General features: G+C 41.0%; 1 protein-coding gene and 1 pseudogene across 1 annotated transcript; one reads left to right on the forward strand and one right to left on the reverse strand.

Moving 5' to 3' along the window:
- The first annotated feature begins 5436 nt into the window (after positions 1 to 5436).
- On the forward strand, positions 5437 to 105959 carry LOC118618460 (SLX4 interacting protein). Its single transcript, XM_036244725.1, has 9 exons — positions 5437 to 5596; positions 26897 to 26986; positions 27235 to 27283; positions 31197 to 31317; positions 41658 to 41748; positions 81457 to 81534; positions 85022 to 85107; positions 103767 to 103867; positions 105169 to 105959. The coding sequence occupies exons 5-9, from the start codon at positions 41658 to 41660 to the stop codon at positions 105869 to 105871; spliced, it is 1059 nt and encodes a 352-aa protein (XP_036100618.1). The 5' UTR covers positions 5437 to 5596; positions 26897 to 26986; positions 27235 to 27283; positions 31197 to 31317; the 3' UTR covers positions 105872 to 105959.
- LOC118618462 lies at positions 80440 to 80668 on the reverse strand (annotated as a pseudogene).
- Positions 105960 to 118894: the final 12935 nt, after the last annotated feature.

The following is a 118894-nucleotide window of genomic DNA, read 5'->3' on the forward strand; positions in this document are numbered from 1 at the left end:
TTTTGATTATGTAATACTGAAAAAAGCCCTGGCTGGTTTTGCTCAGTGGTTAGAGTGTCAGCCTGCAGTCCAGAGAGACCAGGGTTCAGTTCCCGCTAAGGGCACGTATCTCGGTTGTAGTTTGTCCCCAGCCCTGGTTGGATTGTGCTGGTGGCGACCACTGGATGTGTCCCTTTCACGTTGATGTTTCTCTCTCTCTCTCTCTTCCTTTCTCTCACTCCTCCTCAATCTGAACGAAAAATGGAAAAAGTGTCCTTGGGTGAGGATAAAAAAAAATACTGAAAAAATGCTCAAGATTATGGAAAATGTTAAATTGTATCTGCAATTTATACCCAAACATTATCTTTTTTATTGTTTGTTAATCCTCACCCAAGGATATTTTTCCATTGATTTTTAGAGAGAGTATGAGGGAGGGAGAGGGGAAGGGAGAGAGAGAGAAAAACATCAATGTGAGAGAGACACATCGATTGGTTGCCTCCCGCACAACCCTGACTGGGGCTGGAAATTGAACCTGCAACCCAGGTACGTGCCCTTGACCAGAATCGAACCTAAGACCCAACAGTCTGGGGGGTCAACACTGTAACTACTGAACCAAAGCTGCCAAGGCCCAAACATTATCTCAATGACAAAGGAGATAATGAGCTAGAAACAAGTAGGTGAAAGTATTTACTTTCTGTTCTCTCAAATTTGTTGCATTTATAATCATTATATTAAAAAGCACTAATACAGAAAAGCCATAACTTTAGTGTTATAAAAGCTATATCAGGCTTAAACATAAATTTAGGGAATAGGGAAGAAACATCTTCATTATTTATTTTTGACGTCTCCTTACTGAATTAATTGAAATATGAAATTTGTCTTTTTTGAAGTGACTTCGTGGTTGTATATCATGAAATAAGTATAATGTAATATAATTTAGCTTGAAAGATGCTTTTACTTCATGGCTAATAAAAATAAAATGTAAAAAAAAAACTTTGCAGGGGAATGAGTAAAGACTGGTTTTGGAAACAAAAGTAGTGTAGAAAGGCTTTTCCGTGAAATCCCTGACTCAGGCAGAAAGCAATCTTGGAGATACTGCTTTGGAGATTTGAAGTACAGTACAACGCTGATTGGTCCTTTACTGGTTAGTTGTTATGTTTCTGGTATAAGTTTATGTGTGTAGATGTTTCAGTGAATCTTTGAGCTTTTTTCCTTTGTGAGGTCTGTTTACACATTTGGAAATATCAGTGAACATAGAACCCTGGGTGTTTTGTGGCTTTGAGCTTTTGATTTCCTTCTGAAGCTGCCATCATGACGTTAACCTTTGATGAATTGAAGAGCATCAGAGGGTAGAATAAAATGATTACTAGTGGTTAATAATGTCCTGGAGTTTAGGAGTTTGGGAAGAGTGCCCATTTCCATGAAGGAGTCTGAGAGCTCACGTGGTAAGAAGCTCCCTGACCACATGTAAATTGAGAATACATTTTAGAATCAGTTTGGATGAAAATGGGAATTGGAACCTACTGCTGAGAAGCAGCCATCTTGCTATAAATTATTTATGGCATGAGGCTAAGTGTTTGGTACAGAGGCTATAAGCCTTTTTTCCATCTTGCTTCAAAAACTGGTTTGATTAGAAAGAGAAAATCATTAATTTTGGTATTGAAACAACATTTTTAAAGGGGGGTTTAAGGTCCTAAACTCACTCTAAGGTAGAAAAGAAAGAGCAATTACTAATACTTTTCAAAAGAACCAATGTTGCACTGGATTCTACATAAAAGTAAAAAGGCAGAGCCCTGATCAACGCAGTTTATCATACTAGATACAGGATGAGATTTTTTTTTTTTTTTTATAGTGACTATATCAGTTGCTTAAGGAGCATATGTTTGTGGAGTCCTCAGCTTTAAGCACATATTTAGATTTATTTATGGCTAACTACATTGTATCATGTCTTTTTAAAAATTTTTGTTAATCCTCACCTGAGGATATTTTTTTCATTGGTATTTATTTATTTATTTATTTATCCTCACCCGAGGACATTTTCCCATCTTTTTGTTCAGGTAGAGTGGGAGGGAGAGAGAGGAACAGAGAGAGAGAGAGAGAAACATCGACGTGAAAGGAACACATCGAGTGGCTGCCACCCGCACGACCAACCAGGGCCGGGGACAAACTGCAACCGAGGTACGCGCCCTTAGCGGGAATCGAACCCGGGTCTCTCCAGACCGCAGGCCGACGCTCTAACCGCTGAGCCAAACCGGCCAGGGCTTTTTATTGATTTTTAGAAAGAGGAAGTGGGCTGGGGGAAGAGAAACATTGATGTGAGAGAGACACATCGATTGGTTGCCTCCCACACAAGCCTCAACCAGGGCTGGAGATCAAACCTGCAACCCAGGTATGTGCCCTTGGTTGGGAATGAACCCAAGAATCTTCGTTGTGCGTCCAGTGCTCTAACCGCTGTGCCACACCAGCCAGGGCATCATGTCTCTTTTTAGACTGCACATGAGAGCCCACTGAGCAGTGTGATATGAAGACAGAGGGGCTTACTAAACACATATTGGGCAGATACCCAGCTTGTGGTGTTGACTTCTTTTCTGGAATCAGCCCCTAACCTCACCCCCCTGGCTGCTATATGATGTTATGGGATTAGACCCTCATCCCACCTCCAGTCTGCTCTGTCTTCTCAGGGAAATTTAGATTTATTTGGGAAATTTGATGTTTAGACTGTGAGAGACAGAAACTATCTCATGAATGCTTGAAAAGATGGTAAATGATGTATTCTCTGTTTTCAGTGTACAGTTGATATGTAGCTTGCAGCTCAACACTATGTGTATATGTCCTCTCTGGTCTTATTTATTTTTGCCTCCTCGATCTGACTTGGGCTGAAAGACGTGGGTTCAGTTCTTTGTGACTCTTGTGTTCTCCTTTTGTTTTTAAACTTTTTTTGTTGTTAATCCTCACCCGAGGATATATTTCCATTGACTTTTAGATAGAGTGGGAGGGAGGGAGAAAGAGAGAGAGAAACATCAATATGAGAGAGACACATAGATTGGTTGCCTCCTGCACGACCCTGACCAAGACCAGGGCTAGGGATCAGACCTGCAACCCAGGTATGTGCCTTTGACCTGGAATTGAACCCGGGACCCTTCAGTCCTTAGGCCAATGCTCCAACCACTCAGCCAGTGGGCCAAGGCTATATATTCTTTTATTCAACAAATATTTATTGCTTGCTTCCCATGTACTAGAAATGGTTCTCAGCTATGGGGATACAATTTTGAATACGACCAACAAGGTCTCTGGTCTCATGGAAGGAACATTTTAGTCAGGGGAACACAGACAATGCACAGAAACGAAAAAAGAAAATTTCAGATACTAGGAGTGTGCTGAAGAAAATAAAAGATGGTCACTTGATGGCTAGTGACTGGAGGTAGTTCCAGTTTAACAAGGATGAGAGAGCCTCTTCGAGGGAACAGCACTCAAGTTGCTCTCCGAGTCACTTATATGTGGAATCTAAAAAACAAACTAAATGAACAAACAAAACAGAAACCGACTCATAGATACAGAGATTAATCTGATGGCTTCCAAATAGGAGGGAGTTTAGGAGGCTAGGTGAAAAAGATGAAGGGTTTAAGAAATACAAATCGGCAGTTATAAAATAGTCATGGGGATGTAAAGTACAGCAAAAGGAATATAGTCAGTAATATTGTAATAATTGTGTATTGTGCTGGGTGGGTGCTAGACTTATTGGGGGATACATTTTGTAGGTTATATACATGTCTAGCCATATACTGTAAACCTGAAACTACTATAATGTTGAATGTCAACTGTAATTGAAAAATGAAATGAATACAAATCCTAGACATCCAAAAAGAGAGAGGTGGGGGACACCTCCCCAGGGATCTGGCAGAAGGGATATAGTAGAGGGAACAGCAGGTGCAAAGGCTTTGAAACAAAAACAAACGTAGTGTTTTAGAGGAGCAGGTTTTACCATGGTTTCTATCTGCAATTGTAAGCTGTCTGTTACATTCGATTCTCAGGATAGTGTTCATTTCTTTATAGCTCTTATCCTCTATCATTAAATGCTCTCCTTTAAATGTCTCATTTAATTCTCATTGCTGCCATGTAACAGTTTCTGGCATTGCATTCCTGACACCATTTGATTTGTTTGCTGGCAGGGTTTTGCGTTTACTTAACCCCCTGTCTGCTCTGAGTCATCCAGGTGTTTCTCTAGTTCAATGCAGGGATCTTCAAAGTTGTGTGTACATGTGCCATAGTGAGGGGAGAGTTAAATAATCCACTGTGCTGTGGAAAAAGTTTAGAACTTTTATGTATACTCAGTTTGATTTTAAAAAGAAAAAGTATCAAAGAATTACTGTCAGCATCCTCACTAGGTGGGTGCATCCCAGGGTCCTCTGGCTGGGAAATGACGAGAGGATGGAAAGGCATGACAGTGTCGTCCTCACCTGCTGCGGCGTGGTGTTCGCACGCTTCAGGGTGTTGCTCAGTGTGGTTATTTCATAAATCACAGCCACTCTAGTCCCTACCTCACCCCAATGCCCTTGGTGGCAGTGACCCACGTCTTGAATAGGGGCTTACACCCTTTTACTGCCCCCACAAAGAGGGAAAAAAAATGAACTTTTGTAAGCCACAAGCAACTTTTTTTATGTCAAGAGGGAGAAACTTCAATTTCAAAACTGTTCAGATGAGCCTTGTATTTGTACAAATAAAGGAGAGCTCTCTTTGAAATGAACAGAAGATTGGACAGGTCACTCTAGTGGGGAGAAGGAGGTTATTAGGTGCATGAAGCTTTGTGACTTGTGTCTTCTGGGTGGTTTGATCCTTTTATATGAAACACCTCCTGTTTCTTTGAACAATTTTAGCCTTCAATTCTATTTTTTTCAAGTTTTCACCTTGTCCTCCCTTTTTCCTTTGGCTTCAGTTTGCCAAGTGGAACTTCCTCCAGCTCTTTGCTGGGACAGAGGTCTTTGTGCAGAACTCACAGTGTGTCTCAGCTGAGCAGGGGTGACAATGATGGAGGGGGTGGGGGCTCTGCTTTCTGCCAGACCCTGCTGGACCCTTCTGACTAGACCCTTCCGATCAGGTTTGAGTCTCAGGGCTGGGGTGAGCAGGGCCAGAAGCCGAGGTCATGGGAGGATTTATGAGACTCTAGGCACCATCGGAGCCACAGTGGGACCCAGGAAGGAAAGCTGGCCCAGTTGAGGAGTGGGCCTACACACCTGCCTCCCTCCTTCTTTCCTGTGGTACACTCACTGAGCACCTTTGGTGGGCCACGCACTGCTAAGTGTCAGGGTTTCAGTAACTCACAAAAATAGAAGCAGACCTTTTCATCTCTTGGAAGAATCTGGCAGTCAAATCGATCACACAGAAGCAGGAAAAATTACTATCTTGAACCATTGTTTGAAAGAGAGGCCTGTGATGCTGCTGGCAGGGTAGAGGGTGAGACACCCCGGTCTGGAGCCTTCAGAATGTTTCTGCAAGGAAGAGGCATCGAGCCAAGGCTGAAGGAAGCCCCTGTGTGAGTGCAGACGACCGGGAGCACCTCCAGCAGAGCCAGCATCCTGTCTGCTTTGTTCTCTGATCTGTGTTCAACTCCTGGCACAAGGTGGGTGTTTGGTGTGCTTTCAGTAAATAAAAATTAAGTGAATGAATGAAGGCCAGCAGAGAGTGCAGGGGACAGTGGATTGACATGGGGCTGGAGAAGCTGGCAGGGGCCAGAACTCACAGAGGCTTGTAGCTAAAGAGACCGTCTGAGTTATCATGAAAATTGGGACAGTTTTTAGAACAAAACGGGGTGCTATTAATAATTATATTTGGACAGTAAGGCATAAAATGAAACTGACTCAGGCAAGCTAGGATGTATGGTCAGCTTCTTATAGGAATTTCTCTTTTTCTGAGAGCAGTGGAAGGCCCCTCAGAAAGTTTTCAGCTTGATCACTGTGGTAACAGGTTGAACATGGGTTGACCTAGCAGGTCTTGGGAGACTGTTGCAGTTAAAGGCCAGGAAGGAGAAGTTGGTGGCTTGGACTGGAGGCCGGGATAGCAAGGGGGAGAGAACAGCTGGACAAGTGTCCCTGCTGTCTGAGCCAGAGCACAGAAGGAGCAGGTCTGGGAGCATGTGTAGTTTGGGACAGGTTAAGAAGTCAAGATGTGAACTTAGAAGTTTTCATCATTAGGCTTGTGGATTCCCAAACTAGGAGAGAATACTGGAACTCCACCAGTGTTTCATCTGCTCCTGGCCCACACCTGTTACAGCTCCCTGTTACAACTCCCCCCACCCCTGCCGCCCATTCACTGCTCGCTTATGCCTGAAATTTTATTAATCAAAACCAAAATTCTTTCTTTCATTAGAAGTAAATGTATTTAAAAAGCTAATTTTGAGCAAGCCTGTAAGACAGAGTTAATGGTTTGTCAGGGAGAGGAGGTTGGAACATGCTTTGTTTAGAAAAGCTTGAAGGAGCTGGAAAAGTGCTATTTGGGAAGATGAACTTGGAAACACTCATGAGGGAGAAAAGGATGCAGAATTGATATTCCACCAAAGGAGTCTGCAAAGCCAGGGTGGGGTCTGCAAAGTGAACTTGAATCCTGAATTTAGAATGACCCTTATGGTATTTATAATTTGCAGACTTCTAGTTTATTTTTTACATAAAGTCTTCTCCATTCAGAAATCTTCAATTCACACTCTTGTTTTTGGAATGTAGAGTTTTATGGCTTATATGACCAGGGAGAGATGGTAACTTTAAATTGTGTTGGTTGGGTTGGAACGAGCAGTACTTCTGTATAATCAGTTGGAAATATTGGAGTGGTGTGGTCTTGAGCTGCCTGTTAATTCATTCCAGAAAAAGGCACAGAGCCTAGTGTCTTTGCATGTGTGATGCTTAGAAGAAGCCAGCAGTCTGCAGGCTTGTTTCTTGAGGTCTGACTCTCTTGGGAGGTATTACCTTGACTGCAGGTAACTGCCCTGGCTGTGAGTAATGCCATCCAGGCCACATTGCCCTCTTCTGGTGAGGGACTCATGCTACAAATGTACTGAATTTTATAAGAAAAGAAAACTCTAGCTCGTTTTTCACTTTGGTCAACTACACTTTGCCAGCTGGCATAAATCCCTATAATGAAATGAATGTTTGGTTTAAAATGTTGTAATGTATACTCAGACCATGGAACCATGTGAGGGTCTAACCTTATTTATAGTTTTGGCTTGTGGGGTCTACCTTAGATATCCATATCATTTTCCACAGTTTGGCTACTTTCTCTTTGCCAAAAAAGATTTCTCTGCCTAGAAACCCTGTCTAGCTGCTTCATTAGCCAACGTGTGAATTAGCATTCTTGATAATGGCAACAAATGCAAGGAATATGGTTTTAATAAAATTTTAGTATCTAGTATCTCTGAAGCATTAGGACACAGAATATTATAGGCCTGGGATAAATAATTCCTATTCAATAGGGGCATTATACATTTCTTGGTGACATATTTACACAGTTTATAATTTAGAGTTGAGTTATGTTACATAGTAAAATTTAAGAATATGTTAAGATAACTAACTCCATTGGCAGGGGCAGTGAGAATATGGGGTTGCCATGGTGGTTTATACCATAACTAAAGGACAGTTCCCCTTTTCCTACTGGTGCTCATTCTTTTCTGATTAATCTTTGATTGGTACCCTCTCTTTCCTTCCCTAACTGGGAAGAAGGTAAGAATTTAGGAAAGCTAAGTGGGCTTTGCTGTTTAAATCAACCCTGTAGTGAATACCTAGAATGGAAATACTATTTTGTAAGGTATTTAAGTACGTTTAAAATATTACCCTGTTTAAAATTTAGTTTTTTAATGCCCCGTTAAGTAGCTATTTGGCATTTAAAAATCTGAAGAATGTCACAAATGAAAGCTGGCTACAATACTGTTTTGGTTATTAAGAATCTAAACACATGTTGATCTTTTTAAGCTGAATCAATTTGATATTTACAATTCTGTTAATCAGTTTAGTTTTTTTTTTAGGAATTTAATAGTCAGAGGATATACATCTAATAGTCATGATCTCATTATGTTATTAATATGGTTAGTTAACTGTCTCTCAAGAGATTGGGCAGTGCTACCACTGAGATTTTTTTAAAAAGTAATGAATGATACAGTCTGTTTCTAACATATTATTTATTCAGAATTTCTGCATTCATTGGCTTAATCCTTGTTGAAAATTAACAGTGATATAAGAATGCTTTATAGAGTGGAGGTAGTTTGTCAGTAGGCCAGATGGTGAATCATGGAATGGAATTGTTTCTGTTACCAAATTAAATCTTTAACCCCAAGAAAGCAAGCCCTCATTGACACCATTTGGCAAGGTCAAGGCTAAGAGGACCCTTTTTGTGTTGGGAGGATGGGCAGCATCCCCAGTGGTCTCTTCTGGCTGGGCATTTTTAGTACTTATTTAACTCTGGTTCATTTGCTCCTCTTTCTTTTCCTCCTGGCTGGCTTTAGATCCCTGCAAATTCTCCAGTACCTGAGAAGTCAGCTGCCTTCATGTAGCAATTTCTAGAGCAGGGTTTTCTCTACTTGGGCACTAATGACAGTATGAACCAGATGAGTCTTTGTTGTGGGCTACCCTGTGCATTGTACAATGTTTAGCAACTTTCCTGAACTCTATCCCACTAGATGCCAGTCTTGACAACTCTAAATGTTTCCAGACATTGTACACTGGGGTGGGCAGGGGGAAAGATGGGGTAATTTTGCTTCAGAACCACAGTTCTAGATTATGCATGATATTTTTCTCTTCCTTTAGCTTTATTACTTCAAGGTAAACTGCACTGTCACACTTCATCAATAGGTGCTGATGTGTGGCACATGGTGTATTTTAGTCTGAAGATTCCTTAATTTGAGGAATTCAGGGTAGGGAATAGGTTTCCTGTTGAGGGCTAATGCCCAAGGCAGAGTTCATCAGGAGGTGCATACCAGAAATAATTTAATTTAGCTTCTTATTTCTCACCAAGAAAAATATTTAGTTACCCTGTTTGTTAAATTAGGAACAGGCATCATAAAACTTTATTTCATAAGAATACCTAACTGTAAACTTCATACTTGTAGTGTTAAAGCAGAGTTGATGAGGAAGGATAAAAGCAGGCCAATGGTAGATGTGTAAAGATGAGGAAGAGTGGAATATGATTTGGAAGGAAGGAAAAGGAATTGGAGAATAGAAGAGAGATTGAGGAAGAAAGATGCTAGGTGATTTTAAATGTTTTAAAAATTGTTATCTGCTACTCATCTAGTTGTAGTGTTCTCATTTTAAAACTTATCACTTGTTGCCTACCATGTTGTCAAGAGACTAGCAGAGTTATCAGTGTTCTAGATCTCCAGTTGCTCTTAGTAAGTCTTCAGAGAATTTAGAGAGTGAGTGAGTGAGTTAGTTAGTTGCTGGTACAATGAGGATTGTTGTATTTTGGTTTGTGGAGAAAAAAAATAACTAGCCAAATAATGCCACCAAGGGTAAGTGGGATCAAGCAGATGCCAGGATCTGCCTATCTCTAATTTGTAAGTGTATATGTTGGTTCCAAATTTAAATAGTTTGAAGGTGATCTAGTTTTCTACAGTGTCTCTTACTCCAGCCAGCATATTACAATCAGGTAGGGAGCTTTTAAAATGTGCTGATGTGCAGGCCACATCCCAAGAGTCTGATTTAATAGCTTTGGAGTAGAATTTGGATATAGTCTTTAAGAATTCTCCAGGTGACTATAATATACCATCTGGTTGCCAAACCTTATTTCTCAGCCATTGATTCTCAAAGTGTGGTCTTCAAACTAGGAGCATCAGCATCACTTGGGATTCTGTTAGAAATGCCCCACCTCCAGTCTATGAAATAACTCGGGGGGCAGGGGTGAAGCTTTGCAATCTGTGTTTGTAACATATTCTCCTGGTGAACCTGATGTACACTCAAAGTTGAGAAACATTACTTCAGGCAGTGGTAGTGGTGCTTAGAAGACATTGAATCCTGAGAATCAAGGGTACATAATAGTAGATGTTGGAAATATTAGTCTAAAGTTAATGATGCTGTCTTCTGAGTTCACTTGCCTCTGGAGACTCTTTATGTATCCAAGGAGGAATGCCTGCAAGCTGTAACTTTCCACTGAGAACCTTCCTAAGGCTGAATTGCTAATGTGTAGGTAGCAGCTGATAGGAGGAGTCCCTCCCTCCCACTCATTCCACCTAAGCTTTCAACCTCACTCTCAATATTCTTAATTAATAATCTTCAGCTTCTGAAGGCATTTCGTCAGTGGTCACCTGTCCCAGCAAGTTTCCCCTTTGAGCAGTTCTTGAAGAGGGTGTATTTCCCAGCATTCAATTGGAAAAGGGAAGTAGAGGTGTCTCTAAACAAGTCCTGTGACCAATTAGTTACCTCCCTTTTTTTCTTCTTTGTAGTTCTCTAAAAATGGATCAGGGAAAAAAACTGGGGCTTTCACCAGCAGACCTCACCTGTGTTTGTCTAACATTCTTCTGTTCCATTTGGTATTTCAATTTCCTGCCCTAGGCATGAATTGGTTAAAAATTCCCTTTGAACTCCTGCTCATTTTGAAGAAACTTGATGAGCCCTGATGCAAGTAGTTATAGGATTGTTTCCTGAGCTCTGAGAAGTAGAGCAGAGTAGGAAGGGAAATTCAGCACCAAACTTGAAGTTTCATTCTCCGCAAAAAGCCAAGGGATTAGGAGTGATTACAGTGTCTGCAATAATAATTTTAAGAATTCTTCTTGAATTTTGTGTTCTGATTTGATAAAGCAGGGTTGCGGTTAAAGGGGTGAAAGGTGAAGGGAAACTTAAACTTTGTAATCCTCTAATTGGCAGTAACAGTTTTTATTGCTTCATTTTCTATTTACAAGGAAAACACCTTTAAATTAAACAGTTCTATTGGATCAGAAGCATCCTAGGTAAAGTTCATAGAAATTTCCCAGGTTAGTCCCTATCATTCCCTCACATGCAGTCCTGAGGAGCCTTCTGGAATTCCCTACGGGATGGGAATCCCCCTTGCATCACCAGGCACTTCCTGTTATGGGGTTCCCGATGCTGCTTGCTCTTTTGGTTTTAGTTTCTCACTAAAATAATAGAACTAGGATTTCTGAATCAGGACTCACTTTAAGGAAGTATGTATGCTGTTCAGTATGGTAGCCACTAGCAATATGTAGCTATTTAAATTAACTAACAAATAATTGCTAATAAACCAATTTAAGTTAATTAGACTGAAATAAAATTCCAAATTCACATAGCCTCATTTCAGTGCTCAGTAGCCACAGGTGGCTTATGGCTAAGGTATTGAACAGTGCACAGATACAGCACATTTCCTTCACCACAAAGTTATTGGATAGCGCTGGTCAGTTTTGTTACCCTCATTAGTTGGGCTTACTGGGACTGATGTCATTATTTGTTAACTACTTGCAATTTATTAGTTAACTGCTATTTGTTAACTACTACTGTGCTCTTTTTTTTCTATGAATGTAGTCTTAACATCTCTGTGGGAGCAGGTGTGATTATACTCCCGTTTTACTGACACAGGGATTGAGATTCAGAGAGCCTGAGAAATGTGCCCCAGGCCACATGGCCAGTAAAAGCTACAGTCAGTGTTTGGACACACATCTGCCTGATTCTAAAACCCATGCTTTATATGTTAAATTGTCTCTTAGAAGACAAGTTCTCTGATTTTTGAGGTTAGTAAGCCCACATTATTAGGGGTGCACTAAAAAACAAAAAACAGTAACCAATAGTGATTGAAGTGGCTGTCGTTAAATGCAGCTAAGTCAGTAGTAGATTCTTTCTGTGTTTTCTATCACTTCTCACTAGACCAGTGTTTTGTGGTAACGATGCGATATTGATGTGATTGTCCATTTACACATGTTTTATATTAGTACAGTTTGATCATTTGGGTTGAGTGGTGAGCACACTGCCTCCTATGGCAGATCATTGCCCAGTTAGAAAGCCTGTCAGTTCAAAAGTATTTCTTATGTGGAGTCATTGCCCATCTCCTTGTGGTTTCTCTGCTGTCATCTACTTCTCTGTCTCTTGAGGCCCTAAACAACTAGAAAGGATCATTCTTGCACCTGTAAAAGTCCTGGTAATATTATTTTATCCTGGTTGCTTCCTTCTTTTTTTTAGGTAAATCATTCTACTTTCTTTAATTGATCTTCATAACATGATTTTAAGAATTTCTTCTGTTGCCCTGGCCGGTTTGGCTCAGCGGTTGGAGCGTCGGCCTGCGGTACAGATGGACCCGGGTTCGGTTCCCGCTAAGGGCACGTACCTCGGTTGCAGTTTGTCCCCGGCCCTGATTGGTTGTGCGGGTGGCAGCCACTTGATGTGTCCCTTCACATCGATGTTTCTCTCTCTCTGTCTTCCTCTCCCTCCCTCCCGCTCTATCTGAACAAAAAATGGAAAAATGTCCTCGGTTGAAGATAAAAAAAAAAAAGAATTTCTTCTGTCTCGGTCACTTTTATTCTGTTACATAACAGTTTATCTCAATTTATTTGTATATTTGAGCACTAAATGAATAACCCATAGCTATCATAATGCTTATTCTGGCCGCTACTATTAAGGTAGCCTCAAATGAAGTTCCCATCGTCGATGGCCACAGCGTTGTGCTGCCCACTCACAGAACTTATTCTTGATTGAGGATTACCTCTGTGCTGGCCCTTAAATATATCATTGTTAAATTCCCTCTAGTTAGATGAGCTCATGTCTATGATTCATAAAACCTCCTCCCCTTTTGTTTTTCTGCTAGATTCAGTTTTTGCTATCCTAGATATTCACTCTCCTTTCCTGTGTAGCATCATCCACCTATTTTGTGGGCATGTTCTCTGTATCTTCATCCATGTCACTGCTAAGAATGTGGGTCAAGAAAGAAGCTAAGTTCTTCACCATCTCCCTTCAAGTTGTGGTTTGGCCATTAATGGTTCCTGTAGTTATGGCTATTGAGCTAGTTATGAATTCATCTAATTGCTGTTTCCTCCACCCCTATTTTTTTATTCACCAGGACTTATTTGCTTATTGGTAGATTTTTTTTAGTTAATATTTATTGAGCTCCTACTGTATGCCAAGCTGGCCATTTTGAAGGTAGAACTGATAGGGTCTGTTAATAGATTAGATACAGACTGTGAAACAAGAGGCATAAAAGGTATCTCCAGGTTTTGACCTAACAATTGGAACAACAGAATTGTCACATACCAAGTCAGCTTAACTAAACCTGGTGAGAGCAAGTTTCAGGGTAAAACATTAACAGTTTGGTTTTGAACTTGTCTATTTGACATCCAAGTAGAGATGTAGAGTAGGCCATTGTATATTTGCACCTGGAGCTGGGGGAGGTTCAGGCTGGAGCAGAAACATTAGGTGTCATCAACATGTGAACCAGTATCTGAAACCTTGAGACTGATGTGAGTGGAGGTGGAGATAAGAGATGTCTAAGGACTGACCCCTGTTCAGATGTTGGTACATTGGGGACGTGCCAGCAAAGGAGACTGAGAAATAGCGGCCAGTGAAGAGGGAGGAGAACCAGGAAAGTGAGGGTTTAAAAGATTAAGGGAATGAACCACTTTATTAGACTGGCTATAGGAAGGTCATTGGTAACCTTGACAAAAGCTGTTTTGGTGGAGTGGTTTGATCGAAAGGATGTCATGGGAAATTTTGCCTGATTGCTGGCTGAGGTTCGCATCTTCTTGGTCAATCACATTTTACCAGTTGTTGCAGTCTAGGAATGTTGTCAAAGAAGAAAATGAGGTTCGTTTTTATAATTTGAGTTTTCTTCTGGATCTCCTCTAATCATCCATTAGGGATTGAATTTATAGTTGCAAAATCTCTCTCCCTTTTGTGAAGTATGATGTTACTTGACTTTTTCTAGGATCTCATTGCAACTTCAGTGCTTCTCATGGACCCTGTGGCCAAGCCATGTGCAGTGCTCACCCTCTTCAGGTCATAATTGGGTTCCCTTGAGCCCAGTGATCTGACTTAAGTGCAATTGTATGATCTCTCTGTCTGTTTTGGGCTTACAAACTCTTTCCTTACCATTTCTGGCTTTTCATTTCTTCCTAAGGTTCTACCTTGATCTCTTTTTTTCCTTTGGGTCTTCATCATCATAATCTAGAAGTGGGTTTTTAAGATGCTCAGTGAGGCACCTGACTGTGCATCACATTCACCTCTGGAGGATTTTTCTAAGGAAAATCATAATTTGAGTTTCTTACAACTGTAAGGAAATTATTTGCTTATTATGATAAAATTGTGATGTTCTTCTGAGTTTTAGAATTATATTCTGGTGACCTGTCCACCTTCCGTTGTGTTACATTGTGAAACCCAATCAGTTATATATTTTTTCCTTTCTAATGTAACCCCCCAAAATGGTGCTGTATTGTACAGAGAATGTCAGGAGTAGTCCTCAAGGAAACATACTAGCCTACAGCAGTGGATCTTAAACTTTAGCATACACCAGAATCATCTGGAGATATTGTTAAAACAGGATACTGGGCCCACCCCTAAAATTTCTGATTGGGCAGTCTGAATTTACATATAAAACAAGCTCTAGGAGATGCTGTGATGCCTGTACTTTGCGAGCTAGGGCTCTGGACTCTAGTGGGCATATATCCTTCACGTTGCATACACAGAGCTTTCTTGAACAGAGTTAGGATGATAAACATGGCCAGGGGTCATGGTCTGGTAACCGTGAGGGTCTGGTAACCGTGAGCCCTACAGAAGTGGAAACTTTTCATGTGTAATAGGCCCTAAGAAGTCTTCACTCAGGTTGTCTTTTGGTTTGCAGCCATGCATGTGGATTTCATTTGTCCTCCTGTCTTATCTTTGGTCTATCAAAGCACTACCCTTGCCCAGTTTAGAAGAGCAGGTGTAACCCCTTTATCAATAGTACTTATACAATATTAATACGCCAGGAAAAAATAAGTGACAACTGGATTGAACAGAGTGCCCGTCACAGCTTTATCTGGCAAGTCCTTTGGTATATTTGAAAGTAGATGAGAGGATTCCAGAGAAAAGATCTGATGTGGGGGATTCCTTACATTATTTTACATTTAGCCAAATTCCTCTCAGTCATATGGAATCCCCAAAGTAATCATCAGAGATTCTTGAGTTATCCCCACTTCCCACCCACTCATCCCCAGGAAATAGGAAAATTGTGCTACCTATCTTTTATCTCCCTTCCTCTTTTAAGAAATCTCCCTTTAAGTCTGATCAACCTTTTGAACAATCCATGAGTTCTAGGCATTGATCACCAGGGGAATGTTTACTTTTTCTTTTTCTCTTTTCTTTTTTTTGTATCCTCACCCGAGGACATTTTTCCATTTTTTGTTCAGGTAGAGTGGGAGGGAGAGAGAGGAACAGAGAGAGAGAGAGAAACATCGATGTGAAAGGAACACATCGAGTGGCTGCCACCCACACAACCAACCAGGGCCGGGGACAAACCGCAACCGAACCGAACCCGGGTCTCTCAGGACCGCAGGTCGACGCTCTAACCGCTGAGCCAAACCGGCCAGGGCTCTTTCCTTTTTCATTGTGATTCATTTATAGTTTATCATAAATTTATTTAACTTGCAGGCTGTACTGCTTTTCTTTTGTTCTTCTTGACATGGAAAAATATCAAGATTTTCAGGGCTATAAAAGAATATTTTGTTACAATTCAAACCCACAGTTCAAAGCCTCTTGAAACACATGCTGGATAAAATTGTGAGTGGAATTTGTGGGGACTAACATCCCCATTGTTTAACCAAATTCCATTTTCAAATTACTAAATGGTTGGTCCTGAACACACCGCTAACTGGTCTAAATGTTGCTTACTGTGAATATTGCTTGTTTTTCTAGCCACTTAAGACCCTCTCAGCACAGTTTTCTACAGACAAGTACATCATGATTTCTGTCAGGTTATCTTTTTATTTCATGTTGTCTGTTGCAGAAATATGTGAGAGGAGAGTTCATATTTTTACCTTGTAATCCGGTGTGATTACAAATCATCTGTTCTTCTAAGAAGCAGTGTGTGGCCAGAGTAAAACTGCAAAAGAATTATGAGGCATTTATTAGCTCTTAGTAGAAATAGGTGGAAACTTGTGCCCCATCTATTTGTATATCTTATAGAACTGACAATTCAGAGTTTATTTAAAATGCTCTGGAATTTGAGACAAATTGTACCTTTGGAGGAAACAAAAAACAAAAAACACCCAATCTATATTTCTGTCTTGAGACTTTTGTATGGCTGGCACTGTGCTGAACCCATGTGTGCTCCAGCGTCTTGGAGCACTGAGGTACAGGGCACCAGGGGTTTGAAGTCAGGTGTGTCCTGCCCCCAAGCCATGGTGCTCTGCATTGTGGTGCATGCTCTGTACATCCACAGGCCAGTGTCCTGAGCATTAGTGTCTTGTAGGTTAATTTGAAAGAATAATGTCTTGCAAATCATTAGGGAAAGTATCTAAAGAAATGAAGCCACTTCTTATGTTTCAAAGGGGGTGACTGAGGGTCTGTTCCTATCTACACCCTAATTCAGTGTTGGGTTTTAGATCAGCCTCAATACTACCTGAAGTTCCAGTTGCATATGTTAAATTTTAGCATCCCTTCATAAAACGCTTCAGTTGTCTTTGCATTATTTCCAGCAGCTTCCCTTCCCAAATCTTATACAGGAAGACTCTGAGCCACATTGTGAGCATTCTAGGCAAAAAAAAACCACCCAAAAACAAAACTCTTGCCCTGGCTGGTGTGACCCAGTTGGCTGGAGTGTTGTTCTGTACACTGAAAGGTGGCAGCCTCAATTCCCAGTTAGGGAACATGTGGGTTGTAGGCTCGATCCCTGGTTGGGGTGTGTAGGGGAGGTAACTGAAATCTCTCTCTCTCCTCTCTCTATAAATCAGTTTCACTTTTTTAAAAAGCTTATCCTCCGGTGAGGAAATAAAAACCAAAAACTTTTATAGTAGGAAACCAGAGATATTTACTGAGGGGCATTCACCTCTTACTCTGTTTTTGTCCTCCTTTTAGGAGTTGTCATCAAACCCATTAGCTCTGCTTTTCTGTTATCTTTCTCATTCCTTTGTGATTTGCTCCTTGCCCATGTAGAATCTTTTCCAAACCATAGCAATAAATCGGTTAAGAAAAACAAACAAGCAACTAGAAAGGTGTACATCCCTGACCTGTGAAGTCTTATAACAGGTATCAGACAGAAGAGAGACACTCCCTCATGATTCCTTTTCATTTAGACAAGTCACATCCTCTCCTTACATCCCTTTCAACCAGAAAAGCTTGAGCTCAAAGAAATAGTCATCTATTTGCAACCAAGTGAGCCCCACCCGTTTCCTCCAATAGGGCTGAATTCACATTGTCATCCAGGTTTTGCAGCTTGTTCCATCTGATGGGAAAGTGGAAAGATAACTGTTCGGTATGGAGCACTGGGCATAGTTACCCGTTTTCTGGGTTGACAGTATTCTGTGCGTAGGTAAGACAACCTTAGTTGTAACCATGAGCTTGAATCTGTGGTGTTTCTTGTTGTGAGGACAGGGTACAGATGAGAGAGTGGTAATCCCTCCTGGAGAGAGGCCAGGCAGACATTTAACTAATTTTCATCATTGTGTTTTTTCATTCATTTAACAAACGCTCTTCAATGCCCTTTATGTGCCAGGCCCTATTCTAGGGCCTGTCTAGGATCTTGTCTGTCTTTGATGACCCAATGGTAACAGAAGGGAGTGACTCCCCAGAGGCCACTAATGGAGATGATGTTTATAGCCTGTGATGAGTTCCAAAGCAGAAACATGAATCAAGTGCTGTGGCAGCAGAGGGAGCCTATTCCTGCCTGACGGTACTGGAGAACGCTCTGAGGAAGAGCCCATTTGCTGCTAACATTTTTGCCTCAGTCAACTTCATTGAGTGATTTCCTTTTTTCATGGCTTATACCATGATTTCTAGCCATGAAACTGGCATTTTCTGTCACTGGCTGCCAAGTCTAAATCATGCCCACAAAAGTCAGCACAGCAGGAAGTATGCCTTCCTGTTCTCTTTTCCAAACGACAGTGGATTTTACTAGTGTGCTTGGGTGGCCCATAGTAGACTGATAGAAGACAGTGAAAGGTGCTAGACTTGATGTGGCTCTTTCATAACCTTTACAGAAGGGCAAGCATTATGTGGGCAAATAGAATTCAAGCAAATGGTTACAAACCAAAACACAACCAGGGGCTGAGATCTTAAAGAGGAAGGCACCTGAAGGAGATTTGGCTATATCCCTTCTTTTTACCTAGAGTGAAACTGAAACCCAGAGATGGCTGGTGTGGCACACCCCTCCTAAACTGGGAGTCATCAGAAGAGATTCGCAGCCGTGGACTCCCTGTGCCAGGCATTCTCCCACTTGTCATCAGAGGGCTTTCTCTGGGTGCTGTAATCTCGAATTCAGGCTGTCTCATTCTGTTACTAAGATTAAAGAATGTTCCATGTACCTGGCCTGACAAGTATTGCCAAGTTGGCAAGGTGCCATACCAAACAAAAGCCAGCCATGATCACTAGGGATCCTCCAAGAGAGAAAGAGAACTCTTAAGTTTCTCAGTGTTTCCAGAACACTGAGTGGCAATTGTGTACGCATCTCTGGGTTGTCCGGAGAATGAGACGCAGTAAGGCCCTGAGAAAGGTTGACAGGCAGATCTGGCACATGTAAGTGCTCAGGGAATCTTAACTGTTGTCATTGCCAACGCTTCGCAAGTTTCTGCAGTTAGATTAAGGGTATGGTATATTCCAATAGAATGACTCTTTATTCTTTCATCCCTTGACCTGTCAGCTGCTTTATTGTATATGCCACCCTAAAGGTATGCTGGAGTTTTTTCTTGAATATAATAAACTCCAAGCTTGGATTCCTTGGCAAGTATTTTTATCAGGAACAGGTCAAGGGGGTTAAATTGGCAAATAATTTGCATTGACTTTTCCTCAGCTTTAACTCTCTGGGTAGTTTTACTAATGTCAGGAGACCTCTCTTCCTCTCCCACCACACCTTCCACGTAATGTATTGCCATGGCCTCTGCTGCATTATTTTCCCCTCTTCTTTCTCATCCTTTCTTTTCCGTGACCACCCTCCCCACCCCAGTCTCTCTGTAGTGGGGCTTTTGTCTCTGCACTGTACTCTTATTCCAACAGGATGCCCACAGTGGCAGCTTCAGTGTCTGGAGTCTCCACGCCTCCCTTCAAGCATGTAGTCATGCTGCCCAGGGAAGGAGCTGAGGGACTCTTTTCAGAATCCTTCGTTCAGTTACCTGGTGTTAATGGGCAGAGGTAGCTGCCATTGCTCACTCCAGAGGGACTAGGGGTCCAGTTCCCAAGTACAGTGGAGTGGGTGTCAGCCTCGGCAGCCTTAAGTGTTCCCCCATCATGAGGTCTGGGAGTCCCGAGTCTTTCACAGAGGGATATTTCTTCAAAGTAAAGCATGGCGGTGGGTTTAGAGTCTAACAGATCTGAATTTGATTCCTGGGTATGTTCTTTACTGCCTGCATGATATTGGACTAATCCTTACCTTCTCTGATTCTACTTCCTTATCTATAAAATGTGAGTAATAGTTGTGCTCCTTTACAGGCTAGTGGCGAGGATTAAATTGAATACTATAGGTAACACTTAGCACAAGCCTGGAACACAGGTGCTCTGTAAACAGTACTGAATTTTCTTTAAAAACCATGTGACTTTTAAAGTTCATGCTGTACCATATATGCAATTTGTTTTGATATGAAAGTATTTAATGTTTTTCCTAAAGCCTTTTTGTAAAGTCAATACTCTAGGAAGATCATTGCATGCTTTTTCATGAAGCCATTCATAAGTATCTTTCTAGATTTAGTGTCAAGAATGAGTTATTCTCAGCACCAATTCATTCTCATCTTATGGACTGGGATTGGCCTTTCATTTTTTTTCATATGTAACTAGCAAACTTAGAGCCAAATGTTGCAGAGGTTTAGGACTATGGTGGGAATTTTGTACAAACCTATTGCTGGCCTCATTTTGTTTTTACCTTGTTTTTTTTTATTTTTTACTTATTTCTTCCATTTTAAATCTTTGCTTTTTAATCCCAGCTGCCTTATATTTTTAGTCCAGGTGTGTGTGAAACACAGTGACAATTGCACCAGGCCCATAAGCTGCCTGTGGACAACCTCATGGGCTTGGTGGGACCTGCTCACATGCCTTGGTGTCAGCCCTGCTCTTCCGCCTTTCACACCAACCACATCCTCTTGATTCTGTCTTCTGAATATCCCTCAGATCTGCCTCTTCCTCTTCACCTCAGAATCTCCTTCCATTGTCTCTTGTTCAAGTTCTTGTGGTGGCTTTAAACCTGCATGGCTGGCCCTGGCGATTTAATCCTATTAGGCCATGCTCCAGACTCCTACCTCAGAGTGTTCTCTGGCCCAGAGGTCTTATCAGCTCCCTTTGCTTGTCCAGGGCTCTTTTATGGTCTGAAGATTCCTGCCCCGTTGGCTTCATCTGTTGCTCTGTTTCTACATTATCAAACTCTTCTGTCCCCAGAGCTATCTGGGCCTCTTTTCCTGTGTGGGTGCTATTCATTTTTCTTTCTTCACCATTTGCCCTCTTCCTCGGAACTTAGCTGAGTCCATCATGCCCTCTTCCCTGGCCTCCCTCAGGCACAGTTGCCACTGGGCTGCCTCTGGTCCTTGGGTGAGTGCTGTGATCACACTTCCTACATGCTCTGGTGCTACCCTTCCCTCTCTCAGGGTCTGGCCTAGTGCCCCTATGAAGCTCAGTGGAGAATGAATGAATGATGAATGAGAAAATGTGGAAAACCTTCCACATGTCTCAGTGTTCTGCTTCCGAGATGTCTACATGTTAGCATTTTACCTTTATCTTACATCGGTGTAAAATTAGAAGACATTGCCCTGGCCAGTTTAGCTCAGCAGTTAGAGCATTGGCCTGCGGACCAAGGAGACCTGGGTTCGATTCCAGCCAAGGGCACATACCTCAGTTGTGGTTCTTCCCCGGCCCTGGTCAGGGTTGCGCATAAGGCAACCAACCAATCGATGTCTCTCTCTCTCTCTCTTTCTCTTTCCCTCCCTCCTAATCTGGGTAAAGATAAATGAAAAACTGTCCTCAGGTGAGTATAAAAAAATTAGAAGACACTATCTCCCATTTCTGAAGACTTGGAAATAGTTCAAGTTAAGTTGCAGCTTTGGAACTTTTAGGAAAGAAGTAGGAAAAATCACCAACATGCTTGGTTGGCAGTGAGTTTAGAATGAGGTAATCCTAGGATCCTTGTATTCCTTTTTTTTTCAAAAGAGACTGGTTGTCACCGGTGACGACATAGTTGTCGCCACTCCAGAATAAGGAGGGAAGAAGTTGTTTTAGGACACATCAGTGTCCTGGGCTGAATCAGAATGGCCTTATTGCCAAATGAGCTCAGAGCCCTCGTGTGCAGATAAGGCTGTGGTTTGCCCAAAATTCAGAGCTAATTTTTCTTGTCATTTCTCCATTCATTCCTTTCTTCCTTTCATTAAATATTAAGCACTTAGTGTGAGCTGGTACTATGCCATCTCTGAGATTCAAAATAGACTGAGGTATGGACCAAGCTCCTTGGTCTGCACCTAGTAGGGGAAGCCCCTCTGAGGGGCTTTAATGCAGAAATAAACAAGCACATGAAGCATGTACCTTATCCAGAGGAGGGGTGGGGCAGGCTGTTCAGTAAAGCTCCCCAGAGATGTCCACGCTCCTGCTAGGGTTCAAAGTGGCAAGGAATTCACTAAGCACAGGAACATTGAGGTGCTCTGCAACCAGGGGCAAAACCAGCAGGTGCCCAAGAGCAGTAGGAGACCGTGGGAGGGTGAGGCCTCCATAGAGGCTTCTGTATTATGCTCACAGCCACAGGAGTGTACTGCTCTCATGCTGGGTTTGACATTGCTCTAGCAGGGGCATCGAAAGTTCATCCACGACACCAAGAGAAGTAGCCCTAGTATTTCAAGTGGGAGATGATGCAGAAAAAGAGAGGAGGGGAGTGTTTAGCTCTTTAAGAAGTAAACTCTAGGAGACTTGGTGACTGATTATGGAGGGTTAGGGAAAGGGAGGAGTTAGGGTTGAGTCCCAGATTTTTGGCCAAAACTTCTGGGTGGAGGGGGCTAGAAACTAGACCAGACCCTGGTCTGCTTACTTACAATCCTGGGCATGGGCTGTGCTGCTCTTTCGAGTAGCCTTTGGCCCGTTAAAGAGGTAACTGGGCCTGTGCAAAATGAGCAGCTCTGGTCTGAGAAAGAAGTGATGCCTGGTCTGTTGCTTCTCTCAGAAGAGAGCTGGAGAGTTTATCTGCTGAGAGTAGAAATAACCTCCTCCTAATTAAGAAGGAGAAGGAGAGGCTATGCTGCTGGCAGCAATACGAGGCTTTTTTTTTTTTTTTTTTAACTTCTGTTTACTCCTGTGAGAAAAGAAGCAGCAAAGCTCTGAGAGCAGGAACTTTAGAAAGGCAAAATACCTCTGATTAGTGTGGGAGTTTGAGAGAGGCTTGCTGGAGAACTCAGAACTGCCAGCTGCAGAGGGAGAACCCCGCTGTGGGGGAGGGGACTGCATGCGGCCGCCCGAGGTGGAGGCTGGACACATTCCTGGGAAAGTTTGGGCGCCAGAGTAAGACTTGACAATTTATTTTTAAAAAATTATAAAGACATTCTAATCAGTCTGTTTATGTTCAAACTTACACTAGGTCATTTGTGATCAATGTTACAAAATGATGAGAAAATACCATATTGGACCTTGCTATTTACTTCTTTAGAAAGTTACTATTACAGAGTATCGGTTTAGATTGTTGAAGCATGACAATTTTTTTTTTTTTTTTACTATTTTAAAAATTATTTTTGCTAATGAAGAAGGGGTAGCAAAGGACTTGGTTTGGCCAAGAAGTGAGAGTAGAACACGTACAGAAAACCCAGTACAAGTTACATACATTTTACATCCACTAGCAAGGTGTAAAGCACACCTCACTGCTTTGAAGAGGCTTTGCTCTGTAACTCACCGAGCCTCCACAGGCCTGTGGTGGAATTCACAGGGTTGATGAACTTGGATGGGAAAAAAGTTATCTTTATTTTACCAAGTTCTAGTAAATGTATTTTTTATTATGAATGAAGTATTCAAAACACAGTAATATTAGCAATAATAATCACCATTAGAAAGCATATCTTTTCATATTATATTTTATTTGTGATACATATCTAAATATATCATTTATGTTTATCTCCACTTTGGATTTATAGTAGTTATTCAGAGCAAATTTTATCAGCCTCACAGCTTGCCAAAGAGGTCCATGCCTGTGAAAGGTTAATAACCCCTGGCTAAGATCGTATAGTTGTGGCAAAAGACCTCCACCTGGTGGCAGCATACTCCTTAAAGGTTAAATCTATAATCAACAGTTGTGAAAAAATTTTTTAAATAACAGTATATTTGAGTATGGTTTTCAAACAGTTTTGACCACAACCCACAGTAAAAAATAGGCTTTACATCGTAACTCAGTACACTCATACAGAAGTTTCACAAAACAGTACTCAACTTTACCATGTGACCCATTGATATTTCTTAATCCCATTTCAAGACTCTTTCATTAAAATAAAATGCCTGTTGCAACATACTAAACTGCAGTTCAGTAAGTCATACTGCAACATTTGACTTCAGAGGAGATCATCTTTCATCATACCTCATGATTTATTGCCCAGCGAACTTCACTTTGGTCTCCCCCAAAATACCCACACATTTTCAGGGACAATACATTTTAAATAACTGTTAACAAATATGAATGTATTTTTACTCAGCATTTAAAAATTTTTTTTTGTTCTTAATCTTCCCCCAACGATATTTTTCCATTGATTTTCAGATAGAGTGGAAGGGAGGGAGAGAAAGAGAGGGAGAAACATCAGTGTCAGACAGATGCATTGATTGGTTGCCTCCCGCACCACCACGACCAGGGCTGGGGATCGAACCTGCAACCCAGGGACATGCCTTTGACCGGGAATCAAACCCGTGACCCTTCTATCTGTGCACCGACACTCCAGCTACTGAGCAAAACTGTCCAGGGCTAAAAAAATTTTTATTATTAATGTATTATTTCTATACCAGGAAAGGAACTGATCTTAGGCACATACCCTATCAAGGTATTTAACATTCCCATCACCACATGAAGTTTTCTTGGGCCCGTTCTCAGTTAGTTTCTACCTAAGCAATTACTCTTTTTTTTTTTAATGTATTTTATTATGTGTTTATATGTATTTTACGGCAATCACTGTTATGATTGCTTTGACCATTGATTTAGTTTTGCTGTTTTAGAACTTTATATAAATGAAAACATACAGAATGTATTGTTTTAGCTCTGCCTCTTTTGCTTAACATAATGTTTAGAGATTAGGCCATGTTGAGTGTATCAGTAGTCTAGCTGAATCAATGAATATATCCATTGAATGAATATACTCCTGTAGATAGACTTGGGTTGGCTTCTGTGTGGGCTGTTATGAATAAAACTTCTGTGAGCATTTTCTTCCAAGTCTTTTTGTATATGCGTGATTTTTCTCTCTCTGTGAATACAGGAGATGGAATTACTGGTTCACTCAGTAAATAAATGTATGTTTATAGAAAACTGACCAACCATTGTCCAGAGTTGTTGACCATTTTACATTTCCACTAGCAATGTGTGAGGTTTGGGTTGCTCCACATCACTGCCGGTTTTTGGTACGTCAGTCTTTTTAACTGTGGTCATTTTGATAGGTATGTAGTTGTATCTCTTGGTGGTTTTCATTTGCATTTGCCTGATGACTGATGTTGAACACTTTTTTTATGTGTTTATTAGCCAGTTGTTTATCTTATTTGTGAAGTGTTTTATCAAGTTTTGGTTGTTTGGTTTTGGGTTTTTTTTGGATTTGTAGGAGTTCTTTACATATTTTGGATGCCCATCTTTTATGTCAGATATATGTACTTACGAATATTTTCTCCCAGTGTATGACAGACATTCATTTTGTTAGTGGTGTCTTTTGATGACCAAAAGTTTTAAAATTTGACCAAGTCCAATTGAACCATTTTTTTTTTCTATATTTAATGCTTTCTGTGCCTGAGTCCTATATGAAAAGAATTTTTCTACCCCAGAGTCAGGAAAATAGTTTGGTTTTTATGTCTGTGTCTGTGCTGTGATCCATCTCAAATTAATTTTTGTGTATGGTGTGAGATAGGTGTCAAGTTTCATTTTATTCCATATTTATAGTTGGTATTTTCACACCATTAGTTGAAAATACTTTTCACCATTGAGTTATAGCACAAAATTTTAAATGAAAAAAAAAAAGTTCAGCCAAACAGGTGCAAAATTGACTTTCTTGTGGGCCATAGACTGGCCCTCTGGGCCTCTTAGACTGCCCTCAACCTATAATCTTGGTCTTTTATTCCCTTCTAAGTTAGGTCTTCCAGAGTTATCCAGAGAGTCTCAGAAATTACTTTCCTCATAAGGTTGAGGATTTATAAGGCTACAACTTTTTACAGGGTCTGTAGCCATACCACAGAGTTGCTAGCCATGTGTGGCTATTTACATTATAACTAAATAACATTTTAAAATTCAGCTTCTGGATCACAATCACCACATTTTAAGTGCTCAGTAGCCACGTATGGCTATTGGCTACCCTATTAACCAGTGCAGATATATAATATTTCCATTTGTTCAAAAGCGCTATATAACACTAGTCTATAGAATAAGAAAGAAAGCAGGCCTTGTACAGTTTTGTAATATGTCCTAATGAATGAAACTTCTGTAGTTTTGATAACTGTCATTCAGCATCTGCCTCCCTCTCCTTGGTTCTTTTCATTTGTTCGCACTTCTTTTTCTATGCCAAGATGTGTTGTTCCAGCCAGTCCTTTTATCTGCCTAAAAATGCAGTAGCTTATGTATTTGTTCTCTCTTACCTAAAAGAAATAATTCTACTGGCTGTACACAGAATCATTCTTTTCTGGAGCCTACCTAGTTCTGACCTGTTTTACTTCTCCAGTGTTTGATAGTCTTCCAACTGTTGCAGGACGCCTGGGCATCCCCCTTCAAGGTGCGGCCCAAAGATAAATATTTTGTCTTTTCTATCCTGATTTAAAATGATATTTCTTGCCCTGGCCAGTTTGGCTCAGCAACTAGAGCATCAGCTGAAAAACAGAAGGGTCAGGGGTTTGATTCCCAACTTTTGTTGGGGTCGTGTAGGAGGCAGCCAATTGATGTGTCTCTCTCTCCCTACCTCCTTTCCACTCTGTCTAAAAAAAACTCAATGGAAAAATATCCTCAAATAAGGATTAACCTCAACAAAAAGGTATTTCTCTTTATAGTGGGTTATGACTCGTAGCCCTGCCCACTACGAACATTTCTAATAGTGAACTTTGTTGCCAAATAAGCAGCCACATAGAACATTTTTTTGTTGTTATTAAACAGGGTTTTTTTTGTTAATCCTCACCCGAGGATATTTTTCCATTGATTTTTAAATAGAGTGTAAGGGAGAGCGAGAGAAGAGAAAGAAACATCAGCGTTAGAGAGACACATCTGTTGGTTGTCTCCCACACCACCCCAACAGGGGTTGAGAATGGAACCTACAACCCAGGTATGTGCCCTTGACCATGTATCGAACCCGAGACCCTTTGGTATGTAGGCCAGTGCTCCAACTGCTGAGCATAACCAGGCAGGGCTAAACAGTTTTTTTTTTGTTGTTTTTTTTGGTGTGTTTTTTAAAATTGATTTTAGAGAGAGAGGAAAGGAGAGGGAGAGACAAAGAAACATTGATTGGCTGCCTCCTGCATGCCCCCTACTGGGAATCAAACGGGTGACCTCTCGGTGCATGGGATGATGCCCAGTCAACTGAGCCACCCCTGCCAGGGCCACATTGAAATTTGTGAGATTTTCTCTCGCTGTTTGCTGGGTTTAAGCTAACTCTGCCATCGCTGTCTTTCAGTGCAGGGATTTTGCTGTCCTGGTGGATCTTCATGTATCGCCTCAAGGTTCAAACAAAGACACCAGCTGGTTTTCTGAAAAGAACAAAGAGGTACCGCAAAACTTTCCACTACCTAAATGCAAGTAGCTACTGCTAGGAGAAATATTAGCTCTTTCAAGCTTTTATTTAATTACTTGACAAAAAATATTGATTGATATTTAACCCTTGAAAAATAGGTGTTATCTTCCCGATGACAGACATATGCCTGCTTTTTATTTTCGTTCAGAAACTGACACATTCATACATTTCATATGCTACTCTATTATTTAAACCAGAAATTTCCTACCTCTTTGTTTTAGGGCAAGGGGGACTGTATATTAAAAGAGGAAGTTAAAGTGATTATTCCAGGTAAGCAGGGATTTTAATCTGACTGGTTGTAAAGACCAGACCAAGCACCTGGAGCAGGTGTGGGGGCCAACACAGGCTGATCTTTCACACCTGTGTGAAATCCCAGTCTTGTGCACTTTTATCTTCTACCATCCTTTTATTAGTTGAGCCTGTGACAACAAGTGCAGAGACGTCTGACAGAGTTCCTTCTCTCACTACACTCAGTCACTACGTGGATGGTCAGTCAGTAAAGCGAATCGCTGTTTGGTAGCATGATGTTCGACCTCCCTGGGCCTCCGTCTCCTCATCTGTGATGAAAGTGTTTCACCAAACGCTGTCTGAGTCATTCCTGGCTCTGTATCCGCTCTCCCACCCAAGTGCTGCCTTGGGAGAGGGTTAGAAGGTGCATCAACTCTCCTCACGTGCTGTGCTTCCTTCGTCAGATCCCTGCTCACTAGGGCATAGAGATGGCAAGGCAATCAGTGACTTTTACTTAACTTTCAAAGTATTGCACACTTTTTGTGTCTGTGATATTCATTTTTCACAATAGGTTCTTAGAGCTAGAAATAAAAGTAAGTTATATTGAAAGATGGTGCATGGAGAGACACTAGTGCTAATCACACACACACCCCCCTTTACTGTGATAACTTTTTAGTCAAATTTTGGAGATCACTAGAAAGGAAAATCTCCCTAAAAGAACACTTTCCATCAAAAGGTGACAAAATTATTAGGACTGTGCTGTCATAATTTCAAAACCATAATTGGTAGCCTAGAACTGGGAGAAGGAAGGCACAAGATTCTTTATGATGGGAAATATCATTCAGGTAAATAACCGTACACTGTTCTCATCAAGACTTAATATTTTGTAGGCGAGCATCTCCCACTACAACTCACCTTCATGCAGTTCCAAGCTTTGACTCACCAACACATGTCCCCATGATTTGATTCAAAACAGTTCATTTCCCCAAAGTGACTAATATTCACCTGAGGGTACCTCACCCAAAAGGCTTCTGACTTGATTTATATTAACAGCATTCTAGAATCCAGATTTTCCTCCATCCTCTCCCAACTTTACCACCTTGGCCTTAGACCTTTCTGTTCATATTCAGTCAGTTTTGCCGAGTCAGAGTATTTGGAAGGCTTTAAAATAAAGCTCTGAGTATGTGAATCACCTCCTAGCCAAAGCAGGAAGCTAGATTTTTCCAGGGTGCCACACACAGCTGCGCTGCTCCACCTAATACCTGCATCCAGCAGCAGGGCGTGACTTAGCAGAGGTGCTCAGTGCACGACTGGACCTGCAGAGCTCATTGAGGGGCAGCTGCGAGGGGTAGGTCATGCCAGCAAGCCAAGCTTTGCTCCAGACGCGGAGTTCCTTTAAGTTTCTTTAAAATATATTCGCTGACGTTAAAAATTATTCTGGGATAGTTATGTGTGTGGGTGGGGAGAGAAAGAAAGAGGGGGAGAGAGAGAGAGAGAGACGGAGAGAGGAGGGAGGGAAAGAGAAAAGCTAGTCAAGAGGAGTACTAACTGTATGACTCCAGCCTATGTTCAGTGTCTCCATGCTTTCATTTTTTTATCATTGGATCATCTCATGATTGAGATTTCATGAGCAATCAGTTTGGTTGCATTTTAACAGTCACTTTATATAGTAAAGATCTTAAGAATATACGGTTCCTTTTCAGAAAAAGGAACTAATTACATGTATTAAACATATGTTTATTTTGAGTCTAGCACAAGTAGTCTGTGTACCCAAACAGTTTAACTCAAACTGTTCCATTTGTAAACTTGAAAAAGCAAACATGAGCCCCTGTTAGCCTAGAGATTCCATATGTATCTCTCTCTTGCTCATTGATTTTAACTTGGTCTTCTCATCTGCCCCTCCAGTTTAGCAGGAAACATGTCTTCGTGTGCTTTGCTTTGGTTCAGAAAAGAATGCTAAGTGTGGTGTGGTCAGTTACTGGGGTATCTTGACTACATTGCTCATTGTCTACCTTCCGTTCGTCAAACCTGATTTATCGAAGGAAAGCCCTATAACTATAGGGAGAAAGTTTATGTGCATGTCCTTTGCTTTATTTTTGTCATGCTATTTTTAGTTCTAGCCTTATAGGGCATTTATGGCCAAATTTTAGCAATCCTTATTTCCATGTATGTCTTTCACATATTTTCAGGCTCAGTCATACCGAACCCTGCATGTGAAGCAAAATGTTTTAATTGTTAAAACAACAGTATGAGGCAAGGCTGCCTCTCTGTTGTATGAACAATGCCAAAACTTCCACTGTAAGTGGATATCTCTGTATTCCACAAGGCACTGCATCTTGGGGCTGCAAAAGGAGAGCAGGAGAGAGGGGACCAGTTTTGTATTTTATCTAGAAACTCACATTTGTGAGTTAAATCTAGTGTTTTCTAGACTGCGGAGTACATGTGTTTACAATAAAAGTGAAGTTTGGTTCTCATTCCCCTTTGAAGCAGCTTAAAACTTTGTTCTTGTTTTAATTTATAAAGATTCTAAGTGATCAACCTGAGATGGCATTGCAAGAACCAGTGAAACAGGTTTGAGATGACTTTGGCAACTCAGCCTTCTTCAGAATCTTTGGGAATTAAATAAGAATTATCAGTCCCTATGCATCACTTCTTAATCTAAGAAATTTAGATCGCTGTGCAGTTTTCCTTTTCCTACATTGTTATACTTTTCTGGTAGCATAGCTAATGTGGACAGTATCTTCCCAATGCATAGTTGTACTTTTAAAGTTTTGTTTTTCTTTTTATAAATAACATTGATACATAAAACAATAAACAGCTCCAGAAATTTGCTAGTGATATGGTATGTGGACATTGAATTAAAACCATGTGTTTCTGTTACCTAATAAACATTAATCTACTGTAAATAAATATGAGAAGTTAAATTATTTTCAGCATTAATACGTGAATATAGTACAGTTTTCACAAAAGCAAATGCATATATACAGTATTATCAACAAGAGTATGGAAGAAAATCAGATTACTGATTTCCAGTTCTCTATTCAACCCACTACTCACTGCTATTCTCTTTTTCAGTAGGTGTGCTAACCTGAGGCCAGAAACTAATGGATGGCGGTGTTTAGAGTTTAAGTGTTTTGAACCACATTTTAAAAACGGGAAATTTGTATATAAAATACAAGTTTCTGGTTCCTCTTGAACAAATTGGAGTTCTGGGGAAACTGTGCCTGCAGTTATGCCCACATGAAGCCGTGGGGCTGCCTCGTTGGCTGAGTTGGTGTCGAGGTTCCCTCTCAATGCACCCTGGCTCCTGGCTTTTTCCTTCGTCCACAGGTCCCTGCCTGGCCACAGTGGACACTTCCCCGGCCCGCACTCACTCTCGCTGTCACAATACAACTGATTGATGTTTATATGAAAACAGTCTTTACCTCACCGATTCCATCACCTTGGCACTCTAATTTTTAAAAAATTTTAAGTTGATTTTAGAGAGGAAGGAAGGGGTAGAGAGAATAAAAAGGGAGCGAGGGAAGGAGGAATATCAGTGTGAGAGAGATACATTGATCAGTTGCCTCCCTTACTCGTCCCGACCAGGAATCAAACCTGCAACCTTCCAGTGCTCGGGATGACACTCCAACCAACTGAGCCACATCGTCCAGGGCTGGTACTCTAATTTCTGCACCAAGGTGTTTTTATCTTCCTTTTAGAAATGTGAGACTAAGGCAGAAGGAAATTAAATGAATTTCTCAGATCATGGAGTGAGCCAACAAACCTTAGTAGTAGCAAATGTGCATCGGCAGTGTTATCCATGAGCACATAAAACTTTCCTTTCAGCATTCATAGCTAATTAAAAAAGCAAACAAAATGAAATGTTCACTGTTGACTTTTTAATGTGTACGGTTGACTTTTTTTGGCATTGCATTAAATTAGAAAGTTATCTCTAATTTTTAATTTACTATAGGAAATCTGTTTACTGTTAAAAGAAACCATTAATTCAAGAGTTAAGGAGTACTTGGAAGTTCGTAAACAGCGCAGGCCATCAAATACAGAATTCACAAGATCCAGTCCCTTGTCCTTAAAAGGTAGGCACAGAGTACTTTCATTTTGGATAAAATGTCTGTTTTCTAGAAATGACAATTATGTTTGACTCTGGCTGTCATGTTAGTAAAGTGATACATTTAAAAAATGTGTTCTAATGAAGATGCTTTGTTTGAGTAAAGAAAATTAAACCCAAAGCCCTGAGGGGTTTTTAATGGTAGGCAAAATCTATGAAAATAGAAAATAAAACATTCTTAAGGAAACTTGACATTTTTAAAAGGATATATTTTTAGAAGTAATCTTATAAAAGGATTTACATTAACACTGACCTGATTTGGAGCATTGTGCTGTTTTTAAGTGTTTTCATGTATGTCACTCAATTTCAGACGTTCTCAACTGGGGTGAATTTTGCCCCAGGGGATATTTGGTAATGTCTGTAGACAGTTTTGGTTGTCATGCTGGGGTGGGAGCAGTCGCCTGGGAACTACAAGCATCAGTAGAGGCTAGGGATGCCACAAAAGACCCTACAGTGCACATACTCCCTCCCCCAAAACACACACACACACACGCACACACACCCGCATGTACACACACCCACACACACCCACACACAGCAAGGCCTATGTGGCCCAGAACATCAAGGGCACTGAGGTTGAAATATCCTGCCTTATTTCCTAATAACACTTTGAGAATGGTAATGTCTTTGAGTTACAGGTGAAGAAGCTGAAGATGCGCAAAATGAAGGGGCTTGCCCAAACAGAAGATCTTGCTGTTGAGGACAGATTATCTTGTATATTTGGCATTTTCATTCTCCCTTCTCCTCCCAGTATTTAGTGCAGAGCCTGCTACACAGACTCAGTGACCACTGCTCTTTCCGGTCTGTCATTGTTGTGTTTTAAATTTTTTTACTAAGTCAGTGTTTCATAGCACTCTTTGTGGTACAAATACAGTCAACCCCGTGTTAATCTCACAGAACAGTGCTGGACTAGTGTGAACTAGATTATGCTGCTACAAACATCTCTTTAGGAAAGAATGGGGTTAAGTACCTCCCATTGAAGGCATACTTGATCTTACATGTTTACCTGGTGAAGCTGATAAGTAGGCAGCCATTAAGTTTACCCAAACTGAAAGCCTTGAATAAATGGAATTTTTAGTCCAAGCAATATTGTATTGGATGATACTTTCTGGTTTTTTTGCTTAGCAGTAGTATAAATCTTGAGAAAAGTCAGTGGAGCTTGCATTCTTTGTAGCACTCTTTGTACCTGAGCAGATGTGGCTAGTCTCCTCTTCTGACTGGTACAAAGGGAAAAGGAACAGAGTGGGATTCAAGGCATCCATCCCTGGTGGGGCAGTGGCTTGGTCCGCCAACTAGCTTTCCTTTCCTACTCAGTGAATAAAGCTAAATGCTCGATTTCCCAGCCCCTCACAGATAGGGAAACATTTCTAGTCCCAAGATGAAAAGCAAAGCCTTTCTTGGCTCATGTGGACAAGAAGATTGTTTTTAAACAGAAACGTGATCTTACTATACAGACAATTTTATAACCTATTTTTCCACCTTACATAATATAGAACTTTAAAATACATACATCACCTTTTTAAAAAACTTTATTTTATTATGCTAAATTATACATAACATGAAATTTATCATTTTAACTATTTTCAAGTATATACTATAGTGGTATTAAGTATGTTCAGAGTGTTCTGCAACTATCACCAACATCCGTCTCCAGAACTTTCTCATCATTCTAAACTGAAACTCTTTGCCCATTAAATAATTACTCATTACTCCTTTCCCCAGTCCCTGGCAGCCACTATTCTACTAATATATATTTTTGGTAACCATTAGTAAACGTGTGTGTGTGTGTGTATAATATATAAATATACAGTCATTCACCACATAATGACATTTTGATCAACAATGGACCACATATATGATGATGGTCCCATAAAATTATAATGGAGCTGAAAATTCCTATTGCCTAGTGATGTCATAGCCATCCTAACGTCTCAGTATAACACATTACTCACTTGTTTGTAGTGATGCTGATGTAAACAAACCAGTCTGCCAGTCGTGTAAAGGTAAAGCACATATAGTTATAGTTGTAGGCTATACCATCTAGGGTTGTGTAAGTACACTGTGTTGTACACACGATGACAGCATCACCTAAGGACACATTTCTCAGAATGTATCCCTGCCATTAGGCATTGCATGACTGTGTATATAATAATATATATCACATTTTGTTTATGTATTCATCTGTCAGGGAAGTAGTTGGGTAGTTAGGTTGTTTCCACCTTTGACTGTTGTGAATAATGCTACTGTGAACAGACACTAGTGTACAAATATCTGGTCAAGTCCCTGCTTTCAGTGCTTTGGGTATATATTTAACCCAAAAGTGGAATTGTTGGATCATTTGGTAATTCTGTGTTTAATGTTTTGAGGACCTGCCATGTTGTTTTCCACAACAACTGTACCATTTTACATTCTCACCAACAGTACACAAGGGTTCCAATTTCTCTACAACTTTGCCAACATTTATTTTCTGTTATTTTGAGTACAGCCATCCTAATAGGTGTGAAGTGGTATCTCATTGTGGTTTTGATTTGCATTTTCCTAATAAGTAGTGATGTTGAGCATCTTTTCATGTGCTTCTTGGCCATTTGTATATCTTCTTTGGAGAAATGCCTGTTTATGTCCTTTGCCCATTTTTCAATTGGGTTGTTTTTATTTTTAAGTTGTAGGAGTTCTTTATATAGTCTGGATATTAATCTTTTATTAGATACATGATTTGCAAATATTTCTCTTATTCTGTGGATTGCCTTTTCATTCTCTTGGTAGTGTCCTTTGACACACGTTTTTGTTTTTATGTTTTTCCTTTATTGATTTTTCAGAAAGAGGGAATGAGAGGAGAGAGAGATAGAAACATCCACGAGAGAAAGCATCGATTGGCCGCCTCCTACATGCCCCACACTGGGGATTGAGCCCACAACCTGGGCATGTGTCCTGACTGGGAATCAAACTGGCAACCTCTTGGTGCATGAGTCGATGCTCAACCCCTGAGCCATACCAGCCGGATGACACACAAATGTTTTTAATTTTGATGTAGCCAGTTTGTTTATTTCTTCTTTTGTTGCCTATGGTTTTGATGTCATAGCCAAGAAATCATTGTTGAATCCAATATCATGAAGCTTCTTTCACTTTTTTCTTCTAAGGGTTTTATAGATTTAGTTTTTACATTTAGGTCTTTGATCTAGTTGGAGTTAATATTTATATATGGTTTAAGGTAAGGATCCAATTTCACTCTTTTATAGGTGGATATCCAGTTGTCTCAGCATAATTTGTTGAAAAGCCTGTCTTTTCCCACATTGAATAGTCTTGGCACCCTTATCGAAAATCATTTAATCATAAACATGAGGGTTTATTTCTAGGCTGTCTGTTCTATTCCATTGGTCTATATGTTGATCTTTATGCTGCACCACACTATTTTCATTGTCATAGCTTTGTAGTAAGTTTTGAAATTAGGAAGTATGAGTCTTCTGACTTAGTTATTGTTTTTCAAGATGGTTTTGGCCATTTGGGATCCACATCACCATTTTTAATGACCGCCTAGTATAAATATTCATTCTCTAATTTATTAGTCAGATATTTAGGTGCATCTAATATTTAATTTTCATTGTGATAAAGCATGGTGCAGTGAACATCCCAATGATAATATATTTGCAAACTTCAATTTTTATAGTATTTCTAGTTTAAAGTTTATATCTTTATTGGCATGCAAGAGTTTCTTAAGGATATTAATGCTTTGTATGCTATATATGTTCCAATGATTTTTCTCAGTTTCTCATTTGCCTTGGACTTGGTTTACTAACCGTACAACCCCAAACAAGCAGAAACCTTTATTTGCCTCATGGAGGTTTCAGTGACTGCCAGCAGGATGCATGCTGGGCTTCCTTGCAGTGAGGTAAGTAGTGCAGTTGATTGCCAGGATGAGCTCATGTAACCACTCTTCAGAAAGTAGTTGTGCTAAGTATTCCTTTTTGAAAGTAAACTTGGTATGAAAGCATCATCTTTCCTCTCCTTCCTACCTCTGATAAGAGTTAACCTTTAAGTGAGCATATCTTTTGATGTTCACATTTTAGCTAATCCCCTTTTGTGTTGCCACCAACCAGTCCAGTCCATCCTTCTGCCTCACCTGGATACCTGGACAACTGCCGTAGCCCCCTAGCTGGCTTCCTTTCATCATCTGTGGTCAGTGCTCCACTTACTGTTAACACTTCAGTTGGTGTAATCCCTTAAATTATAGGTCTAGTCTTGTGCACCTCTGCAGTCCTTGAGGATTTTCCCAAGGCTCCCAGGATGAAGGCCAAGATTCCTGGGGTGGCTGCCTCTCCAGCCTCATCTTGCACCACTTTTCCTTCCTCCAACAATAGCAAACTTCATTTCTTTCTTCTAGAGCCTCATTTTTCTGCTAATGGTGGGGCCTCTTGCCCCTGTCTTTCCCTTCCCCTATGCCTCCTTCCCAGCTATCTGCTCAAAGTCTCTTCCTCAGGGAAGCATATCCTGTCGACAGGTCTCCTTTTTCCAGGTCCATAAGCATCCTGAACTTTTATTCACACTATTTGATTATTGTCTTATCTCTCCACAAATGTGCAAGCCACCCAAAGACAGGTTCTGCGTCTTCTGTTATCTGTGATAACTCCAGCATGGAGCACGTTTCCTGGCTGGCAGTAGGTACTTAATACATGTGTGTTCATGTGAAAAATTACATACATGGTTATATTTTTCCCCTTTCTAGTAAGGTCAAGGCCTGCCATAACATACCTGTCCTGCTGCTTCCTTTTCTCTTTTCTGCAAACCTACATTCTTTAGACCTCAGTGCCTTTGCATTTATAGGTTTCTCCTTTGTCTGGAAGCCTTTTTTTTTTTTTTTTTTAACTTTTAAAACCTAACTCAAATATTACTTTTCCAAAGTCTGCTTCAGTTTTCACTCTTTCCACTTAACACTTTTACAACATTTGACACATTGTATCATAATTGAGTTATAAGCGGTTTACCCTCCCTTTTATTGGTAAAGATGGATTCCTTGCCACCCCATAACTGAAGAGCATAAACAGATAATTTGGCTTTTGGTTATAGTGGTTAGCTTCATACTAAAGTAACTCATTTCTAAAAGTCAAGGGCATTATTCACCTACCTCTGCCAGAAGGTTGTTTGCCCAGATGCCCAAGGTTCATCATGTTCTAGGCCCTGCGGCCGCACAGGGATGAAGTGCTCAGACTCAATACTATACCGCCATCTTACATTATTCATTAACACTTCGCAGAAAACGGAAACTGCATACATCCTTTTATTCTTTCCTCAGAGCCAAAGACACCTCTAGACATGTATCTAACTAACTGCCTGTTCTTAGCTGCTTCAATTATCTTACTTAAATGTCTTTTTCAAAGCCACTAACCATGAGGCCTTTCCTGTTTCCTCAGTGTTCGGCTCCGTGTCTCATGATCCTTAAAACTAGAAAGAGCTGTCATTACTGTATTGGTGGTTTGGATGAATGTGGGTGGTTCATGTTTTTGTGTAAATTGGATATTGTCTCTCATTTGCACGCATTTCTCACCTTTTCCGTTTCCAAATCTGTGGGACGGTGACGTGCCTCCTCCTGGCACAGACACCTAACACCTGATGCTGGGTGAGCCGAGTCTCTAGGCTGGTAACTGCTGATTACGCGCAAAAAAGTAATTCTCTGTGCTCTGTGTTTTCTTTCTAAAAAGTAGCACAAGTGCCTGGGAGGCCATTTCCTTGGTGATATATAATATAAAGGAATACAACAGCTATTCATAAACTCAATCAGCAAGCAGCATAGCCTAGACATTTGCTAGTAACCTCATCATTTCTAGGCCGCCTGAAATGTTATTCTAACAGATTCTGCAAAAATTAATGTTGTAAGAAAGTTTTTTAAAAGATTTCACTGTCAATTCCACCTCATTATTAGTTTTTCCCCTTCGCCTGGCCAATATTGGGTGTTACCAGTGTTTTTAATTTTCGCAGGTCTGACAGGCCAAACTTTAAAAAAGAAGGTATCTTGTTTTTGTAAATTTATGTTTCTTTTTTCATGTATTTATTGACTGAACTGCATATTTACAGCCCTTGCTCACCTTTGTATGGGTTATTTGTCTTTTTCTTCCTAATTTCTCTCTTTTTCCCATTGTCACTCCCTTGGTTAAAACCCTTCTTAACAGTCTTGAATTCCTGCCACAGCCTCCTGATTTTCCTTCCAACTCATCCACACCTTTGCTGCCAAAGTGGCCTTTTGAAAACAAAAATGTGATAGTCTCCAGCTTAAAACCTTTTGTGGTCGGGAACCTTAGTTGCCTAATATCCTTTATTTAATTTCATTTCTGCTTGAGACTAACTAAAATGGGTCTGGCCCTTCAGAGAAGTTGATTAAAGTTGATTAAAGGTATAAAGGTAGCCCACAGGATCTACCTATGAGGGCCAGACAGCCCCATTCTGAAGCAACACCGTCAGCACAGCCTCAGCCACAAGGTGGGGACAGCTTTGGTCCATGCAGCATTCCAGCTGCTGTCTCTGATGCTCAGGGCCAGGGTTAGCCGCTGCCCCCAGCCTGCGGAAGATTGACGGCCTGGCACATAGATGTAACCCTGGCTGCTCCTTCTGAGGTTTCTACAAGGCACACATCCCATGGCTGTACCCTAGTTGAAGGTGAGGTGGGGGATGCAAAATGTTTGTCATTCACCTTAGGAAAGTGGGACTTATAAAATGTGGAAAAGTTACCAAAACACAGGGAGAAGGTGGTCAAAACTTTGAGGTGGGTAGCCACAAGTTACGAATATCCACTGAAGTTTTCCTCTTTCATGAACTTTAAAACAACAACAACAAGCTATTGGCAACTACACAGCTTTCCTAACTGTAAGGAAATGTGCTCAGCATCTCCTCCAAGAGAGATAACCCAAAGTCCCAAGTCCTACCTCCAAGTCCAGGATTTCTGAGTGATGTTTCTTCCACTAGTTCATTCACAGCCTGTATTTATTAGCTTATTGACTGAATCATAAAGTTAACTATTATTAATATATTTTGAATAAAATAGTAAGGAAACAGAATGCCAAAAACTATATTAACATATGACAGTATACATGGCACAGCAAGGAAGATAATATTCGAAGATGCTGCCATTCTAATATCTGTAACTAGTCACATGAAATAAATAGCTGGTGTTTATATCTCCCCTTCTCTAATATTTATTTCATATTTCCTTTGTCCTTAGCCAATAAATCTGCTAATCAGGATTCTTTACCTGGCAAGGTGATCCAGACCTTCATTCCTGAAGGACTTGAGCCATCAATGGCCCAGCCTTTGTGAGGTTGTCATCGTTTTCATTACCATTTCATTCCCTGGATCCAGGAACCATGTAATGTGGCCAAGGGAACACATTGTTCCGCTGGTCAGAGACATTAATATATCTTTACCCCAAGTATTACAAGGTCCTGCCTTGCCGTTTGTATCATAACTAAAATTTCAGTAGACCTTTTCATCATTGTATAAGGCCAACTACATTTGAGCCTTGCTAGATAGCTAAGTAGGATTATTGGATTTTGAGTCCAGTGCCTTATTTTGTAAACTAAGTTTCTTGGTCGGCAGCACTGTGGTGGTCATGATGAATGAGGCCTTCAGTAAGTCCATGGATGATATGGCTTTCAGAAACATGGCAGGCACAGAGGACACATTCAAATCCTGAAGATAAGTCATTGCCTTTTCTGTGGTGAAAGAAGTCTAATATAATTGACCCACCACTACTGGTCCATCTCCCTGTGATATGAGAGCTGGTGAAAGGCTCACAATAATTGCTGCTGCCGACAAATTAAGCACTTGGATAGCTCAGCCTGGATGAGGTTAAGTCCATGTTGTGGAGTCCAGGCATTCTTGTCACCATGGCCACATGGCTCACGAGCCCTTTGAGCAGACAAATTGGCATCTGGGGAAAGAGACTGTCTAGGATCCATGGGGCAGTTCATCTTGTCCAGCTCATTATAAGAACTTCTTTTTAATGGAGCCTTTTGGAGAACATTTACATAAGATACAAATATTTCATTCTATATAACTTTCCCCCAAATGTTATGTCATCATTCCTTCTGAGTTCCTGCCTATGAATGAATATATATGGATGATGGGTGTGTATGTGTGTGTGCATTTGTGTCTAATGCCCTCTTTCCTTACATGCCCCAAATGGACCCAAATATACTATTTACCATTCTGCCCCCTGGACAGATTTCCCTTCTTCATGCCAAGTGAGGTTATATCATTGCATTCATTCACTTCTGGTTGATACCATCTATTGGGAAGAGCCATTGATTAGGCACAGATTTTTCTCTGCTAGTAAACTGGTCATTCAACATATGAGTTTTGGGGGACATAATTCAACCCATGATATATAGGTTAAGTAGGATCTAAGTGTTCTCCATCTTATTTTGAGTTAATGGATATGATCAGTTAACCAATAAGTCAAAAATGTCTGAGTCAGGCCACTGACCTGGTTTCTATCAAGGCTTCCACTGGGTCATGGCTTTCTAGTGGACCAAGTGTCTTGCTCAGCCAAGGGCTTTAGTTGACTGCAAATTTTGGGCACCCCCATTACCAGGTGACCCATCCACTCTTGGGCTTTGGTGGTCTACAGACAACCTGCCTGTCCTAATCATCAGCCTTTCCAGCAACTAGTTCTCACTCCCTGAGGAGTATCCCTCACTCCCAACGTGGCTGTCTACTCAGAAACAGTCCTGGTAGCAGTGTTCTGCCTACATTGGGCTTCCGTCATTATGCAGAGGGTCCCTTGGAACACAGGGCAATCACTTGGCACAGATTGACATCTTACATAGATCAGCATGCATACAGATCGTCTCTCCTAGCATCCTTTAGCTACCTTGTAGCTGCATTCCAGCAGAAGGACCCAGTTCTTCCACTGATCAACTATTTTTTTAATCCTCACCTGAGGATATGTTTCCAATTATCTTCATATAGAGTGGGGGAGAGGGGGAGGAGAGAGAGAGAGGGAAACATTGACATGAGACACATTGATTGGCTGCCTCCCACACAACCCCGAAGAGAGCCTGGTACTGAACCGCAACCGAGGTACGTGCTCTTGACCAGAATCAAACCCGCGACTCTTTGGTCCATGGGCCAACACTCTAACTGCTGAGCCAAACTGGCCAGGGCTGATCAACCTTTTTTATTGAGCAAGCATGAAAATGAGGTTGTTAGGATGGTGGCAAACATTTTAGTCTCAAGTTCAGGCACAGAGCCGTCTGGCTGTTCAGGAGAATGAGAATGCTGGGCAAGCCAGCTGCCTAGTACCCAGAGACTGGCAGCTCTGCAGCTGGACCTGTGGAAAGCTGAGGAGCCTCTCTTTCCTATGGGGAGGAGATCTATTGATTCCAGATGGCTTTGGTCAGGCAACCCTGTTCTAAAGAGAGCTCCTGTGGTCATTTATCTGCTTATCACATGATATCTCACCTCTGGGCCTTTGCACATGCTACTTCCTCTCCCTGAAACTCCCTTCTCCTTACTCCACTGGGCCAGCTCCTTATCATCGTGCAGGTGTGTGCTTAGTTGTTACTTACCCTGAGAGCCTTATCTGATTCCATGCATGGTCTTTCTAGGAAGCTGGTCCTTCCTTTCCCATTTGCCTGGTGCACCTTAGACAATAGTAGCCCTCATTGTCCCCTGACTCCCAGAGGATAAGGGGCTTGTCCTGTTCCGTACCCAGGGAAGAATCGGTCACTCAGGAGGAGCACACGCATTGGAAGAAGTAAAGGAATGAATGGTAATTTCTAGTCACTGGTCATGTGTTTCTTTGCTAAGGCTTTGGGGCATGCTTTCATTGCAACATCTCTTTTCCCTTCAACAAAAGGCAGAGACGAAAGTGGTCTGTGAGTTACAAATTATTAAATGGTTTTTCTAGTTTGGTTACAGAAAGTCAAAAACCACATCCTACCCCACTGTAAGATTAGCTGCACTATCTTCTGACTTTTCTGCAGTTAGGGCCAAACATCTCTTCCTTGCAGCCCTATCCCACCCCAGGTGTCCTTGAGCATTACCACCCCTACCACTTACCTGTTACTGACCTTCAGCCTGCTAGGTTCTGGGTCTCCCACAGAGCCATGGTGGATCTTCAGGGCAGCCCTTTCCAGCCAGCATTCTTAACCCTGTTCTGAAGAGGATGCCAGATTCAGAGTTCCAGCAACTTGCTCAGGGTCGCATAACTAGTAGGCATCAGAGGCAGTAAGAAAACATGTCTGTCTGATTTGTCTTGTCTTCCCTTCTTCATTATCCCTATTAAGGAAAATGGTGTGTGTGTATTTTTTTTTTTTTTAGATGAAAATTTCCTCTAATCATGAAAACAAAACTGACTTCAAATTAACCATGGGGAAGCCAGGAGCACTGTCCTGCTTGAACTACCATATGGGTATCTTTGCTTTACATTTTATATCTTCTATATTCTGATCACAATTGGAAAGGGGAAAATGGACTCCAAACAGAGCTCATCTTCTAGCTCCAAACACTTATTTTAATGCAGTGTCTAGATACTAGGAGTACACTACATTTTTGTACTTGTGGAGCAGTAAAAAAATTTTTTTACTGCCTATTATCCTATTCTCTATAACCTTTTCTTACAGTTAACATCTAAGAAACCCAGTCCTTTGGAAAATGCCATAAAATAAATTAAATTTTCCTGGGTACTGTGGTTTCTGTTTGCAATGGGTTTTTTTTTTTTTTTTTTTTTGGCTTTTCTTCTAAGCTGAACTCTCCTCTAAAATCTTAGCTTAAATCTCCAGCCAAAGTGTGTAGCTGTCTGCTCGTTCCTTTGTGGCATCCAAGGTATCTTCTGTGAACGTTCAGGGCTGAATTACCAGGCTTCCTCTCTCTTCATCGACACCCACGCAGCGTTCTGCGGTGGGGCACATTACCACCATGTTAGGAAATCAGTGGGTGTTCACATAACAAGAGAAGAAAAAGATGAGAATTGCCAAAGCAAGCAAGTTCTTCCTATTCTTCCCTGTGTCTGAGAAATATCTCCTCCTTCCCCCACGCCCAGTGCCTGGTACCTGCCAAAGAAAGCTTTCTCTCTGCTCTTCAGACACAGGCCTGGTTGTGAGCCCTTCTTGGTGTCCCCGTGGGTGAAAATTTGTATATATACTGTTTGTTTTGGTTTGTATTTATTTTCCCAGCCCATTGAAAACAGGGCCTTTTCCTATTTAAAATAAATTTTGGAAGTGAAACACTTTTCCTTTGGAGCCCAGCCCTGCCTCCATATAAACCATCAGGAATTTTCAGAGAGGACAGTGAAAACTTGTTCTGAAACTCCATCTCTACCCATTCACAGTAACCTCCTTTTCTTCACATTTACAACAGTAAACGTTACTGTACGTCCAACAACTGGTAACCCTGACAAAACACAGGCCCTTGACAAATACTACTAACTTCAGCAGTCACTTGTGATGTGTGTCAGCCATTCCCGCGGAGTGCTGGCATTTGTCCCTGTTGTCTTGCTTGTCAGTGGTAGGAATGGAACCACACTCCAGTCACAGGCGCAGTGATGTAGGGACTTCAAACTTTCAGAGTCACTCATGTACAGCTGAAAGAGGAAGGGCTAGGCACTCATGTGGTTTTATAAACAGCAAAACAGCACAACATATTTTCAATTATCTGATGTTCTAGTGACTGTTCTTAATATTTAGATATTATTTTTTCTATTCAAGCTCTTTGCACATAGAAATGGATTTCACTAGACCTGTCCTAGGGCACAGTGGAAACATGTGTTTCCTCTTTACACATGTGTTTCAATAGCTTTGGTTATTATTTACATTTCTTCCCATAAAGTACTCAATCAAAACATTTCTAGCCTTTCATCCACACATGAGAAGCTTAAAAGGGCAATAATGAAAGCAAGTGCCTATAAGCCCTCTGGTGAATGTGCCAGTTTCAGCAAAGATTATTTTTCCAGAATGGGCAATTTGTAAAACTTAAAGTTTTATTCTATTTATAAAAAGCGTGTTAATGTAGCAGTGACAACACAAGGTGCTTTGCATTCTCAAAAACTGGGGTGTCTTGGCTAACCAGTTCTTCCAATAAATGAAAAGAAAATACCTAAACTTTTAAGGGTAATGTTCCCACTTGTTATAGTCACCTGTTATGGGCATTGCCAGAACTGCAATGACTGATTTTTTTATTTACCTTTTAATTTTACAAGAAATTCAAACACACACACACACACACACACACACACACAAACACACCCTGGTGTACAAAACTTCAAAAAAAAATTAGGATTCTTTTCACCACACCAGGAGGTTGTCTATTTGAACCACCTAGAAGACCTTTTCAATGTTAGTATAAATCTTATTAGATTAATTCTACTGGCCTGAGTAATCTGCTTTCTCTCCCACTCTGCCCTTCTTCCTTAAACCCTGCCCCACACATAAGAAAGACAAAGATTGTCCCTCATAAACAAAATCTGCACTGCCATTGCTTAGTTTCAGATGCACTGCCAGTGCTGGGGGGGCTTTTATGGCGATGTAACCCTAGAGTTACTTTCAAGTCTGCTTGGGCTTGATCACTTTTACATCCAGACTCTGCTTCCAAATTTCTGCACAGTCTGTAAATGGAAAGTTCCAGATAACTTTACCAAATTTCTAGAACCCAAATTTCTTGTATTCTAGAAAGACCTTTATGATTAAAATGGTAGTTGCAAGACTTTTTTTTTTTCTTTTAGGAGTTGTCCTATTTGTCTGAGAGTCCTGCCCATTTACCCGTTTTATGAAAACTAACAGTTTGTTACTAGATATGTCAAAGGCAAATCCTGTTTGGTGGTCAGGTAGAACTGGTTCGAACTTTTGCCCTACTAGGAGTGGGAGAATTTAATGGGAGAGAGTCACCTGTCTATTAAATTGATCACAGGGATGAGGTAAAACCATTCTGTTGGTCATCTATTTGTTTTGACACAATATTTCAAATGGTAATACCTGGGTAGGGGGCCTATAGTTCTCCCAGTTCACCCAGTGACTATCGTGGTTTATCCCAGCATTTTGGTAATGTGTCCCCGTGGGCACTGGTTTTAATATTATCAGAATGGTTTGGCTACCACATTGTGTGTGTGTGTGTGTGTGTGTGTGTGTGTGTGTGTGTGTTTGGGGGGGGGGCGAGTGAGGGATAGGAGGCACAAAGAGAGAGTGGGACGTCTACAGGACTGTACTTCTTTGGCATGTCCCAGATAAAGTTTTAAGAAGTGGCAACTTCTCCTGTGCTTGACAGATAACAGTGAGGAAAGCTTTCTTCTCCATGCGTAGTACTCATAAAGCTGTGGCCTTTTCTCAGAGGTGTTGCATATAATTTTTTAATGTGTGGGATGACAAGGTGTAGTGGAAACTATTTACCTTGGCATGCACTATTTGTTTCTCAGGAGGTCTGTGTTTGTTACGTAAGAGCAATAGCCCTCCGATGTCTACGAAGTGCCTGTAATAGCATTTACCAGCTAGCTTGTCTGTTCCCTTTAAATTATTTTCCTATGGCCAGCCTGTCCGATCACAATGCCAATATTTTAAAATTTGTGGTAAATGAGTTTCACATTGCTAATATTAATAACTTGAGAGAGAAGATAGATAGTAGTTATCTAACAGATTAAGTATCTGTAAGAACCTTTAATTTTGAAGGGTATAGAGGATGAGTGAAGAGGCCCTAGTATAGGAGAGAGAACACATTAGTTTAACGCTTTGGGACTGAGATTCGCTAACTAAATATCTTGGGAATTTTGAAGGCTACAACCCAAATGATGATTAAAAACCAGAGAGCTTTAATTTTCAAATTCCCTGACATGGCACCCTAATTATTCTAATTACTTAGAATAAAAGTGGAGAATCTAAAATTATATTTTTTGAAGTTACTATATTCAGTTTGCTACTTCTAACTGTTTATAATCAAAATAATTTTATATTCACTATGACTTTTATAAACTAGGCAGGGAGTCTTTGTTCCCTTTGGTACAGCAGACATTTATATTGTTCTTAAATGAATTTGCCACAGATTTCTGAGTGAGGTGGTTGTTTGTGAAGCATTGTGAACCCCTGGGCTCTTCCCAGGGAGTTGAGACAAGGCATATTTAATAATTGCTCAGGTACACTTAATTGTGGAGCTTGTTTATATTTGTTGTTCTACCACAGTTGCTGTTATTACTTAGAGCCTAAACTCCAGTCAGTTTCAAATTTATTTGAGCTTTGTGATCATGAACTATTTATTTAATGGGAAACGTGGCTTAACCTATTTTGTGAAATGTTCTTGAGAAAATTATCCATGTCTGCATTAAGCAAAAATCAAACTAGCATCACATAATCTCAAACACAAAAAATGAATTCCTAGAAGAGATGCTAGTTTTAACTTTGAGGTTAAGATCAAATTGCAGGTCCTGAGTCAGAGATTGGTGTGTATACACACATAAATGTGTATGCTTGTGTGTGTGTCTATGTGTACAGATATAATGTAGATATACCCACAAATGTAAGTTGCTACTAAAGAAAATAACAATCACAAGGCCTGAAAGGAGACACCAAAAATATGATTTCCCTGCAAATATTTGAAGGAATGTTACTTAATTGCAACCAGAAGTCTGACCTGGAAGTGTAGTGTTTTGACCCCCTAGCTGTCTGGTTTCCTATTTGTGGTGTTTTCCTCTCCCCCAACTGTGAGAAAATCTATTTTACACGGTTTTAACCCTGTGTATTCTTAGAAACACTGAAGTAGAAATTATTCCCTTGGGGGAAAAGAAATTCTCATTATTTACAAGAGTGACTTATAAAGGTTTCTCTTAAATAGAAAACATTTTTGAATCACTTAGCAAATCTTTCTTCATAAGATAGATTTAAAAATAAAACAGCTTCTGGGTTTCCTTTCAAGGTAATGCAAACTTTTGGAAGATTAAGATTTTTGCATTATATAAGTTTATCCTAAGTTTAGTAAAATACTAACTTCTTAATAACAACAATGTACAGAGTTTATAAGTAGTCCTCTTATGAGGAGGCTTTTCATACATTTTTTTTTCTCCTCATTTCTAGCTTATTATATCTTTTATTCTCTACCTATGCAGAAAAATTAAAATTAGGCTGAACTTAGAGGCCTATATGGAGTAGTAATGTGGTATTCTAATGGGCTAAAAGACACCAGTGAAATTTAATAATGTAATCATCAGAGAGATGCAAATAAAAACAACTATGAGGTATCACCTCACACCTGTGTGAATGACTGCCATCAACAAATCATCAAACAAGTGCTGGCGAGGGTGTGGAGAAACAGGGTGTGGAGAAACGGGGACTCTAGTACACTGCTGGTGGGAATGCAGACTGGTGCAGCCACTATGGAAAACAATATGGTGTTACCTCAAAAAATTAAAAATTGATCTGCCATTTGACCCAGTGATCCCCCTTCTAGGAATATACCCAAAATAGTCTGAAACACCAAATCAGAAAGAATATGTGTACCCCTATGTTCATAGCAGCACTATTTACAATCGCTAAGATCTGGAAACAACCCAAGTGTCCATCAGTAGATGAGTGGATTAAAAAGCAGTGGTACATATACACAATGGAGTACTATGCAGCTGTAAGAAAGAAAGAAAGATCTCTTATCCTTTGAGAGAACATGGAGGGACCTGGAGAGTATTATCCCAAGCAAAACAAGCCAATCAGAGAAAGACAAATATCACATGGTATCACTTATTTGTGGAGTGTAATGAACAAAACAATTGATGAACAAAATAGACCTAGAGACATAGAGGTAAGGTACAGACTGATAGACCTCAGAAGAGGGAGGCGTGGGGAGGGGAGAGATAAATCAAAGAACTTATATGCGTAACCATTGACATAGACAACAATGCTGGGGGCAGGGGTGGGATTGGGAGGAGGGTGTCAATGGAGGGAAAAAGGAGAAACATCTGTAACAAAAATATAATTTAAAAAATTAATTATGTAACTGTAGGGCTTGGAGGCCGTCTATTGGAAAATTATGAAAATCACACATCAAATGCTCATAGGTGCATTTGCTGAATCTAGTAAGATGATGAGAAACATTGCTTCCATGTAGATTCTTAGTGTTTGCCAGTGTGATCAACTGATTACATATCCCATTTTACAAGTCTCAGAGATCTTCTTCAGCTAGAGGAAAGCATTATTCTTCATATTTGACTTAGGTCTTTAAGAATGCAGAACACTGCCCTGGCCGGTTTGGCTCAGCGGTTAGAGTGTCGGCCTGAGTTCGGTTACCGCTAAGGGCATGTACCTCGGTTGCAGTTTATCCCCGGCCCTGATTGGGTTATGTGGGTGGCAACCACTTGATGTGTCCCTTTCATGTCGATGTTTCTCTCTCTCTCTCTCTCCCTCCCACTCTATCTGAACCAAAAATGGAAAAATGTTCTTGGGTGAGGATAAAAAAAAAAAAAAAAAAGAATGCAGAACACTGACAGTCCCATCCATCCATTTAGCTGAGAAACCTTTGATCCCATTCCTTTTTTTAAAATAATAGTTTTATTGAGATATAATTAACATGCTGTACAATTCACTCATTTAAAGTATACAATTTAGTGGGTTTTTTTATGTTCACAAAGTTGTGCAACCATCACTAGAATCACTTAACATTTTTTTTTTCTTTATCCTCACCCGAGGACACTTTTCTGTTTTTTTGTTCAGATAAAGTGGGAGGGAGAGAGAGAGAGAAACATCGACATGAAAGGGACACATCGAGTGGCTGCCACCCGCATGACCCAACCAGGGCCGGGGACAAACCGCAACCGAGGTACGCGCCCCTAGTGGGAACCGAACCCGGGTCTCTCTGGACCGCAGGCCGACGCTCCAACCACTGAGCCAAACCAGCCAGGGCAAGAACATTTTTTATCACTCTGTAAGGAAACTTTATATCCATTAGCAGTTACTTCTCATTTTCCCCCAACACCCTCTCCACTCCCCCAGCCCTAGGCAGCCACCAGTCTATGTTCCGTCTATCAATTTGCCTATTCTGGACATTTCATATACATGGAATAATACAATATGTTGTTCTTTGTAACCGGTTTCTTTCATTTAGCTTTCAAGGTTTATCTATGTTGTAGCATTTATCATAGTACTTTAGTTTTCTATTACCTAATAATATTCGGTTATATGGTTATATCATGTTTTGTGTATTTATTTATCAGTTGATGAGCATTTGGGTTGTTTTCACTGTTTGGCGATTATAAATAATGCTACTACGAACATTTGTACAGGTTTTTTAGTGGATGTATGTTTTAATTTCTCATAAGGATATACCTAAGAATGGAATTTCTATGTAATCTTGTGTCTCCATGTTTACAGACTGAGGAGCTTCCAGACTGTTTTCCAAAGTGGCTGCATTATTTCATATTCCCACCAGAAGAGTATGATGGTTCCATTTTCTCCACATTGTTGCCAACAGTTTTTACTATCTGTCAATATGATTATAGACATCCTAGTGGGTGTGAAGGAGTATTTCACTGTGGTTTTGACTTCCGTTTTCCTGATGGTTATTGCATCTATTCAGATACTTATCAGTCATTCGTATATCTTCTTTAGAGAAATAGACATTCTGATTCTTTGCCCATATTTTAATTGGGGTATTTTTTTTTTAACTTAAAAAAATTATTTTAGTGAGAGAGAGGAAAAAAGAGAGAGAGAGAGAAACAGATTTATCGTTCCACTTATTTATGCATTTATTGGTTGACTCCTTTATGTGCTCAGACCAGGAATGGAACCCCCAACCTTGCATATCAGGATGACACTCTAACCAACTAAACTACCTGGCCAGGGCCTGGGGTATCTTTTTGTTATTGAGTTGTAGGAGTTCTTTACATGTTTTAGATACAATTTCCTTATCAGATATATGATTTGCAAACTTTTCTCCTCTTATATGGATTGTCTTTTCACTTTCTTGATGGTATCCTTTGAAAGACAAATGCTTTTAGTTCAGATAATATCTATTTTATCTGTTTTTGTTTGTTTGTTTGTTTGTTTGTTTTTATTGTTGTTCTTTTGATGTCATATTGAAGAAACCATTGCCTAATCCAGGGCCATGAAGATTTACACTTTTTTTTTCTAATTTTCATTTTACATTTATGTCTTTGATACATTTTGAGTTAATTTTGTATATGATGTGAGGTCAGAGCCCAACTTTATTGTTTTGCATGTGGAGATCTCTCTCTCTCTCTCTCTCTCTCTCTCTCAAATCATTTTTAGAGAGTTAAAAAAAAAAAAAACACACCCCAATTAAAATATGGGCAAAGAAATTGGAATGTCTATTTCTCTAAAGAAGATGTACAAATGACTGACAAGTATCTGAATAGATGCAATGGCCCAGCACCATTTGTTGAAAAGGCTATTCTATACTCATTTAATCATCATGGCAAAAATCAGCTGACAGTAAAGGTGAGGGTTTATTTCTCGACTAGATTCTATTTCTATGTGTCTGTCCTTATGCCGACACCTCACTGTCCTCATTACTGTAGTGCATTTTAAATCCTCCTGTTCTTTGAACAGAACTTTTATTTTCTTCCCAACAGAATCTGTTTTAAACATCATTTTAAAATGTTATAAAGTTCTGATTTTTAATGAAATAATTAAATACAAAGGGTTTTTTTCCCCTAAGGTTTTAAATGAAATTAAAACTTTTCACAAATTTATCAACTCTAATTATTTCATTTTAACCAAACCAACAAAGAGAAAAGCAATCCTCATTATAGTCAGGGTCTTCATATTAATGGAAAAGCTGCAGTGAGTTATGAGTATTTGCATGGCATGGTGAGGGATGTTCATGGGTCTCAATAACTCCTGTTAAAATCCTTTACTTTAGATTGTGAAGTTGATTATGGCTTAAAGTTCAGCATCCTCTGCTTATTCCTCCAGCCTCATCCTCTATCTCTGTCCGTCCTCCTATGCGTTCTGAACTCTAACCCTCATCTACCTACCAAGGTTCCCAGGAGTCAGCCCACAAGTCTACACAGACAAGCCTCAAGTGCCCTCCCAACCTCATCCTCTTGGAAAAATCTTCCTGATGCTTCCAGGCTCTACTTGAATGTTTCCCTTTCGTAGGACCCTCTCTTCTCTCAATTTAGTTTGTTACTTTGCCTTGTTTTGTTTTCTTTTTCTTTTTTTTTTCATTACCCCATACCCTCTTCCACCTGTTACTTTCCCTGGTTAATTAGACATGCCCTTTCTTGGCATCCACAGCCCCAATGCTTGCCTTTATGGTAGCACTTACATTGTGCCCATCATCCTTTAACTCCAGTGCCTCTCCCTCTGACCTCAGTGGAGTCCTCAGGAGCAGAGCCGTTTCCTTGGCACACCCAGGGCTTCACATAGTACTTGTATGTAGTAGGTGACTGGTTGGACAGAATGAAAAAAAAAAGTAACCATTTCCTGTTCATACTGGTCCCTGCAACTCCTCTACTGAGATCATTTTCAGGGTCAGAAAGAGTACATCCCTCACTTACATGGAAATACTTCAGTATGCTGCCAACCTGCTCCCTCAGTAACAGCTCATCATCAGCGTGGTATTTAATTTATGTTATATGACTAACATGTAATTCCCAGACAAAGATGTGCAGCCCAAACTTGTTTAACAATGTTGACATTTCTAAGGAATCTTTTATTTTTTTCCTGATCCCAGAAAAGTTTTTTTGTAGAAAAGCTGTTTTTTCAGAGAGCTGAAAAAAAGTGAATTTTCGATGAATGGGCAGGGGTTTTAGTGATAGAAATCAGCAGAGTGGAAGGGTGTAGGTGCAGGTGCAGAGGCAAAGCAAGTCCGTGGAGCATACGTTTGAGTAGACCACAAGGAAACACTGGGGAGAAGAGGGTTATGACAGGAGGTGTGGGTGGGCTGGTGTTGAGAAAAACCCTGAGAAGTGATACTTAGCTTCTTGTAGAACCACAGTGGTAGGAGAGATGGAGGGAGTGATCTGCCACTGAGAAAAGATGAAGGCAAAAAACATAGTGTAAATCAGAGAGAAGCACAATGCCAGGGAGGAGAGCGGGCGGGACAGAGCAGCGCTGTAGGTGGGAAGAGATGCAGTGTGTGTATGCCCTAGCTTGGGAGGGCGATGCTTTGAAGCTCGCAGCCTGCTCCAGGACCCCACTGCCATCTCTAGGACTCCTGTTCAGAGACCCCAAAGCAGTGCAGAGTGTCCAGTATTTTTTCTTTTCTTTTCTCCCCCCTTTTTATCTTTTTGTTAAGTTAAGGATCTTTTTAAAATTAATTATTGATTTTCAATATGTATTTATTTATGGAATTTATTGGAGTGCCATCGGTTAATCCAATTACATAGGTTTTGGTGTCCAGTGTTTTCAAATGACAAGTGGAAAGGCCTCATACCATGTGGACCTCCAGTGAAATGAAGAGAGGGTAGCAATAAAGAGAAGGGGCAGCCGTGACTGGAAGCATCTTCAGCTTCAGTCAAGTGGCTGAGAGCTGAGTGTTACCTGGAAAATGTTTGCTTTTGGAAGGTGGTGGTAGAACAGTGAAGAAAAGTGGTTCTGTGGGGTGCATATCTAGGAAGCTGGGAGATTTGCGCTAATGAAACATGAGACACTTTTATGGAGCCTCAGGGGATAGTGAATTCTCAGCATTCAACAAAAGGAAAGATACACAAGTCGAGGGAGAGGGGTCATGGGATGGAAGAGCAGCATCTGCTCCTGCAGGTGGTGGGGACTGGGATGCAGGCGGGCTCCAACTTTAGTCCTCGCCTGTTTACGTTGGATAAGACACTTTTCCATAAACTATTAGAGCTTCAATTCTTTGGTTTCTTACTCTGCCCTCTTCGTTCCTGGTATTTCCTTGATATTTCCATTCCTTTTGAACTCAGCTACATATTTAAATATGTTTTTTTCTTTTATCCAGATTCTTTGTTTTTAGCAGGAAGGTCTCCTTTATTTCAATCTACCAGATTCTCCAGTTTCAACTTTTAGAGATGTGCTTTTTTACTATAAGGCTATATTTTAAATATATTTAATATAGGATGGTGCCCTTTTTACTCTATACTTTACAGGTTTGTATTGTGGTTTGAGTTTGCACCTATACCTATTTGTACCTATACCTATGTATTTGTACCTATACCTATACCTATACCTATACCTATACCTATACCTATACCTATACCTATACCTATACCTATAAGAAGTTATATTTTCAACTTGGGCCACTGGTAAAGAATCTCATGGTGAAGTTACTGATTCTGTTGTAAGTACAGTAATGTGCATACTAGAGGCTTAAAGAAGATGAAAGCTTTACAACTACCTATTAGATCTTTTTTTTTTTCTTTATTGATTTTTTTAGAGAGAGATGAAGGGAGAGGGAGAGAGGCATAGAAACATTGATGAGAGAGAACATCGATTGGCTGCCTCCTGCACACTCCCCCACTGGGGATTCGGCCCACAACCTGGGCATGTGCCCCGACCAGGAATTGAACCTGTGACCTCTTGGTGCATGGGTCCACGCTCAACCCCTGAGCCCCACCAGCTGGGCTTAGATCATTTTTGTTTAGGTTGCCTTATCATTGTTATCTACTTAGAAAAGTTATTCTAAACATTATAGTTACAATTCACAACATAATAAAGAAAACGTTTGTATTTCTTGTAAAAAAATTATTTTCAAAGTTACCAAATTAGAAAAGCAAGGTTTCTTTTGTTGTTGTTAATCCTCACCCAAGGATATTTTTCCATTGATTTTTTTTTAGATGAGTGGAAGGGAGGGAGGGAGAGAGAGAAAAAAACACATCGATTGGTTGCCTCCCTCACCACCTCAACCAGAGTTAGGGATCAAACCTGCAACCCGGGTATGTGCCTTTGATTAGAAATTGAACCCAAGACCCTTCAGTCCATGGGTTGATGTTCTAACCACTGAGCAAAGTGGCCAGAGCAGAAAAGCAAGCTTTAATTGAGATTTATGTTCTGAGACTTTGGAAGAAGGATATTAGCACAAATATTTAAAAGAAAAAAATGCATCATATTTAAGGTTCTTGAATGTCTTCATCAAATGATAGTGTTTCTTTTCAAAATTAAGCCCTCACCCTGGCCGGTTTGGCTCAAGGGTTAGAGCATTGGCCTGCAGACCAACAGTTGCAAGTTTGATTCTGGTCAAGGGCACGTACCTCGGTTGCAGTTTGTCCTAGGCCTTGGTCAGGATTTTGCAGGAGGCAACCAGTCAATGTGTCCCTCCCACATTGATGTCTGTCAGTGTGTCTCTCTCACATCAATGTTTCTCTCTCTCTCTTTCTCTCTCCCTCCCTCCCTCTCTCCTGCTTTTTCTCTCCCTCCTTCCCTCGCACTCTATCTGAAGATAAATGGAAAAATATCCTTAGGTGAGGATTTAAAAATAAATAAATAAAAATTAAAATTAATTTTCTCTTTCATTTTTAAACTTACTGGAAATTTCAAGTGCATACAACAATAAAATCACATAATGAACCCCCACCTATCCATTACCCGGGGTCACATTGTTAACATATGACCAATGTTATTTCATTATATACCCCCACCTGCTTTTTCCTGCCCACCCTCTCCCATATTGTTTTAAAGTAAATCGTGGACATCATATTATTTTATATACAAATGATTCAATAAATACAGCTCTGAAAGATAAGGGTTTTTTTAATGATGAAAGTGCTACTAAGGAAAAATTCCTTGATGTTATCAATATATATATGTCTTCAGATTTTACTCAGTATATCTCTTCAATTCTTTTATAGTTGGATTTTTTAAGTCAGGGTTTAGACAAGGTTGTTCTGTACATTTATTACATTTGGTTGATTCTCTTTACCTCAAGATCAGTGATTTTCAACCTTTTTCATCTCATGGCACACATCAACTAATCATTAAAATTCTGCGGCACACCAAAAAAATAGTTTTTGCCAATCTGACAAAAAAGTAGGTATAGTTTTGATTCATTCACAGTGGATGGCTATTGTTGTGGTGGCTGTTGTCATTTTCTTCTTTGACTGTCTAAAGGAAAGAGGTCAGTGCCCCTGACTAAATAATCAGGTATTGCATGTTTTTAAAAGTCTTATAGCACACCAGTGTGCCTCTTGAAGCATACCAGTGAAAATCACTGCCTTAGATGACTATCTGTTTGAACCTGTGGGAACGCCCCTCTGGGGTTTTTTTTTTTTTTTCTTGCTGTTTACTGATTGAAGAAACTGGGTCAAGTGTCCTCTGGAATTTCCCACATTTGGGGTTTGGCTGGCTTCATCTGCATGGTGGTATTAACATATTCTTCTAACCCCTGTATTTCCTGTAAACTGCTAGTTAGATCCACTGGATTGATGAGGTCAGGTCTCTTGTTATTGTTTCTTGTGCAAGAATACTTTGTGGTAGATGGGGTGTATTTCCTGTTGCATCTCCTTGGGTAGCACTTGATGCTTGCTTATATCTTTAAATTTCTATTAACAGTATGTGTCTGATCAAAATGAAGTTTCTGTTTTATGATCTTTTTTATTAATCAGTATTTTAGATTTGTTTATTTGATATTTATATATTATCAGTAAATAGTTTGTAGGCAAAACAAAATTTAAAAGATCCCTTTACATATTCCCTTAAACTTTGCCTTCGTTTAGGCAGATAAGAATATCAAGGTAGTATTTGGAAATAATAAAACTTGAGTCATAGCATACATAGTTAGTTCCTTTTTAATCTGAGTCAGTGTGAGAACTGATTTAGCATCTTATTAAGATCATAAGTCATTGCATACCTATTTAATTTTTAATGTCATAAAATCATACATTCTTTGTGAAATCTAAGGACTTGTGGAAAATAAAAAATGAAAAGTGTGTGGTGCTTTATTTATTTATTTTTTCCCATGAAAAGATAGATTAACAGGCAGTTTTAAAAAGAGAGAGAAAGCAAAGAAGGCACAAGACCTATTCTTTGAAATCCTCCAGAGGTATAATAATAATTGAGCTAATATGTCTTGGTTTCCCTTAAATTGCGTTGATAGTTTGGGCCCCGAGTGCCTTAGAAAATAGCTTTCTTCCCATGCCTCTTCACAGTTGCTCTGGTATTTGTGTTAAAGGCCTATGTGTTTGTGCTTAAGGAACTAGAGTATTTCTCTTATATCTACTCACAGAGCTTGCACTTTGTTTTGGTCTTACAGGAATTCTGTAATGTACCGCCATTACTCTAGCGAAGACTCTTGCTACTAATTTTCCTATTATTTTACCAGTAAATCAACAAAATAAAATTTAGAACAGTTACTTCCAAACCTGAGCTTTACATAATAATCCCTTGAACTCTTGCAAAAGAATGCAGTTCTGGCACCTGCCCCAGATCTACATCAGATTCTCAGGTACTAGGGATAAAGGAATCTGTACAGTCGTAAAGGACCCAGCTTTGGAGATTCAGGTTCCTCAGGTGTTTTAGATATGGGCAATAGACTCATGCTTGAGAATTGAAAAGACTCTATACTAGTACATGGTTACTTGGACTTCATAGTGGTTTATTAAATAAATGGAGGAGACAGTAGGGTTGATGATAAACTTTGGAAATGTTTAGTGTTTTCATCCATGACTTGTGTGAAAACATTGAAAATGGGAAAAAGACCTTGACCTTATAAAATGGGATTCAAATTCCAAAAATCTATGACAGAACTAAGAGGAATGTTTATTAGACAAATGCAGAATAGAAAATACAGAACAGAAAACAGACAACATTTACTTCGGAAGAGAAAACTGTGACTGGCATGTTATGAAAAACAGAGCCATTGTAAGCTACTGAATACAAATCTGTAACCCAGTGCCTATGGACAAAGCCAACACAGAAGGAGTGTGGCATGGAAGAAATGTACCATGATCTTCCTTTAATTTTGTTTTTAAAATCTCACCTGAGGATACTTTTCCATTTATCTTCAGATAGAGTGAGAGGGAGACAGAGAAAGAAACATCGATGTGAGAGACACATCGATTGGTTGCCTCCAGGGCCAGGGCCAGGGCCAGGACCAAACTGCAACTGAGATATGTTTCCTTGATCGGAATTAAACCTGTGACTCTTTGGTCCGCGGGCCAACGCTCTAACTGCTGAGCCATACCGGCCAGGCGATCTTCCTTTAATTTAATAGTTTTCCTGAAGCTCCCCTGCTGTGTTCTGCCTCTCATCTCTGCAAAGTTCCTAGAACAGACGTTTGTCTTTTTGTGCCCTCTTTCTTACTTTTATTCATTCTTCTACCATGAAGCTACCTCAAAAAATGCTACCAACTACCTGTTAGTTATCAAACTCTTAGTGTTTTGTGCTTCTGCCTTTACCAATGCTCTCTTGCATTTGATCTTTAAACTCTCTTTTCCCTTGACTTCTAAGACTTTCTCACCTGGTTATTCCTCTTCCCCTCTGATTACTTCTTGTGGACTCCTCTTTCTCTGCTGACCCTCAAGTGTTGATTCTGCCCCGGTCCTCTTCATTTCTCACTTGACATGCTCCGCAATGGACCTTTTTGCCCTTTGGCCAGAGTTGCCTCAGTATATATCTCCAGGCTTCACTTCTCCTCTGAACTCTACCCCTTATTTCCATTTGCTTCCCTGTCAGCTTCACCCAGGTATCTCATAAATCCTTCTGTCTAAAGCTTAATTTATTATCTTACCAATACTCCCACCCTCTCTGTTCCATAGCAAGCCACCATTCATTGGATTCAACATTTCTGCACATGTTGGTTGTTGACCACCAAACCTGTTTCTGATTCTGTCTCTGAAGTATCTCTTGAATGTGTCTCTTTCTCATTAGTCCTATAGCTACTGGTGAGCCTCACCTTCTCCCACTTGGCTTACAGTAGCTTCTACCAATTTCAACCACTGTGCTGTTGTGGAAATGTAGGCCCCTGTGCTACATATTCTGATTTTTCAAGACAAGCTGAAAATCTATAATTTTGTCTGAAGTTTTCCAATCTTTAAAATGTTTGTAACTGCTATAGTTTGAACATTTTATACTACCACGTACAGCTATATGGGCCACTGGTTTGTGGTCTTTGATTTAAACATAAGATTAAAATATGAAAAAATGATAACCTAAGTGATTTTTTTTCTTTTGGTATAGAGAAAGCTTTTATATCAAAACATCAAAACAAAACATGGATTTTACTAAATAAATGTGGAAAATACTTTAGCAAAGCAAAAAATTCTATAAACAAAATTATAAAATATAAATGATAAGAAAATATTTTTAGATAAAAAGCTAATACATTTATTAAAAATTATGCTTACAAAACAAGGGGGGGGGAAACAAACTTAAAAAAGCTATACACCTTAATAGAAATGAACAAATAGATGTTCATTTATAATACATTATAAACATCTGAAATAAAGTTTGTCCTTACTTGCAATTCAAAAAAAAGTGGAAATACATAAACAGTAAGTTATGGCTGCTAACCTATAAGGTAAAGATTGATATTGCTCTATGTCAATATGAATGTGGGGAACTGGACACGACATTATACTGTTGGAAGTTGGAAGGAACATGAATTAGGATTGTTATTATTATTATTTTTATTTCTGGAGTGGGCTGGGTCATTATTTTAGCAGTCAAGGTTTCAGCAGGATCCTGGCAAATTAGGAAGGAGAAAACAGATATCCAGCATAAGAAAAATCAGAGTTTGTGGAGGAGAAAAAGGCATTGGCGGCAAGAGTCAAAGTGAGGACTGACAACTTTCCAAAATTGGTGAAGGATCTATTATCTGGTTTAAGAAAGCCCAGCAGATCCCAGCAGAATTAAATCTTTTATAAAGATCCTAGATATGTTGTAGTAAACTGCCACAAGAGAAAGATCATATTTTAAAAAATCAATAAACAGTAAAAATGGAAGCTAAAACACTGGAATGATTTCTTCAAGTAAAAGTAATTGTCAACCTAGAATTCTACATTCTATGTAATTGTTTTTCAAAATTGAAGGTGAAATAAAGGCATTTCGGATAATAGAGAGCTGGAAAAGTTTGCTATTCACAAAACTTCATTGAAGGACTTCCAAAGCATGTTCTCCAGGGAGCAGGACACAATTCTAGAAAAGAGGTCTGAGAGAAAGGCATTTGTGAACAAAGAACGTGTTAAGCATGTAGATGTGGCTAAACAACAAAAATAAATAATTTGTATGATTTATAAAAGTCAAGGTTAAACTAAAACCTTGGAAACCATTAGCAGATATATAGTGGGGGCAGGTTATGTACAGTTAGAGTTAATTAAAGCATTCTTGGTTCTTGACTTTTTTTGTAGGGGGATATAAATATAGACTAACTTTTGACTTCTTAGGTTAAATATTCATGTTAAAAATTATAGTGTAAACACTGCAAGAATAGAAATAGATGATAAAAATTTCAGAGTAGAAGAAGGGAATGGAACGAAGGAAGGAAAAGCAAATAAGTCAACCCAAAAGATGGCAATAAAAGATTTTTAAAAGAAAATGAAACAAATAACAAAATAAATACTAGATATTAACCCAAATGTATTAATAATTAGCCATATATTATAAGACTAGATTGTTAAAAATTTTTTTCATGTGCTGTTTAAAAATCTCTTTTTACCTCCTAAAATATAAGACCTAAGATCAAAAGTGAAAGAAAGAAAAATACTACTGAAAAGCAAGCTGGAGCAGGTATATTAGCATCAAATAAAAAACCTTTAAGGCAGAGCATTACTAAAGATAAAGATGGACACGGAATATTGATTAAAAGTTCAATTCATTGAAGATATTATAATTTTAAACCTATATACACAATACAGTTTCTAAAAATGTCATGCAAAATGGGCAGAACTAAAGACAAATTGATAAATCTAACATCAGAAAGGGATATTTCAACCCATACTCATTAATTGATGAGGCAGATAAAAAGGATATAGAAGATTTTATCAAAATAAATAATAAGCTTGAGCCAAAGGACATATTTTGCACACTGAATTGAACCAGAGAATGCCCATTTTTATCAAACATACAGAAAACATTTGTGAAACTAGAACACATTAGACTGTTAATTTAAGGAAGCCTCAGAAAAATTTAAAGAATATGATCATACAGACAGATCACATTCTCTGACCACAATAAAATTAATTTAGAAATTAATAATAAAGAGATACGTTTGGAAATTAAAAAGCCTTTTCATACATAATATGTGGAAATCTTAATTGAAATCAGAAAATATTTGAAACTGAATGATAATTACAAGACTATTTTTCAGAACTTGTAGGGCATACCTACATGAGATATTTTGTAACCTTAAAATGCTTATATTAGAAAAGAAAAAAGGCTGAGAATGAATGAGTTAAGAATCTAGCTTAAGAAGTTAGGTAAAGAACAAATGAATAAACTCAAGGAAAATAAAAGAATATAAATAAATTAATTATACAGAAAAATATATAGTAGAAAGGATTTTTTTAAGTAGCCAAAATGTAGTTCTTTAAATAAATTTTGAAAAAGAAAACTGATCAAGATCAAGGAGGGGCTGGGGAGAGGTGAAGAGAATTATTAGAAATCGAAATACTAATAGTGAAACAGATATAATTAAATAATGTCAGTAGAAACTAAACATTAATAAAAACTGTTAAAAACAACTTTATGCTAATATATTTGAAAACAGGTGAAAAGGAAAAATTAATAGAAAAGTATATCGAGTACTCATACAGCTCAATAAAAGGAAGACAAAGAACCCAATTAAAAAATAGGCAGGGGATCTAAATAGACACCTCTCCAAACAGGACATACAAATGGCTAAGAGACATATGAAGAAATGCTCAACATCACTAATCATCAGAGAGATGCAAATTAAAACAACAATGAAGTATCACCTCACACCTGTCAGAATGGCCGCCATCAACAAATCATCAAACAACAAGTGTTGGTGAGGGTGTGGAGAAAAGGGGACTCTAGTACACTGCTGGTGGGAATGCAGACTAGTGCAGCCACTATGGAAAACACTATGGTGTTACCTCAAAAAATTAAAAATTGAACTGCCATTTGACCCAGTGATCCCACTTCTAGGAATATACCCTAAGAAGCCTGAAACACCAATCAGAAAGAATAAATGTACCCCCATGTTCGTAGCAGCACTATTTACAATAGCTAAGATCTGGAAACAGCCCAAATGTCCATCAGTAGATGAGTGGATTAAAAAGTGGTGGTACATATGCACAATGGAGTACTAAGCAGCAGTAAGAAAGTAAGATCTCTTATCCTTTGAGACGACATGAAGGGACCTGGAAAGTACTATCTTAAGCAAAACAAAACAAACAGAGAGAGACAAGTATCATGTGATCTCACTTATTTGTGGAATATAATGAACATAACAGTCTGAGGAACGGGGTAGTCCCAGAGACATGGAAGTGGGGTAAAGAGTGACAATCCCCAGAAGAGGGGGTTGTGGGGAGAGATAAACCACAGAACTTATATACATGTATGCATGAACAATAGACATGGACAACAAAGCTGGGGACAGGGCAGGGAGGGAGGGAGAGAGGAGTATCAGTGGAGGAAAAAGGAGAAACATCTGTAACAAAAATAATTAATTAAAAAAAAAAAGTAAAGTATGAAAAAGTTGAATTTAAAAGAAATAAAGCCCTGGCCGGTTTGTTTCAGTGGTTAAAGCATTGGACTGGGTTTGATTCCCAGTCAAGACACATACCTGGGTTGCAGGTTCATTACTCAGCCCTCAACAGATCTAATGTGTATCTATCACATTGATATGTCTCTCTCTCTCTCTCTCCCTCTCCCTCCCTCCCTTCCACTCTATCCAAAAATCAATGGAAAAATATCTTCGAGTGAGTATTTACAAAAAATAAATAAAAACAAAAAAAGAATAAATAGAAAACCTGAGTAAGGGTTTGAACCACTACATAAGAGAGTATCAGGTTCAGATAGTTTACCAGGTGAGTTCTCCCAAAATTTAAGAACTAGATAATTCTAGTTTTATGTACTTAAATAATAGTTTACACCTCCTATTCATTTTATGAGGTGAGCATGGCTTGACACTAAAACAAGATAAAGACAGTAAAAGAGGAAAATTACAAGTCAATCTCATTCAAACATAAAAGCAGAAATTCTAAATTAAATATTAGCAAATCAAATTTGGAAATGTAGAAAAAAGAATAATGACATGCAAAGTTGGTTCAGCATTAAAAAGCTTAATAGTATTTATGACATTAATACATAAAAGGAAAACAATAATATAATAATTTCACTAGATGCAGAAAAAGCAGCCACCATTCATAATAAAAATTCTTAGAAAATAGGATTGTGTGTACAAAAAACCTACAGCAAATATTGTTCTAAGTGGTGAAACATAAGTGTTTCTTTTATAATCCAGAACACCACAAAGACAATATTCAACACTTAGTAGAGGTTCAACTTAAACAATAAGACAGGGTAAATAATATAGGTGAAAAAATTGGAAATGAAAAAAAGTATTATTTGGGGGGTAGATCTCTTATCCTTCGAGATGACCTGAAGGGACCTGGAGAGTATTATGCTAAACAAAATAAGCCAATCAGAGAAAGACAAGTATCACATGATCTCACTTACTTGTGGAATATAATAAAATAAGGTGATGAACAAAATAGACCCAGAGACATAGAAGTAGGGTTTAGACTGATAAACTTGAGAGGAGGTGAGATGGGAGAGTGAAGAGATAAACCAAAGAACTTATGCATATAAGTATAACCAGTGGACATAGACAAAAATGCTTGGGGTGGGGTTTGTGGGAACAGGAGGAAGGTGTCAGTGAGGGGAAAAGGAGAAATATCTGGAACAAAAATAAATTAATTAAAAAAAGAAAAGTCTAAAGAAACATACGAACTAATTATTAGAATTAATGAGAGGGTTTAATCAGTTTTCCAGCTGCAGGTTAATGTACAGAAGTCATTTGCTACTGCAAACAATTGGAAAATGTAAATTTTAGGAGCTAGCATGTACAATGGCAACAACAAAAACTAGGAAATGTACCTCATAATAAATATAATAAAATATGCAAGGACTTTATATAGAAAAATGTTAAACTTTTTTGAAAGACATTTTAAAAGTTCTTAAAAATAATTGGGAGATTTATCATATTAAATGCGTAAGAAGTCTCATTATCATAAAGATGTTAGATTTCTCTAAATTGATCAATAGATTCAGTGCCTTTCCAGTCAAACTCCCAACAGGGTTTTTCCCTGCAACTTAAGCTAATAACAAAAGCTCTGTTAATGCATAAAGAGCAAAGTATAATTCCAAGTACTTCTGATGAAGACTAGAAACAGTACTGGGGATTAGGAGAGGAGCTCGCTCTATTTGATACTAAGATTTATTATCACTCTGGTCAGTTTTGCTCAGTGGTTTGAGTGTCGGCCCTTAGACTAAAAGGTCTCGGGTTTGATTCTGATCAAGGGCATGTACCTGGGTTGCAGGTTTGATCCCCAGCCCCAGTCAAGGCCATGCCGGAGGCAACCAATCTATGTGTCTCTCACATCGATGTTTCTCCCTCTCTCCCTCCCTTCCACCCTGTCTAAAGAACAATGGAAAAATATCCTTGGGTGAGGGTTAACAACAACAAAAAGATTATCAATAAACTCAGGTTATTAACACAGTGTGTACAGACTGATGAATCAATGGAATATAATAACTCAGAGAGGCCTATATGTAACTGAGCTGACACTTGGATTACTGGGGACCTTCTATGAATATTCTATTGGTTTTTCATTTGGAAAAGAATAAAAGTAGATTCCTAACTGATATCATATACAAAGTCAGTGTTTATAACATCGAGGTGTTTTTCAAAATTAGGTTATAAAGCGCATTTATGTGACTCCAATTTTGTAAAAATAAATAATATCTGCGATTCTGTCTCCAGGTGGTCCGATTGTTGATGATTTAACTTTCTTTTTATACCTTTTGTCTAATTTTTTTTTTAGTACATTAAGTACTGTATACATTACTTTTAATTAGAAAAAATATTTTTCTTCTAGATGAATTTTAGAATTATTTTTGGCAATTTCCAAACTGCCTCCTCCTTTCACAAAATAAAATTACATTTTCATTGTGATTTTGATTGGAATTGTCTGGTAAATAATAGTCCCCAGTATATGTTTGTTAAGTAAATAAATATGGTGATAACTCACATCTTTGTAACAGTTAGCCCTTCTAGCCAAGAACATGGTATATTACTTAGTCTTCTCAAGTCCTGTTATTATTAATGTAAGCTTTGTGGTTTTTAAAAAATACAGATCTCACACATTCATATAATTAATGTTTTCTAAAATAGTATAATCTTTCCATTTCCTTCTACATAAAGTCAAACCCTTAACTGTTTAGCTTTATTGTCTGGTCTTAGAAGTGTCAGAAAGATGATTTAAATGTAGATAAACATGTCTTGTGTAGTGAAGTTAAGGACCTGGGTTTAAATGACCAAGTTGAAACTGACTACCTGTCTTCAAGCATTCAGTAGTGGCTAACTTTTCTTTAGTTCTGCCTAGGACAGAACACAAGAAAATGAACTTCAACTAAAGGGTGAAGAATTTAGATCAGAGAGTGCAAAGTGGTAGTGCAAAGCAAAACCAACCCTCAGAAATATTTTATTTGGATTGCACAGTGTATTTTTAAAATTTGAATTCATTGGTAATTTAAAATTTGGGAGATTTCATGTAAAAATTTAGATTTGCGACTTTTCTGGAAAGGCCCCAAATCTGGTACCCTGTGCCCTAGTTTTCAGTTACAGCTGATGTCTGGATTTCAGGAACCACCATCTCCTTTAAACGACGTGTGTGCTTTCTCCAGTTTTCCAGTCAGGGTCCAGCCTTTTCCTGCTACCTGTCTTACCCCTGAAGCATTTAAGTTTACAACTTCAATTCAGATGGTAAAGGAAAAATTGAGTTGCACCTGTGTAGGTGTGGCATCTTCTCATTTGACATTTTGTTGTGGCCTCTAAAAAGATGGTTTACTGGGAATGTATCCTAAGAATCCCGATATACCAATCAGAAGAATATATGCACCCCTGTGTTCATAGCACAGTAATTTACAGTAGCTAAGATCTGGAAACAGCCCAACTGCCCATCAGCATATGAGTGGATAAAAAAGCTGTGGTATATATATACATTGGAATATTATGCAACTATAAAAAAGAGGAAGTCTTACCCTTTGCAACAGCATGGATGGACCTTGAGAGCATTATGCTAAGTGAAATAAGCCAGTCAGAGAACTACCATATAATCTAACTAACATTTGGAATCTAATGAACAAAATAAACTGATGAACAAAATAGAACTAGAAGCATAAATATATGGAACAGACTGGCCAGTGCCCAAGGGGAGGGGGTGGGGAGTGAGTGGATAAGAAGGTGAAAGAAATAGCTAAAGAACAGATATGCATACCCCTTAGACATGGGCAGTAATTTGGTAAAGGCCAAGGGAGGGGTAGGTGGGAGAGGATGGAGGTGGACATTTGAAGAGCGGGGGGCTCCTGCGATAATGTCAATATTAAAAATTTTTAATAAAAAGATAATAATAATGAAGGTAGGAATCCTAGGGGAGGCCCTAGGGGAAGGTCTCAGCAGAATATTAAAAGAAGAAGAGGAGGAGTGGAAAGGGGATGGCGAGGAGGAGGAGGACATGGTTTATAGAGTGGAAACGTGTGGGAGGAAGTAGAAGAGGGTAAAGGGGTCAAATATATGGCAATGGAAGAAGACTTGGCTTTGGGTGGTGAACACATAATGCAATATACAGATGATGTATCATAGAATTATACACTTGAAACATATCCTTTATTTTTTAATTAATTAATTTATTTTTGTTACAGATGTTTCTCCTTTTTTACACACTGATTCCCCCCTCCCCCTCGCTCTCCCTCCCCGCCCTGTCCCCACCTTTGTTGTCCATGTCCATTGTTCATACATACATGCATATAAGTTCTGTGGTTTATCTCTGCCCCCACCCCGTCTTCTGGGGATTGTCACTCTGTACCATACTTCCATGTCTCTGGGACTATCCCGTTCCACAGACTGTTAATGTTCATTATATTCCACAAATAAGTGAGATCATGTGATATTTGTCTTTCTCTGCTTGGCTTGTTTTGCTTAGGATAGTACTTTCCAGGTCCCTCCATGTCGTCTCAAAGGATAAGAGATCTTTTTTTCTAACAGCTGCTTAGTACTCCATTGTATATATATACCACCGCTTTTTTATCCACTCATCTACTGATGGACATTTGGGCTGTTTCCAGATCTTAGCTATTGTAAATAGTGCTGCTACGAATGTGGGGGTACATTTATTCTTTCTGATTGGTGTTTCAGGCTTCTTAGGGTATATTCCTAGAAGTGGGATCACTGGGTCAAATGGCAGTTCAATTTTTAATTTTTTGAGGTATTACCATATTATTTTCCATAGTGGCTGCAGCAGTCTGCATCCCACCAGCAATGTATTAGAGTCCCCTTTTCTCCACACCCTCGCCAACACTTGTTTGATGATTTGTTGATGGCGGCCATTCTGACAGGTGTGAGGTGATACTTCATTGTTGATTTAATTTGCATCTCTCTGATGATTAGTGATGTTGAGCATTTCTTCAGATGTATCTTAGTCATTTGTTTGTCCTGTTTGGAGAGGTGTCTATTTAGTTCCTCTGCCCATTTTTTAATTGGGTTCTTTGTCTTCTTTTTGTGGAGTTTTATGAGCACTCTATATATATTGGAAATTAACCCCTTATCTAATGTATCATTGGCAATTATGCTCTCCCATACAGTGGGTTGCCTTTCCATTTTGATGATTGTATCTTTTGCTGTGGAGAAGCTTTTGAATTTGATGTAGTCCCATGTGTTCATTTTCTCTTTTGTGTCTGTTGCTTTAGGTGATGTATCAGTGAAAATTCTGCCCTGGCCAGTTTGGCTCAGCGGTTAGAGCGTCGGCCTGTGGTCCGGAGAGACCCGGGTTCGGTTCCCGCTAAGGGCACGTACTTCGGTTGCAGTTTGTCCCCGGCCCTGGTTGGTCGTGCGGGTGGCAGCCACTCGATGTGTCCCTTCACGTCGATGTTTCTGTCTGTCTCTCCCTCCCTCCCACTCTATCTGTACAAAAAATGGAAAAATATCCTCGGGTGAGGATTAAAAAAAAAAAGAAAATTCTGCTGTGTATGATGTCTGAAATTTTGTTGCCTCCAATTCCTTCTAGGATTTTTATGGATTCATGAGTCACATTTAAGTTTTTTATCCATTTTGAGTTTATTCTTGTGTATGGTGTAAGTTGATGGTCTAGTTTCATTTTTTTTGCATGTAGCTGTCCAATTTTCCCAACACCATTTATTAAAGAGGCTGTCTTTACTCCACTGTATGCTCTTGCCACCTTTGTCAAATATTAATTGAGCATATTGCCTTGGGTCCATTTCTGGGTTCTCTGTTCTGTTCCACTGGTCTATATGTCTGTTCTTGTGCCAGTACCAGGCTGTTTTGATTACAGTGGCTTTGTAGTATAACCTGAAATCTGATAATGTGATCCCACCAACTTTGTTCTTTTTCAAGATTGCTGTGGCTATTCAAGATCTTTTTTGGTTCCATATGCACTTTTGAAGTATTTGTTCTAATTCTGTGAAGTATGTCGTTGGTACGTTGATGGAGAGTGCATTGAATCTATAGATTGCTTTGGGTAGAATGGACATTTTAATGATGTGAATTCTTCCAATCCACGAACAAGGAATATGCTTCCACTTTTTTATATCTTTCTCTATTTCTTTTTTCAATGACTTGTAATTTTCTGCGAAGAGGTTCTTTATTTCTTTGGTTAAGTTTATTCCTAAGTATCTTAATTTTTTTGCCGCCGTGGTAATTGGGATTGTTTTCTTAGTTTCTCTTTCTGTGAGTTCATCCTTGGTGTATAGGAATGCCATCAATTTCTTGACATTCATTTTGTACCCTGCTACTTTGCCAAATTCATTATTATTAACTCTAGTAAATTTTTGATGGAGTCTTTGGGGTTTTCTACATATAGTATCATGTCATCTGCGAATAATGACAGTTTCACTTCCTCCTTTTCAGTTTGGATCCCTTTTATTTTTTCTTCCTGTCTGATTGCTGTAGCTAAGACGTCTAGTACTATGTTAAATAAGAGTGGCGAAAGTGGGCATCTTTGTCTTGTTCCTGTTCTTAAGGGAAATGCTTTTAGTTTTTGCCCATTGAGTATGATGTTGGCTGTCGGTCTTTCATATATGGCCTTTATTATGTCGAGATATGATCCCTCTATTCCCACATTGCTAAGCATTTTTATCACATATGGGTGCTGGATTTTGTCGAATGCTTTTTCAGTGTCTATTGATATGATCAAATGATTTATATCTTTCATTTTGTTTATGGGGTAAATCACATTTATTGATTTGCAAATATTGTACCAGCCTTGCATCCCTGGGATGAATCACACTTGGTTATGGTGAATAATTTTTTTGATGTAGTGCTGGATTCGATTTGCTACTATTTTGGCATCTATGTTCATCAGGGATGTTGGCCTGTAGTTTACTTTCTTTATAGTGTCTTTTTCTGGTTTTGGAATTAGAATTATGCTGGACTCATAAAACGAGTTTGGAAGTCTTCCTTCTTCTTGAATTTTTTGGAATAGTTGGAGGAGAATGGGTATTAGTTCTTCTTTGAATGTTCGGTAAAATTTCCTCATGAAGCTGTCCGGGCCTGGGCTTTGGTTTGCTGGGAGAGTCTTGATTACATCTTCAATTTCTTTTGTTGTTATTGGTCTGATCCAGTTTTCTATCTCTTGCCGGTTCAGTTTTGGAAGATTATGTGTTTTTAGAAATTTTTCCATTTTGCTTAGATTGTCGAATTAGTTGCCATATAATTGTTCATAATATTTGTTAACAATCCTTTGTATTCTGTGGTGTCAGTTATTATTTCTCCTCTTTCATTTCTGATTTTGTGTATTTGGGTTTTCCCTCTCTTTTTTCTTGGTGAGTCTAGCTAAGGGTCCATCAATCTTGGTTATCTTTTCAAAGAACCAGCTCTTTCTTTCATTGATCCTTTGAATTGTTGGGGTTTTTTTTTTTTTGGTCTCCATGTCATTTATTTCTGCTCTGATCTTTACTGTTTTCTTCCTTCTACTAGCTCTGGGATTTTCTTTTTGTTTGCTTTCTAGTTCTTTAAGTTGTGAGGTGAGATAGTCCATTAGAAATTTTTCTTGCTTCTTGAGTAGGCCTGTAGTGCTATGAACTACACTCTCAGAACTGCGTTTGCTGTATCCCATAGATTTTGTGTTGTTGTGTGTTCGTTTTCATTGGTTTACAGGAAGTTTTTAATTTCTTCCTTGATCTCCATGGTAACCCATTCATTGTTCAATAACATGCAATTTAAGCTCCATGTTGTCAAATGTCTTTGCATGTTCTTGTTGCTATTGATTTGTAGCTGCATGCCGTTGTGATCTGAGAAGATGCTTGATATGATTTCAATATTCTTGAACTTGTAGACTTAGTTTGTGCCCTATCATGTGGTCTGTCTTTGAGAATGTCCCATGTACACTTGAGAAGAATGTGAATTGTCTAGTTTTGGGGTATAATTCTCTGTAGATAATCTATTAAATCCATTTGATCTAGCGCTTCATTTAGAATCTGTGTTTTCTTGTTAATTTTTTGTCTAGATGATCTATCCAGTGATGTCAGCAAGGTGTTGAAGTCCCCTGCTATGATTGTATTGCTGTTGATTTCTCCTTTGAAGTACACCAAAAGATTTTAAATATATGTTGGTGCTCCTATACTGGATGCATATTTGTTTACCAAGGCTATATCTTCCTGTTGGATAGATCCTTTCAATATTATGTAGTGGCATTCTTTGTCTCTAGTTATGGCCTTCATTTTGAAATCTACTTTATCAGATATGAGTATTGCTACCCCAGCTTTTTTTTTTTTTTTGCTTTCCGTTTGCTTGAAAGATTTTTTTCCATCCCTTCACTTTTAACCTATGTGAGTCTTTTGTTGTGAGGTGGGTGTCTTGTAAACAACATATATGTTATGCTTTCTTATCCAGCCAGCTACTCTGTGTCTTTTTATCAGAACATTCAAACCATTCACATTTAAGGTGATAATTGATATGTACTTATTTATTGCCATTTTTGTTTAGTGTGGTTCTATTTTTCTTCCTATTTCTTTTACTAATTATAGCAGTACTTTTAGTATATCTAGCAGGGCTGGTTTGGTGTTAATGTATTCCCTTAACCTTTTTTTTTTTGGTCTGGAGAGCTCTTTATTTTACCTTTTATTTTGAATGATAGCCTTGCTGGATAGAGTAGTCTTGGATTCAGATTTATGTTTTTCATGACCTTGATTACTTCATGGCACTCCCTTCTGGCCTGTAGTGTTTCTGTTGAGAAGTCAGGTGATAGTCCTATGGGGGTTCCTTTGTAGTAACCTGTTGCTTATCTCTTGCTGCTTTTCGGATTCTCTCTTTGTCTTTAATTTTTGGCATTTTAATTACTATGTGTCTTGGTGTGGGCCTGTTTGGGTTCTTCTTACTTGGGGCTCTCTGTGCTTCTTGAACTTGTTTGCCTTTTTTCTTACCAAGTTAGGGAAGTTTTCTGTCACTATTTCTTCAAATATATTCTCTAGTCCTTGCCCATTTTCTCCCTCTTCGGGGACTCCTATGAGGTGAATGTTATTACGTTTCCAGTTGTCCCACAGTTCTCTTAAGCTGGCTTCCTCTTTCTTAATTGTTTTTTCCTTTAGGTTTTCTGATTGGTTGATGTTTTTTTCTACCCTGTCTTCTAATTCACTGCTCTGGTCCTCAGCTTTCTCTACTCTGCTGGTTAGTCCTTCCAATGTGTTCTTAATTTCTGTTATGTCATTCTTCATTTCCACTTGGTTGGTTTTCAGTGTTTCTATATCCTTACTCATGCTATTGAGCTTCCTCAATCTCATGGCTCTGAACTCTGCCTCTGATAATTTGCTTAGCTGCATCTCATTTATCTCATCTTTGATAGAGTTCTCTTGTTCTTTCATTTGGAATTTGTTTCTTTGTTTCATCATTTTGGTTATCTCAGTGGGTTTTGGAGCCTGCCAAATTTTTCCTGTGGGTCTTGGTGTCCTACAGTTTGTGGCTTCCTGTATTGTGTTTGGATGAACCTGGTGGGCCCCCATTAAACACCACTCTCAAGTCTTACTTTCCTGAGTAGATTTGCAAGCCCAGGAAAGGTTCAGTTATCCTCTAGCTTTTTCCTGGTGGCTAGTCTCAGTTACTCAGTGCCTTGGAATGTAGCCCTGTTGTTCTGCATAAGAGGATTTCCAGAGGATGTGATAGATGCTGGTTATTATTAAGCCTCAATTTCTTTGCCTTACCTGGGAAAGGCTGAAACTCCGAGGTGGTGGAGGCTACTGCTTTTTCCCACAGCTCTGGGAAGGAGCACACTGGCCACTGTCCTTTGTGGCCGCAACTCAGCAAAAACTCTGAGTGCCCTCCAAATCCTGATTGTCCCCACAGAGTGTCAGCCTAGTCTACCCTCCCTCTGCTGTAGCCCCCAGGTAAATGGCTGTGGCTATTTTAGCACTCTGTCCCAGCTCTCTGTGCTGTGGAGCGGGCTTGGTCTTTATTCCCCACGGGCGCTACTTACAGCTAAGACTGCTGCTGTTTCATGGGCTCCCAACCCGCTACCGTCTTGCGCCTCCGCAGATCCTACCAGTGTCCCTGGTTATATGGTCCTGCCCTGCTACTTTTCTGTTGCTTTTTTCTCCGAGGATTTGTCTTCATTTTAGTTGTAATTCCCATTTGATCCTAGGAGATTGTCTACATAGCTTCTATTTACTCCTCCTCAATTTTCACATCCTCTTTGCCTATCTTGTGCACAGCTGGGTTGCACAGGCCTTTCTGGTGCCCCCACACCTTGCAGGTCCCGCGGGTAACTGGATCACACAGTCCCTTTGGGGACCTGGCTCTATGCCTATGTTATGGGCTGCTGGGTCGCACAGGCTTCTCTGGTGCTTCAGCACCCTGCACGTCCTGTGGGTAACTGAATGGCACAGTCCTTGCTGGGTCGTGCAGGCCTCTCTGGTGCTTCAGCACCCCATAAGCCCCGTGGGTAACTAGATTGTGCAGTCCCTGCTGGGTCGCACAGGCCTCTCTGGTGCTTCAGCACCCTGCAGGTCCCATGGGTAACTGGATGGCACAGTTCCTTCTGGGTCACACAGGCCTCTTTGGTGCCCCTGCAACCTGCAGGTCCCGCGGGCGGGCAGCTGGATTGCATCAGTCTCTCTGGGGCTTGGGCTTCCCACTGCTCTTATGGGCTGCTGGACCGCACAGGCCTCTGTGGAGCCCCAGGTCCCACTGCTGGTGGCTGGGGAGTGCTGCTGCCCATGGGGCTCAACTCCTGCTCAGCTTTTGCTGTAGTTTTTGGGGATGTGTCTCAGCTGCTGGTCTGTGCTTCTGTTGCCTGGGAATGGATGTCTGCTGCCCAGCCTCTGTTGCTGGGGGTATATCTAGACTCTGATTGGGCTGCTACTATGGGGGATGGTGCTGGGCTCTGGGCTGTCTGCGGCTTCTGGGTCCAGCACCTTGGGAGCTCCACTACTGTGCACTGGTCTGTGTTGACACAGAGTGTGTCAATGGTGCCAGGTGCTCTTGTGGGCTAGGGTTGCTGGGCCCTAGCCGCTCCCACTGCCTCCTCCCAGGGAAGACCTGGGATCTTCCAAAATGGTGGGACCTCCCCACAGCGCAGGGAGAAGCACCCTGAAGGGCCACTTACCGAGGTAGCAGGCTGCTCCTGTCCATAGCACAGAAACTTTCTGCCCTGAGGCTCTGCACTGCTCCAGTTTGGTCGCCCACTGTCACGTTCACTCATACTCTCTCATACACTTTCTCACTCTCTCACACACTCACCCTCCCTCTGGTCCTGCCTGCCACCATCTTCCCTCTCCGAAACATATGCTTTTTAAAAAATTTTTCACATATATATTTTTATCAATTTTTTTCAGAGAGAGAAAGGGAGAGAGAAACATCGATGTGAGAGAGAAATATCGATCGGCTGCCTTCTGCATGCCTCCACTGGGGATCAAGCCCGCAACCCAGGCACATGACCTGACTGGGAATCAAACTGAGACCCTTCAGTCCATGGGACGATGCTCAATCCACTCAGGCACACCAGTTGGCCAAAATATACAGTCTTATTAACCAATGTCACCCCTAATAAATGTAATACAATTTTAAAATATATTTGATTTAATATGGTCCTGGCTTACAAGTGAAAATTGGACTGGATGACGTCTCAAAGATCTTTCTTGTGCTGTGATCCCATGATCCTGTTAGAATAGTTGGTGGTTCCTGGAGTTTTTCTCATTGCACTCAGTTAGAGAATCTCAGAGTTGGAATGAACCCCCTGCAAGACCGGGAGGCCACAGGGGACTGGTTTCATCTGGTGTTCCTCATCTTAGGCACAGGAAGTTTGAAAGCTATTGCAGAGGAGCCTGCTCAAACAGCCAGCAGTTAAAAAATCAGCTACTTCATTTAGGAGGTTTAATTAAAATCTGTTTCTTTTATGCATAGTTATTTAAAGTTGAGTGAAAGGTTTTGGAGAGAACTTTGAATTTTATAAGTATACAGAATTATATTATTCCCATCATTATGCATGGTCTGGCCATTTTGATTGTGGGAACCATCATTTTGAATATCAATTCATCTGTGCTTGCCTATGATCTAAGATTGGTTTTTATATTTAATGTTAAGGGCATATTTTTACAAAGAAAAATGTAGGAAAGCAAAATGGGACAGAAATCTGAAGTGATAATTCCTGCATTTGTTTTATTTTAATTTTTGTCTTCCCTTACCTTTTTCATACTGTGTTAACAATCAGTAATGGATCCTATAGATAATAAAGTTAAGAGCACATGTAGTCAGTAGTATTACATACAAAGTCAGGGAGGTGACAGGCAGAAAATGTTTTTTCTAAGTAAATTTGGCCTCAAGTAATTATTTTATTTACAGTTTTTTTGTTTTTGTTTTTGTTTTTCTTTTCCATGGAGCTAACCAGTTGCCCCATTTGTTTTGGCATCAAACAGACATAGCTTTATTGTGACTCAGAGTCCAGTACTGTCCTTATTTAAGGACATGAAATGTTATCTCAGGGGAACCTTTTTTGGAATCTCTGAATGTTTTGGGTAATAAGTGAAATTTTTAGTCCAGGACCAAATATTCCCCTTAGCCACCCAAACTGTTTCCCAATTGTGGTCTTATACTGGGATCCTGTGTGTGTATTCTTAAACTTATGACAGGACTCTTGTTTTCTGGTTCCCACAGAACAACCCCCCTTCTCCACCCCCACCATCACCAGCAATGGTGAAAGTCACATTTGGGTGTATATATGTTTCAAAGGGCCCCCATCAAGGCTTTTTAAAAAGTCCTACGTATATCACACTCAGCCTTTCTTTATGTTCTAAACTTGTCATTTCTTTACCTTTGGCCTCCTGATAAGGGCAGGTATAACTTTCCTAATGGACACAGTTTCAGAACAGTTATAACTTTATTTTTTCTGAACAAAATAGCTTTAAAACACTCATATTCTTAATCTGTTAAATACTTTATATGTTCCTGGACTAGTGTATCATCTAAGACATTTTCAGTACTTGGTAGATATCAGCCCCTTCCTACCTTCTTATTTAATCTCACCCATGTCCTCAGATGGAGAATGAGAACTGACTCATGACTGGAAACAGTCACAAGTCTGAACTGGCTGGCATGCAGTACCCAGCTGCTTCTAGGTGAGCACGGAATCCTCTGATTGCCACCAAGTACTCCTTCTGAAAACGGGTATGAGACCGCTGTCCAACCTGCTTAGGTAAAGCTTACCTTTACTAAGAATCTAAGTATCTGTACATTTAAGATTTGATTCTTTGAAATTGTTTGTGGGACTAAATCTTCAAGTCATCTGTGTTCCAGACTTTGAATTGTAATTATAGATTTGGTCTTAACCTGCAATTTTCTGCAGCAGTTAAAGAAGTCATCAAAATTAATAATGGCTGGCTGTCGAAAAGAGCATGCAAGTTGAAAATTTGTATTTAGGCACCTGAGATTAAAAATATATATATATTCGGTCCTTGAATTGGGAGTGGTGGTGATGGGGAGTCATTTATCATCCTTAACAAGTTAGAGTTATGGGGAAAAACAGGAGAAGGAGATTATTCTACAAAACAGGAGGCGTGATGTAGCTAAATGCACCGCACAGTCTTTGTTTGATCCGAATTCAAGAGGCAAATCAGTGATACACATTTTGGGGGTATTTTGAGGAAATTGTGAACTAGTTATCTGAGCAGTGGTATCCATGCTTAGTTGTGATCACAGTATTTTGATGATGTAGGAGAATGTCCTGTTGTTTGGGAGTCTGTGCTTCCATATTTAGGAGTAAAGTGTCATAATGTCTATTTTTCTTGAAATGGTTTATCAAGTATGTGTAGGAAATATGACAAAATACTATCCATTATTGGGTTTATATGGTGAATTTTGGAGTGTTCTTGGCACTATTTTTCTACTTTTCTAGATGTTTGAAAATGTTTATATTATGAATGATGATACTAATAAAGAAGTCACCTTAGGGAGAGACGACACAGTAGGTCTTCCTGAGCCTGCCTTGTGGTTTGGGAAAAGCGCTGTGTGGTGGGTAGAGCCCACTGTGAAGTGTGCCTACCTGCCAGGCCACTTGGAGGCATTTTCCCAGACTCCCTGTGAATGGTTGCATAATAGCCATGGGAGAGGGCTTTCCACCATACCACAAACTCCCCTTGGCAGCCTTGGGGAAGCTCAGGTCACCTTGGCCGTGAGGCCCCTGGAAAACAAGTGAGGCTGATTAGTTTCACAGTAAAATCTTCATGTTGGATATTTGCTCTTAGTGTTTTGGGACAATGAAATATAACAAACCACCAGCATGACCCCTCCCTTAAAACACATTACTCCTGGAGCATGGTGTGACTTAAAGTCGATCTATTGCCTTGCTAAGCCAGGATGGAATGTGTTAAACTCATACTTGATTTTTTGCTATCACTGTTTTTACTTTTCTGTGATAAAGTCCCTGAGTTTCTAATAAAGCCATTTTGGAGCAGTTTATTTTAGAATATGAAGTAAAATATAGGCAGAACTCTGATTTGTCCTTATACATGAACCACCCTTTCTTCCTCTCATGAATATTATTGACTCTCCCCAAACCCCACTCCCTTTTTTTTTTCTTGGAGGTTAATATTCTTTGATGAACAACCAGGTGAGCCAGAAGAAAGTTTTATTGTAACAGGTCATTTTGGGCTTCACTGTGGGTTGGGAGATTGTCTGTAGAAAGGTAGATAGAAGCAGCACTTTACAAATTAAGGAACGTAGGAGGCATAGAGACTGGAGACTTTGGGGTCTACTTAGAGGCCAGGGGACGAGATGGACTCTTGCTTGTCCTGGATGTCTTGTGACATTAGCAGTGCAGGAATATAAGTTATTTCTAGAAATACACAAACCTGAAGTCTCTTGAAGGAAAGGTGCTTCCACCACAAAGCTGTCCTCTTTCTAACCCCAATCTCTTCCTGTGTCTAAAGACAGTCTTTTCAGATTTAGTAGGACCACAATAACTAGCAAGAAAACAGAGCACTTAAATGTGATTCACAGGTACCTCAAATCTTGGAATACCATTATCAAGTAGTTTTCAAATAAAAGGTTATCATTTTATGATTTTCATTTTGCGCTCCCCACCCCACCCCCCAACCACCACCAGTCCCCCAATTTCCTACTAACATGAGATTGGTGCATGTAGCACACCAGTGCAGTAAGCTGGGAGCTGGTGCCCCTAGAAGGGAAAGCAAAGGGTCTCCTGGATTCTTTGCCAAGTTGCTACTTAGCTTTAAAGAATAGTAGAGCTTTGCTTTAGCCCTAGGTAAGTACAAAATCAGCAGTCTCTATCACTGCCTGTTATCTATGGATGAATGAACTATATCTCCCTAAGGATTTTATTTCTGTATATTTCATCAGCAGTTGATTTATGTTTTTATATTAAAATTCGTTTGCCATAAGAACTGGCGTAAGTACCTATTGTGTTTAATCTACCTTTAAGTTTCTCTTTAAACAATAAACTTGCCTACAACACCTAAGGCAAGAGAAACAAAGGAAAAAATTAACACATGGGACTACATCAAACCAAAAAGCTTCTGCACAGCAAAAGAAATAACCATCAAAATGGAAAGGGAACCTACTATATGGGAAACCATAATTGCCAATGATGAATCAGATAAGGGGTTAATTTCCAAAATACATAGAGTACCCATACAACTCAACAAAAGGAAGACAAAGACCCCAATTAAAAAATGGGTAGAGGAACTAAATAGACACCTCTCCAAACAGGACATACAAATGGCTAAGAGACATGAAAAAATGCTCAACATCACTAATCATCAGAGAGATGCAAATTAAAACAACTATGAGGTATCACCTCACACCTGTCAGGATGGACACCATCAACAAATCGTCAAACAACAAGTGTTGGTGAGGGTGTGGAGAAAAGGGGACTCTAGTATACTGCTGGTGAGAAAGCAGACTGGTGCAACCACTGTGGAAAACACTATGGTGTTACCTCAAAAAGTTAAAAATTGAACTTCCATTTGACCCAGTGATCCCACTTCTAGGAATATACCCTAAGAAACCTGAAACACCAATCAGAAAGAATATATGTACCCCTGTGTTTATAGCAGTACTATTTACAATAGCTAAGATCTGGAAACAACCCAAGTGTCCATCAGTGGATGAGTGGATAAAAAAGCTGTGGTACATGTTCACAATGGAGTACTATGCAGCTGTAAGAAAGAAAGATCTCGCCCTGGCCAGTTTGGCTCAGCGGTTAGAGCGTCGGCCTGCGGTCTGGAGAGACCCAGGTTCGGTTCCCGCTAAGGGCACGTACTTTGGTTGCAGTTTGTCCCCGGCCCTGGTTGGTCGTGCGGGTGGCAGCCACTCGATGTGTCCCTTCACATCGATGTTTCTCTCTCTCTCTCCCTTCCTCTCTCTCCCTCCCACTCTATCTGTACAAAAAATGGAAAAATATCCTCGGGTGAGGATAAAAAAAAAAAAAAAAGAAAGGTCTCTTATCCTTTGAGACAACATGGAGGGACCTGGAGAGTATTATCCCAAGCAAAACAAGCCAATCAGAGAAAGACAAATATCACATGATCTCACTTATTTGTGGAATATAATAAATTAAACAAACTGATGAACAAAATTGACCCAGAGACACAGAGGTGGGGTGCAGACTGACAAGCCTCAGAGGAGGGGCAGGTTGGGGGAGAAGAGATAAACCACAGAACTTGTATGCATGTATTCATAACCATTGGACACAGACAACAAAGCTAGGGAAGGGCGGGGGGGGGGGGATGAGGAGGAGGGTGTCAATGGGGAAAAAAGGAGAAATATCTTTAACAAAAACAAATTAATTAAAGAAAAACCCAAAATTGCCTATGACCAATGGAATTTGGAATAAGCAGTTGCAATTTTTTTTTACATGTTAAACTTGCCATGTCTCTTATAGATGCCACAGGCAGAATTTTCCATAGAAACCAAAACAAGAAGCTAATTTAGGAATCATTCCTTTTAACATAATCCTATCCTGAGGGTGGGGAGTATCAGGGGAAAAAGTTTTCATAAATTTAGTTCTGCTAGTAATTCCAATAATAAATCATTTAGTTAGAATTTGCCTTATACTGCTTTATTGTCCGATAGGGGAAGGTGTCGTACTGAAACTTGACTGTTTAGCTGACCAAGTAGGATTTAGTTATCACTCAAGAGGGTGTCTCCAGATACCAGGCTTCCAAAACTCAGAGCAGTAGCTTTCATAGTCAACTTTAGTTTTATCCTCTTTCTAATAATAATATTTATTGCTGGAGATTTTGTACAGGGAAGAATTTTGAAATCTCACACATGTCATCTGAATTTTAATCACCGAGAACATACAGGTTAAGTATGACCTATCAGCAAAGGCAGAATGACTTAGATACTGCATATTATTTTTTGTTCAGTCCTTTGGGAGTGTCACATTGTAGATAAATTTTGTAAATTTTTATTTTTAATCCTTACCCAAAGACATGTTCATTGATTTTTAGAGAGAGGGGAAAAGAGAGAGAGAGAGATAGAAAGAAAAAGACATCGATGTGAGAGAGAAACATTGGCTAGCCACCTACCTTACGCACCCAGACTGGGGATCAAACCCACAACCTAGGTATGTGCCCTGACTGTGAATCGAACCCTCAGTCTTCTGGTGTATGGGACAACGTTCCAAACAACCGAGGCATCTGGCCAGGACTAGATCATTATTTTTTAAATAACTTTAAAATTTTCTGTGTGTGTTTGTGAATCCCAAATTGTAAAGGACTTCTCTCCTATAATTTTCCTCCTCCCAGCAGTAGGACAAGTAAACAGATGTGGAAGTCACTTCCTGTCTTTCAGTGACCTGAGGAATGAAGTATTTGTTTAGAAGCACTCAGCATAATACCAGTGGTGTGCATATTTTGACATGTTAAGCAGAGGAAACATGAGACTAAATGTGATCTGTTTCAAGTGTGTTAGAAAAAATTCATCTCAATTCATCTGGAGATTATCCTATCAGAGATGTCACTGTTTCTCGCAGTCCCTGTGACTAAAGCAGTTGTGCTGTCTGAGCAGTGGTGTTCTGGATCTTTCTACAGGAGTGGTGGAAGGATACTGAATGTAAAAGTGGAAACTTCTTTGTGTTCTTTACTATATACAAGTTATTTCAAAACATTCATAGTCATGGACTTTGGAAAATCTGGTGGTCCTGGAGACCACCTCTTGCAACTCCTGGCTTCTCCAGTTTCGTGGATAAAACACTGTCTCTGAGGTTGTTTTAGAACTTGGGGACCCTCACCCCTCTTTGGCAGGCCTTTCACATCTGGCTCTTCCACCAAGTACTTGACCACATCGATGGGAACATTTTAATTAAATCTTTTCAAAATAGTCATCTAACAGTAGTTTATACGTAAGGGGGGCTGGCAGAGGAGGGAGGGATGGAGGGAGGGAGAAAGGAAAGAAGGCACTCTGCTTGTACTTTGTGCATCACAGAAATTCTGTTGCCACCCTGTAAGATCAGTGGTAATATCTCTGTTTTCATGGATGGAATGTACTCCTTTGGAAGAGGCTTCTTTCCCGTAACATTGTGTTTGTGAGATGTATTTCTGATGTGGACTATATTTGTAGCTCGTTCATTTTTAGAGGCAGTGTAGTATTTCATTGTGTGACTATCTCCCCCTCCCCCCCTTTTTAATGTTGCATTTTATTCCATCTTCATGATTACAGACATTACAGGGCAGAATGGGTTAACACGGCAAATAAAGAAAACTCCTTTCTCCTCTTATTTAACCAGATTGTTTTGGCATTTTCATGATATGCAGATTGACGTATTTAATTCATTGACTTAGGCTGAAAGCGGACAACAGCAAATCTTTGCAATTTAGGATCTTCCTCCATAGCATACTCCAAGGATCTTAATGACTAGACTATACTGTGTGCTCAGAAATGGGGTTCACTCGAACATTCGTGAAGCTTTCACATCTTAATCTGAGCTCTGACTGACACCTCTTGCTAGAGCAGAGAACTGTTAGAAGCTTCCTTTTGGCCAACCCAGTTCACCAGCGATCTTAATAGTTAAGTTGCTATATAAAAATAAAACTCCTCCCAAGCATCGATTGAAACACTTGTGCTGGGATCCCTTGTCCAAGCATTAGCTCCCTGAGAGAAAGAGGTCCTAACCAATTGCTTCCATGAACAGTGACCCCAGTACAGTATACCTGATGACCTTCGAAGCATAGCCCGAGGTCAGGCCACCATGATTATCCTAACAAGTTTATCAGTGTGTACATGCAAGATATATTTAAAGCTGATCCCAGACGAAGTACTGCAACCATAATCCCAAGAAATCCTTCAGTTTTAGCAGTTTCTTCAAGATGCCAGAGCAAGTGAGAAATCATCCCAAAGGGAAAAGTGATGGTTTATTACCTATTACAAGTGAGAGAAAAACATCTAGAAGGAGAGAAAAACCTTCCCCTTAAACTTCTCATTAAGTTGATGGCTATCTTTCACAGCCTTAATCGATAGAATCCTGAGTACTCAATTTCCTGATTTGAGGAGTCAGTTTTCAAGGTGATTGTCAAGGTCAAGAAGAGCTTTCAGGCTTTTCTCTGCCATGGCCCATGAACTCCATTCCTTCAATGGGAATCTCTTTCTTCTTTATTGCTTTCTGTACACACTGCTGGTCGTGCTTGAAGAGGTCAGTGCACAGGTCCCCGGAGCTGTCTCGTGAGGAACTTCTTGGCAGATCAGTGATTAAAGCACTGATCATACTTGAGCTTCATGTCAGTACATTCCTCCCCTACCCTGTTCATGGCTTGTGCACATCCCACCACCACTCCCCCCACCCCTGTTTTCAATAAGAAAACTTCTATTGATGGATCATTGCATTGGTTCCAGATTGAGACTATTAGGAAAAGTGTTGTTATGGACCCCTGGATTCATGCTTACGTTCTGCTTAAGATGTTTGAGCAGGTTTTGTAACTGGCTATACCAATTTATTTTTCTTTCAGCAGGGTATGAGAATTCTAGTTTGCCCATATTCTTGCCAGTACTTGGTGCTCTTGGTCTTTTTCATTTATGTCATTCTGATGAATTGAAGACTGTTTTGGCTCATATTTCTCTTCATCTCACTCTATATGAAGGCTTTACTGTACTTGACTTAGAATAACTTTTTTATAGGCAAATACACACATTTTCAAATAGGTATTAAATGACTCTTTTTGTGAGATCATAAGTAATGAGTATGAGAATGTGGCCAGGATCTATGTACTAGCTCTGCCTGAATTAATGACCCCCTGCTAAGGGCCTGGTGTTTAAGCCTCTTTGTCAGACCTCCTCATTTATTCCATTTTACAGATGAAGTGACTGAGCCACTTCAGGGACTAGGGACCATCCCAGGTGCTGTAGCCAGGCCTCCTAGAAGAGCCAAGATTGTAATGTTCACCCCTTCCTCTCAAGTGAGGTCCTGTATTGATTCTTGGACTCTTTCATTTGCTAAGTAATTAACGAATGTATACAAGATGGCAGGCACTGGGCTTGGCCCGTGGGATTCAGTGACAGACAAGCTCATAACCTAATGATGTCCTCTTTCACTTTACAGGATATGGCTTCCAAATCACAGCCTATTTCCTCAAGAGAGGGATACACCTTCGCTGCTTTGGAGGTTCACAGAGTCGTGGTAAGAAACTGATTTCTTAGGTTGTCAGACATTTTGTACAATTAGCTTGCCCTAGAGAGGGAAGAAAATTAAGGAATGATGATTCCTAGCTGCTTTGTTGCCGTTATGAAATTGAAGTACTAAGTAAGAGTATTTCCAAAATTTGTGATTATTTCTTTTTCACTTTTCACTGTTTATTGTCTGCCTGAGAATAGTGAGGTGGGTCACCCTACTCTGTGCTTTCCTGCTGCATCTCAGCACTTCCATTGAGCATCCAGAGTGACTCACAGGCAGTTAAACTGTGAATCACTTCATCACTGTCTGTGCACCCAGAGGCCCGGGGAGACGGAGCAAGTGTGTGCACGAGAACATGCTTTCCCAGCCTGGCCTGTCAGAGCCTTTCCTAGGTGTGTGAGGAGGCCAGCTGCCCCCCTCATTTCCCCAGTCAAGATGTCCACTGAGGAAATGATGTCAAACGTGTCCAGCCAACAACAATAAAGGCAGATACTAACAATCATTCTCTAAGTTGATTTGAGCATTGGAAAGAAAATCTAGTTCAACTTCCATGGATGATTTTAGTATATAAGCTATGAAACAGGGACTTTAAAAATTAACTGCATGGAAGTTTGCTCTTGAAATCTTAACAATTATCTGCAAATTCTTAACTTTCAGTGTCGTTTGAATATATTTACTCTTAATGGAGCCTTCTACTTTACTCAATTCTCTTAGTAAAATAAGATAGTTCACCTGTATCTGTTAAAATGCAGCCTAGCTTGGCTGGTGTGGTTCAGTGGATTGAGCGTCATCCCATGGACTGAGAGGTCCCAGTTCTGTTTCTGGTCAGGGCACATGCCTGGGTTGTGGGCTCGATACCCAGTAGAGGGCATGCAGGAGGCAGCTGATTGATGTATCTCCCTCACATCGATGTTTCTCTCTCTCTAAAAAAATGTCAATAAAAAAATGTATTTTAAAAAATGCAGCCTAGCTACCCTTTGTAATGGGCATTGTTGTTGCCTAAATCTTTTAAATATTAAGGTAATGCAAATCTCAACTAGAACCTAAAAAGAGTGAAGGGATACAGAAGTTGCTTTCTGTTTACACAACACCTGGCACCAAAATATTTAGAATCTGCATTCTATCATTCTTATTTTTTAAATGAAGAAATGGACGAACAAAACAGGAATTTATTTGATAGAATAGATTAACTTTGAATTCTGGCTCTGAGCCACTAATAATTGATAAAACTGAGCATTTTGAATTTTAATTCTGATCTACCAGCAAATTGTATTTTAGTGTTATAATATTTGGGGGGGTGGGGGTAGGTGGCAAATAAGGAATTTAATGACTCAGCTTCCCCTTCCATAAAGTGAGAAACCCACTACCTGTCACTTAGCTCAATAAGATATTTTAAGAATTAATAAACAGTCCAGCCAGAGTGGCTCTCAGTTGATTGAACATTGTCCCATGAACCAAAAGGTTGCCCTTTTTTTTTTTGGTTAATCCTCACCTGAGGATATATTCTTTTTCCCATTGATTTTAGATAGAGTGGAAGGGAGAGAGAGAGAGAAACGTTGATTGGCTGCCTCCCAAATGACTTTGACTGGGGCTGGGGATTGAACCTGCAACCCAGGTACATGCCCTTGACTGGAATCAAACCCATGACCCTTTGGTCTACAGGCCAATGTTCTAACTGCTGAGCCAAACTGGCCAGGGCAAGCTTGCTGTTTTGATTCCCCATCAGGGCACATACCTGTGTTGTATGCTTGATCCCCAGTCAAGGAACGTACAAGGCAACCTATCAATGTTTCTCTCTCACATCAATGTTTCTTTTTCTCTCTCTCCCCCTCCCTCCCTTTCTCCCTCCCTCCCTCCCTCCCTCCCTCCCTCCCTCCCTCCCTCCCTCTCATCAAATATGTCCTTGGATGAGGATTTAAAAATGAATTAATGAATAAATACTAACTGCTTTGATAATTTTGGTTTTCTGGATTTTCAAAGTCCATTCCCATTTCTGGTCACCTGGCCACATATGACACCCATGAGGGGTCAAAGTTGAAACATGCCCAGGATCCCTGAAGTAGAGGTTTCTATATGAAGAAGACTAGTGAGGACAAGACCAGAACTACAGGTTAGGCCCGAGAATTTGCATAGTATGTGGTGGGCACTAAGGAGCCACCGTAGGGGTTTGAGCATGGTAAGTGGAGCTGCTGTTTAGAACTGTTAACCTGCTTGCGCTCAGGGCCATTGGAATAAGGAAGAATGGCCACCAAGGAGACAGCAGTAGTCCAGGCGAGAGGTAAGGAGAGAGCTGATCCTCATTAGGTATTTGCTACAATTTCATCTAGCCAAGCTGTATAAGGTGTTAACTGTGTTTAAGTTCTGTGTTTGCATAATTGCTTGGCTTTGAGTGCATCAGATTGAGATATGCTATCTGTCGCCTTAGTCAGTACCCTCTCATTATCATTCATTGTGGGAAATGTGCCATGTGTGCAAAGGCTTCACTTATCTGATTCAGATATGTCTTTAAAAAAATTTGGTAACATCTGAGAAGGAAGTTTTCTCTTTTAGAAAAATGGCTTTTTTTCTGTCATAAATGTGGTACATATATGTTATAAAAATATTCAAGCAATACAACCACCTAGAAAATACACTGTTAGCATCAGCTAATAATCACTTCAGACATCATTCCAGGAATAGGTGGAGGCTAGGTGTTTGGATAGGTAGATGGATGGATGAATGGACTGACAGACAGACAGATGGACAGACAGAAGGACAGAAGAACAGATGAGAGAAGTGGAGATACAGGTGGCATTTATCATATTGTGTTCCTTTCAATGAATGTTGAGAAGTTCAGTTCTGTGATTCATTCAACCTTCCCCATGCAGAAGTCTTTTACTTTAAGAAGTTGTTTAACTAGATTACTGTGACTCGTGCAGTTCTATCATCTTTACTATTGCATATTTAACCACTTCCTTAATAGTTTGATCATCAATTCCTAATTAATGAAACTGTTGTTTTCATAGCCTGGTTCAAGCAATACAAACAAGTGTAGAGAAGGAAGAAGAAGGCCCTCCCTTTTAGGGGCCTCTCTCAGACCAAGGATACAATAGGCAAACTTATAAGAATGTTCTTTTACGTAATATTCTTCCTCTTCCTTTGTAAGTCTGCACACACATTAGAAATGTTGATCCTGTTTCCAAAATATGAGTTCTGAACAGATCACTGGAAATTGGCACAGAGGGAGGGCTACAGAGGCTCTGCCTGGGGGTTTCATATGGTGCAATGGTCCAGGGGCTCTGGTGGACCAGTTTGTTGCCTCCTCCGCATTCCCTGAGTTTTGTGCTTGCCCCGCCCTAGCAATGGCAAACTCTGGAAAGTGGGGGGGGGGGGGCAGGACACGGGTATCTTACATACGCGCTTATTGCTATAACTTAAAAATGTGGGACCAAGCATTTCTGTGTTTATAGATTTTTGATGCTTTTAATAATTTTATTTTCTTCATTTTGTATAGAACTTCGTGTATTTCCTGACAGATTTGTGGTCTGTGTAAGTCAGCTTGCATTCAATCATGATCTTTCAAGACAGAATGAAGAATTGGTATGTATGAAAAAATTCTATAAATAAATCTGCTTAAATTTTGTAAAAAAAAAATTCTTTTAAGAAGTTTTTCTTGTTGTCATTTAGCTATTGAGCACTTAATATATATCGTAAGGGACCAAAAATGTCCTATCTATTTTGCATGATAATATTAAGACCCCTTAAAACTTAGTTTGATCAGTATTTTTTCCATATCAATTTTAAATGAGAAAGCATCATTTTATAAAAACTGTGATGGTGCTTGTGATAGTATTTAAATGAAATTAAGCAAAGTCTTTAAATGAAATGAAGCAAAATCCACATGTTTCCACTGGAAGCTTTCACTGGGGTCAGTGGCTTTTGAGTTTTATTCCATGGTGAATCACTGACATTTTCATGAGAACCAGTACTTTTCCCCAGTGTGTTATTTCTTAGCTGATAGGGTTCATTTTCTTTCTCTCTTTTCTCATGCTAAGTCTTAAGCCCCATCACATCCTGTTACTCTTTCATTGGAGTTCCCTATTCAGACAAATACAGAAAACTCGCGTAATGTTGCAGCTTCCAGCTTTGTCTTTAAGCTTACCATATACACTGGAGAGAGTCTCCTCGTGTGTTATCTTGCTGTGGTCACGGTCCAGTCTACCTGAACCTACCTCTGTACAAACTTTTTTCATATTTTTGGACATATGTTGTGAAACTTTAACAAAGGGGTAAAAATCTTGCAGACATTAAACATGGACATGAAATAAGACATGATTATGCTTCTAAAATAATTTATGGGAATATTAATTTACCCCTTATGTTTATTTTTAATCCATTTGAAATTTGACTTGCACGATCTAAAACCAGCGTCTTATCTCATCTTAAATAAATACACAGGGAGAGTGTTTTAGAGGCAATAAGGGTGAATGGAGACCCAGAAAAAGTAGAGCTGAGAACTCACATTTAAATTTAGATGCCTTCATTTGGAGCAAATGAACCCATCAGAAAAGCCAGCATGACCCTTATTTCTTCAAATATCAATAAAACTCTAAGTATACACATTAATTGAAATAAATAAAGAAAATTTGGTGAAAAGCATTAAAAATTTATTCTTTGAAATATTTGTAGAATGTTGAATTATCTCGGTAAGTTAATAAATACTAAAATAGTGATGCTGTTGGCAAACAAGTATAATATAGCTTAAGTGATTCAAAGTAATCAAGAAATTGATCTGTGGTTTGAGAAAACAATTAACTATATTATAATGTATTATTGGAATACAGAAGAAATTAGATCTTGTATTAAGTATTAATATGTAATATTAATACTTAATGCTTAAATTATTAAGGGTGAATGAAAACATCTCAATACAAATGAAATATTATCTTCCTTAGGGGCACTGGTATTTATACAAATGTGAGTTTTCCATAGCTGCTGTCATATAAATCCTGTAATCTTAAGGATTTCCTACATGTTAAGAATTTTCATTCTTAGAAGTTGACTAGTCTGAGTCTTTCACATGAGCCATTTCAGTTTTCTTATCTTCAGTGTTCTGACATCTAGTGATAATACTATCAGAGTTGACCAAGTTAGCTTATAAGAAAAATGCCATTTACATCATGAGGATCTTTCAGTGTTTTGAGTAATTCTCTTTAGATGTGGTCAGACTCTGTCTCCTTAGCTGTCCTTTTTTCCTGCCTCTGAACATTCCTTCACACCCTTTCCCATCCACACGCACAGCTAGAAGCCATTGCTGCTAAACAGTTCCATCCCTGGACACAGGCTCTGTGCACCCCTTCTGCTTGGCCTGCTCACCTGTACATTTTTCCTCCTCACAGGCCTCCAGTCTACCACTTCTTCAAGCTTGTCCCTAAAACAATCAAATATCCAGGTTGAGCAGAGGGCCCTCTCTCCCACAGATGGCCCATCAAGCCAACAACAAAGCAATCCTTCAACCACAATTGTCTTGGAGCTTTATCTTCCTTGATATTTGACCTCTGCAGAGCCCTCCTGTCTCAGCTATTTAAGGATCAATAATCAGTCCTTCCCTCCCAGAACTGCCTTCTGTGGAGAGGTGGCATTCTTACTCCCTTATATAGTTCAGATGCCCAAAGCCAGTGATGCCCAGCTCTCTCTCATGTGAGTATTCTTTGAACTTCCTTATTCCTTAGAGCTTTGAAATCTTTTGTCAGTTTACGGTGATATTGCATCTCATTTTCTCTTGGTAGTTATTCTCAAGGAACATCTGACGGGGGTTGGCTTCCTGAGAAACTGTGCTGGAGATACTATTTTGTCAATAAACTTCAGTCACTTTCCCACAACTGCTCACTGAAGTCTCTCATCTCGGCCACAGAAGTGACAAGAGAGTGAGCAGCACCTGAGCAGCAGCCTGGCGCCTTACTCATGCTGTACCCTTGAGTAGCAGACTCCTTTTCCTTCATCTTTTCTTTTATCCTGTTTGATCCTCAGTCTCTAAGTGACAGTTGGTGAGGAAATCTAGGAGAGCCTATTCAGAACTGCTCTGCCCCGGGATTCTTTCAGCCTGTACACAAGGAAGCCAGCTGCGCCCAGCGCCTCCTTCTTAAAAAGGTGGCTGCACAAAAGAACCGCTGTTCCAAATCAAGCGGGACAAAGGGAGTAAGCCCCTCTTTGGGGGAGGGGTACAGAATGAGCATAGCCCTGCCGCCCCCTGACCCCGCAGCTCCAGGGAGGTCTGTCACCCTGCTGTCCACTGAGGGACAGTGGCGCAGGGAGATGCTTCGTGTTGCAGTAGCTCTCACCGAGTGCCCATGTGCCGGGGATGTGGGAATTGTGATGTGTACTTTGGAAAGTGAGGGCATTATTATGAGATGAGTCATTGTATTTTTCTTACTACAGTTTCTCATAAGAAACCTTGACTCTCTTGTAGGCTTCATTTTTGACCTGTTGCTAGAAATGGAGCCTGGGGGGTCATTTGGGTAGTTTTTACCTTTAGTTTTTTCTCCTCTTTTTTTTCCTTTAAAAATATGAACAGCATAAAATAAAATTTTATTGCCCTTAGCTATATTTCATTCCAACAGTTTTCTCTTTTATATGTACAAACCCAAGTTCCTGTGTAGAAACGTTTCATATGTAAAGCCCAGGATCTTTTGGGAAATTCAAAATTATTTATTATTTTTATTCTCTATTAAAGTAAATAACCAATAATAACCAAAGCAATAACTTTACAAAGTAATCCATTTATTTTGTAAATAACCACACATTATTTATATATGTATATACTTGGGACATTCCAGGGTCAGCTTTAGCTACTGTCACAGAGAACCTTGGTTGTGGCCACTCCTGGTTTCCTGAGACCCTTCCCATCTAGTCACCGTTTGACAATTTGTTGAATGCTGGCTGTATGCCAGGAGCCCTGGTGGGTCCTGGGGCAACTAAGAAAAATAAGAAAATGCTCTTGCCCTCAGGGAGCTTACAGTTTGGCAGAGGAAGGGCACTGAAGGTTGTTCTGGAGACCTAAAAATGTAATTCACATAGAGCCTCACTTTTTCTTAAAGATGTATTCACTCTGAACCTCAGCTTCAGCTGGATCCTGTCTACCATTCAGAAGCAAAACCCCCAAAATTCTTTCTTACTTTTAAACCTAAGCTGTAAAAGCCTGTGATTCTTTTAGAAATTTAAAACATGACATTTCATACTAGTGCTACCTAAAAATGGGTCTATACATAAAATATTTAGGTTCACATGTACTGTCCCGTCTGTGACAATAGCCATCAAGACTGTGCAGACGCACCCCAGCCACAGTGCTGTGCCCTCGCTGTAGCGCTGCATCCGCGGGCTTGCCAGCACGTCCTGACAAGCACCAAATGGAACACTTCTCTTAAGTCAGACTACTTTTTAACACTAAAGAACTCTTCTTCTAGTTTATGAGTAGATAATTGAAATGTAAATGAGTCTAAAGAAGCAATAAACTACCCTCACATGGGTTATTTTTAGCTTGGCTTTCGTGTTTCTCAGCTATGCGTAATTGAACCTCTGTGGGCCATAGCTCTCCTCTCAGTCAAGGGGAGGATATCAAATCATCCCGAAAATCCTTTCTCACACTGAATTTCTATCAGAGGAAGCAATGCAAATGTAACTAAATAAAATCCATAAAATCATTTTGCACAAAAGAACTTGCAGATTTAAAAACTGTGATTAAAGGAAAATCAGAGTAGAGTTATATTTTATCTTAAGAAAGATAAATAGAAATGATAAGGAAATATTTAGTCCTTAAGTTTTTAGAATACAAGAAATAAACTGCTTAACAATATGACTGGGAACTAACTTATGTACCCTGATGAGAGAATTATTGAACTTTCATAAGACGAATTTTGTATAAGTATAAATCAGATCACTCAAGAAAAGAACTTTTTTGTACCAAAAAAATTAAATAATTAAAGGATGGGTTTTTCCAGGTTTTTCATGCTGTATATAGTCTTTGTGTGAATCCATTCTTCTCATCTTACTGTGTTCCTGAACAGTGCTAGTGGTGAATTGCGTGGAAGCCATAAACAGGAGTGGCTGTGGCACTAGGAAATGTTCCTTGAGTGGGAGGAGGCTGCTTCCATGTTTCACATTTCCCACAGTGTTTTTAACTTAGGTCTTCTCCTTAATAACTGCTTACCAAATTGGTACACGTTCATTGTGCAAAAACGTTTAGAATCCAAAGATATACAAAGACAGTAAAAATTATCCGCAACTCCCAACCCAAAGATAGCCACTGTTAATGATCTAGTCTGTACCCCTCCACACTTATACTTGATAACTGAGGTCAGTGTGTATTTAATTCAACGAGGACCTCTTCATTTTTTAATTCTATGTCTGTGTCCATTTTTCTATTAATATTTTTGTTTTTCAAACTCCTTACTGTATAAAAACTTCTTACATTGCAAGAAAAATAACTTTTAATAAGTTTAAAATTTATCTCTCAGTGGTATGCATTGCTGTGTGGTAGGTGTCTGTGTCTTCAGTTTTATGTTTTCCATGATGATGACTGCCTTAGATGAGCTTGGTGGCTTTTTTAAAATTATTATTATTGGATAAATACTAATATTTTCATCTGGCATTTTTATGAAATTTAGTTTGTGTAGTTTGTGATGTGCACTCCTTTTTCTTCTGCATATTGACCAGGATTATGCCAGTTATGGTTTTTATGTTCAGGGAATAGACGTGCTCTGTCTGCTTGGGACTCACTCTTGGGGCACACATGACAGGGAGGCTTCTCTGGAGACAGGGCTCCTGTTGCCCAGAGCGGCAGACTTACCTGAGGCCACCATCTTCCTGCTGCCTTCCCTGTGCTGACTGCCATTCCCCTTCTCAGTCAGCTGTGGCCAGAGCTCAGGGTCAGAACACACAGTCGACAGATAGTTAAGGAGCAGGTTAGGGCCACAGCCCCGAAGGGCCTGCAGATGGGCTGTTTTCCTTGGACAGGGATGAGAACTGTAGCATCTGCCATCACCCACCAGCCCTTATGTGGACTTGCAGGTGGATGATCCTAATGAAAATGCTGGTGGTGGGGATGAATTGTTCTTGGTTGGCTTGGTTTATCTGGAAAATTTTTTCTAGACTATGATAGAGAAGATAAGAAAAAATTTTCTCAGACGACGTCACTTTTTTAAAGATTAACTATCCTTTGCTTGTATGATACAGTAACCTAAGGTTTTATTCTCCTTTTCTAATAATAAAATAATGAATTTCTCCTAAATAATTAGCCAACAGTATTTCTAAATGAGCTGGAACCTGCCCTTTGCTGAGTTAGAGGAGGATAGAATGTATCTGGGCCCTGGAATCCTTGGTGCTTTTCTTCCCATAATGTACCTTTACTTCTGCAGAGACCTCTAATCTCCCTTTCATGGCCACTTAAATGACCATTTGAATGAGGAAAACCACTTCGGGAATAGAACAACTAGAAAAGGGATCAGACTTCTAAGTAAAAGACCTGCTTTAACCACTGCCTCTCCCCTCACTCACTGGATGACAAGTTCGTTTGACTTCTTGGAGCATTGGTCCCCTGACTTTTTAAGCAGAGGTAAAAGCGATGCCTTGCCAACTTTTTCTAAGGTTCAAGTGTGATAATGAATATAAAAATGTCTTGTAAACTCTAAAGCTCTTAGCAATATTAATTTTTTTTATCCTCGCCCGAGGACATTTTTCCATTTTTTGTTCAGATAGAGTGGGAGGGGAGAGAGAGGGAAATATCAACTTGAAAGGGACACATCAAGTGGCTGCCTCCCGCACGACCCAACCACGGCCAGGGACAAACTGCAACCGAGGTACGTACCCTTAGTGGTAACCGAACCCAGGTCTCTGGACCTCAGGCCAACACTCTAACCGCTGAGCCAAACTGGCCAGGGCACAATATTAATTATTATCATCACCATTTCCATTATCTTCAGAGGAGTTAAACTAAATGCCATTAATACCAGATTAGCAGATTACTATTCCTCCCTGCTAGAAATGAGAAAAACACCTAATAATATTCATCTGTCCATAGTATTTTCCCAAGAGGCCCAGCACCTTCATTTTTTGTTTGTCTCCATTTGCCAGCCCAGATTTATTTTGCAGCTATAAAAGTTAAAACATAAACCCTCATTTAGCCAGCAAGTCAGCGATGGAATACAGTAGTGCAGGGGATACAGTAAGAGCATAAACATGTGACCCTCGGTGGGAATTCTGTTAACCAACATCCAGAGGAGGAGGAAGAACGTAGAGACCACCCAGCTAAAATGCCTTATTTCCAGTAGCTGCCAGTGGACTCACACTGAGATATGGCTTCGGAGGAAGGACCCACTAATTTCTCTAAGGTACATAGGAGTTTGGAGACAGCAGACTTCTCAGGCCTGAATTCCTAAAAGCACATGTGATCATCATCAGAACACCCACAGTGATAGCACAGACTTCAACATGCAACTGGATTATGTTTGGAAAGTTCATCAGTGAACAGATGATTTAGAATTCGGTACTCATTTTCCCAAGGAAACAGTCTCATAAATGCAGTAAGGTTCCCAGACTAGTGAGATTGGAGTTTTTGTTAAGAGGGGGTTTTGCTGTCTGTGTTCAAGGGAAATTGGAAAAGCTATTGCTTCTGCATCTCTGGGCAGAGGGCCAGCTCTGAACAGAATTTTGAAATAAGACAGTCATTTGTGATGTCTTCTCTCTGGCTCTGACAGCTCTTTCCCTCTGATGACCAGGGTCAGAGTGGGCCTTCTTTTGGCTAGCCCTACTACCTGTGTAGCTGGACTACATATTCACCCACCTCTCTCCTCCCATCCTGCTATGCCCACATGCTCAGCCAACAGATGTTAGGAAAAGACTATCACCCTAAATGAAGAGCTGGCAACTGTCCTGCAGGTGTTAGCAGTTTTCAAACACAGGCTTCTGTGAAGGAGGTATTTTTTAATAAGGAGACCCCCAAAGGTGGGCTAGGTTCGCCTGGGGCAATTCCTACAAAGTTTCTCTCTATTTTCCACAGATAGTTCTTTTCTACTTTTCAACTGGGCTTTATTAACCTATGATTCATGAATTCCCTGAAATCGAAAAGTTATGTGAATTTTTATGTTTTTCTAGTCAAAGTAAAATAGCTTTCCTTCAGTTCTCAGAGTGGTCAGTAAATTTCCCTATCTTTAAGAAGTGCTGGCCCCAAACCTACAATTGTTTCAAAACATCCAAATTTTGTCACACTTATATGGCATCAGAGACCTAACTGTGGGGCCTAAGGTTGTTCAGGATTTATTTTTAGGTTTCTGAGGGTAGGTGCATGTAAACTGGAAAATCCCTGTGAAATGTGTACTTCCTACAAAATAACTTCCTTGATTTTTTTCACTGATACTATTTTCATGTTAACATTGTTTGCAACTATTTATTTGTACTTCCCTAGGTCTACACAAGACAGTTTTGTAGTCATCAATTCAGAAGAAAACAACACTTAAAAAAAATTATTAAAAAAAACTAGACTACCTGCTAACCCAGGGGGCAGCGGCAGCAGCAAGGCTGCGCTCCACTGGCCTTAGAAGCTCGTTGTGCCAGAGGGCGGCAGAGAGTGGAGTGCTCCGCAGAGGGCTCAGGGCCAGAGCAGCCAGGTGGGGCTGAAGACTGGCCCCTCGCTGTGGGGACTGGGCAGATGACTTAGCCTCACAGGGCATCAGTTTCCTCAGCTCTGAGATGGGGAAAGCCATGCCTGCCTCACGGGAAGGTAATGAGGACTCATTTACCAGGTGCTGGTCCCTGTTCCAAGTGCTTTTTCTGTATTGTCTCACTATAAATGTCCTTTGTCGTTATCACTGTGAGAGAACATGACTTCGGTTCACAGTGGAATTCATGAGCTACCTCTTACATTTTCATTTACCTCTTTTTGCTCCAGTTTTTTGAGTTGATGCACATATTTATTTTTCTACTACTTTTCATTGTTCATTACTGCCCTATCCTACCTGTTTTGCCCTTTCCAATTCCTTAACTTAATATTAAATAATTTTGTTAAATACTAGAAGTGAAATTTGGGAAAGAGGCCTCTTCCTCATTTTGAGATGTGTAGCTTTGGCCTGGTCAGCTGGCACTGTGGTCTAACACTGTGGTCCTTGTCTTGTTTCTTGCTCTACTTTGGGTGCTTTTCTCTAAGTGATTAAACCGTTCGGCACATTTCCGAATGCTGATGCTCCTGAAAAGCATTAAGCGTCATACTAACATTCAAGAATAACTTTCTTTTTGCTATAATATAAAGTCATAAAGCATTGAAAGTAGTTCCAGCTTTATATTTTATTATTTTTGGCCCCCAAGTGAGCTGATAATATATTACTTTTACTCTGCTTTTATTGTTTGCAAAAGACCTTTATTGTTTGCAGAAGGCTGTTGCATACAATAACTTATTCAGTGCAACAAACCTGAGAAGAGATTGTATCAGTCTTGAACCTTTTAGTTTTCAAGGGACAGGAAGGCCAACTCAAAATGGCTTAGCAAAAGAGGAAGGATTTTGGCTCATGTGCCTGAAAATTCCAGGATTCAGGTATGGCTTGATCAGAGGCACAAAGAATATCATCAAGACTGTTTCTCACCGCCTTTTGGTTCTGCCTTTTACTGTGTTGGCTTCATTCTCAGCCTGTATGTGGTAGTTGTTCCTGGCAACTCCAGGTCCATGGGAAAAGAAAGCAGGCCTCTTCCCAGGCCACCTTTAGGTCATGCATCTCTTTGCAGCTCATGGATTCCGCACTCTGATTGGCCTGCACTGGGTTGCAGGCCCGCTTCTGAAGCTGGGCATGGAGACAAGGCCTCCTGAAATTCATGGACATTGGATGGACAGTGGGAACATGATTCCCCAGAAGAAAATTGGAGTGTGTATTTTCAGGAAGTGAATGAGTGCCCACTAGCAAGACATTACCATCCCTTTTTTATAGATGAGGAAACTGATGTTCAGAGAAGACATCTGGGTTATCCAGATCTCACAGTGAGGCAGTGACCGAGAGGGAGCTGGGCCCAAGGACCGACCAAAGGCAGCTCAGTCCTATACTCTTCCTATAGCTCCCTCTCTGATCATGATGGGAATGACCCAGCAGGCACAGTGGAGAGAACGCTGCACCGGGGCCAGGCCTTCTTGGCTCAGTTCTGTGCCCACCTGACTGTGCTGCCTTGAACACTTAGTCTCTTAGGTCTCATTCTTCTCAGTCTATGAGACAGAGACAGTACCTGTCTGCAGAATACTCAGTAAAACTCCAGTGAGATGTGGGGAAAAGGACTTGAACTATGTAAGTTCTCTACAGATGCAAGGCATCCTTTGCCTTCTTACACACCCCATATGGTTTGAGTAGGTTTCAGGTTTTCTTTTTCCAATAATGTCAAGAAAATGTGTTCAGTGCTTTCCAGTTTCCAAAGTATGCCTCGTATACCTCCCTGCATTTAAATCTCCCAAACGATCCTGAAAGGTAGATGAGAAACCAGGCATCAGGGTTGAGGAACTGGCTCTTGGACAAGCAATCAAGGAGTCAGACCTTTTCCTCCATCCCCGTCTCCTCTGTGCTTCACCTCTCAACCTCCGAGTGCTCACCTGATTGCATCAGCGCTGGGCATGACAGTCTCAGCAGATACCATCACAGGGATTCAGAAACAGTCAAGTTTAGAACATGACCTACGACTGTGTATTCTAATATTCTATGAATTACCTACTTTTAAAGTATTCTGGTTGGGTTATTAATTATTTTATAATAAATAAAACAATTCATTATAATGAATAAAACAATTAGAAGAGACTCGTGTACATGACCATGAGAAAATAGATTCAACTCTCAGAAGACAAGGTCTATGAGTACCATAGTCATTACTACATTAAATACTACCATGAGAAAAATCTTAATTAACTTTAAAGAGCCCCCCCCCCCCCTTTATTGCCTTCAGATGAGGCAGGGTGTTTTGCAGTCCTGGAAACATATTCAGTGAAACAGCCTCTGTCATATACTTCCAGCTGTGGCTGTGAGGGGCTGTAAGAGCCCCACACAGGCAGGCAGTGTGGTTGGGGTGAGCTGTGATTGTGGTGCACACTCAGTGCTCTTGGAGTGACCAGACAGCCTGATATCATGGCCCCAAAGTTCTGCCCCCTTCTATCCCACCCTAGACTAGTGGAGATGTCCCAGGGCCTGCAGCCAGGTGCTTCAGTGCAGGCAGCAAGACTGTCCCAGCAGAAGCCATGTTGGACAGGCTGTTTGTCCGTGTTGAACCAGGTCCCTGGAGGGTGGTAATAATATCACCTGCTTCTCCAAGTTGTTTTAAAGACAACATTGGTGAGTACATGAAACAGTGCCTGACACACAGTCAGAGGTTGGCACACGGTTAGCTGATCACATCTCTCCAAATATGCCTGTTTCAGAGTCATCACTGACTGACTCACCCTCCATTAACCACCTCCTCCAATCCAACTACCATCCCATTTCTCTGCTCCTTTTCACAACAGACCCTTCAAAGGTGTTGTCTAGACCTGCGCTGGCCGACACTAGCGCCACTTGGAGGGTCAGAAATGATGTACTGTAAGTGTAAAATACACACCAGGTCTCAAAGTTTTAGTATAAAAATGTATCTCAATATTTTTTCTTGATTACATATTATAATAATGACATCTATTATAGTGATTTAAATAAAATGTATTATTGAGATTTAACTTTATCAGTTTCCTTTTACTTTTTTAATGGGTCTGTATAAAATTTAAAGTTACATGTATCTCTCATGATACATTTCTGCTGGAGAGTTTTGGTCTCCTCTTGCTTGGGTTCCAGCCCTTCACCAAAAAACAGCTTTTGTCAAGCAAGGCACCCTCTGGCAATCAGTTTTCACTTCTAGCCGGTCAGCAGCATTTAGCACAGTTGTCACTTTCGGGCAAGCACTTTCTTCTCTTGCCTCCAGGGACATTCTTTTATCTTGATTTTTCTCTTTCCGTTTCCTCATAGTCTCCTTTCCTGAATCCTCCACATTCTCAACCTTTTTTTTTTTTCTCATCCAGACTCACCCCCTTGTGGAGTTCATTTTGACTGCTTCCTTCAAATACAAAGCTTTGTGCCTGCAGCCCAGACCCCTCTCTTCCTGCAACCTATATCTTAACAGCCAGCTCAGCATCTCCATTGCATGTCCAGCAGGACTTTGAACGTTTACAAAACTGCTTTCTTGGTTCCACTTTCCGAAGCCTGCCCTCCCCCTGTACTTTATGTATTGGCGAAGAGTAACTTCCATCATCCAGTTATTTAAACCATAAATCTTGGAGTCATCCTTGACTTTATTCTTCTTTCACCTCTTGTATTCAATCTATCAGCACATTCTGTTGGGTCTCCAGATTTTATTTTCAATCTAACCACTTCTGACCACCCCGGCCTCCTCCAAGACCCATCATCTCTGAGTGGACTGTCGCAGTAGCCCCATCACAGGTCTCCCTGCTTCCACCTTGTCCTTCTACTGAATGCAAGGTAATCCTTTTTTCTTTTTTATTGAATGTCTTTTTCTTTATGTATTGGTGAAGGGTAACTTCCATCATTCAGTTATTGGGGTGACATTGGTTAATAAAATTATACATGTTTCAGGTGTATAATTCTATAATACATCATCTGTATATTGTATTGTGTGTTCACCACCCCAAGTAAGTCTCCTTCCATCACCATTTATCCCCCCTTTACTCTCTTCTGTACTCCCCTACCCCCTTTCCCTCTGGTAATCACCATACTGTTGCCTGTGTCTATGAGGGTTATTTCTTTCGTTCTTTGTATGCTTAATCCCTTTACCTTTTTTACCCGACCCTGCAACCCCCTCCCCACTGACAGCTATCAACCTGTTTTTTATCTATGAGTCTGTTTCTGATTTGTATGTTAGTTAATTTTGTTCATTAGACTCCACATATGAGTGAAATTATATGGTACTTGTCTTTTTCCAACTGGCTTATTTCACTTAGCATAATAATCTCCAGGTCTATTCATGCAGTCTCAAAGGGTAAGATTTCCTTCTTTTTTATGGCCAAGTAGTGTTCCATTGTGTAAATGTACCAAGGCTTTTTTATCCACTCCACTACTGATGGACACTTGGGCTACTTCCAGATCTTGGCTGTTGTAAATAATACTGGAGGAACATAGGGGTGCATATATTCTTTCAAGTTAGTGTTTTGGGTTTCTTCGGATTTATTCCCAGAATTGGAATTGCTGGGTCATAAGGCAGCTCGTTTTTAATTTTTTTGAGGTAACTCAACATTGCTTTCCAGAGTGGCTGTACCAACCTGCATTCCCACCAACAGTGCACAAGGGTTCCCTTTTTTCCACATCTTCGCCAACACTTGTCTGTTGATATATTGATGACAGCCATTCTGACAGATGTGAGGTGATCAGCTCATTATGGTTTTAATTTGCATTTCTCTGATGATTAGTGACGTTGAGCATCTTTTCATATGCCTATTGGCTATCTGTATGTCTTGTCTGGAGAAGTGTCTATTCAGGTCTTTTGCCCATTTTTTAACTGGGTTGTTATTTTGGTGTTGAGTTTTATGTTTTTTTTATAAATTTTAAATATTAACCCCTTATCAGATGTATCATTGGTGAATATGTTCTTCCATTCAATGTGCTGTCTTTACATTTAGTTGATGGTTTCATTTGCTGTGCAAAAACTCTTTAGTTTGGTATAGTCCCATTTTGTTTATTTTTTTTGTTTGTTTCTCTTTTCTGAATATATATCAGAAAAAATATTGCTAAGAGAAATGTCCAAGATTTTACTATCTATGTTTTCTTCTAGGATTTTTATGGTTTCGAGTCTAATATTTAAGTCTTTAATCTATTTTGAGTTTATTTTTGTGTATGGTGTAAGAAGGTGGTCTAGTTTTATTTTTTGCACCTATCTAATTTTTCCAACAACATTTATTGCATAGACTACCCTATTATTTGTTCTTGCCTCCTTTGTCAAATATTCATTGATTATAAAAGCATGGATTTATTTCTGAGCACTCTGCTCTGTTCCATTGATCTGTATGTCTGGTTTTATGCCAGTACTATTTTAATTACTGTGCCTTGTAGTATAGTTTGATATCAGGTAGGGTGATTCTTCCAGTTTTGTTCTTTTTTCTCTCAAGACTGCTGTGGCTATTTTTAGAATATTTGTTCTAGTTTTGTGAAATATGCCATTGGTATCTTGATAGGAATTGTGTTGAATCTGTAAATTGCTTTAGGTAGTCTGGACATTTTAATGATGCTAATTCTTCATATCTGTGAACACGGTGTGTGCTTCTACTTATTTATATCTTCTTAAATTTCTTTCTTCCGTGTCTTATAATTTTCTCAGTATAGGTCTTTTATATTCTTGGTTAAATTATTCCTAGGGGTTTTTTGTTGTTGTTGTTGTTTTTTAGGCACTGTGAGTGGGATTGTTTTATTAGCCAAGATAATGCTTTTAAAATGTCAAGTCCCACCCCGCCCGTGTGGTTCAGTGGATTGAGTGTCATCCCATGGACGGAGAGAGGTCCTGGTTTGATTCCTGGTCAGGGTACATGCCCAGGTTGCAGGCTCAATCCCCAGTAGGGGACGTGCAGGAGGCAGCCGATCGATATTTCTCTCTCACATCAGTGTTTCTATCTCTCTTTCCCTTCCTTTTGCTCTAGAAAGTCAATAAACACATTTTTTTTTAAAAAAAGATAAAATGTCAAGTCCCTTTTCTTGGTGACTGTCTCATAATATATGTGCCATACTTAAAAAAACGATACACAATATTTGCTGCCCCCACCACCACCAGTGTGCACACACACACGCGCACACACACCCCTCTTACCTGCTAACTGACCTTCCTCTGATTTGCTTTCCTGTTGCTTTCCGCTGCCAGGCACTCTGTGTCCTGAGTGTTCATGCTTCCCTCTGCCTGAAATGCTCTTCCTCAAATGTTTACATGGCTGTTCTCTCCATCAGTTTTCTGGGTAAAGTTCACCTTATTACTGACCACAGCCCTCCCTGACCACCACATCTAAAGCAGCACCCAGGACCCTCTAGAGCAGTGGTTCTCAACCTTCTAATGCTGCGACCCTTTAATACAGTTCCTCATGTTCTGGTGACCCCCAACCATACAATTATTTTCGTTGCTACTTCTTAACTGTAATTTTGCTACTGTTATGACTCACCATCGAAAATACGTGTTTTCTGATGGCCTTAGGCGACCCCTGTGAAAGGGTCATTCAACCCTCAAAGGGGTCGCGACCCACAGGTTGAGAACCGCTGCTCTAGAGGTTTATTTTTCTTCATAGCATCATCATCACATAATATATGCTTGTCTCTTGTCTTCCCCATTGCAATGGAGTCTTCATGAGAGCAAGGGTGGTTTTTTTGGGCCCAAGTCCTGTTCCACGAGGTCCTCAAACAGTGCCTGATACAGAATTCTGTGATTCTGCTGGACTCTGCTGTTACCCATTCTTTTCCTCTTTAGGACAGAAGTTTAACTCTGCGGGTTTCAGATTCACTGGGGCACTTGACTAAAATACACCTGTCCTGACCCCCACCCCCAGAGATGCAAACACAGTAGATTCTGGGGGAGAGCCCAGAACATTTTTGAACAAGCTCCCGTTGATTTTGATGCCTGAGGTAACCAGACCACACTTTGCAAACGCTGCCTCAGTGTACCAGTTTACATTTGTTTATGTTTCTCTGCTCTGTTGAGTGTTGTTTCATATGTATCAGCAGTTCTTTTTTTTTTTTTAATTTTTTTTTTTTTAATCCTCAGCCGAGGACATTTTTCCATTTTTTTTTTTTGTACAGACAGAGTGGGAGGGAGAGGAAGAGAGAGAGAGAGAAACATCGATGTGAAAGGGACACATCGAGTGGCTGCCACCCGCACGACCAACCAGGGCCGGGGACAAACTGCAACCAAGGTACATGCCCTTAGCGGGAACCGAACCCGGGTCTCTCCGGACTGCAGGTGGGTGCTCTAACCGCTGAGCCAAACCGGCCAGGGCAGCAGTTCTTGAATTACCTGGGAACCTACATGTAGACCTCCTAGCCCTGCCCTAGATTTTGTGAATCAACTTCCAGGGATGAGTCCTGTGAATCTGTATTTTTTAAAACCTCCTTGGGTGCCTCTGATGCCGTCTCTGATAGCCAGTCTCTCACTAGCCTTTGGGAGCCTGGCCATGTTTTACAGACTCCTCAAGGAGGCAGTAAACTCAAGAGCAGGCGCTTTTATGTCTTTTTAGGCCAGCTTCTCTCCCCATCCCACACTAATCCAACCGTGTTCTGTTCAAAAATAGTATTTAGTAAGTCACTGCGGAGTGAATGCCTGGATTTATCCACAGTTTCAACTTGCCCTTATAACTTGACTATCAACCAATATTTATAGCCATATTTCAGTCTAGTTTACTTTCTGACTAGAGGCAAGAAGTGAGTCTTAGTTGCCCAGCTTATTCTGATGGGGGCTTTCTTTGCAGGCTCTTCTATCCAGAAATTTAAAATGTGTTTCCCAGGTCAGACCAGATAGCATCAGGATAATGTTAGCCATCATCATACTCAGACTAACCTACTCAGCCTCCCCTTGCACCTGTGCTGGGGCACGTGTGCTTTGGCTGTCCTCGACCCCAGGGTGCCTCCCTGGTCTCCAGAGCATCCCCAGGGATGGGGATAAGGCCTGACCCCTTGTCTGGAAGTCTCCCTGGTCTGCCCAAGCTGCCAAGGAGGGTGTCCTCCTAGACTGAATTTCTTCTGGGGCTGGTGGCCTTGCCCTACTTCTCTTCTGTTTTATCCTGGAACTATATCTAGACACGTTTTACAGGTATAAAGTTTCAAAACTAAAATCCTCCAGTATCACCCCAAATAAAAATAAGTAAATTGGGGGGGGGGGTGCAGATGACCAGGAAATGATGCTTGCAGATTTTTATTCCTTGACAGACTCAGCTAGCTTCCAGGTTGTGCAGGCTCGTTCATGCAGCCCAAAGAGGCCATCTTGGTTCGTCTGTTTCTTAAACACCCATAGGGTGCTCATTCTGGACTTAGATGGCTAACTGGTAGCTTTTTTATGTTGGGTTTTTCTGGATTCCTTGCAGAAGGTTATCAGGGTAGAATCTAAAAAGGAATAGTGTCATCCTGGTATGCCTGAGAGGCACTGGAAACCCCAGGACACGCTGTCTGCACCTGAGAGTTTTGCCTCTGGATAAGCCATGGATTGCATTTTGACACCAGATGTGAGAAGCCATTAGTAATCAGGACGACTCCCTTGGGAAATCCTGTTCCCAGGTGGTAGCTGCTTCCTCTGGGGTACTTGTTTGGGGGGCAGCAGAGGCTATGATTAGCGACAAAGGGGAATGAATTGACCCTGGAAGTGTAAGAAGGAGCGATTTCTAATGAGATCTGACAGTTCAAGGGCTGAAGGAGTCTAATCTCTTTTTTCCCTGCCCACCCAGTCTACATACAAATGTAAATATGCCTCCTTCAACAAATTGCCAAATGTGGTTTTAATTTGTGAGTAGAAGACCCCGCCTTGCCTTTTTTCTTTCTTCTTTCTCTTTCCTCTCTCTTTTTTTTAAAACGAAGTCACAGGTTTTGCACTTTTTGAACTGGACATTTCCTTCTGTCACTCCATCACTTTTTCTGTTGTCCTTTTTCTTCCAAGGACATTTTCCCCTATTGTTTGTTGTCAGAGGAATTTGGGACAAGACTGGATCATCCTGTTTCTTAAAGAAGTTTTTGAAGTTCCCATAGGACATGCATAGTGCTCTTTAAACTCAGTTTTAAAATAAATAAATGAGGGCCGTGGTTGGATCCAATATGAGATCCAAAGTGTCACGATCACGGCATCCCGCTTTCTGTGCTCCCCACAGTCTCCATTGTTATTTATGACCCTGTCTGCCTTCCATTGTGGACTTCTTCCAGCCTTGGGGAATTTACATCATTCCTAATAGCAAAAGGCTTTCTGGTTCCCACAGAGTTGTTCAAAGCCTGACTCATGCTCCTTATGTTAATTGTTCAGCTCTGAAAATACAGCACTTACAGGGTGTGGTTGTGAGGGGGAAATCTACTGTACTTATAGGGCATGTTTAGAAGTGTTTCACACATAAATCTCAATCTCTCTCACTTAACTTTTAAACTGGAGCTGTTTTTGGTCATCTAGTAAGTCCTGGAGGTGGAAAAGGGAAAAGTGTCAGAACGCAGTATAATCCAATAAAATCTGCAACAATTTGTTCACTAACTCTTAAAGCTGACATAGGTTGTAACTGGCTATGACTTTGGGTGACATTGGTCCAGGTCTGAAACCACAGTTAGGGCAGGACGGGATATAGGACACCAGGCATTACTCAGGGCTCTCCCAGGCTCCCTGGGGCTGTCATCGTCCACGCCACTGTATGCCTACAGCCAGAACCTCATGCTCGCTCACTAGAACTGTTCCTGTGGCAGCAGCATTTTACGATGGAATTTGACCAAGGAGGGTATTTGATGTCCCAGAAAATGAGAGAGATTAACACTTTGTCTAGATTATCTAGACAAAGGAAATAATTCCAGAGTATGAAATGGGTCAACAATGGTGAAAGTTGGGAGGTTTTTACATTTTATAATTGGTTCCTAGTGATGCTTCCATGAGAACATGTAAGGTTGCATAGAGAGATAATCTATGAATTCTCTAAAACCACGGTAATGCTGTTCAGTTAAGAAAAAAACAAAACTTCCAGTTTTTAGTAGCCAAGATTCTCACACTCCAGTTTTTAAAGTACCAGTATTAGAAAGCTTAACTCACAGTGCATTCTTGAGCACTGCAAAGGTCACATTCTGTATTTTCGTAAGAAGAGATGTGGGGAATTCTTAGGATAAGCAGGGTACAAACCGCTGCACCACCAGGTCTCTGGAAGATCAGAGCGCGAAAACATGCTGCTGCCTGGCGTCATGATTCTGGGCTTTGTCACAGTGTGGGGCTCAGAGATATCGCGTATTGGCCAAGAGTTCCCAGATGGTTTGGAATTAACATCCTTTCTGTCACAGTCTTGTATATTTGTGGCACATATTAATGTATGAAGTATGGGCTGGGAACTCAGAAGAAGTGACAACTTACCAAAAAGTTCTAGATTTTAAAAAATTAAAATAGCCTAACACTAAGCAGTTTCATCTAGTCCTCACAAAAATAAATCTGTTCACTGGGACATTCAGCGTATAACTGTTTTTTCTCATGTTCAGCTAATAGATTTCTGTTTGAACCTTTGTTATCTTTTGGAATAGACGGAAAGAGCTCTCCATGGAGCGTCTGATTATTTTGCTGAGTGTGCAGAGAGTCCACTTCCTCCCAGTGCAGAGCTCAAGAGAAACACTCTGAAAGAAATGTAGGTCCAATGTGTTTCCTTTTTCTCATTTTTGACTGTCTGTACATATGGATACATGACATGAAATCTAGAATTCAACAAGAGTACATTGAGCGTAACCACAGCCCGCTGGCACTGAGCCCGCCTCAGCTCACACACTTGCTCCTCCACCTTCCTGACTCTCCTCTCTTTCTGGACAGCAGGAAGCCAGGCCTTGCTTCACAGGTGTGTTGCAAGGAGTAATTAATTACAAGCGCTTTGAAGATGAAAAGCACCTGTTGGTGGTATGTTTCATACAACTTTACAGACAGATCTAAAAAAAAAAATACATTCCTTTTCTAAGATGCTTGTTCCGACCCTAACATAATTATCATAATCCTCATGCCCCAGAAAGCAACAGTACGAACATGAATCTGTATATTTCTTTCCAGACTAAAGCTTTGCCAAAATAAATATTTCAACTTCATTGTTTTGAGTTTGGTGGTTTAAGAAATTTCTGACCATTCACAGGCCTGCAAACATATGTTGAAGTTAAAGTGTCTAGTCTAAATTCTTCCCATGTTTTTGTCCTGCCCCTCAAGTAATTTTTCAACCAGTAAAGTTTGCATTGTCTACTGTGTGTGCTGTAGAAAAGGGGTTTGTATGTGCATATGTGCGTGTGTGTATGTGTATGCACTCTCACTTGTGTCTGCCATGCTTCTGCTTTCTTTCCTTGAATACGCTCAGGAATTTCTTCCAGGACATTTCAAGGTATATTAATTGAACCCTATTTCCAATGGTTAGTGAACAAGCCTGACAGCAGCTAAATGTGATTATATTTGAGTAATACCTTGAAATGGCCTGAAAGAATTCCAGATTATTCTTTACTTACAACTAGAAATTGTGTGTGTCTGTGCATGTATAAGTATGTTCTTGTACACATACACATAGAGACACACATAAACACAACCTTTACTTTGGATGTATTTGAGCATTTACTTCTGGGGGGAAAATCAATATATCAAATTGACCCTTAACATTGGAAATGAGTACCTATTTTTGTTAAAATATGAACTTCACTATAACTCCATTAATAACCCAATGATCAGTAAGTAAAGTGTTTCCTGGTGTATCCCAGTGTATTGGACAAGGTGAAGGCTCTTATTTGGTCCAGTCTGCAATTAAACATACACTTGGGGATTTTTCTAGATTTGCCAGGGAGAAGCCAGCACAGTGCATGCCTTCTTTCTTCAGATGTAGGAAATGTGGTGAGGGGAATTTGGAGGAAACCATACCATTGCAGCATTACAAAACAAAAATCTTTTTTTTTTTTTTTTTCCCAGTATGAAAAGAGCTGAAACAAAAGGCAGCATCGTGAGCAAATCACAGAGCATCGGGGACATTGTGGGCACATCAGGTGACTCAGTGATTGCAGAGATGGCCGTGAGAAGTGCCGGTCAGGCTTCATCCAGTGCCCCTTCCGCGTCCACGGGGCAAGCAAGCGATTCCACACAGGCAGCTGGGCGTCACTGGAGGCGTTCTGTTCAAAAGCTGGAAAATGTTCATCAGACCCAGCCAGAAGACACCAGCAGCCAGCAAAAACCTCATCCTGGGGAGTGGCTAGAGACAGGGCTTCTAAGCGGGAGCCCTGTCTGGAGCAGTGAGTCAGCATCACCAGGTCCAAAACAAAGTCCACGAGGGGCCAGAACACAACAGAAACGCAGGAACCGCGGCTCTGCGGAGGACTCCGACCACCGCAAGAGAGTTTCTCTTGGAAGTGATCGATTCCTCCCGAGAGAAATAATAGTGGAAAAAAGCAAAGCAGTCAAGGTTTTGCCCACTATAGAGCTGTCAGATCCGGGGTTACTTTTGAAACAAGATTTGGTAAGAACCATGTCTAGTGAAGAGTTGCATGTTTTGGAAAATCTGCCCTCCAGACATCTTGTGAAAAGCAAGCCAGGGAAGGCAGAGCAAACCGGCTCAGCCACAAACACTGAAAGATTCGCTGCAATCCAGGCCAGCCCAATGAAGAAAAGGAAGAAGTAGGAAAGAGGCCACTGACCCACTACAGAGGATTGCAGAATTGTGGTTGAGGGGCACAGTGGCCAGACCCATGAAAAGTGAGACGTGTGTATAGATGCTGTGATTTCAAAGGAATTCGAATGACATTTTAAAATAGAAAAATGCATCTCTGTGTTAAGGTTAGCTTTCAAAGCAGTCACCTCCAGGATCCTATATGCTTGTTCTGACAACATTGCTACTTTGTCAGGGACAACCCCACTCGTGAAGAACTGTATGAAGAAGCCAGTCTCCGGGGCACATTACTATACAGACTGTGTGAGGCCCTGTGGAGACAGTGCCATGGTGCTGCAGCTCACGGCTAGGGCTAGTTTCTCTGCCTGCTCCCCAGGTGAGTAGGGCAGCAGTGAAGGTTCGGGCTAGTGGTTCTCAACATCTAGTCCTGTACCATCTTCACTGTCTGAAAATGTGCTAGAAACGTAGAGCTTGAGCTCCACCCCAGACCTACTGAATGAGAAACTGGGTGATTCTGAAACACACTCAAGTTCGAGACCCACCACACTAGTTGGAGACTCCCTAGCAATTATTTCCACCAGCCTGGCTACCATGGCCTCCTGCTTATCTGCTGGGGCCATGTGTGGACACATGCACCTCATGCTCCCTCCAGCTTGTAAAGCATCTGAGTTCAGTGTATGAGTCACTCTGCACCTAGGTTCTTAAGTATGGGGGCCACAGCACCCAGAGAGTTGTTACCTGAAGATTGGCAAGACCTTTCATGTGGAATTTGGCCCAGCACTAGAAGACATGGCGGAGACTTATCATTGCTGATAGCTCAGGCCTATCCCTGTCCCTACCTCTAAGATTTGGTTAGGTTCAGGATGGACCAGCACCCAAGGGGAACGTGGTGGCCAGAGTTTCCTGTCTCCTATTTGGAAGGCTTCACGGACATTTCAGTTTTCAAAACTGGAGCCTTAGATTTGCAGTATTACCAAGTAATGTCTCCAGTGAGCTTGCTGAAATGTCACGTAGTGAATCATAGCAATGACTTATTTTGGACACCTTCTGAAGATTTTCTTAATTTCACTTTAAAATAGGGAAGAAATCATCTTTAAAGGCCACCCATCAATTATATCTTTTTTGTGTGTTTAACGTTGGGTGGTCCTTTGAAGTAGCACCTCCTTAGTAACAAGGAAAATCAAGTATATTCCCAAATATGTTGGAGTTAGCAGAAAATAACCTAGAAAAAGCCTAACAAAATACAAGAATATGGAAACAGACAGTGTAAGTTCATACTTAAGACTAATTAGTGGCTTCTCCCAGCTCATTCGGTCCCTCCCCATGTCTTCTTCCCCACCTTGTATTGTAGGCTAAGACTCAATTAAGAAGCAACCATATTTCATTGGCAGCATTTTAGGTAATGAAGTTCAGTTTTGGTCACCACACCTGTCCATGGATAAAGATGCTGTTCTTTTGATCTAAACCGTGCCTAGAAACCTGTTCCCTTCTGTGGTCCTAGCCTCACCACCCCCTAGGGACATGGCCCTACCCACTGGCATCTTGTCCTCTTCCCTCCGAGTTTTTTTTCCTCTCCAGCTGATTCCAATGAAAGAATTCTGCAGGAGAAGAGGGAGCCCGACAGAATACTAACCACAGTGGAGCATTTTCTGCCCATCTAGCAGGGGTAGACCGCACAGAACGCAAACCCCTTGAGGAAGTGGTAGAACATGGATTTCTGTGGCCCATCACGGGCCCCAAAAACAGGACCATGTGTATCATTGAATCTTCTTAAACAGAAACATTATTGGAACAGTTTAAATGGGGGGTGGAGGGGCAAATAACCCAGGTGATAAGCCAGGAAACAATAAGCGCCCTGGCAGAGTCTAGAATAAAGACAGCCATACCAGAACAATAGCTGCAGAACTAGAAGGAGATGTTTGAACTGAAGGCACCAGAGAAAGTTTTTATTGAGAAGTTTTTTTAATTTTTTTTTCCTTTATTGATTTCAGAGAGAAAGGAAGTGAGAGGGAGAGAGAGACACACATCAATGAGAGAGAACATCGACTGGCCACCTCCTGCATGCCCCCCACTGGGGATCTGGCCCACAAGCTGGGCATGTGCCCTGACTGGGAATGGAACCGGCGACCTCTTAGTGCATGGGTCGGTGCTCAACCACTGAGCCACACCGGCTGGATGAGAAGTTTTTTTTTCATTCATTAACCTCGGTGTGATGGTTAAAGCCAATTCTTACACTTCTAATGATTTTCTTCTAAGAAAAGTCTTGGCTTTAGAATTTGGTGTATTTGTGCAAATAATAATTACTGTGATGTAAGAGGGAAAATAGTGCCATTGGTTGCAGATTGAAATGGTCTTTCTCACAGCCGTCATGCACACGGGCTTGAACAGGATCAATGGGCTGACAGCTCTCTGCTTCCACACCGCGGCGTGTGTTCAAGGGATTTTGCCTTTGAGGGATTTTTTTCCTTCCATATGTCTGCAACACCCCTGGGTCTCTTGTTACTTCAGTGCTTGTGTGATTCTTTGGATATTTGGAAGTACAAAAGGGAAAATGGCTGCCAGGTTTTTTGTTGCTTATTAGGTGGGAAATGAGGAATTTTCTACTGCTGAGAGTGGTATGTGTTTTGATATTTTTAATAATCTTAGTAATTCAGCAACTGAAAATCTGAGACCCTGTCAATAAACGTGGTCAAAAAGGAACAAATTCTTCAACCACTTACTTAATAACCCAAGTTAAATGTATGTATATTCGAGTCCTCATAACTGATGCTTAAAAGAAATTGCATCCACTTTGATTACTGTTAAAACATTGAACCCCCTGACCTCAGTGGCATGGCTTCTAGGCCGTCTCCATGTGCTTTCGGGTGACTTTTTAATAGGTCGGGTTGGGTTTTGCTGTAGATTTTTGTTGGTGGTGTGTGTGTGTGTGTGTGTGTGTGTGTGTGTCCATAAACAAGAAATGTCTGAGAACAGTCTGGTTTTCTTAAACATTTTTTTTTCTCTGCCACTGGAGGTTCACTGTCACCCAGATATGCATATAAATTATTAAATGCAAAGGGGCAGACAGGGAAGAGAGGAGTGAGTGCTGCAGCTCTTTGTTTGTTTATTTTAATATAAAAGTAGGAAAATGTTTCTCATTTTATAAAAAGTAAGAGTCTGCCCTGGCCGGTTTGGCTCAGTGGTTGGAGCGTCAGCCCATGGACCAGAGAGTCCCAGGTTCAGTTCCCGCTAGGCCCGCAGCTAGGGGCATGTACCAAAAAAATAAATAAGTAAAAAGCAAGAGTCATAAAAACTGTCTTTTGATGTATGGAAAATATAGGTGGTCTCTAAATGAAATATCTCAAGATACACTTTGGGGACAACAACGGGATCACAGGTAATTGTTTGCTTTTGGTGTCTTGTTTGGATTTTTAGCATGAATTGTGCATGTTGGTGGCCTTTGATTGCAGAAAGAGCTGGGTGAGGGCAGAGCACAGAAAGGAAGGAAACCTCTGTGCCCAGGAGAATGGCCCGGATCCGGGCCGCCTCTCTCAGTTTCCTTGAGTTCCTTCTCGGCAGTCACCACTGTAACATTTCCACAGAGTTCTAGTGACTCGCCCTCCTTTTGAGGTAACAAATGCTTTCCTAAGGGCCAGAAATCCTCTGTTCAGCATGCTATGACTTGAACATGGAAGTCATTTCAATTTCTTTTTTTCTCTTATGAGCAAATGTCCATGTTTGGTCTGTTAAGACGAGAGAATTCATTCCTTGTTCTTGAAACACTAATGAATTGAAACACATTGGAACAAGTAAAAAATCAAAATTAAGCTGATTTCTGTTAAATGGATTAAAGCTTTTCTAAGTACAAAATAAATTAAGCATTGTAACGTGAAGTTAATTCAGTTAATTACTCAGAACAGAAATCTAACCATATATAATTGGTATTACAATTTAATGATATACTTAAAAATCTCAGAAATCTGCTGAACTCCTTCTCATTTGGGTTCTGTATTTAACAAGACAAGGAACAAATATATGTCTATGTGTAGACATAGACATATATTTGAGTGAGTGAAGTTACTGCCTTTAATTGTCAAGAACTACTCAATACTGGGCTCAAATTTAATTACATTTAAATATAAGTTTCATTATGCAGCATAATATTACCATGTGCTACTTTATAATTGCCATTACAGTTGCTTATCAAAAATCTTAATTCTTTAATTAAACAAATATCAGTAAAACCATACACTTGACCCCAAAGCATCGGATCAGGAGACCGTAGGTATGGATTTGTCAGATCCCCAAAGTAACTTCTTCAGTCAAGTCAGAAAGCCAGCCCTGCAGTGAGCACCAGGCGAGCTCTCACACTGGCCTTGTCCTCGTCTGTGCAGACGATTTCAACAGTTGTGCCTGCCTAGATGAGCATGTGTAGTGGGAATGAACCTGTTTTAGGAATAAAAGGTTGTTTAAAATATTAAATTTGTGTGTATCACTTTTCTTCCAAACAAGTGAAAGTTAACCCCAAGGAATATACATCTAAAATACCCTTTTCTGAACATACTATTTAAATTATATTCTATTTGTTAGAGACATTTTTTTTTCCTTCTTGAAGCAGTTCTGAGGTTTTGAATTCTGTGTTGAAATAAAGGAGCTCCGTGTTTGAACCACTGGTCCTAAAGATTAGGGTTGAAAACCCTGTGTGGGATGTTGTGGTGAAATCGGCCAGTAAACTTTGGGGATGGTCTTTACAATGCAGCATTTCCCACTTCTGCTCCCCACTGTGAGCTAAGATAGACCCCTCTTGTGAGGGGTTAAAGAATGTGACCTTGATTCCTTTCCAGAGAATCTTGACGTTTCCCAAGTGGATTCATTTCCATTTTCTAAGTGGATCTAGTCGTTATTCAGCACTGAATGAAGCCTGAGTCAACTCTCCACTGCCTTTTATGACAGGATCCCAGGCCTCCCTGGATGCTTGTAAAGATATTTTCCCTCAAGTCCTGCACATAATTTTCAGAAGCATTTCAATATCAGGTTGGAATAATACATTTGAATAGCTGTGCATGAAATGCTGAGAACCATGGCAATGGATGCAAAGCCCCAACATTTCCTCGTGTTGTGGCCGTGGCATCATGCTGCGTGGCCTAGCCCACAGAGAAGGTGCGCTGCTTGGGCCTGGCCAGGGGTCCCGAGACGGAAAGATGGCGTGCTGCAAGCCTCAAGCCCTGCTCCAGCTGCTCTTCGCCACTGATTGCTCTGTGTGCTTTGGGACATGTCATTTTACATCTGGGCCTCGGTTTCTTCGTTTGTCAAGTAAAATTATTTCTAATATTTTAAGTGCCACACTTGGCTCTGTAGAGCCCTGAGGTAAATATAGAACTCCCACGTGTTAATTTCTCCATCTGTTTGAAAACAGGTTCCTGACACTGGCCACGCCTTGGAATGACCTCGGTAGCTTCTACTTAAATCAGAATCCTTGAGATAATGGCCTGGGTATTGGCAGTTGTGAAAAATCCTCAAATGATTCTCACGAAAAGCCATAGTTCAGAACTATTGTTTAAAAATGTAGGGTGTGTATGTGTGTGTCTAAATACTGGATGTTAAAAGAGGCTGGGTCTGCTAAGAGCTGAGTGTCCTTTAGAAGAGGCGCTTTCTGCAAATCAGAAGTGTACCTGCTTTATGAATAGGAAAGGCCTTGGTGACACAGTGTCGATAAGCATCAAGAGATGTTGTTTTCTCCCCAAGGCCCCTCCAGTTTGGGATGCTGTGTTAGACCCGGCGTCATCGTCTACGGCCCTGAGAAATTCTTCCCCTCCCACAGAACATGAGTTTTGAAAGTTCCTAAATAATTGTCTGGAGTTTTCCTTTGATCAGGGATCATTAATATCATTAGTAAGCTCTCAAAAAGTACATGTGAATCTCAAGTTCACGTTTGGCGGGGCAGTGGAAGGATGAATGCTTTTAAAATAGTTTGGCCCAGAAAGCACATCTGAAATAACTCTGTGGGAAAATCGGGAGAATGTCTCATCCTCCAAAGGATTACCTAGGATGAGATGCTGACCTTGTACTTTAAGTTCAGTTACATTTCTTAAAACCTCATTTATTCCCCAGCCTGATTTATTTAAGGGGGTGAAGTAGACTGTGGGAGGGGACTCTGGTCATGTACAGTTTCATGTTTGCTTTTCGTTCAGTTCCCAAAAGATCATAACGTATATATATTTCTTTTTGTAAAAAAAAAAACGGCCAGCTTCTTCACGAGATTTACTACAGCTTTTCTCTCAGAAATTAGAGCTGAAGAATTCTCTCCTCCTCAGGCTTCTTAGGCGACTGAGCCCCAGAAGGCCGAGTGCACACAGGGTGAGCAGAGCCCTGACCTCTGCCGGGGGAGAGGTCAGCTCCGCACACAAGACTCAAAAGGGAGGAAGAAAAAGCAGCTCCTCAGCGGGGAGTTTGACTTGCTTTAGGGCAGAAGAGCTTTTATAAATAAGTTCTCAGTCTCCCACGCCCTCTCGCCGGCTCTTCTATTACTAGTCCTGTCTCCGTCTTAGATGAGTGTACACACACACACGGACACACAAACACACAGACCCACAGAGACGCGCACAGACACGGCTCTGACTTCCGTTCACTGCCTCACAGCCCTCTCTGCACCTGCCTTGGACCTTTGGAATGGGCTGGCGACCCTTCTGCGGAGGAAGCAGGTGATGGATTGACTGGGAAGTTCACTAGGCCCCGTGGCTCTGAAGGCCTTTTCAGTTCCTCCTTAACATGCCCAGCTGGTGAGAAGAATGCAGAGGGCTCTTTCCCAAACCCACTGTGGGTGCCTGGGAGGATTAATACCAGCCATCCACTCCTGCTGTCAGAGGGAGAAGGTGAAATGGTAAATTACAGCGACCTCCAGCCTTGATGTGGCAGGTTGGGCTGGGCGTTTGGGATGTGTTCCAGTCAGAGGAGCCTGGCAGGACCTTCCTGTAAGGATGCCAGAGTGAATCGGGGCTTGTGCAGCAGCAGCGCCGCATTGCTTTGGACATTCCTCTTAAAATGCTGCCCTGGCGAGCCTGTTCCTGGTGCCTGCTGCTCAGCTCAGCAAGCAGCTAGAGCAGAGCCTGGGCATCTAGGAGAGTACCTTCAGGTGGGTCTCCAGCGAAAAGTGCCCAGACAATGCGAAAGCACCTCTGGGGGGAAGAGCTCTCTAGGTCAGACATTCAGGGGATCTGCCACTGGGGTTCTTATTTTGATGCTAATAAGACTCCAGCTGCAAGAACCTTCTGGATGGAATCTAAAATCTCTATGACAACCTGCCCATCCATCTGTGAACTGTCCATCAAATTGAGTATTTCTTGGTGCCGGTTTATCAATACGCATGCTCTGGGTCCTGGTTGTAGAAATGATTTTGGCTATTGTTCCACATGTTTCTAAGGTCTAACTCCAGCTCCCTGAACTTGAGAGAAACCTTAACTTTTTGATACTGGCTATGCATGTCCACTGAGGCCACCTGCCCATCCTGAGGGCAAGCTTAGGAGGAGATGGTGGGAGAGAAAGTGGGGCTTGACATTTAGCTCCTTGGTCCAGAGGATGTCGCCACTATTCAGTAAGGAGAGTGAAGGAGGAACTTATCTGTAGGGAAAGGCTGCTAGAGGTGGAGAGGGGGAGATTACAATGTATCCAGCCCTCTGAAAACCTCATAAAAACAAAACAAAACAGGAGTCAAACATTATGTTTCATAAGGAGAAAAAATGGGCCTGTGTGTCCTGGAGTCCTTCAAGGACTCCATTTGGAGCTCACCTCATGGGGCCCTAATTTTATAAAACTATTGGGGGTTGGTTATAGAAGAAAGAACTACTTCTGCATTACTTAGAGACTTCGGAGAGCCATGTACATTCGCAGACCACGTGCTGTAGAATTTAGTTGGGCACAGAGTCTCTGGTCCTGTGGCCCAGGCTTGTCTTGAATGAGCTGCTGCTATGCGGGAGGAGGCGCTGCATTGGTCTGGGAGGAAGCCAATCAGCTACAGAGTCAAACCCAAATGTAGCACCTACACTGACACAGCGGGAATGACTCCTTTAGAGGGTGGGTTGCTGTCACTGTGCAACAACTCACCATCAGTACAGAGTGATCACTGAACAGCTTCTGATACCCTTTAGCTGGGTCCTCTGCTGAGGTCTGACAAGGCTGGAATCAAGGATTCAGGACCTGTGTCCTCATCTGGAGGCTTCCCCAGCGAAAGGTCCACTTCCAAGCTCCCTCAGGGTGTTGGCACAATTCAGTTCCTTGCGGGCCCCACTGTCCTGCTGACCGGGAGTTTGCTCAGCTCCCAGAGGCCGTTCTCAGGCCGTTCTCTGGCCCCTGCAGCAGAATAATGGAGAAACCTTGCTTGTCCTGACTCTCTGACTTCCCCGTGCCCGACCAGAGGAAACTCTCTCTAAAGCACGCCTGTGATTAGGTCCACTCCACTTGGATAATCTCCATGGGTTAAGGCCACCTGCATCCCTGTTTGGTCAACAGCCAGGGGCCAAGAAGACTCCCTGGGGCCGCCTTGGGGCTCCGTTAGCACCGGAGCAGCAGCCTTGCTGTTCTCAGACGAGCCCGTTTGGGGGAGTCTAGCCAGACTCTGTCATCTTTCCACGGCCTCTACCTTGTCACGGTGCTGGAGAAACGCCAGGCGGCTCTGCCCCCTCCTTCGGCCTTGTCACGATGACCGAACTCGTTCACTGTGGGACTTCACAGGAGTAAACCGAGGCGCCAAGCATTTCAGAAGCTTCCCCGTTGGTAAGCAGCAGAGCCGAGAGTCCAGGTCTGCCGCCCGAGCCCAGAACCCGCTGCGGCGCACGTGGGCCAGCACGGTGCCGCGTGGGCGGAACTACCGGCACCTGCCGGCACCTGCCGGCACCGGAACCGAAGGAAGGGCTGCGACTGGAACCGAGGAAGTCTGGCTCCAGCATGCCCTTGACCGCGGGGCACTGCCCGGCAGCCGGCTGGGCCCACGTGGGGCAGGGTCCCCCAGGAAACGTGCGGCCCTCCCCTGCGGAGCGTCGACCGAAAACTCCCAGGAAGCGCGGAAGCAACAGGATCGTAGCTATTGGTTGTGCGGAGGCCCGGCCCCCACCCCCACCCCCACCCCCACCCCCACCCCCACCCCCACCCCATCACCCTTTCCTTTACGTCGAGGACACGTTGCCTTCGTCTTGTGCAGACCTGTAGCTGTTTCCGTTGCTGCTTTTCCTGTTTTAAGCTGTGGAGCCTTTCAAAAGCACTTCCGAAATCCATCCCTGCAAAGCCAGGGAGCGCCCCCTGAGAGCCCCTGGTTGTTAATGTCCTGAATTTGCAGGGTTTATGTTTCTGTCTCCAGGATGGGGTTTTCTAAGCTGTACAGCATGGGTACCCCAGCGCATAGGGAATTTTGCATAACATGTAATTCAGACCCACCCTGACGTGACAGGAGGTTCAAGATGACTTGTGGGACACGTTCCTACTCCCTGCGTGGGAGAGCTTGTTTTGGGGGTCCTGGGTGGGGGAAGCAGAGCTGCCCACAGGCAGTTTCAGGAACTCCCAGATGTCCATGCTGGACCTGGTGAACTTCATCACATTCGAGATTTTAGTATTTTTAATGCATGGGTGTTTTTGTGTGATAACCTGGAATTGCCTGTCAGGGGAAGCAGGCATGGTTAGGGGATGTGGGTGAGGCCTAGTAATAACTTCCATCACCTGACACCCGCCATTTTTGCACAGTATTGTCCTGCAAGCTCCTGTGTGTGCATGTGTGGTATGTGTGCATGCGTGTGTGCACGTTTGTGTGTGTACATGTGCAGGGACCTGTAGGATGTCATGGGGCTGTCCGTTTCCTTTCTGAACCCCTTTTCCTGCACTTTATTTTTATACTTCCATGAAGCAGAAACAAAAAAATGTGAAGCTGCCCAAGAACACAAGAACAAAAGAACCACCTACGAAAGGACGGGCTTAATCTGCCGTTGGTTCAGAAAACACTTATTGCTCTCAGATTTATAAAGATGTCATTTTCTACTGAAAACCTGGAAGAGGCGCAACTTGGATCCAGGACAGTGTCTCTGTGGCAGCCTGTGCAGTCATTATGAAGCCAGCTGCAAACCTGCACTCCCCTCGGACCGGGGAGGAGCCCTCCGGGCTGCCAGGAGAGCCGCTCTGTAGAACAGAGCTGCTACTCTCGTTGCTGGCATCTGCCTTTGCCCTCTGGATCATGCAGACCTTGCGTGTCCTGGATATTTACAGGGGAAGGGCTAGAGCTGGGTGGGGGAAGCAGTGGTCAGGCCTCAATTCGAGGCTCCTATTGGATGGAAGAGCCTTTCCTCTCCAAATTAATTCTCCCGACTTGCATATCAGAGGTTAATACCAGACCAGTGATAATGACACATAATTTAAGGCTTGTAAAAGATGCCTGGGACTTGAAAGAAACACTCCAAGCCAGAACATTGTGCCAGGCATGCAAGAGCAAGTAATTCAGGTAGAAGGAGTCAAAGCAAGGGCGCCGAGCCTTTCGACAGGACCTCAGAGGGTGCGCGCAGGCCAGCGGGCCCTCTGCTGCCGGCAGCCTCAGCAGAGTCACCCCGCTTGCTGTTGCTTTTAACAGCCATCGGAGGCAATTGTTCACAAAGGTATATTCGTTATTTTTAATAGACCCAGAAAGATCTCGTAGTTTTGAAGTGATGCAACAAGATTGCCCTAATGGTTTCTAAACTTTGAGGACTTGTAGGGCCAGAACCCCACAGAACTGCCTCAGGGGCACCCTTCTGCCTCCGAATACCAAGCTGTCTGTTGGCATGGCTGGAGACTGACATAGCCTGAGCTGGGATGTTTAGCTGCTTGTGGGGTGGAAAAAAATGTTAAGAAAAATAATTGTTGTTTTTGCAAACTATCTATTTAAAAACAGAACCTCAGGAAGCAGATTTCTGTTCCAGTGCTTGGATGAATCAGAGCTTACAAAGTATAAATACACATTAGCAGGAGGAGGCTTCCCATAACCCATGTGCTGTGTCTTCCCAGCCCAGGAACCTCTGAACTCCTGTTTCTCATTCCCAGTAGAGGCAAGAAAGAGACCCGCAGTTGGAAACAGAAACGCTGGAACACTGCTCAGCCCAAGTTGCAAGCATTTTTTCTTTAAAGGCAACTTGTTTTTAGCCACATTTGCTCACTTTTGGATAGACAGGTGTACACCGTTGAGAAAGGTGGGAAGTCTACTCTAGTTCCTCTTTGCTACCTAAGAAACATTCCCCAGTAAATTTGATTCTCAGACCCCCTCAGATCAGCCAATAAACATGAAGCACTTCGAGCACAACTTGCTCAGGGGGCAGTGTAATTATTTTACTTAAAAATGATGTCAGGTGGCAATTTAGCAACAAACTGGCTTCCAGGCTACTTAATTCAGTTTAACAAGGAGGAAAAGCATTATAATTAATGAAGAGCTTGTACTTGAGTATTTTAGTAGAGTTCTGAAATTTTACCGTACATAGTGTGGGAGGGAAGAGGCGTAGGGGAGAGCTCTTGAAAATACAGATTGCTCAGCCCCACTGCTGGTGAATGGCCAGGCCTCGGAGTCTGCATTTAAGAGAAATGCACTGCTTTCCGGTTATGCTTCTGACCATCACCCAGGCTCAATGGACTTTGCCAATTCAGATAGACCCCTCTTTTCTATTCCAATTCTACACTGTGGAAGTCTAGAATCTCAGGAGACTTTCCTATCTAAAAACAATCACCCTCCAGTTAATTCCTTCCTGGAATTTCAAGGTGTATTCTAATGCTGTTGTTCTACTTAGCCAAGTTTTCTTCCAGGGCTCTTAGAGAGGGCCCAGAATGGTCGAGGGGAACAGGAAAGGGGTTAGCTCCTCCTTTCCCTTCCCTGTACCCAGGATAACCGAGGCTCCTTTGCCTGGTTCCTTCTACCTGGAGAAAGGGGGAACATCCTGGCCATGAAGGCCCTGGCTTTGAGGAACCGATCTCTACCTTCCCACAAAGTGTCCTGGACGGAAAGCTCCTTAAAACACATGTGTCTCAAGACCACTTACCTCTTGGAATAAAGAATTGCAGAGGCTCATTAAATGGTGTGTGTGTGTGTGTGTGTGTGTGTGTGTGTGTGTGTGTTTCCCCCCTTCTTGGCACAAAAGCTTTTGGTAAGTATCCAAGGAATTCTGGGGTCCTGCATAATCCAAGTTTACAAACCACCAGAGCAAGGTATTGCTTCAGGATGGTTTGAGTTCAGCGCTGCGAAACCAGATTGTTTCTGGCTCCTTGGGTCTGTACCAGGAGAGCACGTCTCCCTCCCTGGCCCCAACCTGCAGAAACCAGCTGCTCACCAGAAGAGATTAGTGACAAAGTACTGCTCCAGGAGGGCAGGGAGATGCCATGGGAATCCACACTCCTTTGGGGCTGCCTCCCCAACAAGCCAAAATGCACTGCCATGGATGGACGGACCCCCTCGAGGGCCTCTGTTCATGCACAAGGAAGGAGCGCAGGGTACTTAAAGCCCACCACCCACTCTTAAACAAGAGCCCATCAGAGAACAATTCCAGGCCTAGTAGAAAAAACAGCTTCCCAGGAATGAAAGAAGACATCCCTGTCACCTTCCCCATTCAAAGTTGGTTGCTCCAATTGGAGGTAGGCGATGAAAATGAGCTGGGTGGATGGCCTGGGAGCACTGGGGACAGCTCCCCCCGGGATGGGAAGCTCGGGCTTATTAACCAGAAGCAGGAAACTCCTGGCAACTCCAAGCAACTGCTGGAAGCTGTCCACGTACGTCACCTCAGCTCATCCCTTGCTGCAGGTGCCCGGGCAAAGCTTCCCCACCCCACCCCACCCCACCCCATGATGTGGGGGCAGGGCCGGCTTGGCCTCTGGCCCAGCAGCCACGAGTGAGAACCACAGCTCTCCTGCCCCTAATAGGTGGGAACTGCCCAACTCTGGAACCTCGTGGAAGGCCAGACACCTGGCACCCCAAAGCAGCGTGGCAAGAGCAACAGAACACTCACTTCCTGGGTACAAGGTGATGAGTAGATGGGCCATGACTCCAGAAGCAAACCACCCTGGAGG

This window comes from Molossus molossus, unplaced genomic scaffold (assembly GCF_014108415.1).
Source record: "Molossus molossus isolate mMolMol1 unplaced genomic scaffold, mMolMol1.p scaffold_m16_p_6, whole genome shotgun sequence".
Classification (NCBI taxonomy): Eukaryota; Metazoa; Chordata; class Mammalia; order Chiroptera; family Molossidae; genus Molossus; species Molossus molossus.

Bases quoted from the DNA above. Each gene is read 5' to 3' on its own strand.
- LOC118618460 (XM_036244725.1), top strand. From the start codon at position 41,658: ATGAAAATTTCCTCTAATCATGAAAACAAAACTGACTTCAAATTAACC. The intron at 41,749-81,456 runs GTATCTTTGCTT...TTCACTTTACAG, and splicing joins CTGCTTGAACTACCATATGG to GATATGGCTTCCAAATCACA. The intron at 85,108-103,766 runs GTATGTATGAAA...CTTTTGGAATAG, and splicing joins CAAGACAGAATGAAGAATTG to ACGGAAAGAGCTCTCCATGG.